Below are 121,896 nucleotides of genomic sequence, written 5' to 3' on the forward strand. Positions count from 1 at the left end.
AGATTCTGGCTATTGTGAATAGTGCTGTAATAAATATAGGTGTGGGGAAGGGATTTTTGAATTGTATTTTTGTGTTTCTAGAGTATATCCCTAGGAATGGTATGAGAGCTCATACCACATGAGAGCTCAATTTCCAGGTTTTTTGAGGAATATCCATATTATTTTCAATAAAGGTTGGACTAGAGGGCATTCCCACCAGCAATAAATGAGAGTTCCTTTCTCCCCACATCCCCGCCAGCACTAATTGTTCTTGTTCTTTGTGAGGTGTGCTAGTCTCTATGGTGTGAGATAGTGCCTCATTGCTGTTTTAATTTGCATCTCCCTGATGACTAATGATGTGGAGCATTTTTTCATGTGCCTTTTGGCCATTTGTATTACTTTTTTTTTTTTTAATTCTTTGGGTTTTTTTGTTTGTTTTATTTTGGGCCACACCCGGTGATACTCAGGGGTTCCTCTTGGCTATGCACTCAGAAATTGCTCCTGGCTTGGGGGCACAATATGGGATGCCAGGGAAGGGGAATCGAATGGTGGTCAGTCCTAGGCTAGTGCAGGCAAGGCAGACCGCTCCGGCCCCTTGTATTATTGTATTTATGAGGAATTGTCTGTTCATTTCTTCTCTCAATATTTTGATGGGGTTAGAGTTTTTTTTCTTGTTCAGTTCTGTCAGTATTTTGTATATTTTCGACATTAGCCCCTTATCTGATGGGTATTGGGTGAATAGTTTCTTCCATTCTGTTAGTGGCTTTTGTATCCTAAGCACTATTTCCTATGAGATGCAGAAGCTCTCAGCTTAATATAGTTCCATCTGTTTATCTCTGCTTCCACCACTTGTTTTAACAGTATTTTTTCCTCCTTGAAGATGCCTTTGGTCTTAATGTCATGAGTCACTCCAGTCTCATTAAGACTATCTTCTACAAAATTTTCTTCAAATCTCAGAACCTTTATCTACAGATGCTTCAAGAACTTAGATTATGACCCTGTAGTTACAGTGTGTAATTTTTAAGGAATACTGAACTAGTCAATAAGATTGTGCCATCAGATAGGATCCCAGCGATGGGAGGGCAGTTCAATATATATGTCAGCCTACAGCCAAAATCAAATCTATTGACATGGGAATGGTGATAACTGAGAAAAGATTACATTGCCATTATGGCCCGTGTAGACACTCTTAGAAGATGTTCTTTAACAGCTTTGCTTTACTTGTATTTTATTTTATTTTATTTTAGTTTTAGTTTTGGGGCCACACCTGGCAGTGCTTAGGGGTTCTCCTGGGTCTATGCTCAGAAAGCCCTGGCAGGTTCAGGGGACCATACGGAATGCCAGGGATTGAACCCAGGTCAGCTATGTGGAAGGCAAATGCCCTCCCCACTGTGCTATCACTCCAGCCCCTCATTAATTGTCTTAAGTTGTAGTAGTGTTTCTGGGTCAGCATGGAAGCAGTGATTACTTGTGTCCTGACTTCAACCCTTTCTACATTGTAGTCCAAGAGTGGGCAGAAACAGAAAAGATGTGCCTGTCAGGTTTGCCATAGATCTGAGAAGTCAGAAAGGGTTACTGAGACAGTCATGAACAGTGTCATTCTCAACATGATCATATTGAAGTATGCAGTATTGAAGTATTGAAGTATGCAGTATTTAGGTGACCCAGGTCATTCCCAGTGATAACCCTACAAACTGGGCTGTGGTCCAATTCTAGGGTCTAAGGATAAAGAACTCCTCTGGTATACTGGGTATCCCTGTAAAACTTGGCCCAGTTGTGCTCAGTGAGCCACATAATGACAGAGTTGAAATGTGGGTACCAATGCATGCAAAGCATGTGCTCTTGATCACTGAGCTATCTCCCAGTTCCTCAAAGCGATTTTTCAATGAATTTAACTTTGAATCAAAATTAAGTATATGAAATGTAACAATCTGAGGTTCAAGATCTATTGCACAGATACAGCAAATGGGAGAGACAGAGCTTCATAAAAACAGAGGTAAAAATAACTTACTATGGGGCTAGAGAGATAGCACAGCGGTAGAGCATTTGCCTTGCATGCAGCCAACCCAGGAGGGACCTGGTTTGAGTCCTGGCATCTCATATGGTTCCCCAGTCTGCCAAAGGCAATTTCTGAGTGCAGAGTCAGGAGTAACTCCTGAGCACTGCTAGGTGTGGCCCAAGAACCAATCAATCAACCAATAAATAGTTTTTTAAAAATTACTATTTCAGTTCACCAAAGGTTGTTTTTTTGTTTTGTTTTGTTTTGATTTTTGGTTTTTGGGTCACACCAGTGATGCTCAGGGGTTACTCCTGGCTATGCACTGAAAAATTGCTCCTGGCTTGGGAGACTATATGGGACGCCCAGGGATCAAACCCAGGTTCATCCTGGGCAGCCTTGTGCAAGGCAAACGCCTTACCACTGCACCACTGCTCCGGACCCAGTTCACCAAAGGTTTTTGATGAACAAACTCACATACAATGCAAATGTAAACTACCTATACTATATACTATACTATACTATACTATACTATTTATCTGATATACTATTTCTCTGGTTCCAAGAAGTATAATGTAACATTCTTCCTCTTAGTTGAAATAATATTCTAGGCTCAAATTTCTGCTTTTCTTTCTATTATGTGCCAGTCCAAAATCTGGACAACCAGGTTTAATGTTTGATCTTCACATTTTCAGAGTCCTTGATTTAAGCAACAGAAGGAAGCCATCTTTGTTGACAAAATATAATAACAATAGAACACATAAGACTATTGGGGGTATAGAGGATAAAAGTTAAGATTATGATCTCCCAGGGGCCAGAGAGATAGTTCAGCCAATAGGGTACTTGCCTTGCACAAAGCTGATCTAGATTCCATCCCTAGCATATCAAATGGTTCCCCAAGAATTTTCTAGTGCAGAGCCAAGAGAAACCCCTGAGCATTGCCAGATATGCCCCCTCAATAAAAGAATATGACTCCTGAATCACCCTAAACCTATGGTCACTTTCCAAAACTGAGAAATTTCACTGTAAAAAAGTTTTGCCAATGTTCTTTAGTTTTTGTTGATATTATTGACATATTCTGTTACTGTTATTTAACCAAAATGCATTTCTCAGTAATTATGTAACAAGAGCTCTCAAAGGCCCCCAAATGCAAGATCCACAAGTTCTATTGTCCAGGTACTGCATGAGTGTGTGTGTGTGTGTGTGTGTGTGTGTGTGTGTGTGTGTGTGTGTGTGTGTGTGATTTGTATGCAACTGATACCCAGCACTGCAAGGGGTCAATCCTAAGTACAGAACAAGGAATAACCCCTGAGACCATCTGGTGAGGCTCTAATATCTTTACTTTCCCTGCAAAAGAAACAGAAACTCTTAAAGTTGAAAGAAGCCTTTGTTATTTCTTTGTTATTTCTGATATTCATTAAAAAAAAAAAAAGAAAAGGTGGGCTGACTTCTTAAAGTTGCCCTGAAATCCTTTGGTATGACTCAACTCTCTTGAAGAGTGTTCTTGCTCTTACAAAGACTAGCCAATTTTAGTACCCATTGGAATTCCAGAGCCATGTTGTCCTCCTCAATTTTATCCAATTGTCCTTCCTACAGACAAAATTTTCTCCATTTTGCAACCATTTTTCCCACACACGTGATTTTTCTGCTACAATTCAGCTGGTCCACCAAATTTAGTAATGCCTGATGATTTGACAGGCACATGATCACTTCTTTGTCCAGCTCACAAAGCCCATGACCAGAATAGATCCACCAGGAACAGGTGGCTTAGCACTAGGTATGTCCTGAGCTATTAGCCAAGGACATAATGGAGTTAAAAAGACCCCGGATTTATGAGTGAAGGAATAAAAAAGTGAAACTGGAAATTCTTTTTTTTTTTTTTTTTTTTTGTTTTTGGGCCACACCCGTTTGACACTCAGGGGTTACTCCTGGCTATGTGCTCAGAAATCGCCCCTGGCTTGGGTGGACCATATGGGACGCCGGGGGATCGAACCGAGGTCCTTCCTTGGCTAGCGCTTGCAAGGCAGACACCTTACCTCCAGCGCCACCTACCCGGCCCCGGAAATTCTTTTTTTATTAATATCTTTAAACACTTTGATTACAAATATGATTGTAGTTGGGTTTCAGTGATGTAAAGAACACCCCCCTTCACCAGTGCAACATTTCCACCACCAATGTCCCAAACCTCCCTCCTCCCCAACCACCCCCACCTGTACTCTAGAAGGCTTTCAACTTCCCTCATTTACTCACATTGTTATGATAGTTGTCAGTGTAGTTATTTCTCTAACTGCACTCACCAGTTGTGAGCTGGACCTTCCAGCCCTTCTCTCTTTGTCTCTGAGAATTATTGCAAAAATATCTTTTATTTTTCTTAAAACCCATAGATGAGTGAGACTATTCTACATCTCTCTCTTTCTCTGGCTTATTTCACTCAACATAATAGATTCCACGTACATCCATGTATAGGAAAATTTCATGACTTCATCTCTCCTGATGGCTGCATAATATTCCATTGTGTATATGTACCACAGAAACTGGAAATTCTTGCATGTTGAGAAAAATCAGCCATTGAAAATAAACCTAGTAATATATAAACCTAGTGATCTAGGTTATTTAGGAGGTAAGGCATGCCTTTGGCTCATGTTGGAAATAGGAGCCATAAAAAGAAGAAAAGATAACTTTGATTTGAGCCTTATTGCCTGAAAGGGAGGAGAAAGATTCCCAGTAGCACTTTAAGATTGGTCTTTGTATGTGGAAATTCACTCTCATATGCTCTAGCTTTCTAGACCAGGTAATCACTGTCTTCTAAGGTGGGAAGGGGACTCCGATAGATGAATCATCTTCCAAGACTATCTTCATTAGCCATGGCTACAAGAGCAGCACTGTGGTCCATATAGCACCTATTCCCTAACCAGAATCCCCCAGAACCCAGAGGATGGATTACACTTTGGAAACTCTCCTCTTTACTGCCTCTCAAGTTTTTGATATAAGTCAGATTGCTAAGACAATTTATGGTAATTAATTTGGATGTTTTACTTGGGTAGGTCACTCTGCAGAGGTGTGTTAACACAGGGGTTTGAATATGCTGTGCAGGTACTTATTTAAGAGATGAAATTAACATTCAGATTTTGAGTTAAAAAGCAGATATACTTCCCAGATGTCTAATCTATTGAAGGCCTTAAGAGCAAAGAGTGAGGTTCCCAGAAGGAAGAGGGCAACACCAAACCATCCTTTGGTTACCTGCTTCTCCTACTTATTCTCAGGTTGCTGTTTCAACTATAAAGGAAAGCAGGTGAGGGCTGGATCCCAACCTAAAATCTGCAGATAACCAAGAGGAGAGGTATGGTGTTGAAATTGGCTGTAAATCTTTATGAGTGTAGCTGGAAGTAAATTTTCCTTTGGAGAATAATGCCTCCTAAACAGTGCTCTGGGTCAGAGGCTACTCCCTGTACACTCATTCTGACTATGTAAGCCAGACTCTTCAATGCCTAGGCTTGGTGAGGTAGTGCTATTTGAACCCAGCACTGTGAATATCTACCAAGGCCTCCTCCATAGCTCTCAGGAGCCACAGAAACTACATGTAACAGTTGGGGGGGCGGCAGGAACAAAGCATGTGAAGTTCAAGAGATTGGATTTAGGACTTTATGTTTACTAAAAATGTACTTCAGCCTTTTTGGCTCTTTCTCCAGCCCTGAAAGAGCATTTATTTCTAGAATAAGAGCCCATGACATCACTCTTCAGAGGGGTTTTGGAGACTAAATGGGGCACCCCTCTTGCCAAACAGAATCATGTTCATGAGCAAAGCAAATGAGACTTAGGGGGCATTTGAAGTTACCATCACCAGTCTAGGCAAGTATTTGCCCTGGAGCTTCCCCTCATTGTATCTGCTGACACCCAAGACATCAGCTGAAGCCCCCAGCCTTCAACAAAGGCATACTGTTTAGGTAATTACCTTGTCTATTGGGGTATCCACTTCCCCTTTATTTGTGCAAAGAAAATAATATGGGTAAGTAAATACCTTCATGAAAAATAAAAAGCAGAGAAACCAGAAATATAAAACAGCATATAGGACACTAGCCTTTTTGTGGCTATCTTGGGTTTAAACCCCAGGACCATATATGATCCTCTGAATCCTGTCAGGAGTGAACCCTGTGCACAGAGCCAAAGTAAAATCTGTGCAGTGTCAAGTGGAGCCCAAGCCCCCCCCCATTTAAAAAAAAAAAGCCTTTTTAATTATTTGTTTGTTTTGCATTTTGGGCCACACCCGGCAATGCTCAGGGGTTACTCCTGTCTCTGTACTCAGAAATTATTCCTGGCAAGATCAGGGGACCATATGGGATGCTGGGGATCAAACCTGGGTCCATCCCGGTTGGCCTCATAAAAGAATAACATTCTACCGCTGTGCTCCAGCCCCCAAAAAAGCCTTTTTAAACTTAACTTTTTAAGATAGACCTTCCTAAACATTTTCTACTTGTGACCTCTTTCACACATGAAATGCAACATAGGTGAGCAATGCTAGAACACTCCAAATCCATAACATAATTAAATTCAGTTTCATGTTTGGTCTTTGCATATTCATAAATCTTTCACTTATGCCCAATGTTCTGTGGCTCCCACATTCACTTATGTGACTATGAAGTTTAAGAAGCTAGAAACTGGGGCCGGGCGGTGGCGCTGGAGGTAAGGTGCCTGCCTTGCCTGCGCTAGCCTAGGACAGACCGCGGTTCGATTCCCCGGCGTCCCATATGGTCCCCCAAGAAGCCAGGAGCAACTTCTGAGCGCATAGCCAGGAGTAACCCCTGAGCGTCACAGGGTGTGGCCCAAAAACCAAAAAAAAAAAAAAAACTAGCCTGCCACAGGACCTTCAAATAATATTCTTCAAGAGTGTAGTCTCCATGCTGATGGCTTTGGGGTGGTGGAAAAGAGATATGTGCTGACCTCTGTTCAATACAGTGCAATGAAAGGGCCAGAGCAGTGGCATGGAGGGGTAAGGTGTCTGCCTTGCTGGGGCTAGCTTAGGAGAGACTGTAGTTCAATCCCCTGGCATCTTATATAGTCCCCCAAGCCAGGAGTGATTTCAAAGCACATAGCCAAGAATAACTCCTGAGCATCACCAAGTGTGGCCCAAAACAAACAAACAAAAAATACAGTGCAATGGAGACGTGCTTGTTAGTTTTTATCATTAGAGCTGCCATATCTTCTGTTCACTGTTGCCTGCTAGGACTTTGGGATAGAAATACAATTTCTGCCCTTTATCAGGCAAATAAATACATAGGCATTTGGAGTAACTCAGTGTCTATTCTGGTAAGTTACAGTGTTGGAAGTCAAAAAAGATCTGTTGAATCCTAACTATTATGTCATGCTAATGAAAAGCATGGTAATTTTTCAAAGCCTGTCATAGTTATTCTCAATAGATTACAAAACCAATGTCACAGTTACCTTTGTCCTGGGGCTTAAGAACTGCAAATATCTTGCCAAGATACAAAATGAGAACCTACAGGGCCAGATGCAAATGCTCTGTACCCTATGCCACTGCCAGATATTTCACAGTCTGTTTATGGGTTTTTCCTTGAGGGCAGGGAGGAGAGAGATTAAGTTGCTCACTCAATTAAGATCAAATGATTGCACAGGGACAAATTTTAATTCATGAGCTTGTAAAAGATTTTTCAAAAAGGCCAGGGAGACAATATAGGGGGTGGTCCATATGTCTAGTTTGTGAAGACCTTGAGTTTGGCCACATCATCTATTTACTCTGCCATGCATTGTTCGTGTGGCCTGGGTGACTCCCAATCTCCAATGTGCTCCATATCCAGGCTGAGTACTGAAGGGTATTATGTTTAAGATAAATAAGTTAGTAGGTAGAAAGAACATTGACCAGACACCCTTTGGATGTAGACACCCTCTAAACTCTAAGAACTAGTTTCTTACTGAACAAAGAACCCTACAGATTAAATGAATGACTGCAGTGAGTTTTTACCATTTTATGTCTGTGAACCAGTGATCAGAAACCACTGAGCTAATTGTCAAGTCACTGTGAAAGACAGGAGCAGTTATTTCTCATCATCCTATAGACCTTCTCAGATTTCTTTAAGCCCATCTTACTTTCCTCTGTAGCTCTTTCATGTCAATTCTCACCAACTAGTCATCTCTGGAATCCAGACCAAACACAGGCTTTTTTTTTCTTGTTGCCATCATAGGTAAGGATTTGATTCACATTCAAGCTGGGATGATCGGTGTCCCTGATTCACTGCTAAAAAGTGGAGTGATTAGGGAATGTCTGTCCCAGTCTGGGATTTTAATCCCCAGTATGTGGATCCAATGGGAGACTGACTCAAAGGTAAAGGAGGAGTTAACAGGCTATAAGACTTTCGATGTTCTCAACAAGCTGGACTGATGGGCCAAAGCCAAGAAGAAATTTAATAGAGAAAAGCAAATGGAAGAATCTTCACGCAAAGGACCTAAGAGGTCATTGACTGTCTCTGTGATTAAATTCGAGGCAGGATGAATTTCCTCCCTCCAGATTCTTACTATGCTACTCACACCTGTTTCTATCTGATTCTCTCTGGGCTCATGAAGAAATTACCGTATCTATTTAAAAATCTTGTTAAATTCCAATTAAATGGACTGGCTGGCTTAGATTGTTAAACCCCCACGCTCTTCAAGAAGCTGTCTCAGAAGCCGGTTTGCATCTAATCCCATGTGTGTGATCTTTGCTTTGGAATGTGTTTAGTGAATAAACTTCAGTAATGTTTGTTATTGACAGAATAGGACTTCTGGAAGGGGGCAGGAAGTGAATATCTGTAAATTGGAGATCATTTTTGTTTCTGCGTCTATGAGTGTATAGAATTTGTATCCTCCTAGTAAACTAGCAGGCAAATATTAAGAAACAATTAAATTGTCCTCCTTGGGCCCAGAGAGATAGCACAGCGGCGTTTGCCTTGCAAGCAGTCGATCCAGGACCAAAGGTGGTTGGTTCGAATCCCGGTGTCCCATATGGTCCCCCATGCCTGCCAGGAGCTATTTCTGAGGAGACAGCCAGGAGTAACCCCTGAGCAATGCCGGGTGTGGCCCAAAAACAAAAAACAAAAACAAAAACAAAAAAAAATAGTCTTCCTTACAAAGGGAAAGTTAAGAGATTAGCAACCTGGTACCGTTGCTAATACCCTTTAAAGTGCTGTGCTTTAACATTAGAAATGAGGACAGGGCTCAAAGAAGTAGAGTATGCAGGGTGTGGGCCTTGTGTCCACTGCCCCAGTAGTTCAAGTCTAAAGAATATTACTAGGGCCCGGAGAGATAGCACAGCAGCGTTTGCCTTGCAAGCAGCCGATCCAGGACCAAAGGTGGTTGGTTCGAATCCCGGTGTCCCATATGGTCCCCCGTACCTGTCAGGAGCTATTTCTGAGCAGACAGCCAGGAGAAACCCCTGAGCACCGCCGGGTGTGGCCCAAAAACCAAAAAAAAAAAAAAAAAAAAGAATATTACTAAAAGTTCTCTACTTCTGTAGAGAAATAGAAACTTCGCCATTTGAAACTATAACTTCTGTTCTGCTAACAGCAGTTTTTGCTGATCTGGTTTATTGATGGTTTCTATTTTTATGTGGAAAGTATAACTGAGCAGAAAAACATGCTATCCAATAATCTAGAGAAAGCCTGATGGCTTGACTGATAAACCCCACCCCAAAGAAGAAAATAAGTCACAAAAGTAAAGAAAGCAAGGTCACAAATATTTTTTAAGGTAAAAGGAAGAAAATAATAGGGGCCAGAGTGATAGTACAATAGGTAGGATGCTTGTCTTGCATGCAGCCAACCTGGAATCAATCTCTGGTATCTTATATGGCCCCTGGAGCACCACCAGGAGAACAGTGCCATAGTAACCCCAGAGAAAATCCAGATATGGCCAGAAATCATAAAGAAAGGAATAAAGAAAACAATATAAACCTATGTTCAAAGCATTACCTCCCCGTCAATAGGTTGTGTGGGGTGTCCCTAAAAAACATTATCATGAGATGTTTGTGCCAAGTAGGATCACAAAGGTCCAACCATTCTTCCCAGTATCTTTGCTATTCCTTACTTGTTTGATATTTCCTCTCCAGTTCTGTGTACTCCTGGCTCCCTTGTCTCTTTGCTCTGTGACCTGGGTTTTGCATTGAGGAGATTCTAAAACTGTCCTAATCGTTGTGCTCACACAAGATTTTTGTGCTCACACAAGATTTTTGTGCTCACACAAAAGAAAAAAAAAAACCTTCTTTTCTTAGTATTAATTCCTCTGTACTTTGGGTGTGAGCTAGTGCTCCCTCTCCTAATTCTGCTGTAGGGGTTAGAGAAGAAGGGGGCAGGACTGGTGGGTGCTGCTACTTAGGTCTCCCACTGTATTTCTGGTTCTTGGGGGGAAAGTAGAGAAAGGACTCAGGTAATTTCTAGCTTTATCAGAATTTGAAAACTGACTCTGAAATCCTTACTGTCTTCTTTGATTTTTCTGAGTTCTTATAAATCTCCCAAATCTGTTCCCATGAGTCTAGCACAACAGCTTGCCAATGGGTACTTAGCTTCCAATACCCTGTTCTCTACTTTGGGGGTCCATCTCTTTTGGTGTTTTTCTATTTTTGTTTGTTTTTAGACTACACCCAATAATGCTCAGGGGTTACTCCTAGCTCTGCACTCAGGAAATACTGCTAATGGTGCTAAAGGAACATATGTTATGCCAAAGATCGAACCCAGGTGGGCCAAGGCAAATGCCCTACCTGCTGTTCTATTGCTCTGAGTCCACATTGTTTGGAGGGGTAATTTTTGTTCTCCCTCAGGTGGGAGCTGTAGTACTATTATACCTGTATTACAGCAGAATTGAGGAAGGAAGGAAGGAAGGAAGGAAGGAAGGAAGGAAGGAAGGAAGGAAGGAAGGAAGGAAGGAAGGAAGGAAGGAAGAGGGAGGGAGGGAGGAAGGAAGGAAGAGGGAGGGAGGGAGGGAGGAAGGAAGGAAGGGAGGGAGGGAGGGAGGGAGGGAGGGAAGAAGGGACGGAGGGAGGGAAGGAGGGAGGGAGGATGAAGAAAGGAGGATGGAAGGAAGGTACCTCTGTACATACCATCTGGTTGACACTTGTAAGAAGCGAACTGATTGGTCTTTATTTTGTAGCCAATAAAATCAATTAGAGCTTGACAAACTAACAGAAATAGCAAAAAGGAGGGGGCAGAAAAAAGTATATAAATACGGTCTTGCATCACTAGAGATGCAATATGAATGTGAGTTTTGCTGATGGCTTCTTGAGTTGTGTAGCTCTAATACTTAAGACATCCAATGGAAGTCTTGTTCCTGTTCTTTGTCACTCACTTCCCCGCCCCCCAGAACCTAGAAAATAGACAAAAGCAATCTTCTAGAAAGAGTAGAATAAAAAGCACCCAAATTCTCCCAGCAGGAATGATGACGTTCCTGCTTCCTTCAGATGTTCTCCATTTTTGGATGGAGGTAGACTATGAGAGGCCATAAGCCCACACTAGTAGCCTGCTAAAGATTAAGAACCATTAAGGTGTAGGTGGATGGTGTAGGGAGTCGGCTCAAAGCTACAGAGCACATGGTCTGCAAGCAGGAGCCTCAGGTTTGATCCTTTGGTACTGTACACACCGCCCAAGAACTGTTGAAAATCTCTCTCTCCCTCTCTCTCCCCCCTCCTCTTCTCTCTCCTCTCCCTCTCTCACACACACACACATACACAGAGAAAGTACTGGGGGGGGGGCAACTCAGAGAGGTGCCAGGGAAAGGTATCCCACCCCTGTGAAGATACTTAACAAGCCAGACTACACCTGTGACTATAGTCAGATGCATCCGAAACTGTCGTTTCACTGATCTATAGATAGTGACAACTTCATCCCTTTAAAACGGTGCCTGTGCTGGAGTATTATCTGTTTAAGGAACCTTCCTCTTTCTTTAAACAGCATTTCCACTTAGAGATTTGGGGGCTGGGGGGGGATTCGAGGACAATGGCAGATGTCTGAAGAAAGACGCAAACATTCTCATATGGGAGTCGCCTTCAAGGTGCCTCTTGTTAAGTGGCCGTAGACAGTCCCCAGTCTCAGGTGTGGCCTGGAAAGAAGAAAAACAGGAGGGCGACTAAAGCAGAGAAAAGGAATCAATAGAATAGAAAGAAAAAGAAGGGGAAAAGACGGGCGGGGGAACCCAGCGGGATTGGTCGCAAAACTGGTGGAGGTCTCAACACTATGACCCAGGCCCTGCCCTCTTCCCCTTCATCCCAGACTAAGTTGGTCCAAGCTGGAATTTTGCACAACAGCGACCTCCTCTGCGCATGCTCCTGATTGCTGCCAGAAGTCTGAAAAAAAAGATTGTAGCCCAGCATATCCCAAAGACAGGCTTATATGCATTGAAAGAAACCCCCCAAGACCGGGATTTAGGTATTGAAGGAAAGCTCTCCCGCTCCTCCCCAGGTTGGTCCCAGTGGCGCATCCACAGCGGATAACGGATAATGTCAAGGGCACCCCCCATTCTCCAACCCCGCTCTCATTGGCTTAAAGGGTGCAGCCAGCCCCAGGAGTCTCCTTCAGAGTCTCCAGCAGCCCTGGGAGAAGCAGAAGCGGGCAGCCATCCCCAGATCTTGCCCAGCCCGACTCTATTAGGTGGGAGGACCCGGCTGGCTCCCTTCCTGGCTGTTCTTGCCAGACGGTGCGTTTTAGGTCACTCCGAGGCTGAGAATTTGGGATCTGGGAGGGACTTGAGGCAGCTCAAGCCCAAACATCACGGGGCTTAAGGGACTCTTTGCAAAAGAGGCAGCTCCCAGCCCCTTTCCCTGCTCCCGACCCGCTGGCAACGCGCCGATGCCAGCGGATTCGGTTCCCCCATTGGAGGCGCACGGCCCGGTGCAGCCAATCCTCAGCCGACGCCGCGTTGGTAACAGTTCTTGCCTGTTCCCAGGCAGCAGGCCGGCTGCTCTTAAAGACACCCCTGCCTGCTTTCTGCCCACCCTTCCCTCTCCCCAAGTTCTCCCTCAATGACATTCTGTGTCACCTGTCTCCTTCTTTTCTCTTTTCCTTCCATTTTTGAACCAGCTGTCTCTTTCAACTTGGATAGCCTATGATGGCCATCTGGAGAATTAGGAAGAGATCCTTGAAGTGAGTTTATGCCACTGACTTAGGACACAGCACAGGCACTGTATGTCTTGTTCCTTTCTTTCTTTCTTTCTTTCTTTTTTTTAATTGATCTTGGCTGATAATCACATGCTGACAAAATGGATCCCATTACAGGGAACTAATGAAAGAAAACCCAGCCACAGAGCCCAACCAGCGCCACAGTCTTCAGCCACAGATGAGAGAGGAGGCCTGAGTTAATTATCTTTCTATGCAAAGTATTTATTTAAATACCCACTTACTATTTCCTATTTTTTTAATTTTATTTAATTGAAACTATTGTGATCTACAGAGTTGAATTTCAGATATTCAGTGAATCAGGGAGGGCCATTCCCACCATTAGTGTCAATCTCCCTCTACCAATGGACCCAGAGTGCATCCTATACCACCGCTCTTTGCCCTCTGGCCTGCCTGTGTAACAGGCCCCTTGGAGTCTAGATTGTTAAATTTTAGGTTCCTTGATTCTATTATCGCTGACTTTGGCTTGGATATTTAGTTCTGTCCTTATTTATTTCACTGCCAATGCATCCAAGACTACTTGGCCCCTGGCCCCCAGCCTTTCTTTATTTTTTTCCTCATAGTTTTATAGAAAAATTCGGGAATATGTGGTAAAATAATCTGTGTTCCAAAGTTATATAAAAAAGGTAGTAGTCCCGATTTAAAAGATAAGAGATTAAAAATTGGGGCCAGAGAGATAGCATGGAAATAAGGCGTTTTCCTTGCATGCAGAAGGACTGTGGTTCGAATCCCGGCATCCCATATGGTCCCCTGAGCCTGCCAGGAGCGATTTCTGAGTGTAGAGCCAGGAGTAACCCCTGATCGCTGTCAGGTGTGATCCAAAAACAAAACAAAACAAAACAAAACAAAAAACAAAAAAAGAGATTAAAAAATACAATAAATAACTTTTAAAAAAAGGTGTGTGCATGGCAGGATTCCCCCCCTTTTTTTTCTTTTCGTTTTTTGAACCAGCTGTCCTCTCCAACTTGGATAGCCTATGATGGCAGTACAACCTGGCAATCTGGGGAATTGGGAAGAGATCCCTGAAGTGAATCCATTTAGGGTCCATGCCACCAACCTAGGACACAGCACAGGTAATGGCATGTATTGTTCCTTTCTTGGTGCCTCAAGTGGGCACCTGTAGTTGGATTCACTTCATAGAATGGCTGCGCTGGGGTTGACATGGCTAGGATCTACTGATCCAGAAACTTCATTTTGGAGCAAAGAAGGTAGTACAGGTGGTGAGATGTTTGCTTACCTTTGTGCAAGCAGCTGAGCAGATTCTATCCCCAGCATCACATTTGGTTCCCTGTGTACTGCCAGGTGTGTCATCCTCCCCCCACATAACAAAACAAAACTGAAAACAGAGCTTCATAGACTGCTGACAGGCAGCAGAATTCCTCATTTATCCTGACTTTGGTAGTTACTGAATCTGCAAGGTGGAAGACTGCTCTGATTCTAGAAAGATCTGGGGACAGACACAATTTGCTATTCTATTAAAGAACATGAGGACCCCCCCCCAATCAAAACGAGGAAGAGTTCATTCACATTTCAAGTATCTGCTTCTCAACCTTTGTTGCAAAAGATATTGGGGCGGGGGTGGTCTCCTAGTGATAAGTAACTAACCAGGCTTGTGGTTCCATCCTAGGCCTGAGGAAATGGTGATGCTCAGGTCCTTGTGATACTGGGGACCCCTAGGGTTACAATTACTGATGCTTAGGGGTCTATATGGTGCTGAGGATGACACATCAGGCATATGCAAGGTGTGTACCCCAACACCTGTATACTTTCCCTGACCCCATAAGAAATGTTTTAGAGCCTCATCATAGCTCACAAATTCTTTAAAATTAGAATGCTCTGAGTTGTTGCTGCTGCTGTTGTTATTATTGTTGTTGTTATTTTACTGCCACAAAAATAATAGACCAGCTGGCCAGGGAACTTTGGCAAAGATTAAGGAATTTGTCTTGCAAGTGGCCAATCCTGATACTACCCCCAGCACCTCATGGTTCCCAAACACAAAATTCAAGGTAATACCACTAACACTGCTGAGTGTAGCCTAACTCCCTCCACCTCCAAATATCATGCTCTCTAATTCTGCGGTTTCAGGGTCTTTCAAGAGCAGAAAATAGTATTGTTGGATTACATGGGAACTCAATTTCTAGGATTTTTATGGGGGGGGACATGTCCATATTATTTTCCAAGAAAAGTCCAGGGGCCCAAAAACACAATACAGAAAGACATCTACACTCCTTTGTTAATGGAAACACTATTCACAATAGCCAGAATCTGGAAACAACCCAAGTGCTCAAGAATTGATGAGCAGATAAAGAAACTATAGTGTGTCTACACAATGGAATACTATGCAGCTGTTAGAAAAAATGAAGTCATGAAATTTGCTTATACATGGATGGATATGAAGAGTATCATGTGAAGTGATATGTGTTAGAGGGAAAGGGATAGGAATGGAATGATAACACTCATTTGTATGATATAAGAAAACAAGATAGTATGGTAATAATTCCCAAAGACAATAGAGATGAGGGCCAGGAGGTCCAGTGCATGGTACAAGCTTGCCACAAGTAGTAGGGGAGTGCAGTTAGGACAGAGAGGAGACCCTATGATCACTCTGGACAAGAACTGGATGCTGGAAAAGGGTAAAGTGATACCTCTGAGTAACTGTACTGCAAAGCACAGTGTCTAAAAGGAAAAGAGGATGAGAGAGAAACATAGAAAGAGAGACAGAGAAGAATGTCTGCCATAGAGGCAGGCAGTGGGAAGGAGAGGGAGGAGGGAAACCAAAGAGATTGATGGAAGGTATTGGGCTGTGGTAAAGGAATGGGTACATTATATGACTGAAATTCAATCAAGAACAACTTTATAACTGTGCATCTTATGGTGATAAAATGTAAGAATTTATTTATTTTTTAAAAAGAGCAAAGAATATACAGATTTGCTTTCATGGGTTGATTCCAGGTTTCAGGGTGGGGCTTAACCCAGTTTAAGAATTCAAGCTCCCAAAGGATTCAATTAGCTTGGAACCAGCTTAACTACTCTCTCTCTCCTCTCTCTCTCTCTCTCTCTCTCTCTCTCTCTCTCTCTCTCTCTCTCTCTCTCTCTCTCTCTCTCTCTCTCTCTCTCTCTCTCTCTCTCTCATTCTCTGGCACAATACCCCTAAAGCCATGGTGGGGGTGTTATCTCCATTTTAGACCTTTGGTCCCCAAATGGCCCCTCTCTGAAAAGCCATCCCTGACTCTGCATAGAGGAGGAATTTTCTTCCTCGTGACCTGGGTGTGTTATCTGGGGACACTTATCTGCCTTTCCCCATCTCTGCAGTATCACCTGTCTTCCTAGGCTGTTGGTTCCAGGAGCCCTTCCTTGCACCTGGCTCTTAGCAGACATACCATCAACATGTCCCAAAGGGTAATATGTGTGTGTGTGTGTGTGTGTGTGTGTGTGTGTGTGTGTGTGTGTGTGTGTGAATAGGCCATAAAGGGAGACAGACAGCAGCTCAGGAGCTGGAAGGTTCTGGCTCAAGGTCGGAGTCTCAGCTGAGACCCCCACATTCAGCTGCTCTTGTCCTCCTCCCAGCCCGCTCTACTCAGCACAGCACAGCCGTGAATCACCACATTGACAGGCAGGGTCAGCCGAGAAAGTAGAAAGAGGAAGAAGAAAAATGAGGCCGGGATGGGAGAAGGGAGAATCTGCGCTCTTTCAGCAGCAACTATTCCTTATTTCTGGCTAGAGTATTGGCACCTTTAAAAGCCTTGGCTGTTCTCCCCAACCTCCACACTCAATCACAAACCACAGCTCCTACAAAAAACAAGGGGGGGGGGGGGTAATCAGTAGCATCCTTCTAGCCTTGACTGCAGCTCCTTGGCTCACAGAACTCAGCTCTCCAGACCTGCTGTGCAAAGACCCCCAAGGCTTGGGAAGCATAAGGCTTAAAAAAATACACACACACACACACACACACACACACACACACACACACACACACACACAATCACCCAGCCCAATGCCCAACCCCTTCCAAGCCCTTCCAGGAGAGAGCAGAAGAGGAAACCTTTGGGGTCTGCCCTGCATTCCTGCTCCCATTCTCTCTTCCTTGCTGCCCTTACTCCTTTTGCTTCTTTAAGGTGCCACCTGCATCTTTGCACCCCCTGACCTAGCCAGGAGCTTGCAAAAGTTTGCTATTTACCCACCCCCTTTCCACCCCACCCCCATCTTTAGGTATGTGGGGTGTGCCAGGAAAAGAAGAGATTTATTTTCTGCTTGTCCATGGCTAATGGGACAAGATGTAACTAACTATGAATCTCGTGGTGATTAAATTAAAGACTTTATTTTATTTTTTCAAAAGAGCAGAGAATTTCAGATTTGCTTTCATGGGTTGATTCCTGGTTCTGATTCCAGAATCCTATTCAGAAACTTATTGAACTTATTTCCTTTCCCTTGACATAATTTTGCTTTCAGTCTCTCTCCCTCCAAAAGGACTGAGTATACCTGGAAAGGAGGAGAAAGTGGGTTGAGAATAGAAACCACAGGTGTCCTTTGAATGAGGAGTGTTGAACTGGCCTTGGTTTTCCAAGATGACTTTTGTGGACAAAGAAGAAAGATGTCTGCATTTGTGAATTCCGCTGATACAACCAGAATTGTGACTGGTGGGACCAACGGGTGAATGAGTTTTGGAAAAGTGGGTGTCTGTGTCAGAGAAATGACCCTGGAGGGGGTTTCTTTACAGGCTATGGAGAATGATGAGCGTGGATTATCATGGGCCAGTGAGGGTGTTTATTCTTTAGACCCTGCCTAGGGGCAGAGCCCTTGTGTTAATGCATATGTATGCATGTTAAGGGCAGGGGGAGAAACAAAGCAGCAGGCAGTTATGGGGCATCTGGAGAATGCTAAGTATTACCGGGTACTAGCAGCCATTCGCCTAGTCCTTTCTGTGGAGGTCTCCAGCTCCTGGTGAAGTTTTAGCTATTGCGCTGACTCAAGAGGAGCCCTGAGACATTGACAGAGGAGTTGACCAGCTGGGAGAGCCTGAGGCTGCCCTCTTTGTTTCCAGAATAGAAGAGCCCTTTCTTCTGCTCCAAGCAAAAGCTGAGAGGGAGGGAAGCAGGTGAGCAGAGACACCAAGACCTGGCCTGGTGGCTAAAAAGGGCCCTTCCGGGCCCGGAGAGATAGCACAGCGGTGTTTGCCTTGCAAGCAGCCAATCCAGGACCAAAGGTGGTTGGTTCAAATCCCGGTGTCCCATATGGTCCCCCATGCCTGCCAGGAGCTATTTCTGAGCAGACAGCCAGGAGTAACCCCTGAGCATTGCTGGGTGTGGCCCAAAAACCAAAAAAAAAAAAAAAAAAAAAAGGGCCCTTCCTCAGAGCATTTTCTATGCTTCTGCAGCTCAGAAGTCTAAATTTCATCCTGTGCATGGATGGCCCCGTGATACATGAATGATCCCGTAACTGCTTCTCACTCATGACCCATCTCCTACTGTTGCCTTTATTCAACTTCCGCCTGGGGCTTTTGACCTGGGAATGTTTTTCCCATTACCTAAAATCCATGACATGCCATAGCCTTGATTTCGCTTCTCTCACACCATTAGGTGAATCTCCCCAGTTGTTTCTACTCTGATTCAAGGGCCACCATCTTCCACCAGAAGTTTTGCAACCATATCTTACCTCATCTCTTCCACACTTTCTCCCTTTGAGTTTGTTCACACTGCAGCTGAGTGGGCTGTTTGAAATGTAAGTTCTCTCCCCTGTGCTCTCCTCCCAATAGCTTCTTTTCTCACTGATAATAAAACAAAACTCATTGTCACTGCCCCTGACCCAGACCCACCCCATCTAGCTGCCTCTTGCCCTCCCATGCAGCCTGTCAGGATCCTCCATCTATTCTCTTCCATCCCATCATCTGCTGTTGTGCATGGATGGGAGAGAAAGAGAGCAAAAGAGAGAGAAAGAGGGAGAGAGTGGGGGGAGAGAGAGAGACAGTGAGAGAGAGAGAAGAGAGAGAGAGAGCAATTGGCAAGTTCGGAAAAAGACACATAATGCAAAACACAGAGGTAGTTTATTTGCTTAGCTAGCTAAGGGTCCAGGACTTTCACCTGAGAGCAGCCTTCTAGTCAAGAACCTCCATTCAGGTTATATTGATGTATAGCATCTATCTAGACCCACCGAGTTACTTTCCTATTGGCACCTGCTACATTTCAAAGAATACATCTTATATTCCATTGGATCCCACTTAATATCAAAATTCAGACAACCTGATTCCATGATAACAGACATTGACATAAGTGTCCTCTTTTACCTATCTTTTATCCTTACACTCACATGGAACACCCCGGCCATCTATCAGGTCCTGACCGATGAGTCTCCCTTTATCTCTAACTCTTTATCTGAAGGTCACATTCCAATAGGCCTACAAGCTTAACAAAGGGAGTATACAGAAGCTAATAAGCAGTTTTATGCAGTTTAGCAAAAAGCAGTAAGTTTAATGGAGAAAGCAGAAATCTCAGGGTCCCACACTGCATGCTCATGCTAGCATAGGCCTTTCTACCTGCTGTTCTTGCCACCTGGAAGGGCCCCAGAACCCTGCTCACATTGTTCAAGGCTTTGCTTCACTTATCTTCTTGTGAATGAGATCTTCTCTGATCACCTTCATGGAAAAATAACCACCCTATCCTGCATGCCCTGGTCCCCTCCTCCTCCCTCTCTGACAAACCATAAATGCCCTCTATTCTGTACATGTCCCACATAGCAAGGCTCTATGGCCATCTGTGACCCACTAGATTATTATTATTATTATTATTATTATTATTATTATTTGGTTTTTGGGTCACACCCGGCAGTGCTCAGGGGTTACTCCTGGCTTTCTGCTCAGAAATAGCTCCTGGCAGGCACAGGGGACCATATGGGACACCGGGATTCAAACCAACCACCTTTGGTCCTGGATTGGCTGCTTGCAAGGCAAACACCGCTGTGCTATCTCTCCGGGCCCTGACCCACTAGATTCTTAAGATCGGAGGACAGGGGACTTGCTCTGTTTGCCTCTACACCATCATCACCTAGAATTTCCTGCTCCAGAGTATGGCTTGAGCCTGATGTTTGGAATTGGATGAGACAACAGAGACTCCGGGTCCCCTATTTCTTCTACCAAGGATCCTGGATTCTCAGTCATGCCCCCCACGCCATGCTGCAGGGAAACAGGTAAAGAAGAAATTGACAGATGAGATTTACGCCACAAAAACTAGGTATTATATACCATGTAAGGCAAAATATTCTGTGAAACTATGCACTGATCAACTTTCAATTTTGCCTCTTTTGTGGTTACCCAAAGGGATGGGAAGATAATGATGAAGAGTATATCAATTATAGGAAATTTAAAAAGTGACATTTTCTTGGCACATCTGAACAAACTAGACAAGTAGGTGGATTTCTGCACACTGATATATGTGTGAACATTCACATGCATTTAAGTTCATGGTGACCAACTTGCCTTATTGTATTTGATGCTATAGAGGAAGCGTGAAATCACAAACTTTCCAAAGCCAGCAGCCTGTTGAGGTACAGTGATACTGGCTGTTCAGAGACATTTTTTATTTATTTGTTTTTGGTTTGGGGGCCATACCCAGCAGTGCTCAGGGCTTACTCATGGCTCCATGTATGGGTATCATTCTTGATGGGCTCAGATGACCTTATGGGGTACCATGAATCAAATCTGGGTCAAGTGCATGCAAAGCGATTTTCCTACCCATTATATTGTCTCTACAACCCTATGGTACAGTCTTATTAACCTTTTAGCACAATACTATCCAAGGGGATCTGGTGGTAGCAAGATTGGGTGGTGGAAAGGAGGTGCAGAAGTCAAAGATAGATGTTATTTATGAATGAAGGGGTTCAGCCCCCCTGAAACTGTTTTGTTTTGCCTCACCCCAAACATTTTCTCAGTTCTCAGGTAACTGGAAATAGTCACCTCTTGGGCCAGAGATAGTACATAGAGGTTAAAGCATTTGCCTTGCATATGGCTATAGCTACAGCCTCCTGGCACTACATAAGGCATCTTTTATTGCAGGTTCTTATTTCAATATTTTACCTGAATAATAACAGTAATAACAATAATTATTGTACTGGGAAGACAGGATCTTGCAAGTGGTACTCAGGAGACTTGGTTCTCTGCCAACCCAGTTGTAGTTTAATGCAGAAGCCAGAGGACAAGGTGCCGACCTGACTGCAGTGCTGGGGAATCCCTAGCCACCTCAGCAGACCTCAGGGCCCCCCAAAATCACCTGGCAATGGGGGAGCAGGTGGTGCCAAAAATCAAAGTCAGGATCAGTTCCATGCAAGGTATTTTATAGGTAAGAAGGGAGCCTGGCCCTTCTGAAGAGCATTTTTGTAGCTGAATCAAGAGATGATGAGTCCAAGAGTTTTCTAGATTTGATTTCCCATGCTGAGACAAAACAGTGCTTTCAGGTGTGACTTTGCAGAGAAGTGTAGCAAAGAATTGACCTTTGCTCAAAGAGAGGTCATCTCAGAGCTCTTAGACTGATCTGTCTCATCAAGGTCCCTCTGCTTATTGGGTTTTGGGTCACACCAGAATGCCCAACTATGGGAGTTAAGATCCTGGAATTGGAAGATGAGTTTTTAACCCAGGAGGGATTGAAGACTGGGGTTAGCCCTGGGGCAACCCTTCTTGTCTGTGTGTTGGAGCCCCATAAAGGCTTGGGAGCCAAGTCTTTGAGTGAATGAAACAGCTTGGCCATCTAATATCACATCTCAATGTGGGGAAAGTGAGTCTGGGCATGTCTCTATAGCGAGAGGACAGCTAAGAGCTAATTGACTTCCTGCACCCCGCCCCTCATCCTTGCCCTGGACTGACTTCAGTTTTCGTCCTTTCATCATACTGAACCCTAATTGTGCATCTAACAGTTTTCCAACAAGTTCTGTGAGATCTCCTAGTGAGTTATCTAAAATATGGGAGGGGTAGAGGGGCTAGAATTATGAACCCCTTTTTCAGTTTTCTCCATAGTGAAGGTAATGTTATGAACTGTTTCCTAACTGCAGTATGTCTCTTAGGCACCCAGACTTCATTTTCTCATCCATGACATTGGACAAGTAAGTGATACTACTTATCCTCTTTGTGCAAGGTTTGGGTAAAGTATACCTTTGGGCCTCTGATGCTGTGCTTCAGATATGTGAGCAACCATATGTAGCACCCCTGGTTGCCTTGTAAACAACTGGTATCTTTTTTTATTTCATTCTTTTAACATCTTAAGCATCCACTCTTAGAGGCATAAATTTTGTAATAGAGGGACCATACGTGTCCATGCACTGGGTGCTAATAACACAGATATGAAAAGTGACTAGTGAATTTTCACAAAGTGAGAATTTATATAAATTATTCAACCACCCAGGTGGTTGAGACCTAGAACCTAAAACCTAAACCTAGAACCTAGAAAGACTGCAGGAATATGGCAGAGTTCAGTCATTCTGTACTGTTACAAAGCCATGAGTTCCCCTCCTCTATTTGTCTGATGTTTTCCTCTAGTCTTATTGAGACGTAACTGACATGTTTTCCTTTTTTCTGTTTTGCTCCATGGTTGGAATCCTGCCATGTGTATTCTTCTATGCCTGGCTTTTTGCTTATATTTGGCTTGTTCATGTCTGGCTTAGGTTTGTGAGCTCCAGCCTGAAGCTGTAACTAATTTATTTAATTACTTAGAGGACTCTTTTTTTTTTTAAATGAATGTACACAATTACACAATATAAAACAATCTGTATTACCATTGCTGATGTACTTGGTAGTTATTTTCAGATTTGTGCCAGAAAAAAAGAAAAAGAAAAACCAACAAGCTGGGGCTGGAGCTATATAGTATAGCAGGTAGACAGTTTGCTTTGCATTCAGTCAGTCTGCGTTTGATCTATGCTTGGTACCCCATATGGTCATCTGAATCTATCAGAAATGTCCCCTGAGCACACAGAGAGAAGTGTATGCCTTGAGCACTGCCAGATATGGTCCAAAAACAAGCAAACAAAAAGGCCGAAGTGATAGCACAGTGGTAGGGCATTTGCCTTGCATTCGGCCAATACAGGACTGAGACGTATCTGGTTTATTTCCTGGCATTCCATATGGTCCCCTGAGCCTGCCAGGAGCAATTTCTGAGTGCAGAGCCAGGAGTAACCTGGGTACCCCCAGGTGTGACCCAAAACCCAATATACATATATATTAAAAAACTTCTCTAAACACACAGTATCTTTTGATGCAATATGCATGTGTTTTTGTTTGTGATTATTGAAGGCAGAATAATGTTACTCAAAAGCTGTTTATATCCTAATTTCTAGGAACTATAATGATGCCTCAACAGATGCCACTAGCTCCAGGTCCTTGTGGATCAGCACACAGATCATCACATATCTTTGGTGTCACAGTTCTTGGAGGGATATCTCTGCCTTCTGCAGTGACCATAGGAACAGAAATGTCTACATCTGAGACAGTAGCCACAATTGCCTTCATCCTACCTAGCCATCTTTTTTTGCTGTTCCCACTGCTCAGTCTATCCCACTGGGATCCTTATCTTCTTCCTCACACTGTCTCTGTGACTATTAATCTCATCTCCACACTCACATAGTTACTGGTTAACAATGGTCCTCGCAGTGTATTGTAGTATTGCAGCATCTTCATAAGAGTTTGTATGTATGCCCATCTGCCTAACTATGTGAATGCATATGCTGTCTTCTCACTGTGGTCTGCTTGTCTTCCATCTGCAGGGTTGAACTCTGCTACTCAACTACTGGTATTCTGTGTCTTGCTACTTAATTGTTTGGTACTCATTGCCCCACTCTATATTCTTTTCATCTGTATATACACATTCAAGAGTGCCAACTTCGTTCATCCTGCCTTTTATAGCTTAATTATCCCCACCCATAGCATTTTCTGTTCTCTGGTTGGCTAACTTCCAGCTAATTTCCAGAGAAATTGAAGATGATCAATCAAAGGAGATAGGAAGATAGTACTGTGGACAGGGCACTTGTTTTGCATATGTCTACCCTGGGTTCCATACTCGGCATCATATGTGGTTCTGAAAGTTGCTTCAGGAATGATCCCTGATGGCACCTCAGAGCCAGGAGTAAGCATTGAGTATTGCTGAATGTGGCTAAATTTTTTTTAAATAAATAAAATAATCAATCATAATCAGATCAACTGGATGACCTGGCCTCTTTCAACCCCAAAGGTTATGCTACATTTTATGACAAAGAGGAATGAAGGGAGTAAAATGGTGGTCAGCTGATGCTTCTATATGATTATCCAGGAAAGCCCAGTGAATTGCAACTCACTCAGAAGAGGCAAGGGCACAGAGATAAAGTCAGTCTTCTAAGGTGAGAGCTTACACTATTATAGGCTGGGGAACTGAGAGTTGTTTCTCAAAGATCAGAATTCTTCTCTGGAGTTTCCAGATATAACCCTGCCACAGAGCCTTGCTAAAACCTTGACACACACACCCGCCCCCATGATACCAGGTCAAAGATCTGAACTACAGTGTTATGAATAATATACTAGTTTGGTTTGGTTTCAGTTTGGGGACCACACCCAATAGTATTTGGAGGCTAGGTGCTCAGGGTCACTGCTGGATTGAGTTTTCTAGGTTGGAAGTCTTTTTCTGGGCCCCTAAATGTATTGTTTTAAATCACTTCTGTTTGTGGTAGTTGGTTAGAGTAGCAATTAAAAAAGAACCCAACATGGAACCACTGAGTAGATGCATGATCATCTTTTTTTTGGATATTGTCAACCTGTTTTCCAGTCTGGATATACTTCTTATCAAGAAGGCATGATTTCTCATGAACTGGGTCTTTCTCAGTGCCATGTTTCATAGTTCTTTTTCTTTTAACCCTTCTGCTATGGTGTTTGATTTTATTTCGGTGGCTATTACTGAGTCCTCAGGAGGTCAAGTATCTTTTCATATTCTTATGGGCATGTGAAGCTTGTGTTAGATCTCTTCTCCTCCATTAGATCAATTCTCTTCCATTCCCTTTAATCTGTCTTGTGATCAAGAAGGAGCCACATTGGGACCATGGTTATATAGTTCTCTATTCCTAAAACATTTCTGAACAGAGAGTCACAAAAATAGGCATTTTTCTCAAAGTTTTATAAGACTTCTTCCTCCCCTTGTCTTCAAAAAAGAATAGACACAGGTTCTAGTATCTACATAATCCTGTGATTATACTGGCGACCTTGTGACTCAACCCATACAATTCTATACACCTAGTTATCAACATGTTGAAAAGAAATAGGCAAAATGCATAAGGCCACGAATCACTACCTCTAACAACAGTAGTTATAAATACCAACAGCCTCTTGGGGATTTATTTATAGATTCTTCATCTCTGCACGAAGCTATCTCATTTCGAGCCTTGGTGACAGCTGTATTAGGACAGGCCCAAGTATTGAAGGTTGAGATCAAAATAGGATTTTCCTTCACTGATATAACTCCCAAAATAAATCATTCATATAGTTGGTGACTCATGCAATCCATTTTCCTATGCTCTGCTACTTGTTAGGAGACTTTTATTGAATTTAAGCATTTTCATTATTGTGGGTTTTTATTGTGCCCTATTCAGTTCTCAGTCTTGGGCGATTGTTGTAATAAGGTTACTAGTCGGAGGCTGCAGATAAAAAGCAGCAACTCAATAATTAAAAGGCAACCAAGAATGCAATCTGTTGAGTAGTAGGGAAAAAAATCTTATCTGAAAGCGCATGAAGATGGGCTGGAAGCCAACACCATCAATGTGAAATGATTGTTGCCAGTGGTGAACTTGGATTCATGTGTGCAAATGGGTGTTGTAAGATACTTGGAGCAAGATGGTTAAGTTAGACAAACCTGGTTTTCATCTGGCCAAAGTTCCCCAAATATCTTGCAGAATCCCCTGCTATTAATAGGGGTTGACTAGAAAAGTGGTTCTTGACATTGATGGCCAAAAATGTGCACACTCTTCAGGTAGTTTACATTCTGTGAAACTCAACTATAAACAATTTTGTAACCCTGGTGCTTAAATAAAAATAATTTTATTATTTAAAAAGAAAAGAAAAGTAGTTTTTGGAGTTGATCGTCCACTGGACTCACCAGAAATTCTTCAAACTCTTGAAGCTGGGTCACACTCTCAGAGTTTAATGTGTCTGATGTCATCGTTTTGGTTCTGGATGGTCCTCAAACATATGATTAGGAATATTAGAAACAGAGCAGAAGGGGTGGGTGGAAAAATAAAAGAAAGAAACAGCAGGAGCTTTCAAAGCTTTCCCAATGTTTGTTTCAAAAAAAGGAAAGTTTGACAGGCTCTAGACTAAATTGGGTCTGTCCCTCTTTCTACGTACTCTTCTCATAAGTACTACCATCGTTCCTTCCATGTGACTTTCCATGCTCAGAAAAGGTTTCAAGTGCAAGACCCCAAGACTTTTCTGAAAATCTTACCAAGTAGGTTTTGGGATGGTCAATTCTTCTCTGCCTGTGTTAACTGGGATCAAGCCACAACTTCCCACTTTGCTTCCAGTGGGTGTAGCATGAAATAATTAACGATGGGGCTGGATGGCGATGGATGAAGGCCTTTGTGCTTAGGCTCCAGCCACGTGGCTTCATCCCCATCCAGCTGGCGAATTCCAGGCCCAGGTAATCGGCGTAATCAAGACTCACTCACATGCAGGCATTAGGAAGCATTATCTTTATTCATGCCCTGACCACCACAGGTGTGTGGCCTATCTCATAACCTTTCAAGCGTACAGCCATTTTAGGCTTGCCCTGCGTCTTATTCTCTTTCAGCCATCTTCCTCAGAGAGCCCAGCAGGGCCAAAAGGCAAAAGACAAAAGGGCCGAATTCCCTTGGTCCAAGCCTTATATAACATTTCCCAGACCCTCCCAGGAATGGGAGGGTCTAGCAGGTAAGGTTACACCTACTATCCGGTTCCCAAGACCCCTCCCAGAAGTGGGTGGGTCTAGGGTCTTAAATAGGTACACCCACAGTGGGCTCCTAGGATCCTTCCTTACATCCAGCAAACACCCCTCCACACTCCCATTCCATCTTACCAAATCTATATCTTGCAGTCAGAATGATAGTATTGTTACCAAAGTAAGATCTTACATTTTTTGTTCTTTCAATGGCTCCCTAGGTTTCCAAACTTTACTCTTGAACTTTCTCCTATTCTTTGTGTTTCATCTCCCCTTGGGCCTTGGCATGAACTGTTTCCTCTGAGTCTAGAAAATTTTCCAAAGGGCTCCAATGCCTTCTGCCTGGCTGCCCAGCCTCTATAGGTCAGTGCTAGGTCTCAGCTCTGACAGGATAGTGCCAGGGCTTATTAACCTTTACATGCTGTGTCCAGGTCTCAGTCTGGAGAGTGTTGAGTATCCAGACAGCCCCATTTATCAGGGCCCTGTGGATCAACCATGAGTGACCAGTGTCACGTAATGTCTGCCTGCTCTGCTCAGCCTGTGTTTCCCCTTAGAATGCAATTTCCACGAAAACTGAGACTTATATTGTTCATCACAGCCACCCACCCCACAAACCATCTGTGGGTAATATGTGTGGAACCAATTTAATGAACAATCTCTCAACTTCCTGGATTGATTTTGTCCTTTTTGACCATTTCTGGATTGGCTCTAGTTTACTAAGGGGAGGCAGTGCTAGAAAAACATAAGAATCAAAACCACCCAGGCCTTCATTTCATCTGCATTGCCCTGGCACATTTTCTGGACATTTCCAACCTACCCTAGTCAGTCACCCCTAAGTGTAGCCGTGTATTTTTCACTTCAACCTCAAAACAAAAAAAATCATCATCATCATCATCATCATCATCATCATCATCATCGCCATCGTCGTCGTCGTCGTCATTATCTCTTTCTTGTTTTGGGGCTGCACCTGGTGGTGCTCCGGGGTTACACCTGACTCTATACTCAGGGATAACTCCTGGTGGTGTTTAGAGAATCATAAGGGATGCTGGGGCTCAAACTCCAGTTAACACATACAAGGCAAGTGCCTTAACCACTGTACTATCTCTCTGGCCCCTATATCTTATTTTTTTTTCTGACTAATTTCTCAGGATTCTAAATGACTACTTTGCTGAAAGCTTGAGACTCTCTTGGAGCCTGTCACTCCCCTTCCCCACCACGTCTAAAGATTCTGGAGGTTTCCACAGCTCAAAGGAGCCCTGGAGAGAAAATTAAATCTTCTCTCTTCTACTGCCATTGACTCATAACCACAAGGTGTCGCTGTTGGCCACTGCTGGGTACAGTTCTGATGCTGATGATACATGTCCTCTCCAGAAGACTCCAATCCCCTTCTTTAAGGAGCACAATCTCACATCCTCAGTGCTGTTCTGTGAAAGCAGACTTCTATAGCCTATATCCCTGCTTTTATTTTTTCTCTAAGAGACAATAATAGTAAAAGTAGAGTTGAAAGAAAGTTTCCAAAAGACACTGAGGAATGAATTGATAGTTTGGGAGGGGAAAATAAATGCATTAAAGATTCTGCTTTTTGCCTGAAATCCTTGACTTAAATTATTTAAATCATGACAAGTAACACAAAATAGCTTCCTTTAGTTCTACTATATGTCGCATTTCTATATTCAATTGTGTAGAAGAAAAGAATCCTCTCTGGAGAGAAGACTTATAACCATCTTCCTACTTACAAGTGTTTAGAACATAAAGGGGGGGAAATATCTCTGGATCTGGAATATAAAGATTTATACTAAAGTCCTTCCTTTGTTTCTTCAGATAAAAAATGTTAGGTCCAGATGGGGGGGGGGGGGAGAGTACAAGAGGTATGGCACTTGCCTTACATGCATTTGATTTAATTTGATCACCCCTGGGTGTGAGTACAAAAGGCACAAGTAAACCTTGAGAACCAATAGGTATGACTGCCAAACCCGGCTCTATGAATAGTTAAAAGTCTATCACTTTTTTGACCAAAGTTATACAAATCTGTAAACTTGGGACGATACCAGTTCTCAATGTGCTTCTGAGAAAGAAATGATCTGAGGGCCCAGAGAGATAGCACAGCGGCGTTTGCCTTGCAAGCAGCTGACCCAGGACCTAAGGTGGCTGGTTCGAATCCCGGTGTCCCATATGGTCCCCTGTGCCTGCCAGGAGCTATTTCTGAGCAGACAGCCAGGAGTAACCCCTGAGCATCGCCGGGTGTGCCCCCCCCCCCCAAAAAAAAGAAATGATCTAAAAGCTGAACACTATAGAAATAAGTAAAAAAAAAAAAAAGAAAAAAAAAAGAAAGGAGTAACCTTTCCCCAACCAACTTAAAAAATAAATTAGCAGGGGCCAGAGCAATAGCACAGTGGTAGGGTGTTTGCCTTGCATGTGACCAACCCGGGGTGAACCCAGGTTCAATTCCCAGAATCCCATATGATCCCCAGGGAAGGAAGTGTCATTTTATATCACAATGGAGCAGAAAATGCAGAGTTCTGGGGCCGGAGAGATAGCATGGAGGTAGGCTGTTTGCCTTGTATGCAGAAGGACGGTGGTTCAAATCCCGGCATCCCATATGGCTCCCCGAGCCTGCCAGGAACGATTTCTGAGAATAGAGCCAGGAGTAACCCCTGAGCGGCACCGGGTGTGACCCAAAAACCAAAAAAAAAAAAAAAAAAAAAGAAAAAAGAAAAAAAAAAAAAGAAAGAAACGCAGAGTTCTTAGAACCTCCATGGCTCTTCTGTAATTTCTCTGATAGTTTCTTGAATCAATTTGTTACAGACTGAGAAATACACACATGCTAAAACTTGGTATCTCTCAAAGCACATCTCTCCATCGCTATGGCTGGCACCTGCTACATCAGTGCATGCAGGGATGCTTTAATACCCAGGAGATGCCCCTGGTGTGGTAGTTTGGGGAAGATGCTGGGAACAGGCAGGAAGCTTGGATAGTGAGTGGTTATGTGCTAGGGCCTTGGTGGTGCTATTTCCAGGCCCAAGACCCTCTTTGCAAACTGCTGAGCACTGCAGAGGGATTGTTTGTGTTCCACAAGCTAAGACATCCCCAAGATCCCTGACAATAAAGGAAATAGCAGCCAATAGATTCTTGGAGGAAAAAAGGCTTGTATTCCTCCTCAATTCTCTCTACAGCCGGATCTTCAGTGCCACCTAGTGGAGTGCTGTCTATTGGGCAGTTGCGCTGTTGAAGCCATCATGCCCTTCTTTGAAACGGAAAGACTTAAAGCCCTTTTCCAAAGGCCTGAGAAAAGGGACTGTGGAAACAATGCATTTAAAAAAAAAAAAAAAGACCTAATGCTAGAGAATGCTCAATCACAGAATTTAAGCTCAGCAATTACACGCACAATTAGTGTCCAGATTTTGTATTTGTGGTGCTTTTTGTTTAGCCATTTTAGACAGTGAGCAATTTTGCTCAATGAAGCCAAGAACCATGCAAAGAAAATGCAGAACTGAGAGGCTAGAGAATTGGAGGGAGCCCATGATACCAGGCAGAAGTTTCAATGCCATTTTATAATCAATGCAAGCGAGGCTCTGGTCAGTACTCAAGGCCAAAGGCAGTGAAGGAGGCATCCTGAATGGGTAGGGTTCTTTATTTTGCACCCCCATTTCTTTTGGTAGTACAATTGCCTTGTTTTGTGAGAGTACATGAATATTTTCCTACCATGGGAACCTCACTGGATCTTTCACTGCATCTAGAATTAACCCCCTTCTTCACCATTTATTCTAGTGGCTCTATATACTAAACAACTGATATGTGATACCAATTCAGATCCCTTTATATGTCATCAAATTTGTATTTGTTGGGGGCTGGAATGATAGCACAGCTGTAGAGCATTTGCCTTGCACACTACTGACCTGGGACTGACCCAGGTTCGATCCCCGGCATCCCACATTGCCTGAGCCTGCCAGGCTCGATTTCTAAGTGCAGAGCCAGGAGTAACCCCTGGGCGCCACCAGGTGTGACCTCAAAACAAAACAAACCAAAAATAAAAGAGCTAGGTTCTAGTAGAAAGAATATTATGAGAGGGTGTTTTAAGGATGAAGGAAGGTCTGGGAAGGGGCCATAGCAGTACACAGCAGTAGGGAGTTAGCCTTGCACGTGGCCAAGAGGGTTCGATCCCCAGCATCTCCGAGCCTGGCAGAAGCAATTTCTGAATGCAGAGCCAGGAGTAACCACTGAGCGCTGCCGGGTGTGGCCCAACCCCTCCCCCCAAAAAAGTAAATGTTATTTTAATCTGGCTAATGCAATGTACAATGGATTTTTGTTTTAAATTGCATCTTCTTCAAGAACATGTGGGTCTATCGGTCTGGGGTGTTGCTCGGCTACACAGTTTATCCCTCACATGTGTAAGACTTAGAGTTTGATCCCTAGAATCATACACATTAAAACAAAAGAATATGTGGTTTAATGTTAAAATAAGCACACACCTACAAAGTCAAAGCTACTAAAAGAACTAAAAAACTAGAGACTGAACCTGGGTTTCCTGTCTTAAAAGCCCAGTGGTATTTCAGCACTGAAATCCACTCTGCTCAATGTCAAGAAGTCTAAGTTCTGTGGAACTTTCAAACTTTTAAAAATAATTTTATACTTTATTGACTAACATTTTATGATGGTGTTAGATAAGTTCCAAGAGAGCTTCATAAAATAATCAGCACAAGTTTAGTGCATTCATGACATCACTGAAAATCCTATTTTGTCTTTATGTCCTTTGCCAACTATTGTCCCTTTTGACCTAATTTTACGCCCTGCCCTTCTCTGGTAATCTCCCATTGCTTTTATTATCAAAAGATTTATTTTTGTGTTAGTTAATTCAGCTGTTTCTTTCCTCTAATACTCCACATGAAGGAAACCATATAGTGTTTCATATTAGAAAAACAATTTTATAAAAACTAATATTTACTGTGTTCTTGGTTCTCGGTGCAACTGGGGTATTTTAATTAGAGTAAATAATTCTCTATCAGGAGAAAACTTTACCTTTGAAGAACTTTGAAGAAGTGAATACTAAAAACCACAGCATCCCATATGGTCCCTTAAGCCTGCCAGGAGGCTGAGCATCTTCTGAGCACCTGAACCCTCAAGTGCTGCCAGGTATGGCCCAAAACCAATAAACCAAACATAAATTAATTGTTTAAAAATTTAAAAAACTCCCCATCTCTCTAAATTATTTATTTCCTGGGCCATTTCAGCCTATGCCAATGGGTTTAATATTTTTCATATGAGATTTTCAGTGCTGGGAAACATAAAGATGCTAAGACATATTTAAAATTATTCAATGACTATTCTTTTTTTGTTTTGTTTTGTTTTGGTTTGGTTTTTCGGACCACACCCATTTGATGCTCAGGGGTTACTCCTGGCTAAGCACTCAGAAATTGCCCCTGGCTTGGGGGGGTCCATATGAAATGACAGGGGATTGAACCACGGTTCTTCCTTGGCTAGTGCTTGCAAGGCAGACACCTTACCTCTAGCACCACCTTGCAGGCCCCTCAGTGACTATTCTTGATAGACAAAAATTGGCTAGAAAACTAGGAAAAGTAGACATGTCCTAAATCAATGGGGCCAGAATAATAGCACTATGGTAGGGCATTTGCCTTGCACATGAATAACCCGGGACGGTTCCATCCCCATCCCATATGGTCCCCAAGCCTGCCAGGAGCAATTTCGGAGTGCAGAACCAGGAGTAACCCCCTGAGTGCTGTTGGGTGTGGCCCAAAAGCCAAAAAAGAAAGAGAGAAAGAAAGAAAGAAAGAAAGAAAGAAAGAAAGGAAGGAAGGAAGGAAGGAAGGAAGGAAGGAAGGAAGGAAGGAAGGAAGGAAGGAAGGAAGGAAGGAAGGAAGGAAGGAAGGAAGGAAGGAAGGAAGGAAGGAAGAAGAAAGAGAGAAAGAGAAAGGAAGGAAGGAAGAAGGAAGGAAGAAAGAAAGAAAGAAAGAAAGAAAGAGAGAGAAAGAAAGAAAGAAAGAGAGAAAGAAAGAGAGAAAGAAAGAGAGAGAAAGGAAAAAAGGAAGGAAGGGAAAGAGAAAGAAAAGAAAGGAAGAAAGAAAGAAAGAAAAAGAAGGAAGGAAGAAAGGGAGAGAGAGAGAGAGAGAGAGAGAGAGAGAGAGACCGGTATCCTAAATTTGACAAAGGGCATCAACAAGAAATGTATTCTCAGTGATGAAATTCCAAATACCCTTTTCCTTAAATCCAGAGCTTAGCAAAAAATCCTACATTCAACATTTCTATTTTATGTTGCCTTGGAAATATTAATAGAAAAATATTAATAGAAAAATTAAGAGATAAAAGCATTCATAGAGCAGAGCAAAAATGTATTTATACAATATAGGAATAAATAATTCTTTTTACTCACAGCTGACCTGAGAGTATATACAGAAAATCCAAAGGATTCTACCAAAAGATTACTATAATAATTGAATTTAGTAATATTGCATGAAGGTGAATGCAAAAATTTCTATTTCCATATTATAAAAACAATTCAATGATGAAATAAGCGCTTCTACTGACAATAGTATTAGAAACATAGAAAAATAGAGATATATTTAATAGAATATGGTCATTACACATAATTTTTTTTTACTTAAGTGCATTTTAAAAAAATGGGCTTGAGGCCGGAGAGATAGCTGAAGGTAGAGCATTTGCCTTGCATACAGAAGGACGGTGGTTCAAATCCCAGCATCCCATATGGTTTCCTGAGCTTGCCAGGAGCGATTTCTGAGCGTAGAGCTAGGAGTAACCCCTGAACGATGCCAGGTGTGACCCACAAACCAAAAAAAATAAACAAACAAAAAAGGGCTTGAGGAGATAGTACAGAGGGTAAGGCTGTTGCCTTGCATGTGGACAGCCTGAAGTTGATCCCTGGAACACTTAGTCCCTTGAGCACCACTAGGAGTCATCCCTGAGTGTAGAGTGAGAATTAAGTCCTGAGCACATCTGGGTATGGCACCAGAACAAAACAAAACAAACAAACAAACAAACAAAAGAAACAAGAAAAAAAGAAACTTAGGCATTATTGAGATAAATTCAAGAACATTTACATAAAGAGAAATACCATGTTCATTAATTCAACATTATTTGAAAATTGACCTCACATTAGTGTATCAATTGAACACATTTCCAATAGAAATAATAGCAGGCACTAGTTATAGAAATTGACCAACCGATTTTAGACTCCATTTAGAAATGAAAAACATCTCGAATCTCTAAAATATCTCAAAAGAAAGGAAATTAGAAAATTTATATCACTTTTGAGGGGTTGATTGCTAAGAAGGAAAGACAATGGTGATGGAGCATATGCTAGAGGGAAAGAGTGAATGATGAGGAAGGTTTCTCTAAGAGCGAAGAAGGGAGTTTATGAGCAAAGCACATGGGGTGTCTGGGCCCTGGGGAGAGAAGGGCATAGTCACTCTCAGTATCTGCTGTGGAGGGAGGAAGTGGAGTATGGTCTGACTTTTGAGTAAACCAAAGTGTAATTTTACAGCAGGAAAAGAATGAGGAGTTCGTAGCACCCTTATGTAGGACTGAGTTTATGTCTGGTACTGCACAGATGAAGAAAGTTAAAATTTTCATGGAATGACAGCACCCTCATAGAGTTTAGAACAAGGAGCATAGGAGGATCGGGCATTAAACAATGTAGATCTAGAAGGCAGACCTAACTGTGGAAACCAGAATCTCATGAATTTCCCACAGGAACAGGACAGGGGTACTATAGAACCTAACTAAAACTGATGATGATTCAGAGGGGAATTCAGCTGAGAGGTGGAAGAGCAGTGGGGAGTCGATAATCAATAAATGGTCAGCCTCAAGGGAGACCTTGAACTTAGAGATTTTAGCACATTTAAAAGAAACCTTAGAAATACTTCTAGGAAATGGGGGTGAATTTCTGATTATTGGAGAGCTCTCGATGAGCATAAGTTTTAATAATATAAAATTAGAGACTTTTTCCTTTTTCTTTTTGTAGTGCTGAAAAATGAAGGCTGTTCTTAATCTCACCTCACTGAAGCTTCTCATCCTCTGATAAAGGGGATCCTTCAGTCTCAGGATCAACTTGTAGAATTGGAAATGATATAGCTATGAGCTCCTTCTATAGCTGTGTAGAAAAGAGTTGCCAATATAGAAATGCTGGACCCAGGAGAAGGCTACTTGTTGAGTTCTATGTTAGAATCCTAGATTTAGTATTAACTATAATCCAAATTTTGATGTTAGAATGTAGTATGTCTTTGTTTAGGAAAAATATTAGAAATAACATTGCTTTGGCCTCTGTATTCTGCTTGCTTAAATATCAATGACCCCTGACCAAGAGCATAGCAATATGACACCCCCCCCCCCAGAGAAGGAGACTAAGAAAACTGTCACCAGGATGGGAGTGAGTGTGTCAAAAGCCTCCATGTGTTTATCGGGGTGGTCCTGGAATTTGTTTTACTACACCACCAGGGTGTAGTTACATAGCTGTGGAAAATTCCTGAGTGACTAAGATTAGTTGAAAGTTTTAAAAGCTTAAACCCCTGCCATTAGAGGTCCATGTAGAAACCTGTTACACCAGGAGCTACTGGACCTCAGCATGCTGGATCAATAAACCTCAATGTATGACTAGCATTGCTGTGTACTCTCTGTTTCTTTTGGGATAAAGCTGAGAACAGACTCAAACATACCCTTATTGAATTTGAAGCTTTCATGACCCAAGGGGTGGGCATCTGATTTCAGGAACCACTGGAGGAAACAGGCCACGCTTGGGATGATGCTTTAGATCCAAAGCTTCTGCTTCAATTCATGTGCAAAGGGGACCCATTCTGTCTCTTCCTCAAGCTGCCAGAGTGGCAAGGAGTTTATTCTCTCCAACTTTAGAGGCACAGGCAAGTGGCACTCATCTCCAGTGTGTGCCCACATCTTGACCTCCTTGTTCACTATGCTGAGTGCGCTCAGAACCAAGTTCTCATTTCCAGAAGTGTGGGCCATGAATATTCTCAGGCTTGACCCTTCTTTGACCAATCAAAAGCAAAAACTGGTGGATATGAACCTCTCCCTATTTCTTCTGGACACTATGGTTTCAAGATTGCGTTCATGTGGATATGGGACAAAAAGTAACCAATCATACATAACATGGATTACACCCAACAATGGGTTACATGTAATAAGGCCTGAACCATTTTATGTCTCACCAAAATTTCTTGGTATTTAAGTAGGAAGATATTGGAGGCCTATGAACAAAAATTGCTAGAACAAAAATTGCAAATAAAATTTAGCTTTATGATTTAAAAAGTTGCTCTTTAGTAATTGTATTTAAAATATTTTTTTAATTATTATGTGTGGGGCCGTAGCAATAGCACAGTGGTAGGGTATTTGCCTTGCATGTGGCCCACCCAGGACAGACCTGGGTTCAATTCCTGGCATCCCATATGGTCCCCTGAGCCTGCCAGGAGCAATTTCTGAGTGCAGAGCCAGGAGTAACCCCTGAGCGCCACTGGTTGTGACTCAAAAATCAAATAAATAAAATAAAAATTTTATGTGGTAATTTCTCAGATGGATATGATTGTAACTACTGTTTAGTGAAATTCTAGTTCTCTCTCTCTCTGTTTCTCTCTCTAATTTTTGCCTTTTTTGGTGTGTGTGTGTGTGTGTGTGTGTGTGTGTGTTTAATCTGGTAGTACTTAGGGTTTATGCCTAGTGGACTTGAGGGACCTTATGGGATGCTGAGAATTGAACCCAGTTAGCTACATGCAAGACAAATGCCCTACCTACTGTGCTATCTCTTAGGTCCCTGAAGATCTCTTAAAAATTGCCTCACCTCGGGGAAAGAAAGAAAATGAGAAACATCTATGAAGCTTGCTGTCCAGAGGAGAAAATGAAAATTTAATCTTGGGGCAACAGAATAAGCTTCCCCTCATTTATTGACCCCCTAACACACTCACAGAGCACAGCTCAGTGCAAAAGGCTTCCTTCAGCAGAGATTGAATTCAGGAAAGCCCCTCTTTTATTCAGACTCCTGAGCAGGAACCAGGCTCTGGGGTAGGAAATTGGTCTGTCATTGACAAATTGACTTATGTCTTGCATAGATAAGTCTTGCATAGTTTTTGGGGTAATGAAAAATTTGGCAATAGCAAAAGTTTTCTGAACTCAAAATTGAGAAATCAAGCATGGAATGAATCTAAGCTACTACTGGCAGTCCTTGTCCATGTTGCCATTCTTGGGCGAGAAGGGATCATTGTGTAGGAAAAGTCTGAGACGTCCTGGTGCAGACAATTCTGAAGGCTCAAAACTCCTGGGAGCCCCCAATCATAGGTGGGGCCTCAGATTAGAATGAGAATTACATCTAAAAGCTTGACTTCCATGGCACAGTAAATATCGGGGCATCACCTCCATCTTCTGCAGGAGGATAAATAAAGCAGAACACACCTAACAGGCAGAACACAGCTAACAGGCAAAATCTCAGCTGGCAAGGAGTTAATCAGCGGCTAGCTAAGCTGCTAGGGTATTAGTAGGCTATTATCAAGAGTCTAATTAAGCTGGTCAAAGTAAATACCCAACTCTACCACCCGCTAGCCAGCTTGCCTCACCTCAGGGAAAGAAAGAAAATGAGGAACACCTATGAAGCTTGCTATCTAGAGGGGAAAATGAAGGTTTAATCCTGGGGCAACAGAACCAGCTTCCCCTCATTTCTTGTCCCCCCAACATACTCACATCAGCAGAAGCAAAGTGACAGGTAGGGCATTTACCTTGTATGTGGCTGACCTGCGACTGACCTGGGTTCAATCCCCAATGTCTCATATGGTCCCTTGAGCCTTCCAGGGGTGATTTCTGAGCACAGAGCCAGGAGTAACCCTAGCACTGCTGGGTATGGCCCCCAAAAAACAAACAAACAAAAAAGGCAGTATTAGGAGAGGAGCAGAGCCATAATACAGCAGGTAGGCCTTTTGCCTTGCTGATGGTGACCTAGATTTGATCTCCAGCACTCAATATGGTCCTTTGATCCTGCCAGGAGTGATTTCTGTGTGCAGAGCCAGGAGTTATTCCTGTGCACAGCCTGGTTTGGCCCCAAATTAAAAACAAAACAACAAAAAATGTATTACAAGCACAACCAAAAGACAAAAATCACATGGCAAGCTCTGTTATTTGAAAAGATGAAGCACAGGGGGCCGGAGAGATAGCATGGAGGTAAGGCGTTTGCCTTTCGTGCAGGAGGTCATCGGTTCGAATCCCGGTGTCCCATATGGTCCCCCGTGCCTGCCAGGAACGATTTCTGAGCCTGGAGCCAGGAATAATCCCTGAGCACTGCCGGGTGTGACCCAAAAACCACAAAAAAAAAAAAAAAAAAAAAAGAAAAGATGAAGCACAGATTAGAAACCTTAGCTGACACGAAGATTATAATGATCAGGCCAGGAATTTAAAACCACTATGCTACCTGTGGTGCTCAGGACTTACTCTTGGTTCTGCACTCAGGGATCAATGCTGGTGGGTTTTGGGGAACCATATGTGGTGCTGGGAATCAAACCCCAGTCAGCTGCATGCAAGGCAAGTACCTTGCAAGCTGTGCTTTCACTCAGGTCCCATTAAAATAGGATTTTATATGAAACTATGCTACTACCCATATCCTCTTTCATAGGTTTCCTTCACAATTTTAGGGTTCTCACTTAAAATGTATGAAAAATAAAATGCACATTGCTGTGGAGTCTGTGTAAGTCTTGTACTTATTTGCCTTTCATTGAGAATTTTAATTACTTTGGGAAAACTATCTTAATGGATTATACTTGCTTTAATATAAGTAATTCAGTGGCAGATAACTCACAGATGGGATGACAATACATGTTTTGTATTGTAGTAAAGTTTTCAGGTAAAATTTGAGCTTGAATTTTAGACTGTATTAAGGTATTCAAATAATAATTCAGCAACAAATGATAAAATATAAAAAGGAAATAAGGGGCCGGAGAGATAGCATGGAGGTAAGGCATTTGCCTTGCATGCAGAAAGACAGTGGTTCGAATCCCGGCATCCCATATGGTCCCCCGAGCCTGCCAGGAGCAATTTCTGAGCCAGGAATAACCCTGAGCACTGCCTGGGTGTGACCCAAAAAACCAAAAAGAAAAAAAATAAAATAAAACTACTATGCTTATTGAATAAGGACTTGAAATGGATAAAGTAAGTTATGTTTATCTGAAAGTAACTGACAAGAGACAAGAGGGCACAGGAAGAAAGTGGTGGGGTGGTGGTGAGTTTCTCACCCAAATTCCTAGTGAGAATGGGCATTGTAGAGGATTCTAATAACATCCAATGCTATCACATGGAGGAAAGTTTCTCTCCTAGAAACCCACTGGTTTCTTGAAAGGCCTCATTTACATGTTTCCAATCTAGAAGTAATAGATGCAGTGGATATTAAAGGTCATAGTAAGGAAGAGATTTTACACATAAATACCACAGGACACCATTTCATATTCCACTTTCTTCTTATTATTTTTTTTTGCTTAGGGGAAAAACTAAGTTTAAAGAAGTATATGTATGCATAATGAAGAAAATGAACCTAAATAGATGTTTAAGGGACTTGCACACACTTTTCTATGAAGTGGCAGAAAAAGTTCATTTTCACCAACAAATTACAATGGAGATGCTGTTCAGGTTGAGATAAGCATTACATCTTTTTTTAAAATACATCCTTAATTTGATTTTATTGTAAATGAGTCTTTGAAAAATGAACATGTCCCTGGTCCTCGTTTCAGGGCCATGCCTAGAGAATAATTTTAGTAACAATCAAAAGTTAAGTATCCCTTTAATGTCAGCTTGCTCCTTTCTGCTCAAACTCACATTCAACAGGGTGCAGATGTCCCGAGAAGAATGTACTCTGATCTTAAAGACTCTAAATACCCTCCTCTCTCTTTCTCCATTCTCCCTCCTTTCTCCCTCTCCTCTCTCTTCACTCTCCTCTCTCTTCTTCTCTCTCCCCTCTCCTCTCGCTCTCTCCTTCTCCCTCCTCTTTCTCCCTCTCCTCTTCTCTCTCCCCTCATTTCTCTCTCTCTCTCTCTCTCTCTCTCTCTCTCTCTCTCCTCTTTCCTCCTCCATTCTCTTCCTGTTGCATTAAAAAAAAAAGAAAATAAAAAAAGACTCTAAATACAAAAAGGAATATGGTGCTTTCTGACCAGGTATAATCCTCAACAAAAATAAAGTCAAGGAACCACTGTGAAAAAATAAACAAGCATAGCATTATATTTAAACTTCTCGCAGGGCCAGATTAGTAGCATAGTGGTAGGGCATTTGCTTTGCATGAGCTGAGAAAGTGGCATCCCATATGGTCCCCGAGCCAGGAGCTATTTTTTGAGCACAGAGCCAGGTAGTAAACCCCTAAGCGCCATTGGGTGTGGTCCAAAAAACGAAAGGAAAGAAATAAAAAGCTTCTCTCAAGATTCCCTGTTTGGAACATTATGGAACATCCATTAAAGCTGGATTTTTCTCTCTTGGGGGGGAAGTGGCACTATACCAACAGTGCTTGTTCTTCGGCTGGCTGTGTTCAGAAATCACTCCAGGTAGGGGCTATGAGAGTGAACCCAGGTCAGCTGTGAGACAGGCCAAGCTTCCCAGCCTGCTATACTAATTACTTAAAATTAGTATTAAAAATCTATACTGACTTTTCTCATTTTGCACAGAGAGCATGACACACTAAAGCTCAATCTGCCCTCTAGATCTTCTAGGTTTTGCACACCAGCAGCTTGGGCCTGTCAAGCTCAAATGCAAACACTCATTGAGGAGAGTTGATAATAACCATCTCCTCAACCTTCCAATACCTTACAGCTAGAAGAGGCTTTTTGAATGATGAGATTCTCAGCCCCTGAATTTTCCAGGGTGGTGTTCAGAAGAGAGGGACATAAGCAGTTAAGACTACTCTGTAGCATAATCCTGGGGAGTATTAAAACTTGGGTTAGGGAATCCTTTTCTTGTTTGTTTGTTTTTTTTTTCTGGGGGGGGTCACACCTGGTACTGCTCAGGGTTCACTCCTCGCGGGTTCAAGGGGTCATTTTGTTGGGCTAAAGATCAAGCCAGGTCAGTCTGCAAGGCAAAAAGCCATACCCAATGTACTATCACTCCAGCCTCAAGAATGCTTTATTGAAACCGTTCTTATTTTTCTGAATACATGCACAGAGAATGGGCAGGAATGGTGGGAATGACGACAGCCTCTGTGTAGGCAGTGAGGGATCTAGAAACCCTTCTAAGGGCAAAAAAAACCAGGAAGGGAACTTATGACAGTGGAACCTGAAGGAGTAGTATACTCTTAACTCCCTGCAAAATGTTGGTTGAGAGGTGTGAAAAGAGGGGAGAGAAAGAAAGGAATGTCTCCATAGCAGTGGAAGGTCAGCATTCATCACAACTGGTCTGTGTAACTCTCTTCTTTCTCAAATCTGTTCAGTAGATGGTGATCACAGGGCTGTTGAAAAGGTAAAATCCAGGGCAGAGACAATAAAGGGGTTAAGACATTTGTCATTTATGAAACTTACCAGCATTCCATCCCCAGCACTGCTTGTGATCCCTTGAGCACTGCCAGGAATGACCTTCCAGCACAGCCAGATGTGGTTCAATCTTATGCGTGCCAGATCCCCCAAAAGGTAAAATCCTAGTACTTTATTGTCCTGAAACAATCCCAAGCTTCATACCCCTCACTGTTTTTGCAGCATTGGTCCTGCAGACAGAAACCTAATAAATAAATAAACCAGGTTGTTTATTCACAACAGATCTTCCAGCACTCTTTTGAGCACCCCTCTCTGCAGCAGCACCAGCTTTATGTTCTTCACCACTAAAGGCTTTGCCCCATCTCTCTGACCCTTCCTCTTTCTGTTGGGGATAATGCTCTTTATAACTAATCTGTTGTTGAGCTTTTTGTATACAACGGCATGAACAGATAAAACTATGGGTGAATTAAGATATGGAAAGAAAAAGGACTGCAAAGAACCTTGGGACACTGATTACTTCATTTTACCAACATATTCCCTGCATTTCTCTACAAAACTAAGAGAAAAGGAATAAAGAAAAGGCTGGGGGCCAGGGGCCAAGTGGTTTCAGATGCATTGGTGGGGAAAATAAATAAGGACAGAACTAAATATCCAAGCCAAAGTTAATGACCAATAGAATCAAGGTACCTAAACTTTAACAATCTAAACTCAAAGGGGGCCTGTTAGACTGGCAGGCCAGGAGGCAGAGGGTGGTTGTACAGGATGTACTCTGGAGGTTGACACTGGTGGTGGGAAGGGCCCTGATTTATTGCTATAACCTAAAATTCAAGTATGAATGAATGAAGAATTCTGTTGATCATAATTTTTTCAATAAATAAAATAAAAATAAAAATAAAAAAGACCTCCTCTATCTTTGGCGTGGCCAAAATCCACACCTGAGATTCTCTCTCTCTCTCTCTCTCTCTCTCTCTCTCTCTCTCTCTCTCTCTCTCTCCCCCCCCCCCCATCCTTTCCAAGAATATTCAAAATCTCTAAAGCTTAAAAACAGGACCTGAAAAGCCCAGGTAAGATTTAGGAATAACTTTCCTTTCCTGAAAAGAGTAATTCCTCATTCCAGCCTAAACTTACAATTTCTGAGCAATCTGGTGCATCCACATTGGGCAGGTGTGATGATTGAATGAATCACCTCATAGGATGGTGAGACTTGAGGTTTGTACCATGTTGGGGCTTATCAGTTCTAGTTTCTGAGGCACATCCTCCAGGGTAAAGAGGTAGAAAGGAAAAAATAAAAAGGAAAAAATTATAAAAGAAAGATAAAGGGTTGGAGGGATAGCAGAAAAATTTCCCAATTTAGGGCTGGCCCTAGAAAACTGTGGGCCTTGGTAGGCTCTTTCACCAGGGCTGAGGGCCCCTGACTCATTATATACCTGAAATTCAACTATGAAAGACTTGGTAGATCACAATGATTTCAATAGAATAAAATTAAAAAAAAGAAAAAAAAAGAAAGAAACAGTGCTGGAGAGATAGTACAGAAGTTTCCCAACTTAGGGCTGGTCCTAGGAGACTGTGGGCCTTGAGAGGCTCTTCAGGAAGAGGCTCTTCACCAGGGGCCCTGACTCATTGTATATCTGAAATTCAACTATGAAGGACTTTTTTAGATCACAAATTGTTTCAATAAAATATAAACCTAAAGGGGCCAGAGAGATAACATGAAGGTAAGGCGTTTTGCCTTGCATGCGGAGGGACCAGTAGTTTGAATCCCAACATCCCATATGGTCCCCTGAGGCTGCCAGGAGCGATTTCTGAGCGTAGAGCCAGGAGGAACCCCTGAGTGATGCCAGGTGTGACCCCAAAACCCGATATATATAATATATATATATATATATATAATATATATATATATTATATATATATAATATATATATAATTATTTGCACGAAAACAGACTGTGTGAAACTTAGAATACATATAAAAAATAAAATAACCTAAAAATTTAAATACCCAAGTCATTTAGAAAACTATAATGTAACCTAAACTTTAATAAATCTGAACCAAAAGGGCCTGTTACACCGACAGGCCAGGGGGCAAAAAGGTGGTGGAATAGGATATATTCTGGGTCTATTGGTGGAGGGAAGTTGACATTGGTGGTGGGAGGGACCCTGGCACATTGCATATCTGAAATTCAACTATGAAGGACTCTGTAGATCACAATTGTCTCAATAAAATATAATTAAAAATTACCATTGTGGAGACAAACTTATTTGTATGTGGTATGAAACTTAGAATACATATGCAAAAAATAAAATAACCTAAAAAAATTTAAAATACCAAGTCATTTAGGAAACTGTAATGTAACTTAAACTTTAACAATCTAAACTTAAAAGGGGACTGTTAATACTGATAGGCCAGAGGGCAAAGGGTGGTGGTATAGGGTGCACTCTTGGTCCAATGGTGGAGGGCGGTTGACAGTGGTGGTATGAATGGCCCTGACTCACTGTATATCTATATTCAACTATGAAGGATGCTGTAGATCACAATGGTTTCAATAAAATACAATAAAATAAAAAAAGAAAAGAAAAAAAAAGGAAGAAAAAGGGCTGGAGAGAAAGCACAGAAGTTTCCCAAACTTGGGACTGGTCCTAGGAGAGCCTGGGCATCGGGAGGCTTTCATGGGTGCGTGGATGGATTGAACCAGTGGCTGGATGGGAGAAGGAAGGAAAAGCATAGTTGGGGGCAGCCGGGAAGGACACAAACGCGCGCGGAACCCGAGGGCGGCGGCCACAGTTTTCCCCGAAAGGCGACCGCGGGAAGCTAGGCGGAAGCGCACAGGAAGTGCGGCCGGAGCGGGGAGCGCCGCGGTGAGTGCGGGCGGACGGCTGTGCGGGTGGCGGGGTCGGGCCGGGCCTGGCTCGGCCGCGCGGAGTCGGGCTGCGGCGGCGACCGGGTGCGAGCGGAGGGCCCCGGGGTGCAGGATGGAGCCTCTCAAGGTCCCGCGAGCGCGTGGGTCTAAGCGCGGGCGGGCGGCGGTGTCACCGCGGTGGCTGTCCGGTCGTTTGGAGCTGGCGGCTTCCCGCGTGCTCGTTGACAGGCTGCGTGGACGGTGCCCTGGAGTGGTTCATTCATTCTCAGCAGCCAGCCAGAGTCTTGTCCGCACCCGCGCGGGCTCTCTCTGGCCAGGGGGATTCTAAAACCTCCACTTGCAAGGGACACAGGCCGTCTAGGAGGATTAGGATCTGGGAGTTCTTTCACTCACTCACTCACTCACTCACTCACTCACTCACTCACTCACTCACTCACTCACACACACAGGAAAAACTTCCACCTTCCACCTTACAACCGTCCAGGTACACACACACACACACACACACACACTGGAAAAACTTCCACCTTGCAAGGGCAACACACACACACACACACACACACACACACACACTGGAAAAAACTTCCACCTTGCAAGGGCAACACACACACACACACACACACACACACACACACACACACACACACACTGGAAAAACTTCCACCTTGCAAGGGCAACACACACACACATACACACACACACTGGAAAAACTTCCACCTTGCAAGGGCAACACACACACACACACACACACACACACTGGAAAAACTTCCACCTTGCAAGGGCAACACACACACACATACACACACACACACACACACACACTGGAAAAACTTCCACCTTGCAAGGGCAACACACACACACACACACTGGAAAAACTTCCACCTTGCAAGGGCAACACACACACACACACACTGGAAAAACTTCCACCTTGCAAGGGCGACTGTCCAGAAGGGTTAGAATCTGGGGATTCTTTGACAAACACACACACACACACACACACACACACTCAAGACTTCAGAATGAGATGTTTGGTACATTAAAAAACTAGAATTTGGGAGACTTAAGAATTCCTTGGTGTTTGCCTTGCACACAGCTGATTGATCCCTGACATTCCATATAGGCCCCCCTTTGCCTGCCAGGGGTGATTTCTGAGTGCAGAGCCAGGAATAACCTCTGAGCACCCCAAAATGAAGCAAAACAAAGAGAAGAATTCCGTGGCTTGGAGCTAGTGAATTAGTACAGTCGGTAAGGGACTAACCTTGAACCTTGCAGACCCAGGTTCCATCCTTGGCTTCCTATATGGCCCCTCTAATGCCCTCCACTCTGACTGCAGGGCCAGGAGTAAGCCCTGAACTTTTTCGACTATGGCCCAACAACAAAGAGTTCCAGTGCTTACTTAGATGGAATATGTGCTGTGATTCTATTGCTTTGCAACAGTGCATTCACAGATGACCAGGAGTGATGGTTTCAGCCACAAGAGCTGCTCCAAAGCTTAGCTGATGGTGGGTGAAGCCTCTTTTTCTTGACAGGAAATAGAGGCAGAGCTGAAAAGATTCCCCTCAACTCTCACTTCACGCCCGACTGAAGCTCCTTCTCTAAACCCTTGTTCCATCCTGCCCACCAGCCAGGTGGTCTGCGTATTTTCACATTATTATTTGGGAGAGGTTTGGGGGCCACACCCAGCATTGCTTAAGGGCCATAAGTGGTGCCAGGGATGGAACTAGGGTCATCTGCATGCAAGACAAGTTCTTTTATCTTCTGTACTATTATTTCTCAAATTTTTTATGTTTTTAAATAAAAAAATATTTTTGGATATATCCAAATTAGTATTCAGGATTTATTTCTGGCTCTGCACTCAGGACCAGAGGACTTAGTGCTCAGAGGACCATGTGTGATGGCAGAGATCAAACCCAAGCTAGCCCAATGTGAAACAAGCACCTTACCTTTCTGTATTATCTTCTTGGCTCTCCACATTCTCATTATTATTGTTGCCATTGTTATTATCATCACAAATGAGTTGTGAAAAAATGGAGACCCACAGAAACCCAGATGGCCTTAAAACAGACTTTCATCAACCTTAGATATTTCTTATCTAATTGGCTTTTGTCTCTCCTTGCTCTTTGGGTGAATTTTTTAAACCTGCATCTCACTTCACTTCCTCACTGAGAAGACCCACGTCTGATATCTTCTACCCAATATCTCCTACTTTCAGTTTGCTAAATCCAAACATTCATTGACCATTTTAAAGGGATGCAAGTCAGGGATCTCTAATTCGATGTTTTCTGCTAGTAAGGAACTTTCCTCCATAATAGAACATGCCCAGTCTAATCACACATGTTTAGGGAGATCTAGGGATCTGTACTTTTGCTCTGGCTTTACTCCTGGTTTAGTCTAATCCACTGAGTCAAGTTCAGGCAGACCCCTCACCTCCTACAGTTAAGCCCATCACCAAGTGTTTCCAAATTCCCTTCTCTAAAGACCTCCTGGATCCATCCTCTGCATGTACCTAATGAAGATACTATGGCAATAATAAATTCTTTGAATTCCTGCCATCTCTCATTAGATGTTGTGGACACAGCCCTTGGTGTTGGGAGTGGGGATAGGGGACTGGGGGATGAAAGTCTCTTGCCCGGGTGCCTTGGATCTTGTCTTTCCCTTGAAGGAGTTTGCTGGGAGGGTGACAGTGTGCTGAGATCCGGGCAGGATGTGAGGAGAGCAGAGATAGAAATAGAAAGAGAGGTGGGACCAGTGGATTATCTGTTGTAGAAACAGCATCTGGGGGCACTATGGGTGCTCTTTACTTAGAACTGTGTTCTCCATTGGCTGGGTTTTGTGCTTTCTGGAGGGTTTCTCCCTCCACAAACACACACATCCTGGAGGCTTTCTTGGTGTCCAGGCCTGTATGTCTCATCACCCTGTTGGGATGCCCTCATAGTCAGGTCTCTTAGTCCTGCTCTCATGTTTGTCTTTATCAGAATTCTGTGGACCCTCTGTGCTAAGTTTCCTTTCCCCCTAACTCTAGCATCACACATATTTAGGGAGATCTAGGGATCTGTACTATTGCTCTAGCGTCACTCCTGTTTTTAGTCTAACCACTAGCCTCACAGTGACCAGAATAGCTTAAAGAGATAATTGACAAAGTAGCAAATACACATCTTCATGTAAGTGCTTTATGTAAGTAAGGACATACAATGCTCCTTTGTTTTTTTTTCAGTAAAGCAGAGCTATTTTGTTTTCTTTACAGGAGTGGATGTTTCTGTCTCACTTTGTCTTCATAGAATATGATCCTTAAAGGGGCTTTGATGAGGCTGGCAAGATAGTATAGCACGTGGGGCACTTGTTGTGCACCCAGCTGACCCGGACTCTGTCTCCAGCACCACATTGTCCCTCAAGTATTGCCAGGAGTGATACTTGAGTGAAGAGCCAGGGGTAAGCCATGAGCACCAACACGTGTGACCCTAAAACCAAAATAAGTAGCTAGGGTTTTATGTTTCATGAGTTAATTTCAGTCCTTTGCTCAGAAGTGAACATTTTTACACAGCCACATGTATTTCCTTTTTTCCTGAGTTTTCTCTCTACATATTTTTGTATTAAGAGCCTGGTATTTGTTTCAGTTTGGAGCTACAGTTGGGTGGTGCTTGGGGACCGTGTGGTATCACGGTCAGGGATCACACGTGTCTCAATCTAAATCTACATTTAAGTCATGTTCTCTCACCTGTTGAGTCATCTCTCTGACTCTGCCTCTTTCTGTTGGGAATAACACCCTTTAGAACTAATTTCTTATTGAGCATTTTAAGTACAATGAATGAACAGATAAACTGTGGTATATTAGGACAGAAAGAAAAAGGGCTGGAGAGAGAGTACGGAAGTGAAGGCACTTGCCTTGCATGTGGCTGACCCATGTCCAATCCCCAGCATCATATCTGATCTCCTGTCTGGAGTAATGCCTGAGTATAGAGCCAGGAGCAAGAACTGAGCTCCACTGGGTGTGGCTCAAAATGGGAGGGGGGTGAGGAGGGGAGGGTGAGAGAAGTAAGAAAGAAATAAAGGAAGAAAGAGAAAGAATGAGCAAGCTGGAGGAAGCCTGGAAATCCTCTTCCTCCTTGCTTATTTCACCTCTGATAGAATGAGGAAAGGGTTATTAGAGAAGGGAAAAAGAATAGGTGAATTGGAAAGGAGATGAAAGGAAGAAAAGGTAGGCAGGAGGGTATGGAGTGGGGAGGATGAGGGAATGGTGAAAGTCACTAAACCATTTCCTTGGGTAATGTTTTTCTTTTTCTGCCTCTACTAGCCTCTACTAGCCTAGCACATCCCTAGGAGAAGATGACTATGTTCTTCAAAACTCTCCGAAACCACTGGAAGAAAACTACAGCTGGGATCTGCCTAGTGGCATGGGGAAGTCATTGGCTGTATGGAAAACACTGGTAAGAATCTGCAGTCGCAGTCGCCACCCACCAGTCCAGAGCTTTTGTTCTACTGTACTCTACTCGACTCTATAAAAACATAGTGCTGTCAAAGAAAAATAAATGTTAAAATCAGGGGAGGAATTCTTAGAACCACTGCTGGATGGTTGGGTCTATCCGGAGCTATTTACACTCATAGTTCTGTAGATATAGATTCCTGGTGCCATCAGAAGGTGAAGAGTTGGGATCCAACTGAGAGAGACAAGATCACCTCCTGATCTGATTGTACATAGGAATTGGGGCTTCATATCACACTGGGATTTTATTCCCTCTGCTTATTATTGCTGCTGGTGCTGGACCTTTACTGAATCTTGGCCCCCTCTACTTGGCCCACCTATCCCTTTAGCCTAAGTGGATTTAAGTGAGACAGATTCTCAGACAACATTTTGTTTGGAAAGGAATTCAGGGTTTCAGGGCAAAGTGGGTTTTATTAGCCTTTTGACAAGGAGGGAGATATGTGAGAGCTCATGGCTTAAAAGGGCCTTAAGATTTCAATTAACTTTTTTCAAAACTTTTTTGGGGCCACACCTGGCAGCACTCGGGTTACTCCTGGTTTTGCACTCAAAAATCGCCCCTGGCAAGCTTGGGGACCATATGGGATGTCAGGAATTGAACCCAGGTTTGTCCCCAGTAGGTCGTATGCAGGGCAAACACCCTACAGCTGTACTGTCACTGGCCCTCAATGAATGTCTTTTATATGATAATTGTACACCTGGTTTGAATAGGTAATATAATGGGTAGGGCCCTTCCTTTGCACATGATTGACTGAGGTTCAATCCCCAGTGACCCCCATATGGTCCCCCAGTCCCACCAGGAGCGATCCCTGAGCACAGTGCTAGGAGCAAGCTCTGAGCACAGCATGGTGTAAATTTAAAAAAATCCAAACAAAAATAACAAAACAATAAAGTAATTTGTAGATATTAGTTTACTTCTACCTAAATATTGAACATGTGTATTAGTAATGTTCATATGTAATGAACACTAGATGTTCTTGTGTTCATTCTAGAACATCTAGTAGTGTTCTAGTAACATTTAGTAACACTAGATGTTAACTAATGTTCAGTAATGAACACTGCAATGTTCACTTGTAGTGCCCTCCTAGTTATAAAAAAATGTATGATGATAATACAAATCCCATAGGAATGTTCACTACACATTGTCACATTCTTACCCCATCTGATCCTATGTGTCCTGGCAAGAGAGAATCTTGTCACCTGTCTACAGAATTTTCTTTCTTGTTGCTCAACCATATCCCTAACCCATGACAGAACCTTTGTTCTGAATTATTTTGGGGGGATGGGAACTAGGGCTTAGTGTTAACTTTCCTGCCTTTCATGCTGAGACCTCAGTTGAATTCCCTGCACTGTTAAAAACAACAACAACAAACCAAAGACTTATTGTTTCTCTACCATAAGTTCCTCCACCCCTCATCAGTTCTAGAACTTAATATGAATAGAATTCTATAAAATAGATTGTTTTCTTTTAATGTTTCTTTCTCTGCATAACAAATTTGAGATTCATCTGTATTGCATTTACTTTGTTCATTAGCAGTATTCTAGAAGAGAAGCACATTGTAATGACTAATTTTAAGTTCTTTGTCTTTTAGTCTCTTAGTCTCGTTTCTAAATTTTCTCACTTTTCCATTTCTCAAAAGCAAGTAAAGTTTTGTTATATGTAGCTGACTTTTTTTCTCTAAAGAGAAGTAATAATGTCTCCTGATAGAGAATTCATATGATAATTGTTTATTTTTTATGTTGATTTTAAGATTTGCAAAATGATCAGGACTTAATTGAGAAAACTCTAATTTGCTCTTAAGGAAAAAAAATGTTTTTTTGCATCTACTGAAAAAAAATTGCATTTTTTTTTTTGTGGGGGATGTTGCCTTAAACACAAGAATTATTTAAATTGCAGGCTTTATTTTGTCATTATTTTATTTTGTGTGTGAGAGTGTTGTGAGTATGTGAGTATAGTGTATTTAAATATGTGAGTAAGTATGTGTGAGTATGTTTGGGTGTGTCTGTGTGAGTGTGTGTGGGGTGTATGTGTGTGTGTGTGTGTGTGTGTGTGTGTGTGTGTGTGCTGAGATTGGAATCCAGGCCTCAAACATGGAGGGCCTGAATTCTATACTAACCCACATCCCTAGCCCTGTCACTGTGCTTTTTTTTTTTTTCCTCTCCATTGGGAATTCTTCATTCTCTATTCTCACTTCCCTAGGTTTCAAGGGAAACTTCTTGGCTTTTTCCCCTCTGAGTCATTCTCCCCCACAGATTCCATAAGAGCAATTGAAAAGGAGGGATGACCTTGCTTGCTGCAAGTAAATTGAATTTTAAGGACAGCTCATTCCTCCCCTCAGGCTTTCTGCTTCCTTGGGGGTGATTCTATTTAGTCCCCCTCCTCCTCATCAGCAGTTACCTGTATACCCATAATCTCTCACTCATCCCAGCCCCCTTTAATAGCAAAGTGTCCTCTAGTGAAAAGGAGCATAAAGAAGGAGGCTCTGTAGTTTAAAATTTCAACCAGAACTGGCAATTCCCAGGAACTTGACCCTGGATTCTTTTAGCCTTAGGCTCATCTGTAAAATGGGATCCTTAACTAGCTGCTGTTGTCACAGAAGGATGTTAGTGTCCTGCTTGCCAGATCTCTGGACACAACAAACGCTTGTCATCCTGGTAAATTGGTAAAATAAATACTCATACTCTGTAAGTACAAAGTGTGGTGGGTAATGGAGTCATTTGAGAGAGAGCCAGTGTGGAAGGAAGGTAAGGCCCTGCCAGATCGTCTGTTCAGATCTTGGGCTTTTATTCATTTCACCTTCCATGTATAATGAGACAGTCTGTAAAGGAGAGTTTATAGGCCAACAGGAAATAATCATGAAAGAGGCTGAGTGGAAGCGATGTCTGAACCATTGTTTCTAATTGGTACTGGCTTTATCCTCTCTTTGGGGATTTGGTCCTTTCTCAGCCTGGCTCTGCTTGCTTTGCATGATTGGTGCTGGGATGGCTGGACCCCATCTCCCAGCCACACCTCCTTCCTCAGCTGCCAGGAATCACCTGGCCTACCGCTCAATTCCTAGTCCTTTGCTCATGCCTTTGGTAGTTCTACATGCCCTGGCCAGCCCCTTCTCCTATTTCTGTCTCTGGAGTTTCCAGTCCAAATTCCTAGAACCTCCTTGGAGACATTTAAATCCTATCAACACTAGAAACCTCTCAACCTTAAATTGGCAGGGACCATGCAACTGTACCTGTGGTCCTGTACCCTGCTGGGTGTTCAGGTTTAAGTAATGTTGGGGATATTTCCCCTCTCAATATTAGAACATTAATCTTGATGGCTGTATATTGGTTTGTAACACCTTTGGTAGGAGCTCACTGCAGAGCTCCATGATCAAAAACATCAGGTTTAGAAGGAGGGAGAAAGTAGTTATGAGTCAGTTCTACTGAGAACTTACCAAAAGGCTCCTAAATACAGTTGGTCCTGTCTTGTCTGAGCCCACACACTAAGCATTCAGCATTTGCCAACTCTTTGTTCCTCTATGTGTGAAGGTTGTTACTCTCTCAAGCCTCATAGCTGGTGCAGACGAAGAGCCTGAGAAATTAACCTGAAGTGATTTTTCTAAAGTTGTGTAGAGGTTTGAGCCAGATCAAAAGCTGTGTCCTTCTTCAGAACCCCCTTGAGTGATCTCTGAGGCTCAAGGGGCATTGGGGGCTGGGTGGGGTAGGAACTCTGAGCTGAGCTAGTCTTCTGGAGCTGACCTACATGGCAATGGGTAGATGCCCTCATGCTCTTGCTTCAGATCTGGCTTCCTAGTCACAGGGCCTCATTCGAGGTTTGCTTGTCACTTATTGTGTGCATCATTTCTGGGGCAAGTTTTTCAAGCCTATTGAGCTTCTGTGTGTGTGTGTGTTTGTGTGTATGTGTGTGACTCCTCAGCCCATCTGTGTGTGTGTGTGTTTGTGTGTGTGTGTGTGTGTGTGTGTGTGTGTGATTGCTCAGTCCAGCTGTGCTTGGGAAACCCTGTGACTTTTGAGGATCGAACTTGAGGCTTCCCCATATACCTATACACGGGTGCTGGCCTTCATGTCATCTTCCGGCCCCCCTAACTTCCTTTTACTTGTTGGTTCCCAAAATTGCTGTGACCTCACGCTGCCATCACAGTTCTCAGGGACTGCTAGTGAGCAGCTTCATTGGTGTTCAGGGTAGATCTTAGGGATTATAAAGCAAAGCCCAGTTATTATGTCTGTCACTCTAGCCACAAGTACTTGTCTTTAATAAGTACTTAAAAATCACAGTGCTATTATCATAAACCCAGCCCAACTAAAAATCTGTTATGTTTTCCAGTATCCACTTCGTGTTTACATTGCTCCTGTTCTCCCCAGATTATTGTATGGTTTGTCCAAATCAACACCAAGGTTGTTTTTTACACATTGATTTTGGCATCCTAATTTATTTTGTTGGGGGGTGGTGTGCTGGGGCTTTTGGGCCATACATGGCAGAGCTTAGGGATTACTCCTGGCTTTGCAATCAGGGATCATTTCTGGCTCTGAACTCAGGAATCACTCCTGGTGGTGTATATGGTGCCTAGAATTGAACCCAAGTTGGCTATGTGCAAGGCAGGCGCCTTAGTATTTCTCCAACCCCTGGTTTTAATCTTAATCATCCTAAGCCAGTGCTTCTGAATTATTTTCTGTCATGCCCCCCTAGGAAGAAGAAAACATTTTTCGCGTCCCCCCGCATGACTGTGGTCATGACAGTGGTCCTCAAACTATGGCCTGCGGGCCACATATTGTATTTGTATCTGTTTTGTTTCTTCATTGAAATAAGATATGCAGTGTGCATAAGAATTCGTTCATAAGTTTTGTTTTTACTATAGTCAGACCCTCCAATGGTCTGAGGGACAATGAACTGGCGCCTTGTTTAAAAAGTTTGAGGACCCCTGCTGTAAATAGTATCTTTATTAAAAAAGCTTTAGCCTGCAAAACAAAAATATATAAAATAATTTGAGCTGATTTTTTAATCCGAGGTGATGTCTGGATTAATGGCTACAATGAGCACGTTTTGCAATGCATAGCTTTTCAAAGCGGGGTTTGAAGCAGGACACAGCAACTCTCAGCTCCGGAGACATACAGAGACATAAACATGGGGCTTAGCTTGTATGACAGTGTTTGCCAAGGTCAGACGCACCCCCCTTTACGAAGCCAACCCCTTCTTCTCTTTCTATTTATTTGAGGCACCAGCCAGCTCTATTTCTGCCTGTGTAATGGTCCCTACCCCCAATTTGGCAACATTTCCATGTAGCATTTAGTACTTGGAGGCACCATGAATTTCCAATCCTGCCTTTAAGTAAATTTGCGTTACTGTGCCCATCAGGAACCTTTTGCTTTCACATCAGAATTTCTGAGCCTTAACATTTGTATTTCTAGCCCTGTGTTTTGTGCCTGGTGAGCCCTAAAATTTTGCATCTGAGGCATATGCTTCTCTCCCTGTCCCAGACCCTGGCATAAGAGGTTTCTTTTGCTTCTCTATCCTGGTTTTAATCTTAATCATCCTAAGCCAGTGTTTCTCAATTATTTTCTTCTCTATCCTGTGTCTGAGAAACTTGCAAAACGTGATTGTTAATTGTTTTTGTTTTTTTGGGGCTACACCTGCTGGTGCTCAGGGTTTACTTCTGCCTCAGCAGTCAAGAGTCACTCCTGGCAGACTGGGGGACCATATGGGATGCCAGTGATAGAACTGGGGTTGACTGTGTGCAAGGTAAATGTCCTACCCACTGCACTATTGCTCTGGCTTAAGATGATGACTGTTGAAAGTGCAGCCTTGGTCCTGCAGCTCAGGCCTTGCCCTGGAGCCTATGAGAAAGGCAGGGTCTCAGGCCATAGCTTAGACTCAGAGTTTGGGTCTGAGTCTTAACTGGTTTCTGGGACTATTAGGCACAGGAAGGCCCGTAGAACACTAACTTGATTTTTTTTGCTTGTTTGTTTTTGGGCCACACCCGGTGGCACTCAGGGGTTACTCCTGGCTCTGCACTCAGAAATCGCTCTTGGCAGACTTGGGGGATCATATGGGATGCCAGGTATGAACCCAGGTCTGTCCTGGTCATCCTCATACAAGGCAAACACCCTACCCGCTGTGCTATCACTTTGGCCCCAGAACACTAATTTGAAGGCTCCGTTGGACTCAGGCCTTTTCTATTTACGGCACAAAGGCTTTCCAGTATGTGTGGATCTCTTCACGTGACAACATCCTCAGGAGAGGAAGGGTTGGTGGATGCAGATGGGTCAAGCCAATCCAGACATCAGAAAGCTGGAAATATCCTGCCTGTGATCCAATGAAATCAAAACAAAAGGCCAGCTGGGAGGGTATTTGCATGTGACTGGCCCAGGTTTAATCCCTGGCACTGCATATGGTCTACCAAACACCAACAGGAGTGATCCCTGAGCACTGTGGGATAAAGCCCCAAAGCAAAACAAACCCATTTTGAGAATCTAAGAGGGAAAACAGCTGTGAGTGTCCTCATGTTCTAGGAGCTGGGTGACCCTTCTCTGTTTCTCTCCACACTGGAGCTTCAAGAATACTCACATGCCTGAGCAGGGTTTCAGAGCACAGGGTTGAATACAGAGAAACTTCTCAGCCAGAAATGGTACTGCTTTTCCTCTTTTGGCTTGTCCTTCCCTTTATTTTGTTGTGTATGTGTGAGGGGGTGCACACACCTGGCAGTACTTGAGACCACTTCCTGCTTGAATGGCAGTGCAGATTTGGGGATTGAGTCCACGGCTACTGGCCACTGAGCCTGTACTCTGACCTGCAGCGCCATTTCCTCCCCTTTAGCCTTTTCTTCCTGATCTGAGAAAGCGTCTATCCCACAGGTCAGTGTTTCTATCGACATTAGGCACTTAAACATGGGCAGAGATTGGAATTGTTGCTTGGTTTTTTTTTTAAATGGGCAGAGAAACTGGCTTCTCTGCAAAGAGCTATCATTTCAGCAGAATGTGGGGGGAAACTGTCTTCTTGAAGCCTTGTCTGGAGAGGTGTGTAGTTTTGGCAAGCAGTTCAAGATATTTCCAGAGGGGACAATGTTCTGAGCAAAATAGTCCTGTGCTTGGAAGTCTTAACTAGCACTCAAGGCAGAGACACTGGAACTGAATAGAGGAACAACAGGGAGGCCTTTTTTGCAGCTGACCCAGAAAGGCCCAACGGAGGTGAAAAAAGGCAGCAGCACAGGCCTTGCCAGGGGCTCAGTGCCTGAATGTGGCTGCCAGCTGGGTCTCTGCCTGGGATCATCCACTGTGGCCCTTGATCCTGTCAGCCAAATCTCCACATCTGTTCCAGAATGGGGACTAAACATGGGGATCAGGAGATGTGTTAGTTGTAAGGATTCAACGGCTGGTGCCAGTCAGGTGTCAGACTGTGCCTGCTCACCCTCTAGTTAATGCCAGCTGGTTATTGGGACTGGACATGTCAGGGAGTCTGGAGGGAGAGGTGGGTCTGAGAAATCCTGTTGTGATTGCAACACAAGGATCCTTGGCATACGGAGCAGAGCTGTTGGCCACGGAGAGTGTTGAAGCAGGAGGAGGAAGAAGAGGGAGAAGAGCAGGAGGAAATGAAGAAGAGCAGGAAGAGGAAAAGAAGGAACAGGAGGAAGAAGAGGAGGAGGAGCAGGAGGAGCATGGAAGAGGAGATGGAGGAGGACTAAGGAGATGGGGAGAAGGAGGAAAAGTAATTTTGGGCGGGGGGCACACCCGGTGATGCTCAGGACTTACTCCTGGCTATGCGCTCAGAAATTGCTCCTGGCTTTTGGGACCATATGGGATGCCGGGAGATCGAACCAAAGTCTGTCCTGGGTCAGTCATGTGCAAGGCAAATGCCCTGCTGCTGTGCTATTACTCTGGCCCCGAAAAGTGATCTTTCTGTCTCCGGCTACTGAATCTGTGCATTGGACAGATGCATCCAACATGAGATTAGAGTGAATCTGGGTGCAGGTGATAGTTTTAGAGCTGCCTCCTGCTTTATTTTCCCAGCATCTCTGGACTTTTGGGCAAAGTTGATATTTTCTGTGACTTCAGTTCAGAGTGGCCTCTGACTCTGCATGAAAATGAGGGTTGCAACTGTACGAGAGGTAATGGGGGTGGACTGCTCTATTCAGGGAGAGGTTGGGGCATTTCTTCCTCTCAGATTTCCTGCAATTTCAAAAGGATGATTTGTTTTGCTTTTTAGTCATTTCAAGTTTCAGGTTCCTCTCTCAATTCTCTCTCTATGTCTCTCTCTCTCTCTCTTTCTCTCTCTCTGCACATGCTGATGCTGAAATTGGGAATATTAATAGGTGCTATTTAAAGCAGCTCATTTGTGGGCAATTAAATAACATGCTTGTCAGCTCAGATTTGGTGGGGAATAGGAGAACCTTTCTTTTTATAAGTGCAAATGAAACTTAATTATTGTTCCCTTTTGTCAAATTATTTAAAACAGATTTATTCGTTTAAAAATTACTTTTGCTTTGCTTCCTCCTAATATGTTTATTTTCAGTATGTTTATTTTGTGTGTGGGGGTAGGTGGGGATATCTAGTGGTGGTGTTAGAAATGGAGGTGAAAGGACAGGTCTGTTTTGTTTCTTTGGGAGGGTTACCTAACTTCTGGGGGGATTTTACATCATTTTTAAGGACTGTCTGTGTGAGTGATTAATCTGAACCAAATGCTATGGAGAGAATGGTCGAAACTGGTTCTTACAGACATTTAATGATGTGGAGCTACAGAGAATCTGACAGTAGTAACTTCTGATTTTTTGAGTTTTGAGGTTCAGAGTTGTCCACCTCTGCTCCGTATCCTGGAGCCCCAAGTGTACCATTTGTGTACCATTTACAGGGACATTTTACAAGTTGGCAGGGAAAAGAGGGTGTCTCCCTACTCTGCTTCTTCCTTTGTGGTATGGGGGCCACACTCGGCTGTGCCTCAAGCATTATTCCTGGCTCTGTGCTCAGCCCTAACCACTATACTATCTCTCAGGCCCCATGGGCCTTTTGTTTGTCTTTGGTCCACACCTGTTGGTGCTCAGTAGTTAACCCTGGCTCTGTGCTTAGAAATTACTCCTGACAAGCTCGGGGGATCATATGGGATGCTGAGGATTGAACCCAACCCAGGTCAATCCTTTGCAAGGCTAATGCCCTACCAGCTGTGCTATCACTCCAGTCCATCTGCTTCTTTGAACAGCTGCTGAGGCCTCTCTCCATGCACAGCTTCGAATACCCGGCTCCTAATGGTGCTTCTTGATATGTACTTGCTCATAATTGTATGTGCACTTATAGAATAAACAGTTCTAAGGCTAAAGAGACATACTGTTCTGGATGCCTCTCCAAGATCTGGGAGGGGAGGGTTTATGGCTTTGGAAGCTGCATGAGGGTGTTGGGTAAAAATGAATGGGTAGGAAAAGGGCAGAAACTAGATGTGAAGGAGATGGCAGGGTGCATGGGTGACCCTGTAGGGTCCTTGGGGTAGAAATCTTCTGGTTAGTAGCTGTTGGTATCAGAGTAAAGAGCAGTGCCCTCTAGTGGCAGTGCCCATCTTTCCAAGGTGCTGAATGAAGAACATCGCTGGCTCCATCTCTTTCTTGGGTTTGGGAGGGTACCGCCAAGGGAGTGCCCTTTACCTTTTCCTGGACTGGGTAAAGTGATATGAAGGGAAGGAAAGTGCTGAAGAAGTCCTGAAGGCTTGGCCTTGACAACTTTCCCACATATTGCACACAGGACAGACCATGGCAAAGGTGTTTCGGGTCTGTTCTCCAACATGTGGAAGACTGAGATGCCAGTTAGAGTGCTCACGCCATTCTTTGCAGAGGTGGAACCCGCATCTGACCTCTGAGAGTTTTTTAATTTCTTCAGGAAAGAACAAAGGTTATCACCCCTTCAGAGGTCCTCAGTGACGGCATGTCCTTGTGGGTTTGACTAGCGAGCACAGCTCTATGACTGTATTTGTGCCTGGTGGCAATTCCCTTTGAGAATAGAATTTAAAGCAGAATATTGAGGGTCTGGGTGTAACTCCCACCACCCTCTGACACCATAGCAAAAACAGGCCCCAAACCAAACCACTGCCACAACAGAAGACAAGAGTTATGAGGAAAATTCTGTTGCGGACTGAGTGGGGAAGTGAATCCTGTTCAGAGAAGGCAGTTCCTAGGCTGTTATGTTTTACTCTGGCTGGGCACCTGGTTTCCACACAGCCCAGAGGAAGAGTGTACCACCTAAACAGGCATCTCATTGTCTCCTGGTGTGCACATGTGTGTATCTTTGCCCACATGAACACTGTACCTGTAATGCATAAGGTAGCTAACAGAGTGTTAGTGACATGATTTGTGACTGGTGGGCAAAGGGGCATTAGGGGAGGTCGAACAGTCTTGGACTCAATCAGTTCTCAGGCCTCTTGCTGCAGTAAGAATTGAGTGCAAAGAAATGGAGCTCAGATGTGGATGTCTTTGATAGCATTTTCTCCGCCTGTCTGCTTGCTGCAGGGATTGTGTACTTTGACAAAGAAATCTAGTTATTAAGAACAGGTGCTGTTGACCTGAAACTTGCTCTACGCGGACAGGAAGCCATGGTTAACTAACTTGTGGGTAACTCTGTGGCTCTGGGCAGATCGCACCTGTGTTCTTAATAGAATAAAGCCTGTTTAGTGCAAGACCTGCCAGGAGGCTCTACTTTGTCTTGACATCAGTTCCCACAACCTCTTTTGTGCTGGCTCATTCCTTGGTGTGGCTGTTTTCATCAGAGTTTGAATTTCAGTGTCTAGTTAGTCATTCATTCTTGTTGACTCCAAGTCAGACTTGATTGACTTCCTTGCTCCCTTCCCTTTTCCCTCTTTTGGTACACACAATTATGAGTAAATGCTCTTGACTTCTCATATTAAAAAAAACTACATCCTGGGGTCAGAGTGATAGCACAGTGGTATGGCATTTGCCTTGAATGTGGCCAACGTGGGAAGTATCTGGGTCGATCCCTGGCATCCCATATGGTCCCCCGAGCCTGCCAGGAGTGACTTCCGAGTGCAGAGCCAGGAATAACCCCTGAGTGTTGCCGGGTATAGCCCCCAAAAGACTGTATCCTGGGGCTGGAGCGATAGTGCAGGTAGGGTGTTTACCTTGCATGCGGCCAATCCATGTTTGATTCCTGGCATCCCATATGGTCCTCCAAGTCTGCCAGGAGTGATTCCCTGAGTACTGCTTAGTATGGCCCCAAAATACAAACAAAAACAAACAAACAAAAAGAATATAAATCCTTGGAGCTGGAGAGATAGTATAGGGATGAGGCACTGGCTCTGTGGTCAACCTTAGTTTGATCCCTGGCCCCACATATGTATGTTCACCTGAACACAGAACAAGGAATAAGTCCTTACGCATTGCGAGGTTAGGCCCCCAATCAGACAAACTAAAGGAACATAGGACCTTGCATTGTTAATCACCACCAACTGAAGAAAGACACTAGGGGATAACACTTGTGTGCAATATACCACTGACATCTGGTGATTAGTGTGAGTGGTGCCATGCTGCCTTTGACCTTCATGTCTGATGGTACTTTGTTAGCTGTGTCTTTGCTAATGTTTCACTATTATAATAGGGATGATAGTACTTGAATGCCGGACATACCTGTCAGAATCCTCCTTTTCTCTCTCCTATTTTTTGCATGCTGAGGGCCATTGAAATGAAGTCAGTTACCAATTAATATAACATCATCTGTAGGATTTCTTACCAGTTATGTTATTACCCATGACTCATTGTTCTCAGCTAAGGTATGAAAATAAAAACCCTCAAAGAATCAGGCAGCACTTCCTGGGGAGGCCTGGTAAGAAGAGATGTGTTGGCCTTTAATTACATGAAAGTCTAGGCCAAAACATCAAAAAATCCTTTCATCAGTGTTTTGAACTAAAGAGATAGTAGAGTGGTTAGGGCACTTGCATTGCAAGCAGTTGACCCAGGTTTAATCCCTGGCTCCCCATGTTGTGCCCTTCACTCTGTCAGGAGTGAGCTTGAGCACAGAGCCCTGAACACCACCATGTATATGTATATGTGGCCCAAACATCACTGGTGGTTTAGCATTTCTAACCTCTCACACCTCCTGTTTTCTCCTAACTACCCACATGGATGATCCATTTTTTTCCCCTTCTGGTGGTAGCAGTGCTCTGGATTGAACACAGTTTCCCAGATACGAGGCTCTACTTGAGAAGCATCTCCTACCACTTGGCCAACTCTCTGGGGTTGTTGCTCAGTACCCGGGACTGCTTCCTGATTCATCACCATCTTTTCTGGGATGGGGATGTGCTTCTCTGGGCCTTTCTTTCCAAAGGCTTGGCCATCTCTGTGTGTCCTTCCAGAAAGTCTTACCCTCTACCCTCACCTAGGAGTCTCAATTCTCTGATAGTCATGACCATCTTGGCTTCCATTCCCACACCAGTCTGTTGGGCCAAAGCAGCCAGGGGCACCGCTGGATCAGAGGACATGGTTGTTCAAAATCTTGAAACCTAAATTTTGTTCTGTATAAAGCAAAATCTTTGCAGGTGCAGAGGGAAAAGCAGGCAGTAGGGACTACCGAACGATTTGCCTCTAGATGATGGCAAGGAATATCTTTTGGTGGGGAAATGGGATGGCTCAGTGTGATTTTTCTCTCCGTGTAATGTTGTTATTGAAATAACAACTTATCTTATTCTGCAGTCCTAAAGTAATAAATAAAACATTTATGGCTCAGAATAAATCACTTGCCTCTCCAGCAGCAGGCTTGTTCATGTTCTTTTAAGGCCTCGGGCGAGTGGCATCAACAGCTTTTTCATTTCCTAAGCCAGAGCTTCTAATTCTTTTTTTTTTCTGTCAAAGTACCCACATTTTAGCGCCAAGCATATCTATGGGGACCCTTTTTGATCTGTCTGCTTTGGTAGCACCTCTTTTAAATTGCATTTAGCTTTGATTCTCTCTGGAGACAATCTGATGTAGCGGAGAGAGTGAATGTGGAGTGTCTGTTTTGTATGGGCACCGTTCACGTGGGGATGCTGGCTGCAGCCACCTGCTACCTGGAATTGCTCTGCAGACCCCACGCACCCACTGGGACTTGTTCCTGTTCTTACAGGACTTCCCAGGGTGCCCAAAGGAGTTCTTTGCTGGCTTGCTATTTTTTTGGGGGTTTCCTTGATTTTGAAGGTGATTGGCAGTGAGTTAACATGAGCAACAGCCATGCTATCATCTATGCTTTGGGTGTATGATGTTCCTACAACACACCCACCACTGATGTGATGGCACAGATGTGCATTTCAGAGGGGTGCTCATTCCTTTAGTGCCCCTAGATTCCCTCAGAGTTGCTGGCTTTGCCCTGTGCTGGTTAGGCCATGTGAGGCACATTCCAGCACAGGCTGATTTTAGTTAACTGTTCTGCAGTGTTGCCTATCTTCTGGCAGACATTGGCCACTCATTACAGGCATTTACTGAACACTCATATAGACTTGTCTGTATGAGTCTTCTGGGTGCTATGAAGAGTGAAGGGGGAATGATTCATGACTCCAAGACAGACTCTGGATGACAGAGAAGATGAGCGGGGAAAGGGCCTGGGTAATGGTGATTGGCTTCCATTGTTTTCAGGCCTGGATTCAAAGGTCCCATCTTTGCTGGGGAAATTCAGCCCTTTGGGATTGCCTTTTTTCCCAAGGAATAAGCAGTATCAGTGAGATGGTAGGGACAAGAAAAGTTGCTTAATCCTCCCCCCAAACTTGAATTTTCACCACATTTTTCCTTTGATATATAAAATCTGGTCTTAGTTAATTAGCAGTTCACATAACATCTTTTTCTTCTTTGCCCACTGCTTGCTCCACCTGTGAAATCAATCCTCTTATCTATGCTTCTTGTGGCCAAGTGTCCCTAGTCCAGATCTTGTCTCCAATTATTTTAGTTTACGCCTCTGTACTATATACCCCCACCCCCAATACTGGCCATTATCTCAAATCCAAGGCAGCCAGCTAAATGTGTCCTCCTCCCTGGGAACTTGCACCCCTGCTTGTAACCCACGGAGCAATGGGTCTTTCCCCTGAAGTCTCAAGGACAGAAAGGCACCTTTTTCCTTCCCTCAATTCCCAAGCACCTTAGTTTTTCTCCAAGAGCCCTGCTAAGCCAGTCCCCTTCTCTCTGCCCTTCTCACCCCTGCCCAGTCTAGTTGTCGTCCTTGCTGACCTTGCTGCCTTCCTAAGGAGCCTTCCCTTGTGGCCCTCATGTCAATGTCTCCCCACTGCCCTTGTCTTTCCTCTTGTCCTTGCAGTGACCAGGTCCTCCATGTGTTCTCTTGGGTGTTGGCATGTAATCATAGTATACATGGGCAGTGTTGTGGTGCTTGTGTGCTTCCGTGATGTTCCTTGCACACCTTCCAGGGGTCTGGGTGCTAGATGCAGTGTACTTAGTGCATGTGGGAAGCTCCAAGTCTTCCTTCTGACCCCAGCCTTGGTCCCACCACAACCTGAAGGATCCTTTTATAGTATTAACCTACTCATATCATCTTAGTTCTCCTCTTAAAATCCTCTCTGTCTTCTTGGCAAGAAATCCAGTTTCAGGAATAGCCTCAAAGGCTCTTGGGCATCTGGTCTTAGCTGACTTCTCCAGCCTCCTCTCACTCTGCTCACTGTAGACACACTGCCTGCAGCTGTACCCCTGTACGCCCCCAGCCTCAGCAACTCTGCTTTCCTGATTCCTCAGCTGGCCAGGCAGGCTTTTTCTCTGTCAAGATTGGCCTCCCCGTGTTTGCTTTTGATTTTTTTTTCTAGTGCTCTGCTTCAGAGTCATTTCCTGTTAACAACCTTTTCTCTCTGATTCCTACAAGATAAAGTTCGAACCCCCCAATTTGGTGCCTTAAAAGGACACATCAGGCAGATCACAGCAGGAGTGCCTGTTGAATTTTTGTCTTTTCTTCTAAATTTCATGAAGCTGGGGACTTGTGGGGCTCTGGTACCAGTGTAACAGACAGCTTACTCTTTTTAGGAAATCCTATATAAACTGCCAATATATACCAAAACCACTCCTTGCCATGTGGTTGGGACGGAACTTCATTCAAATTTTGACCTTACCTGAGTTTGCTTCACCATCTACTTTTAGGAGAATATTAGGCCTGCACGTAGACAAATGACTCTATGAATATAAAAATTTAATGTTGTGTAAACAGTAGATGACACTAGGAAGTAATGTGATTCACAGTGTTTTAAGTCTACGTGTTTGAATTAATCTGTCTGATTCAGAAGAAATAGCATTTGTTTTCAAGCCTGGTTGGCCGGGCTTGATCCCAGTTCTTCCCTTAGAAATTCCTTGATCACCTGTCACCCTCTCTGAGCTTCAGTTCCTTCATCTGTAAACCAGGAGTGTAGCATTCGCTTTGCTGATGATTATGAGGAGGAGAGATTTATGAAAGCCACTGCTAGAACTCCTGGCATTAGGTAGTTGCTGTATGAATTTTAAGTTATTTTTGCTTTCACCCCAACAATGCTATCATTACTGAAAGAAACAGTTTTAGAGATTCTTGTTTGAAATAGTGTAGAGTGGTGCTACAGCAAAACATCAGAGTTATCAGTCACAAAGAAAGAATTTCTTGGAGAATGTTTGATTTTGACAAACAGCTTGGTACGGGAAGCAAGATCAAGATGGCTAATACCATTTTTGATGTTTAAAAGAATGAAGTCTGATTATAATGAGATCTTTCTTTTGTAGTATCTAAACGGGTTCACCTTCGGGCTTTCTCACACATGGTTTTCCGTGCTCTTCACAGCATTTTCCATTGGGCATATTCAATTCAGGGAATTAATGATCAAAAATACCTTTTGATTTTGAGTAACACTTTGATAAATTCAGAATTGGTAAATTCAGGAGAGATGAGGTCTTTGTTGGTATTCTTAATCAGGAGCTAGCTATCAAATTTTTACTCCCAGCATGAAAGGAACAGAAAAATATTACTGGCACTCCTTGCACTCGTTCTAGATGCTTCCTTCTCAGCAGCAGGCAGAGCCTGAGGGACTGTAAGTCAGATACTCAGCTGAAAAGTCCTAGGCTGTGATACAGTCACACCGAACTTAGAGAAACCAAATGGTGTCAGAGATTGATCAAATAAGGTTCCTGCAGGCAAAACTTGCTCAGAGTGTCTCGACAGCCCCATTCTCCAAATATGAGACTTAGAGAACCATCAAGGGCTTGTGGGAAGGTGTGGTGCCACAGGATGTGTGTGTGTGTGTGGGGGGGGGGAGGCGGATGAGCAGTGGATGGGAGAGAAAGGGTAAGCCATCTACTTGAAAAAAAATGGGAGGCAAGATCATGTCCTAGTACAGTCCAGGGGAGGCTAGAAGCATACTCCAAGGTAGCATGAAAGCTGGATTTGGGAATCAGCTTCAGCCAGTGAGGGTGGTGGCAGTCCTCAGGTCACTCCAGAATCCCCTGTCTTGTGAGCTGGGAGTTCCACATTTTATCATGTCTTTAGGAGGTTGAAGAGGTCATGAAGGCAAGGTATAAAGGACAACTGGTATAAAGGTATAAAGGACACTTCTAAGATTTAAAGAGTTGGTGCCCTTGTCTCTGTTTTTATGGTTAGTGTGTTTTTGGTGTGTTTACGTGGGATTTGTGTGTTTATGGGGTGTGTGTGTATTGTTGTTGGAATGATTGACTGAGAGTGACTGTGAGAGAAGAGCAAAGTGGATAATTGAGTCCTGGGTGGTGGTGATGAACTCCCTTCTGACATCTGACGCCTGAGCCCAGGAGGACTTGCTAGTGTGGGCTGTGCTGCAAAAGGTGTGCTTTTTATGATGGGAAGGATGCAGTGTGCAGGGCTGGTGGCACAGAGTGGATCTTGAATCCCTATTTGAACCACTTGATCTTGAACCACTGACTCTTTTCCAAGTGCGCTTTTCATGGGAGCCAGAAGCTGGCTGCAGTCTGAAATCACGGATCTGGCCTGGAAGGGGCATTTTTTGAAATGCCACTATTTCAGGAGGCAAAAAGTTGTTCATGTTCATACATCTTCCAGCTCAACCCTGAAGATCCAAATCAGATTTGGATTAGTAGGAAAATGCCAAGATGGCTTCTGTAAAGAAGATCTGAAAGGAGCTGCAGTGATAACACAATGATAGGGTGTTTGCCTTGCACACTGATGACCTGGACAGACCCAGGTTCGATCCCTGGCATCCCATATGATACCCCAAGCCTGCCAGGAGCGATTTCTGAGCGCAGAACCAGTAGTAACCCCTGAGTGCCCCTGGGTGTGGCCCAAACCCCTCCCCCCAATCCCCCTTCAAAAAAAAGGTCTAGAAAGAAGTGAACTAGCCCTTTTCCTTTTTCTTCTTTAATTTTGTTTGGAGGCCACACCTGGTTTGCTCATGATTGCTCCTGGGTATGTGCTCAGGGATCACTTGTGATGGGGCTTAGGGACAATATTCAGTGCCAGGGGTTGGACTGGGGTCATTCATATGCAGAAGCAAATGCCCTACCTACTCTGCCCAGCCCTCACTTTCATTTTTCTTTTTCTAAATTGTTAGTTGGTTATTTTGACTGGCTGTTGGTTGACTTAACAGTTAACCACATTGAATTTCTGATCTTAGCAGAGCTATAAGTGTGCATTAGAAAGGACTCTTTTAAGGTGAAGGTTCCAGAAATCTGGAAGCAGTCAGCCATTTAAAATGCTCTTGTGGTATAAATGGCATAAACACACATGGACTCTTCATAGTAAACACAAGTATATTCTGATTGAACGTTAATCTTTTGTAAGACAAACTTGCCTCATGCTAAGAATTTTCCATTCTGCTTGAAGCAGCTTATTCATCCCTTCTCCCTCCCTTCTCAGAGACTACTCCCCCTCGCATTCCCAGGCCAGCCAAGGCCTCCTTGTTATGAAGGCTATTCTGTTTTTCAGCCCAAATGGTTTCATACCAGATAAGGGGGGGTTGGGTAGGAGTTAGGTCATCTGTGAGACGTGAGACACCTGTGTAAGGGATGGACGAAGGGAATGAAAATGAAAATTGAGCCAATCATGTGCACTGTGGAAGTTAAACTGTTTGTATTAACCAGTGAAATACTTAGCCTGTTAACTATACAACCTGCAAGTTAGTTTCATACAGGGCCTTTGTCTCATGACAGAGTGCTCAGCTATAGCTGAATAAACTTCCTTTTGCATTTTACATTATCAGAGGTGGTCTTTGACTTTCAGAACCGGTTGGGTTATCTGCTAGAACCTTAACATTGGACAGTATTATTCTGAGTGAAATGAGTCAGAGGGAGAATGATAGATATGGAATGATCACATTCACTTTTGGACTACTAAAATATATAGTAATAATACCCAAAGACAGTAGTAGAGAGCGAAGAGGACTGATCATTGGGCAGGAAGCTTGCTCCAGAGGGAAGGAGTGCAGTAGGACAAAGAAGGGTCCACTATGACAATGATAGTTGCAAATGACCACACTGGACAAGAACTGGGTGCTGAGAGATATAAAGTAATATACATTAGTAACACTATTGCAAACCATAGTCTAAAAAAAGGAAGGGAGAGAGAGAGGGGACAAAAATGTCTGCCATAGAGGGAACAGGTGAGAGGGAAACTGGGTTGTGAGTGATGTGCACTTTTGAAGGGATGGGTGTTAGAACAGTGTTCCCTCGTCGCCACTTCGCTCTTCATATTTTTGCAGCTTCAGTGCTTCGTGGGTTTTTCCAAAATATTCATCAAAAAATAAAAATGAAAAATACAATCATGTTGGCAGCCACATTGCAGAGCTGTTTTATGTTGATGCGCGAGAGAAGAATCCCTGCATGTCAAAGAAAGAGATGAGTTGACTCAGAGTATATACCACGGGCTCTCATAAAGGCACGTGATCGGTTTCCGGTGTGACATTGACCAATGAGAGTGCGAGTGGATTTATAGTGATCCTTCGTTTTTTATTACTATATAAGGTTTTGTAATCAACCTTATTAATTAGCACTGACATGAAAATTCCTAGGTGCAAATCCTACTTCACGGTTTTTGAGCTTTCTGATCCCCATTAACTGCGAAAAGACGAGGGAACACCATATGACTAAAACTCAGTCATGAACAACTTTGTAACTTTGTATTCATGGTGATTCAATTTAAAAAAAGAAAAGAAAAGAAAAAAGATGACAGGCTCCAAGTTTGGGGATTCTTTTGCTGCCTACCACAGGCATATTGGTTGACACAAATAAGTGCCTTATGGTTCTTGGTGGGTTATAAGTCCAGTGCAGGTCCTTTAAAGGGTTCTCACATTCCCTCACCACTTTCTTCTCTGCAGAGCCACAAGGCTTTTTATTTCCCACATGCTTTTTATTTCTCATTTAACTAGAGATCTTGGTGTTCAGATTGATGTATCCACATGTGATGTTCCCCACTGTTGGCCACCAAAGTCTGTTTCCATCCATCAGCCCATCAGCATCCATTTGGTCCTCTTCCCTCACCACCCAGTTCATAAATAGTCACAACTATGGTGGATCAAAGTCTAAAAAGTTGGTGGTGTTGGTTGTTTTTTGTTGTTGTTTGTTTTGCTACACCCAGCTATGCTCAGAGCTTACTCCTGGCAGGCTTGGGGAAGCGTTTGGGATACTGAAGATCGAACTAGGGATGATGCCATGCAAGGCAAGCACCCTCTCCTCTGTGCTATGACTCTGGCCCCCTACCTGAAAACTTTTTTTTAAGGACCACAGTGTAGTTATATTGGGCCCACCTGAGTTCAGACTCAGCTCCTCCTGTGATCTGAAGTTCCATACTATCAGTCTAATCCTTTTTTTCTTCCCCCATTAAAAATAACATGTCCTGAGGAGGTCTGAGGCTTATTAGGGTTTGAACCTCTGGGAGGGGAGAAAAGAAGAGAGGGAGAGGGAGAGGGAGAGGGAGGGAGGGAGAGAGAGAGAGAGAAAGGAGGAGGAGAAAGGAGAGGGAGGGGAGAAGGAAAGGGGAGAGGGAGAAGAAGAGAGAGATCATTGAGAAAGAGAAGGAGGAGGGAGAGGGAGAAGAGGTAGAGAGAAGGGGAGGGGAGGGGAGGGGTGAGGAAGAAGAAAGAGAGAAGAGAGAGATCATTTACCCTGTCTCCATCATGGGGAACTATAATGGCATTGGTTTTATCCAGAACCGGTTTTCACCTACTTTGTTCAAAGTCCTTAAGAAATGCTCTTTGGGTTTTTTGGGGTCATACTGGCACTGCTCAGGAATTACTCCTGGCAGGCTGGGAGGACCATATGGATGCAGGAAATCAGACTCAGGTTGATCACTTGTGAGGCAAGTGCTCTATCTGCAGTGCTATCGCTCCAGCCCCAGAGTCCCATAGCTTAAAAAAACATCTTTTCCCTTTATGGGCTTTAGCTTGTGGAAGCTAATGTTTATCCCTCTGTTTTCTTTCCAGTGATAATCTACTCAGGAGAGCGGCTTGCCAGGAGGCTCAGGTAGGACCATTCACAGCAATGAGATGAAAACGTGCTTTATCTCCCTGGTGCAGGGTATCCCGGTGCTCCGAGGGCCTGGCACATGCTTGGCATTGGTGCTGGCAGCTGTTGGTTTTTTTTTGGTCCCTATTGTCAAGGGACAAATCAGGCAGGAGCCAGCTCCGAAGGAAATGTGAGGAAGTGACTCATCTGGTGGGCAGCAGCTCCTTGCCCACCCTGTGGACTTTATTTCTTCGAGATCAGGCCCAAGATACCACCCAGAGGACTGGGCACTGGGTGGGAGTTTGGTCTTGTTTGCGATTTGTCCTCAGCAGTTATACTCAGTCCTGAATCTGCTGTGATCTGAATAGTCCCCAAAGGAGTTCAAAGGAGTTCAAAGCAGGTGTTGTATATTGAGAGTCCAGGCTCCTTCAAATGGTGGTTCAGGGGCCAGAGAGTTAGTACAGAGGACAGGGCACTTGCCTTGCTCACAGCTGACCTGGGCTCATTTGTCAACATTTCATTTGATCCCTCAAGCCTGCCAGGGAGTGATCTTTAGTTTAGAGCCAGGAGTCAGCCTTGAACATGGACGGATGTGGCCCCAAAACAAAATAAAATAACTAAACAAAACTGCTGGCTCATCCTTGAGGCCCCATCCCACTCAGTCTCATTATACTGTTTCCACTGTCCCATTTCTGGCCTTTTTAGACTGATGATGATAGTTTGCTTTTTCCTCCACATTCTCAATCATGCCCTGCAGAGGTGCTTTGGTGGCTGAGTTACCTCCCTGTTTGAGAAACACTTGAGGAGGACTGAAGTCATAGCTTGTGGGTCGGGGAGGCCCTTAAATTGATTGACCTTGAAAGGTTTCCAATGACAAATAGATATTAATAGGCCCCCTTAGCATATAATTGCTCAAAATCTGTGTTTTGAGAATCTGTCTTTTTGTTGTATCTCAGGTGGCTCTAAATGATTTGGGAAATCAGTTCAAATAAACATTCATATTCAGTTTGAGGTGAAAGTGGCCCTGACCAGTTTTCTTTCTTTCCATTTTCTTTGTTGTTGTTGTGGTTTTGTTTTGGGGCACACCCAGAGTTGCTCAGGGGCTATTCTGGCTCTTCGCTCAGAAATTACTCTTGGGGCTTTGGGGACCATATTGTTTGCTGGGTATCAAAGCTGGGTCTGCTGCTTATAAGGCAAACTCCCTCCCTGATGTGCTATTGCTTCTGTCACTCTATTGAGTTTTCTATCAGTAACTACAAAGTCCTCTTAGGAAGGAACCTTTTCTGTCTTCTAGAAGTCACAGTTATTGGCCCTCCCCAGTCAGAAATCAAGTCCCTCTGTTCTATCTCTCTACACTTAGTTAGTTTGAGATTAGGGTAGTTAGTTAGGGTAGTTAGATAGTTGGTGTGTGTGTGTGTGTGTGTGTGTGTGTGTGTGTGTGTGTGTGTGTGTGTGTGTGTGTGTGAGTATGTAAAGGGAAGCTCTGGATGATGGTCAGGGAGGTGGCTGGTCTAGAGTCAGCTTAACTCACAGACTCACCACATAATTGTTCTTCTTTCCCTCATGGCTAAGGAGTTCCTGCTGTGTGTGAGCCCAGGCATTCAGCACTGGCATCACCTCTGTGCTTGGGCCCCTGACAGCTGGGCAGGTTTCCTGGGACCTTGAACACATTACCTTAGGCCACAGAGCTGTCTCAGGCTCTCATTTTTCTCCTATCTCAATTTTGCACATTTGTACCTGAATTCTGCCTTCATGACAGACCCCTGCCCACCACCTAATACCTGCAGCTCTGCCCTGTCAGTTGCTTTGCTGCTCATCCTTTTAGCCCAGCATCCTATGCAGCTGGGTGCAGGAGGTGCCCGGCACACCCCTTTCAGTTCCTCAGCTGAGGTCCTCTCTGCTTCTAAGCAATTCTGTACATTCCACTTGCTCTCTAAGGGCTGGCAGCATTGTGTGTAAGGGACTGAGGTAAAGCAATTCTATGTGAACGACTTCTTCCTGAGCCCTGTTTTTCTTATCTATCAGATGAAAGTATTGAGGATCACATGGTCTGTGAGAACTAAGAAGTCAGATGCAGACATGCAAAAGAGGAAAATCCTGGATGCTTAGTAAAATTCAATTGCGTGTTTTTTTTTCCTGGACCAGTTGGTTTTATTTGTCATACAAGTTTTAAAAATGGAAAGACTAATAGAAGATTTAGACAGTTAGTTTTATTTATACATATTTATGTTTATTCTTTGAATTGTTTAAGAATTAAATAATCATGATACAGAGCTAAAAAGTTTTTGATAGCTGAGTTTTGGTTATACAATGTCTTAACATCTGTCCCATCACTAGTGTGTGCATTTCCCACCATTAATTTCCCTAGTTTCCCTCCCAACAACCCCATCCTTACCCCTCAGCCAGACTCTATGGCAGGCATATTTTCTCTCTCTCTCTCTCTCTCTCTCTCTCTCTCTCTCTCTCTCTCTCTCTCTCTCTCTCTCTCTCTCTCTCTCTCTCTCTCTCTCTCACTCACACACACACTGACTGTCACTCACTCACTCTTTCAGACTTCTTTTTTTTTTTTGTTTGTTTGTTTTTGGGCCACACTGGCTGTGTTCAGGGGTTACTCCTAGCTCTCTAGCTCTCTGCTCAGAAATCACTCCTGCAGGCATGGGGGACCACATGGGTTGCCAGGATGCAAACCACCTTTGGTCCTGGGTCAGCTACTTGTAAGGCAAATGCCCTACTGCTGTGCTATCTCTCCGGCCCCTTTTTCAGACATTTTTAATTCTTGTTTGTTTTGTTTGGGTTTTTTTGTGGGGGCACATTCGATAATGCTCAGGGGTTACTCCTGGCCATGTGCTCAGGAATTGCTCCTGGCTTGGGGACCATATGGGATGCTGGGGGATCGAACCGCAGTCCATCCTAGGTTAGAGCGCGTAAGGCAGATGCCCTACTGCTTGTGCCACCACTCCGGCCTCTGTTTTGTTTTATTTTTGTTGGGGGTTAGTGACCAGCAAGCATTCATTGCTCGGTGTTCCTCTTGCTGATGTGGTGTTTGTGGGACCCTGTAAGTGCCAGAGGTCAAAGTGGGGCCTCTTGCATGCAAGGCTCGTGCTTTAGTCCTTTCTGCCATCTCTTTAACCCTATTAGTTTTTTTTTATATGTGTGAAGATATCTTGATAACACAATATACGAATGAATGAGCTTTGTCAAGAGATTATACTCAGAAACCAGAGACAAATGAATTTAAACTTCTTTTCTGACAGACTACGGCTTTTACTAGTCATGTATCTCATAAAGAAAAAACATAATTCTAGTACTTGAAGCAGGATTTAAAAAAAATGATTACAGTACAAAATCCAGTGTCTTGTCACTAATGGTATGCTATTTTCATGGTGTTTCGATCAATATGAAATCATGAAAGAAAAGACTTTTTTGGAGGGGTCTCAGAGTAGATACCATTTAAGTTGGAAGTAAATTGTTTTTCCTGAATGTACAAATACCATGTGATCACTAATGGAATGAATGAACTTTAATTGGAACTTTTCTTTGCTCTCTTTTAGGTTTTTGGCAATCAGCTCATTCCTCCAAATGCACAAGTAAAGAAGGCCACTGTCTTTCTCAACCCTGCGGCTTGCAAAGGGTAACTTCATTCATGCTCAGTCAGGTCTGGGTTTCAGGTGTGGGAGAATTCAATCAGGCAGCTGATTGCATTGTGTGAACTGGAAGCAGTAGATGTGATCCTATATCACAATCCTTGCAATACAACAAGATTCCCTTGCAGCCCAGAAAGAACAACTCTAATGAGAAATTTCTCTCTCTCTCTTTCTCTCTCCCTTTTTATATGAATGTCTTCAATTTATTTATTTTAGAAAACAAAGGTTTATCAATGGATGCCGTACGGCAGGATGTCATGAATTCAAACAAGTTAATAAGTAATATAGTCTCATCAAAGCCTTTACTAACCAGTTCAAAGTAGAAAAGTATTTCCTGCCTACTTTTGAACTCAAGACACATTCGGGAAAAAAATAGATATTTATAAAATTAAAATGCCAACCTATTTCCACCACCTGTTGGTCTTATCACCTAACCCAACTCTGGTTTATTTGAGCAATTACTAATAAGAATGATGCACAGAGGGTGAGGGGGGAAAAAGAATGATGCACATTTTCCTGCACTGCCTCCATTTTATATGAAGCAATGATTAAAAAAAGTTTTAGAGCTGGAGAGATAGCACCAGTGGTAGGGTGTTTGCCTTGCATGTGGCCAACCCAGGAGACTGTGGTTCAATTCCCAGCATCCCATATGGTCCCCTGAGCCTGCCAGATGCAATTTCTGGACGCAGAGCTAGAAGTAACCCCTGAACACCACTGGGTGTAATCCAAAAACAAAACAAAACAAAAATGAAAGATTTAAAAAAATGCCTGGTGGAGCCGGAGAGATAGAACAACAATAAGGTGTTTGCCTTGCATGCGGAAGGCCCGTGGTTTGAATCCCGGCATTCCATATGGTCCCCCGTGCCTGCCAGGGGCGATTTCTGAGCATAGAGCCAAGAGTAACCCCTGAGTGGTACCGGGTTTGACCCAAAAACCAAAAAAAAAAAAAAAAAAAATGCCTGGTAGTGTTCAGGGCTTTCTTACTCCTGGTTTTGCACTCAGTAATTATTCCTGGTGGAGCTCAGGAGACAATAGGTAGTATTGGAGATCAAATTCAGATCGGCTGCATGCAAGACAGGTTCTCTCCCCACTGTACTACCTTTTGTCCTGAGACAGGACTCTTTTTTTTTTTGTTTGTTTTTGTTTTTGGGTCACACCCGGCTGTGCTCAGGGGTTACTCCTGTCTCTATGTTCAGAAATCGCTCCTGGCAGGCTTGGAGGATCATATGGGATGCTGGGATTCGAAGCTCCATCCTTCTGCATGCAAGGCAAATGCCCTACCTCCATGCTATATCTCCGGCCCCGAGACAGAACTCTTAGTTTATATTTTTCATTTTTTATTTAGTTAAAGAACCAGGATTTGTTTTTTAAATATTTTTGAGCCTAATGTGAATTACGTCTCTCTTACAGTTGTATTTCAGGTATAAAGTGACTGTGAATTTCAGCCATTCCCAACACCAGTGTTGACCTCCTGCTGCCACTGTTCCCAGTGTGCATCCCATATCTCCACCCTTAGGCCCCTGGACTGCTAGTGTAACAGGTCACTTTTGTGTATAGCTTGTTATAGTTTGGGTCTCTTGATTCTACTGTCTGTTGACATTGAGAACCAGGATTTTTAAAATTATTTATAGTTGAGTTTTAGGCTTAACACCAATCCCACTGCCAGTATCAACAGCTCCTCCTATTATTGCTTTGGTACCTCATCATCCCTCACTCCCCAAATAGCTCCCCCATGCCCTGCCTGCCATCTTAGCAGGCTCACTATTAAGTTTAGTGTTTGCAGCTTATATCTCATGTTTTCAGCATTGGTGAATCTGTGCTTTGGATGTATAGCTAGACTCCTCTCCTACCTCCCCAACAGACCAAAGCCTTGACCCTTGTTCTCCAATTGCTTCACTTTCTCATCTTCATCCTTCCTGCCTGGACCTCTTTTTTGTTCACCTCTTCTCTAGGCGCAGGGGTCAAGGGTGATTTAGGCATCCCTGCTTTAATATATTACCTTTCCTTATCCAATTATTCTAGATACCCGAGGCAGAACTCTTAAGCAAACAGCAGGTGCATAGCAGACTGGTCTAACTGGGCTAAGTAACTGTTTCATAATTGGAGACCTTAATTGGCAGTAGCCCCTGTGGCAGGGTGGCTGTTAGGGAACAGGGTTCACTCCACATGCCGGGAGGTGATCAAAGATTTAATTTTTTGTTTTTGTTCGTTTTTCTTTTGAGACACACCTGGTGGTGCTCAGGGGTTACTCCTGACTCTGGATTCAGGGATCACTCCTGGTGGGCTCAGGACACCAAATGGGATGTTGGGGATCGAATCCAGATCAGCCACATGAAAAGCAAATGTTCTCCCTGCTGTGCTATCGCTCCATCTCTATGGGTTTACTGATACTCATTTCTGAGGAACTGACCTGTGAGTTAGGGCTTGGAGAATCACAATGGGAGGATCTTTGCTCTTTCCCATGTAGTGTAGCCCATAGGTCAGGACACCCCCCCCCCCCCCCCAGGAACCTCATCTTCTCATCTTGACCCTCTCTTTTGTCATGTTCTTGGACATGGCCCTGGCTGGTCTGAAGGGTTCATATAAGGGGAATGTCAGGGGGTGGTAGTGGCAGTAGTGGAGGGGGTGGTGGTGGTGGTGGCAGCGGTGGTGGAGATACACACAAAAATTTGAGTTTGGTGGAAATTGGTGTGTCTCTGTTGCTTTAGAGGGTTGATGTGCCTCTGAGGGCTGGGTGCTCATGAACGGATGGGAAAAAAGGATAGTGAGGGACCCTCTATACTTTCCACCCAATTTTACTGTGAATATATATATATATTTAAAAAAAGCTCTTAAGTTAATTGATTAAATTTTTTTGGAACATTGTAAGGAACAACAACAAAAACAAAAATGTCGAAAGTCAGGGGCAGTTCAGTGACAGAACACGTGTTTCTAATGTTTCTAATGTGCGAGGGTTTAGGTTGGATCTGGATACAAGTCCCCTGAACACTGCTGTGTAGAGGCTGGTAGCCCTTGAGCTCTGCCCAGCCCTCAGAATGTTTATTTCAAAGTGAGTGGTAGGAGCTGGGATAAAACTAATACTGGGTAAAGGCCTTGTATGCAGCCAATACTGCTTTGATTCCCAGAACCACATGTTCCCTCAAATACAGAGCCCCAGCCCTACCCACTGCCCAAAAATAGTAAGAAAATTTTGGATGGTGTGGTTGTGATGGGGGTGGGATAGGGGTGTGTTGTGTATGTAAATATTTTAGGGGATTATTATGTTACTGACCCTAACCTGATCGGTGATTGTGCCCTACCCTAGGGTGTGACTTGGCATTCTGCCCCCACCCTAGGGTAGTACCCGATTCTGCTTCCACCATTGGGTGGTATCTGATCCCACCATTGGGTGGTACCTGATTCTGGGGGATAAAAACAAGGGTCTGTGGAAGGCGAGAGGCTTTTGGCAGGAACTGATGCTGAGGCTTTGGACTTCAGTCTTGTCCACCGAATAAAGCTAATTCCACAAGCCTGACTGTCTGCGAGCTGTTTACCCGCCGTTTCACCTCAGAACCGTTGGCTAGACAGGGTGGCAGACGCATGCTTCGAGCTGAAGGGGAAAGACCTCATCCTCCATCCCTCCCATCAGTCAGCCTCTTCAGGGGCTGACTTGCAACAGGGGTGTAACACCTTTGCTTCTCCACGAGGATTAGAACACAATTGCGGATTGGATTCTGCAAGATCAAAATCAAGTGATCTTATTAAAAATAAGCAATTAAAAATTTAAAAAAATAAAAATATCTCTCAGGCCCAGGACATATATATTTCCAGTGAATAAACTTCAGTTTTAAGTTCTACTTACATTTCACATCTAATAATACCGGAGCTTTAATAGAATTCTCTTTATTTGTGTGTGGGGTGCTTCCAAGCAGTGCTCCCTCTCATTAACTATAGGGGACCAGGCTGAACTGTGGGAGTCTGAGGATGGGATATTGCCTGAGCCCTAGAGTGCCAAGGGGGTTTCCTGGGTTACACTTGGCAGTGCTGGGGGTCCGGAGTCATTCCAGGGACCATGTAGTGTAGGGATGGAGGAGGGAGTCTTATCTGCACATTTCTGGTTCATCACAGGTAGATTCTTAACTTTAAAGACAAAGCAAAGGGACATCTTTGCCAAGGTCATCACTGCTTGCTTCTAGAAAAGAGCCCCTCAAAGCTTGCCAGTATCTCTTCTGTAAGTGTTTTTTCACCATTTATTTACATTATTTTTGTCATCTTGGCTCCTCCCCGACACGATTCATAATTTATCTTGTAGCTATTTAATTATGTAGCACTGGCTTAAAATTACATAAGAGCTTTAATAAATAACTGTATTTAGCATTCATAAATAATACAGTAAAGAGTAATTATTGTGCGTGTGTGAAGCTGGAAATTGCTTTGAGTATATATAGTTTTAATTTAGCTCAGGTGCTATCTCACCCTTAATTATAGAATAAATAATGCATTTCTTACTGGTAGCCTGTGTTTTTCCTCCTTTTGTCTATGGCACTCCAGGAGGGAAAATTGTTCTCCCTTGCATTGTAGGGATTTTTGCACCCACTGCATCCTGAAAAGGCATGCTCACGTCTCATTACTTTCCCTTCCCTTGCGCTGTTGTCACAGCATCAAGCAAGCACTAGGGTTATGTACCTCGTTTGTGGCGCTCACACACTTAGAGACCCCAGGGATCTCTTCTGGGTCTGAGCACTGGTCATGGCTGGCAGGTGGAGTGTTATATCCTCTCAGCCTCAGGTGAGTCTGCTTGGTGATCTGGGCATTGTCATCCCAGTCCTGAGAGGTAACTCTTCCACTCAGCTTCCTCCAGGGTCCTAGATCTTATTTTGAAGTGAACTCAGAGGCACCTATTGCTTTGCTTTGCTATAAGTAAAGCAATAGATAAGACTTCTTCAGGGTAGATCCATCGGGTTATGCCCAGTAAGGAGCAGTGTTGGGGCGGGGCTTGGTCCTCAGAATGGTCGAGGTTGAGCAAGGGAGAGGGTGTTCTTGTTCTTTTCCATCAGCTGCAGAGGAGTAGAAGGTGAGGGGTCTGTTTTCCTTCTTATGTACCATGGGTACTCATGAGCTTGTCAGTGATCCTTGTGAAAGTTTCTGTGCATCTCAGTTTCCATCATAATCAGTGAAAAACGGTTTGTGGGCCCGGAGAGATAGCACAGCGGCGTTTGCCTTGCAAGCAGCCGATCCAGGACCAAAGGTGGTTGGTTTGAATCCCGGTGTCCCGTATGGTCCCCCTATTTGCCAGGAGCTATTTCTGAGCAGACAGCCAGAAGTAACCCCTGAGCACCGCTGGGTGTGGGCCAAAAAAAAAAAAAAAAAAAACCAAAAAAAGGAAAACAGTTTGTGTTCTTACTGCCAGGAGATGGTTCTATGTAGTTATGAATGTTGAATTTTGCTCTGTGCTTGATTCTGTGCTCCTCCTTAGCCCCCTTTGCATCTTTTTGTAGGATTCTCTTGTCGAAGTGTGCCTCACTGATAAACAAAAATGCCCTTTCTGGGCCCGGAGAGATAGCTCAGCGGCGTTTGCCTTGCAAGCAGCCGATCCAGGACCAAAGGTGGTTGGTTCGAATCCCGGTGTCCCATATGGTCCCCCGTGCCTGCCAGGAGCTATTTCTGAGCAGACAGCCAGGAGTAACCCCTGAGCACCGCCGGGTGTGGCCCAAAAACCAAAAAAAAAAAAAAAAAAAAAAAATGACCTTTCTTAGGAAGAAGGCTGGAGAACTGAGGCCATGAAAGATATTTGACATGGATTTTTGTTGTTGTTGTTTGTCCTGAGCCACACCTGGGGTTGTTAGGATTTATTTCTGGCTCTAGGCTCAGGAAACCTGACAGGCTCAGGTGACCATATGGGATATTGGGAATCAAACCTAGGTAGGCCACTTACAAGGCAAGTACTGTACCAGCAGTACTATTGTTCTTGTCTCGGCACAGATTGTTCTTGTTCCTTTCATCTGACATGACATTTGGAATATCTGGGTAGAGGACAGGTCAGCAGGCATGTTTCCTATGCCACTGGGGAAGGGGGTAAGGGGGTACTTTCTGCAGCTTCTGCACCCTTTGATTCCTGTGGTATAGTATTTGCTTCCTGAAGTGAATTGGACAAAAATCATGATCAGAATGTCTGTGATGCTTTTACAGTGAACCCACTAACCCTTCCAGAGGTCACATGTTACCCTTGGAGATGTTTGTCCATTCATTTTTTATTTGACATTTTATTCCTCTGAATTAATACTGAAGTACTTTCTTTTTTTGGGGGGGGGGTCACACCCGGCCGCGCGGCAGGGGTTACTCCTGGCTCTATGCTTAGAAATCGCCCCCGGCAGGCTCGGGGATGTCGGGATTCAAACCACCGTCCTTTTGCACGCAAGGCAAACACCTTATTGTTGTGCTATCTTTCCGGCTCCTGAAGTACTTTCTTGAAGGAGGACGGACACTCACTGGTTTTGGTGCCAGGTTGCTCCTGGTGCTCTGGTGACTGTGTGATACCTGATTTGACACCAGGGATCCTGCATGCCATGCATGGGCTTATCTAGGTTTAAGTATCCTCTGAGCATGTCAGACATTATCCTAAAGATCAGGTTTCTAGGATTAAAAGGATTTGGGGGTGGTAGTGGCTGGGAGATAGCACAGCAGTTGGCGAGCTTGCGCCTGACCTGGGTTCAGTTCCCTGGTACAATTTGTTCCCCACAAACATTGCGGGGGTGGCCTGGCTAATCCCCAACACTTGAAAGTCTGAGCAGAGTCTTATCCTCAAGCCTTTGCATTGAGCATTCAAAGGTTGTGTTCAATGAGTCAGAATTAGCTATAATCTGATTTAATCTATGCCCTGGATGGTTTACCACTCTTTCAACCACGAAATTCTGGTGATTTTGCTGCAAGTATCTTTTTGTTTGTTTTTGGTCCACATTTGCATGCATTCTTGGGGGTGGGGGTAAATGCCCCTCTTTGAATTTAGGATCTCATACATGCATCCATGATTGTTAATAATTTCAAATCCAAGGGTATCTCCATTTTCTGCATTTTATTTTATTTTATTTTTGGTTTTTGGGTCACACCCGCCAGCACTCAGGGGTTTACTCCTGTCTCTACGCTTAGAAAACGCTCCTGGCAGGCTTGGGGGACCATATGGGATGCCGGGATTCAAACCACCATCCTTCTGCATGTAAGGCAAACGCCTTACCTCCATGCTATCTCCGGCCCTGCATTTTCTTCATTTTAAAGTTACAGTGAAATTCCTAGAGGAAAAAAAATAAAGCAAGATTCTTTTCTACAAAGACTTAAATTTCTGTTAGGAAAGGAAAAATAATCTACCATGACTCCAGGATAATCCAGTTTGGGATAATTATGTTGGGATAATCCAGTTTTGAAAGACTGCAGTCTTGCCCTCTTGGTGCTGCTTTGACTTTTACACAGCTTTTTTAGTCTTCTCTTGGCTTGAGAAAGCTTTGTAAAAACCCAAATCCTTTTTTGAGGGGGCACACCCTCTAAGTGGCCCTGGGGACCAGTGATTCTCAGCCAGCGGTCCTTTTTATTTTTGTTCAAAAAATTAACAGATTTAGTAATCATTGTTATAAAGTCTATAAACACTGAAACTTGTTTGCTGAAACATTTTCGCTTACCTTCTTGTTTTCTATGAAAAATTCACAGTGCTGATGAAAAATAGAAAGCTGTTTGTTAATGCTTAATGTCGGGCCCTATTTTTTCACTTGCAGTTACATGCTTTTGACCCTCGCCCTTCCTTCCAGGCAAAATGATCTAACCTTCAACTACCAATGAGGTGAGACCTAGCTCATCTCATTGTCCATGTAGGCAGTTTGGGAAACTTTTAGCTGTCTTTTTTTATAATTATGACACCTTTGTATGGATAATATACTGGTTGGTATGGATACTAACCAGGCGAACTTCACAGGCCTCCTGCTAATCTAATGCACTAAATTCCATTTCTATCTGGAATGCACCTGAGCCATTGCTCTCAGAGGTGCTGGAATCTATGAATCAAAGGTTCAGTGCATTTCTGATAACCTGTGATTTCTCTAGAGCTGCAGAACTTCTCTTAATGATGGAGTTCTTCACTCTCCACCAGAAAGGAGCGCGTGCGCTCTTTCCCCCCCCCCCCCCCCCTTACTGTCATCTATTTGTCTTCTGTCCCTTTGCCAGTAGTCTGTAAAACCCTTCTTTCCCTTTCCTTTACCCCAGAGCTGGGCAAGTTAGAGCTGGTGACTACCAGTTTATGTGGAAATTCATTTCTCACTTGACTTCCTATACTTGTATAAAGGAACGGGTGTTGAGGGCTAGGGAGACAGTCCAATGGGTAGGATACTTGCCTTGCATGTGACTGACCTGGGTCTAATTTCTGGCATCACATCTGATCCCCAGAGCACAGAGTCAGGAGTAGGCCCTGAGTACCCAAATAAAGCCCTGAGTACCCCAAAATAAAATAAAGTAATAGTGACTGCAGTGTGCTCTTGACCCTACCTTAAAAATAATAATAATAAAAAAAGGAAGCTTGTCTTCCATAGTTTATTGATCCAGTCTGGAGAAGATGGTTGGACTTTTTATTCTTCCTTGATGCTTCCTTGATGCTTATGCTAAGATATTTATGTTTTTTTTCCTGTATCTCTCTAGCAAAGCCAAGACCCTGTTTGAGAAAAATGCCGCCCCCATTTTACACCTCTCTGGCATGGATGTGACCGTTGTCAAGGTGAGAAGGGCTTATTGTACAGCTGACACATGTTGCTTTCAGACTCTATGTCACTCAGTGGGGTCCTTGGACCTACCTTCGGGAGGCAGCCTACTAGAGTTCAAGAGCATTGGCAGATGTTTTCCAGTGGCCAAAGGCCTGCATTTGTTCCCTCTCATCCAAGAAAGGACAAGTGAGATTTTGTCTTTTGGAAGGTGAAGTTGTTAATGCTATTAAAACTTCTTTTCGGGGCTGGCGCGGTGGCGCTAGAGGTAAGGTGTCTGTCTGTCTTGCCCAGCGCTAGCCTAGGACAGACCGAGGTTTGATTCCCCCGGCGTCCCATATGGTCCCCCAAGCCAGGAATGACTTCTGAGTGCATAGCCAGGAGTAACCCCTGAGCATTACCGGTGTGACCCAAAAACAAACAAACAAAAAATCCCAAAACCTTCTTTTCCTGGGCCAGAGCAATAGCATAGCAGTAGGGCATTTGCCTTGCATGCTGCCGATCCAGCATGGACCTGGATTCAATCCCCGGCATCCCATATGGTCCCCAGCGCCTGCCAGAAGCAATTTCTGAGCACAGAGCCAGGAGTATCTCCTGAGCACCGCTGGGTGTGGCCCAAAAACCAAACAACAACAACAAACAAACAAATAAAAACTTCTTTTCCTGAAGGCCAGAGAGATAGTACAGCAGGTAGGGTATTTGTCTTACATGTGGTCAACCCAGATTTCATCCCAGCAACATATATGGTCTCATCATTCCATAAGGAGTGATTCTTGAGGGCAGGGCCTAGAGTCAGCCCTGAGCACCACCAAGTGGCAAAAAAATAGGCAGTGTCAGGGCTGGAGCAATGGTACAGTCCTTAGGACATGTGCCTTGCAGTCAGCTGATCTGGTTTGGATCCCCAATATCCCATATGGTCCCCCAAGCACTGCCAGGAGTAATTTGAGTGCAGAGCCAGGAATAACCACTGGGTGTGACCTGAAAACAAACAGAAAAACATAACAATAACAACAGTTGTTTCCTGAAATGAAAGTTTTGAAGAATTTCATGGCAGTCCACATATGTTTGACATTTTCTCTTTGAAATTTTATTATTTATTTATCATTTATTAATAATTTTTATTGAAAGCATTGTGAATTACAAGTCCTTCATAGTTGATTGCAGGCATACAGTGACAGTGAATTAGGGCCATTCCCACCACTAGTATTGACCCCCCCCTCCACCAAAGTTCCCAGCATGCTTCCTATCCCTCTACCCTTACCCCCTGGTCTGCCAGTGTAACAGGCCCATTTTAAGTTCAGATTGTTAGAATTTGGGTCTCTTGATTCTATTATTATTGGCTTTGGCTTGGGTATTTAGTTCTGCCCATTTTTTATCTCCACCAATGGACGCGAGACCACTTGGCCCCTAGCCGCCAGTCTCTTTATTTTTTCTTCTCCAGTTTGTAGAAAAATACAGAAATATGAGGTAAAACGAAGTAATTCATGTCCCAAGGTTCTATGAGAAAAGCAAATTTATTTTTATATTTTAAAAAAGTTACATTTTCATATAGTCACTGTGACAAGTTACACGTGATTGGGTTTAAGGCATACAGTTGTTTTGATACCACTCCTTTCCTCAGAGCCCACTTCCCTGAACCAATGTTTTCCTGCCCCCATTGGCCTTCCAATTATCAGTTTGCTTTTACAAGAAATCTTTTTAAAAATATATATACATTTTTGCCTTGTGATTACAGCACTGTTGCGTTTCTTCATGCATAACTAATACTTTATCACCTTTTAGCACCACCTCCTCCTCCTGGTTTAATGCTTCCTCCACCACAGGCATCTCCTGCCCATTCTTAGCCCCCATCCTCTCTACCCCATCCTGTCCCAGCTTCCTTATGGGGCTGTTTCCTACTGAATATCAGTCTACATGTTCTTTGTTTCCATTCTTTGGGTATTCATTGTTCTATTTGGTGAGGGATTTTAAATGATAAAACTTTAGAATTTATGAGATTTAGGGAACAAGAAAGGGGACCAAAAATAAGAAGGAACTATGTGATTTCAGAGCAGGCCTGAAGACAGTTTTGATGTTTTTTTGCTTTATTTTGCTTTGGGGTCCCACCTAGCTATGCTCAGATACTTCTTCCAACCCTCTATGATCAAGAGTCACTTCTAGTGGTGTTCAGGGGATCATGCTGTACTGGGGATCAAATCCAGTCATCCTGTATGCCTGGCCTGCACCCGGCTCGTGGAGCTAAATGCTCCAGGACTCATTTCTGAGCTCTTTGATCTATCTCTGCTGACTTTAGTGATATACATAGAGGTTCCACAGATATTGTATTTGGTGAAAAGCACGTGACTATGGAGTCTGTAAACCTGTTTCAGTCCCTGTTCTCATCTTTCTGACTTCCTGTCCTTTGCTTTTCATAAAAGAAACTGATCAGGTAGTGTTTTATGATTCCATAAGTATGAAACTATAAAGACTAGACATAATTGCTTTGGTAGCAGTTTGGGTCTCCATGTCTGTCAATAATGTAGAATTTAAGGAAAGACTCAATGTCAGACTTAAGAAAAGATCTTGAGTTTCTAAACCTTTGAGCTTATGGCTGGGATAATGCATTCACCAAAAGATCCTTTTGTTTGTGTTCCAGACAGATTATGAAGGCCAAGCCAAGAAGCTCCTAGAGTTGATGGAGAATACGGATATGATCATTGTCGCAGGGGGAGATGGGACCCTGCAGGAGGTATGAGTGCCTTTCTATCTGGAAGCAGTTTGGAGGGGGGGAGGGGATGAGAGTAATGGAACCTGGGCTAGCTGCAATGGAAGGGAGTCATTTATTCCTCACCTGGTCCCATAGGATGGCTCTGTAGCCAGGTGACCTCTCTGTTCTTCTCATGCATTTTTGGTTCATTGTTTTGTGTAGACTCTACACCCCTTAATTTTTATTTTTTAAAATATGAAGTTTAGAACCGGAGCAATAGCAGAGCAGTAGGACGTTTGCCTTGCATGTAGCCGACCCAGGTTCAATCCCTTGCATCCTATATGATTCCCCTGAGCCTGCCAGAAACGATTTTAGAGTCAAGAATAACCAACCTCTGAGTGCTACCAGGTGTGCCCCCCACTCCCAAATATGAAGTTTGAGCCACTTGGAGACAAAATGGTGGTAGTTTTTGGAAGGCTCAAGTTAGAATCCTTTTGTTAGGAAATTACAGTTTGCACTGTGAGGAATATTTTTCTGGGAGGCAAACTTAAGGGTTCTATGGAAGGCATTATTGCCTCTGTTCATTCCATGTCCAGATGTGTGCATCTGTCTTCATTGTAAAAATATTCCTATTTTTTTTAACACTGACTTGGGTCTACTGGGAGAGTGAGTGTGGGCCCTAAGAGAAACAAGATCCTTTTTCAGAGGCCGGAGAGATAGCATGGAGGCAGGGCATTTACCTTGCTTGCAGAAGGATGGTGGTTCGAATCCCGGAGTCCCATATGGTCCACCGAACCTGCCAGGGCGATTTCTGAGCATAGAGCCAGGAGTATCCCCTGAGTGCTGCCGAGTGGGACCCAAAAACAAAAACAAACAAAAAGATCCTTTTTCATAGACTGTACACATGACTGGCCCTGGTGGGTGCTGCCACCATCCTCTGTGCTGGGGTCCACTCTGTACCGCCTTTTCCAAGGGAATTTTCCTATCATTTATTTTTCATTGATGTGCAGAAATCAGGGCAGAGAGGACTGGTGGCATGGTCCTGGTTTGACTAAGCAATTATGTGAGCCCTTAATAAGCTGCTTTTGCAAAGTCCTGGTTTCTGATCCTGTAATTTTTTTTTAATGGAATTCAGATGAAATGTGAAGAATTCTGATAGCAGCCAGCCAAGTTCAGTCCTAAAACTCAGTGAGGTGGAGACAAGGGAGAATACTATTGGCAGTCTTTACTTGAAAAAATGTTTTCTTTTTTAATATAATTTAAAAAAATCTAGGAACCATGACTTACAAAGATATTCAGTGGGGATCCTCTGCCCCCATTTGTGTCAGCTTTCTACCACCAATATCTCCTCACAGCTTCCTTCCCATCTCCTGGCCCACCTCCTTGACAAGATATTTTTAAGAAAGTCACAAATTGTGTTTGGTATCAGACTAGTCATATGGAGATGTACATGAATATGCATGAATAGACAGGATTGGGGGAACATCACCTCCTACAGAAACAGACAGATGATTATCCAGCCCGAATGGATGATGAGAAAGTTGTTTTTCATTTTTATTGATGTATATGAGATTATTTTTTGTATATGAAATTTTTAAAAACAAATTTTTGTAAATGATTCTAATTGAAATATCTTTGGGGGACTAAAGAGATGGTACAGGGCCACAGTGCTCGCCTTACATTTGGAAGACCAGGTTTGATCACTGATACCATGTATTGTCTTCTGAGCACAGAACCAGGAGTGAGCCCTGCATATTATTGGGTATGACAGCAAAATGAGAGAGAGGGAGAGGAAGAGAAATAGGAAAGAGAGAAGAGAGAAAATGATAATGAATGCAATCAAGTTCTGATCCTATTTAGAGTACTGTGTTTGAAGAGTGAGTACAGGGGCTGGAGAGAATACAGTAGGTAGGGCATTTGCCTTGCATGCTGCCAGCCTGGGTTCAATCCTTACCTCCCCTCCCTCTTCTATGGTTCTTCCAAGCCTGCCATAGTAATTTCTCAGTGTAGAGCCAAGAACAGCCCCTGAGCACTTCTGTGTCTGGCCCCCAAACCTAAAAAGGAGTGCAGAATATTTGGGGAGGAAGGGGTTGGGGGACAACTCCCAAGCATTGTTTGGGACCTTACCAGCCACTCTTGTCCAAACCAGTTTAGCAACTCATTGTGAGTGCCTACAGATGCAGTGCTTCTCAGACCCTGTCATGCCAGGGACTACCAGGACTACCCTAAAAGTTCTGGGGACCTCCAGAGTCATCTTTAGTGATCCTCAGAGGCCAGTTGGCACCTGGGATGGGCCCCAGGTTTAATAGACCCAGCACTATATAGCTGGCCCAAGAGCCAGTGCATCTTTCTGTGTGGTTTCTAGACAAAACAGACAGACTTGTATCCTATGAAAACCATATCTAGTGATACTCCAATGAAGACAATGCATGTTGTACCTGCCAGCTGTAATATTTTGTTTAACCTTTGTAGGTCATTACTGGGCTTCTCCGGCGAGCAGATGAGGTGAGCCTGCAGGAAGGTGTGATTGATTGCCTGCAACTTTGCTTTTCTCTTCTGTGTCTCTTTGGCTTTCTTTGACCTTTTACCTCTGCTATATGTAAAGGTGGCCTGAATGGTGCTGTGGGTTTTGAGAAATGAGTAGCCTGTGTCTCTGGGCACTTCTTTACACCAGAGACCTCTCTGGAAGTCCCAGGGCCTTGGCCCAAGAGTGTTTGTTTTGTTTGTTTTTTGGGGGGGCCACATCCGTTGGCGCTCAGGGGTTACTCCTGGCTATGCACTCCTGGCTTGGGGGGACCACATGTAAGGCCAGGGGATTGAATCACGGTCCGTCCTAGGCTAGTGTTTGCAAGGCCTTACCTCTAGTGCCACCACTTCAGCCCCCTTAGAATGTTTAAATTAAAGATTTCCTTATAGAAAACTTACTTCGAAGAATGTCGTTTAATGGGTGATGGCATATTTATATACTGGGAGCCACTCAGCAGTATGGATAAATGAGCTGAGTTCATAAATAACCACAGGGTTAAATCTAGAGTATATTTAACAATAAACTGGCTGCTGCCACATTATCAGTGGTGTATGCTTGAAATTTATAGATGATGTTAAAGTGTACTTTCAATTCAATAAAAAAAGTCTCGTATGTGAGTAGGTGTATTTAATCACCATTTAAGAAAAACAGTGGAACAAAAAAATCAGGCTGCCAAATTTGCTTTTTAGCCAAAGTTTTAAAATTCAGAAGGCAAACATGCTATTATGGATGCTTGGAATAGTCGTTATGGAATCCTAATACAGCTGGGAAGGTCACTGTACCAGTCCCAGGAGGATCTTTTCTTAGGAATAGAATGAGCAGGACTTCCATTATACCTGCATTGCTTATTTCTTAAAGATATTTGATGCTGGTTTCCAAATTGTAACATTCATTAAGTCTGTTCCTTGGTGACATTTGTGACATTATTTTATATGCCTATTTAATAGTTGTCGTCTGCTTCATAAATAATGCTTTATTATATAAAAATAATTGTCTGTCAATGTTAAATTTTATGAGCAGCCTCCTATTTGATAAAGAGCAAGCATGAAGCTTCACCACCCCTCAGTGCTGGTAGATCTTATTCATAGTTGAGGTTGTTCCGAATTTCACAACCTCTGCTTGCTTGCGGCAGTTAATTAAGCCTCCTGCCATGCCTGTCACCAGTCATTGTCTAAGTGTTAAACCTCTCGGTTGAATTTTATCTTTAGCTTTTGCAGATAGCGAGACAGTGTGATACAGTTTCTGTGCTGGGAGTTAATTTATTAAATATCTTTAAGACCCTCATTTTTCTAATCAGATTTCTCCCAGTGAGCAGCCATTTGTGGGGCCCAACCTTTTCTTCCAAAGTCAGAGTGTGAGTGATTCTCCAAGCTATTTCACCTGGGGGCTGCTTCTGTTCTCCAATTACTGCGCTGGGGTAGGGAGGGACCTCTGCCCTGGTGGGTGCTTCTGTGCCTCTCCTAAGCCCTATTCTGATAAAAGTAAAACCTTTTCTTCCACCCAGGCCACCTTCAGTAAGATCCCCATTGGCTTCATCCCGCTGGGCCAGACCAGCAGCTTGAGTCAGACCCTCTTTGCTGAGAGTGGGAACAAAGTCCAGTAGGTTGTTAATGTGGGATGCTGGCATGGTGGGCAAAGAGCTGGGGGCGTGCATAGCCCCAGATGTGTGTGATTTATGCATGTGTGCGAATGCAGAGCTATTCTGGGTTTTGATATCCTGAAACCTGAGTTCACTCATGGGAGGACCTGACTAGGTCATAGGGGAAGTTTCTCATTTAGTTTCTCAATATTCTTTGTTGGAGGGATAAGTTTTCCAAGTTATGTGGTTCAGTTAGCGATAGCAGAGACAGTTTAAGTGTACTAGGTGACAAATAGGCATTCCCTCTTGGAGACTGAGCCAGCAGCCTTCGCTTTATTATCTAGATTTTATCAGTGGAGGAGACATCTAAATGAAGTCACTTCCTCTTGGGAATGAATGCCTCAAGTGGAAGGCAGTGTGGATCGAGTTGCCCGGAAAGCCGATGGCCTTGACATCTCAATTAAGCTGCTTTAAGTCTAACAATGTCTATGGAAAATGTGCTCAGGAGTCAGGCAAATTGTTGGTGGCTGTTGTTTTTCTGTGTAGTGCTTCCTATTAATAGAACTTTATTTAGCTTCTTGAGTTTGTTATGAATTGAATCACTGACTCTGCCAGTCGGTCACAATGCAATTAATTGTGAATGAATTGTTTTTAAGCTCTTGCTGACAGGTGACTGATCTTAAATATAAGTTGTTTGATCCATTGGGAGAAACCAGTAACTGTTGAATAAGTTTATTAAAATCTTAGAACATTCTGGATATAACATTCTAAAATTTATTGCTATGATAATACTCAGGTGGTATTATTATTATTATTGTTGTTGTTGTTGTTGTTATTATTATTATTATTTTTTGCTTTGGAATTTTGGTGAGGCAGACTTCCATAACTAAAATTCTGTATATAATAAAAATATAAAAATTCCATATATAATATAAAAATACTATATGATATATATATTAAAAATAGAATGTTATACATTGTTATTATACATTAAATCCTGTTCTAATATTAGGAATCAATGTATATTTTAATTTTTTATTTATTTTTATTTTATTTTTGTTTTTTTGTCACACCCAGTGACACTCAGTGGTTACTCCTGGATATGCACTTAGAAATCGCTCCTGGCTTGGGGGTTCATATGGGAACACTGTGGTCCGTCCTAGGTCAGTCGAGTGCAAGGCAAACGCCATACCGCTTGTGCCACTGCTCTGGATCCACATTATATATTTTTAAACAGTTGACATTTCTTATAAAACTGTATAATTTGGGGCCAGAGAGATAGCAAGGAGTAAGGTGTTTGCCTTTCATGCAGGATGGTGGTTCGAATCCTGGCATCCCATATGGTCCCCTGTGCCTGCCAGGGCGATTTCTGAGTGTAGAGCCAGGAGTAACCCCTGAGCACTGCCGGGTGTGACCCCCCCCCCAAAAAAAAAGTTTATAATTTATGGTTCAGAGTGATAGCGCAGCAGTAGGGCATTTGCCTTGCACACGGCTGACCCTGGACGAACCTCGGTTCCATTCTCTGCATCCCATATGATCCCCCAAGCCAGGAGCAATTTCTGAGCCCATAGCCAGGAGTAACCCCTGAGCATCACCGGGTGTGGCCCAAAAAAAAAAACAAAACAAAAAATGTATAAATTATAAAAATGTATATAACATATATATATATATATATATATATATATATATATAAATTTATAAAAATTCTCAGGGACCAGAGTGATAGTACAGTGGATAGAAGGCACTTGCTCTTATGAAGCCAACTAGATTTGATCCCTGGCTTCCTATATGGTCCCCAGTTTATAGCCAAGAGTTATTCTTGAATAGAGCCAGAAGTAACCCCTGAGTACCTCTGGGTGTGCCTCCCTCCAAAAAACAAAAAAGCCTTGGTTGTTATATCAGGCACTGGGCATAAGCTACACATCTATCAGGGTTTCCATTAGACAATTTTTGTGCTTCAGCCTTAATGCCTATGTTCAAGTGAGTGTCAGCTTCTTCTCCATTTCATTTTACTCAAGATGTCATTTTACTTGTCAGACATTTTAGTCTCAATTGAGAATTTCTGGGGCAGTAGAAGTAGCAGGTACTTTTTTTCCACAGACATTTTGTATGTCTGTGCAAAGCACTACCTGATTCAGGTTTGGGTTACTTTAGACTGGTGTTCTTCAATCTTTTCATACCTGAAAACTGGCCATCTGTCCTGCCTACCAGTCCACACAGAATGGGCATCATTGGCCATGGCAGGAGGCCAAGTGGTTCTCACTTGTTGTACACCGTGGATGGGCAGAGTTTTATGGCCATGCTTTTTGACAGTTTCTCTTCCCCCTCCCATCACCTTAGGTTATCTGACCTATATTTCCTGCATTCTCAAATACTCTGCCTTTGGAGACAGACCTGAGCCCTTCAAGAAGTGCTGCCTTGTCCCCACATCCATTTACCTGCTGTGCGACAATCCTCAAAGTTGAGAATCAACCTTGATTTTTTTCAAAAGCTGAAATCCAACCCCCAGTACCCCCACTCTAATAGTTAAACTGATGGTGTTCCTGCCTTTATACTTTTTAAAAGATTTATAAAACTTAATTAATAAGCATGCTACCCCAGGCTACAGATTTTATAGCCCCCTTAACATAGTAAAGACCTGAGACCTTTAAAAAGAACCAGGCCTTCTTTTTTTGCACTGCTGTGAAAATTTGTTATTCTCATGATGACTGCAGGGGGAAAAAAAGAATCTGGAATTCAAGGTAATTGGATTGTAGGTAAATAACTTTAAAATGTAGCTGGTCTGTGCAATCTTACTGCTTTATGTAGAACTTTCAGTTATCACTAGAGAAAGATAAATGTAAACCTAAATTTTGCTATCTTCTGCCAAGAAATTTTGAAAAAAAAAAAAAGAATATAAAAAGGTCTTTCATTTACATCATCTTTTGAAAGGTCAGTCTCTTGGAGCTAGAGAGATAATACAGCAGGAAGGATGCTTGCTTTGCACATGGCTGACCTGGGCTCCATCCCTGGCACCACATATGGTCCCCTGACCACTGCTAGGAGTGATTCTTGAGTACAGAGCCAGGAGTAACCCCTGAGCATTGCCAGGTGTGGCCTGAAAACCAACTAACAGAAAATAAAAAAGACTCATTATTGATAGAGAAATAGGTGAATGTAAAAATTTATTTCAGCTTTTGTACTCGAACACAAGAATGTAATTGAAGCATCTGAGTTAACATATTGAAATTTTAAAATGCACCTCACTTTGTTAGAAACACAAAGTCAACTATCTCTGATTTTTTGTTACACCCGGTAGCGCTCAGGGATTACTCCCAGCTCTGCATTCAGAAATTGCTCCTGGCAGGCTCGGGAGACCATATGGGATACCAGGAATTGAACCAGGCTCTGTCTGGTGTTGGCTGAGTGCAAGGCAAATGCCTGACCACTGTGCTATCACTCTAGCCCTAGCTCTTATTCTTGACTTAGGTGTTTTTATTTCAAACCCAGTTACTCATATGAGGAGGCTGTAGAGAGCAGTGCTATGGGCTTGCTGGTGGGATGTGCAGATGCCCATTTACTCTTTGGAAAGAAGCCACACACTGTGAGAAGGAGGCATGGCACTTTAAACCTGAACCATTTTTGTATGCTTGCTCTGTTGTCTTAGGAATTTTATTTCATTTGAGTCTGTGTCCTCACCTGTATTTATGAAATGGACAATGATAGTCCTTCAGAAGATTATAGAAAGGCCTTGTACTACATACCGTACCCTGAGCACTGCCAGGAGTAAGACCTGAGGATACTGGTCCAGAAACCAAAAAAGGAAAAAAAAAAATATAGATGAATTAAATCAACTTACTTTCTAAACAATTCCCGTCTTATAGTACACCTTAAACTCCAGATGAAACAAATTCTTTTTTTGTTTTTGTTTTAGTTTTTTTGGGGGGCCACACCTGGCACCGTTAAGGGGTTACTCCTGTCTCTGTGCTCAGAAATAGCTCCTGGAAGGCTTGGGGGACCATATGGGATATTGGGAATCAAATTTGGGCCTATCTCGGGTCAGCTACATGCAAGGTAAACGCCTTACTACTGTACTTTTGTTCTGGCTCTGAACAAATTTTTATTAATGTTTATCATTGTAGTTATTTTTTTAACATAACAATACAGTAGAATGCTAACATTGCCAAACTTTTCGAAAATTCAATAGGGATGATTTAGAAAAAGATTGAAAGCACTTAAAAGTATGAATTACTAAGGCATAAAGTTAAGAAAATGTGTATAAGTGCCATTTGCTTCTAAGTCTGGCCTAGTTCCGCTGGCCTCAGTAGATGTGTGTGAGAGTATGTGCCTTTTAAAACTAGATCTTCACCATCAGAACGTCTCTCTGAACGGTGACACAGAGACACAGAGATGGAAATGAAGCATATTCTAGTAATCCTGGACATTAGATATATCCCGGGTTGTGGACTATATTCACTAGGGTAACTCCAACAAGTCTTAAAACTCCAAATTTAGAATCTCAAAACTCAATCCTTTAATTATTCTCGGAGTTGTTAGGGTGAAAAGAAATACGCTTTTGGAAAAGGCTTGGCTTTCTGAATGGTAGATTTTATTCTTCCTTCAAATATCATTTTCCACTGATGAGTTAGACATGATGTAGAAACTCGGTGAATATTGAGTAAGAAAATAAGCGTTGCCTTCTTAAACCTCTCTTAGCCAAAGCTTTTTATTTCAGTCTGTTCATAGAATTCTGTGTCCCAGTGGGTCTGTGATTCTTGTTGAACTCCTCTCTTCTTAGATGATTCTGTGGGAACATTTTTTTCTTGACTGTTAGCACTCAGGTAGGCTTGTCTATGTGTGGTATGTAAGGTATGTTTAGGGTGTGTATGTAGTGTTGAGGGGGTGGGGGCTTATGGTTTGGGGAGGATGGTACTGGAGGCGGTCTGTGTTTATTGTCATATGTGTGGGGATTTGTGTATGTGTATGGGATGTGTGTGGTGTGAGGCTTATGGGGTGTGTTTGAGGGAGATGGGGTGAGGTGTGAAAGGGTATTTGTGGTATGGTATGGGGTCTGTAATGTGTGTGGTGTGTATGTGTGATGGGGTGTGGGGTATTGGATATGTGTGAAGTATGTGATGTGTATTATGTGTGTGAGGTATGTGGGGGTATGTTTGTGGTGGTGGGTAAGAGAAGTGTCACTTGTTTTCCACAACCTGATCTTTGGCTCTCTCATTTTTCTGTAGACACATCACGGAGGCCACACTCGCCATTGTAAAAGGGGAGACTGTTCCTCTTGATGTCTTGCAGATCAAGGTAAAGTCATTTCTTCAGAGTTTGAAAAAATGTGACAAACTCCATTTTTTTCTTAAAATATGGGTGTTTTATTGAGTAAACTTCACTTTTTTTTTTTTTTTTTTGGTTTTTGGGCCACACCTGGCGGTGCTCAGGGGCTACTCCTGGCTGTCTGCTCAGAAATAGTTCCTGGCAGGCACGGGGAACCATATGGGACACTGGGATTCGAACCAACCACCTTTGGTTCTGGATCGGCTGCTTGCAAGGCAGATGCCTCTGTGCTATCTCTCCGGGCCCTAAACTTCACATTTTTATGTTGAAGGAAAGAAGCCATTTCAGTCAGATTGTAATGAAAATAGCAATTTATTTTCTTACCTTTGGCTTCCTACCTGTAAGTTTCTCATAGAAAAAGAACTTAACCAGTTTTATCTTAAGGAATATCGCTAAAATGCTTATAATGCTTCTTTTTAAAATGATGGTGTATACATATAGATACGACATAAAATTTACTCTCAACCATTTTCAAGACTAATATTCAGTGGTATTAAGAATATAATGCTGGGCCCGGAGAGATAGCATAGTGGTGTTTGCCTTGCAAGCAGCCGATCCAGGACCAAAGGTGATTGGTTCGAATCCCGGTGTCCCATATGGTCCCTCGTGCCTGCCAGGAGCTATTTCTGAGCAGACAGCTGAGCAACGCCAGGTGTGGCCCAAAAACCAAAAAAAAAAAAAAAAAAAAAAAAAAAAAAAGAATATAATGCTACATTGTAATGACTGATTTTAGACATTATATCTTAATGTCTTTGTACTATGTCAAAATTCTTTTATTTCCCCCCTGTAATATAGTTGATCCTGTCAATTTCCTTCGGATCTCAGAAAAAAAATCTCTATTTCATATAGATTATGATTATTTTGAGTACAAAAGAGTAAATCCATGTAAAACTCTTAGGGCAATGTTGGATTTTGTCTTCTTTAAGTTTATAGCAGCCGAATTTTCTCCCATGCCTCACCCAGGGTGGACTTTTTCTCATATCCTGTCTACCCTCTGTGTGGACATGCCACTAGAATTCAGGTTCCTTGGTTATCTTGCTATCTCAGCTCTCTGATGGAGCTTAAGAAAAATGATTTGTCTGACCTTTTCTCATTCTTTGGAGGAAAGAATGTTCTTCATAGCTTACCAGTGAAGAAAAGAATTTTCCGTTTCTATTGTATTGGCTTATTGATTTATAGAAGAACTCACAGATTATTTTATTTATTTATTTATCTATTTATTTATTTATTTATTTATTTATTTATTTATTTATTTATTTATTGGTTTTGGGCCACATCTGGTGGCGCTTGGGGGTTACTCCTGGCTCTGTGCTCAGAAAACACTTCATGGCAGGATCAGACCATATGGGTTGTCTGGGATTGAACCCAGGTTTGCCGCATTCAAGTAAAATGCCCTACCCACTGTGCTATCATTCTGGTCCCCGTAGATTGTTTTAGAAATGTACACATGATGGTGACCGAGCAATAGCACAATGAGTAGTAGCATGCTGTCTTGCATGTGGCCGACCCAGGTTTGATCTTGGCACCCCATAATGTTGCCTGAGTATGGTCAGGAATAATTCCTGAGCACAGAGCTGGAAATAACCCCTAAGCACTCCTGGGTGTGGCCCCCAAACAAAACAAAACCAATTGGAGGGACTTTAACAACAGTAGTTGGCAGACCAACACCCTCTAAATGATGGCTGTCAGAGGCAGGTCAAGAATAAGGCAAAGAAATACTCAAAAACGTATGGATGCCTAGGAAACAGCTCAGAGAACAGGTATGCATGCCTTGTATGCTCAGGGCCTGAGTTTGAGTTCCAGAACTTTCCAACCACTGCTGGATATAGCCCTAAGGCTCCTGATCACCATTCAGAATGGACTTCATGGTCCCCATCCGTCTGGTCAAACAGCACTGTCCTGGCTCAACGACTGAACCATCTAACCTGTGTTTTGCCAGGAGTGACCCGGAGACCCCTGAGCACTGCTTAGGAAGACTCCCACTGAAATGGATAGAACAGACAGACATTGGAGCGGGCCTGACACTTCCCATTTCGAAACAGTTTGTACATCAAAAAAAGGAAGAAAAATGCAACTGAATGATAATGCAGTAAATGAACATGAAGCATGAACAGAAAGCAGTAAATGAACACAAACTACAGGAGGACTGCCAGCTTCCATAGAATGTGGAAGGAATTGGTAGAGAACCTCCATTCTGAAGCCAGGGAGATGGCACAGAGGCCTGGAGCACATGGTGCCTGGCTCCGGTTGTTGCACCCCCTACAGCACAACTCACCCCCTCCCCCAGGAGAATTGCCATTCTGCAATCACCAATGAATACTTGATTTGGTCAGAGATCACCAATGAATGCCAAAACCTTTTGGATAAACCAGGACCTTGAGATGATTAGTAATCATGAAGGGAGAATTATGACTATAGGAAGTAGAAAAATCTAGCATATACTTCTGCACCAAATGATCCATTTTAGAATTATCAGTAATGACTCACTCCTATTTTCTCACTGCTCATTTCAGTAGGATCACATTGATCCTGGTGTGATCTATTGAGAAGGCTAGTACATTACCTATCACACATTAGCTAGTCTGCATCAGTAACAAGGAAGAAATATTAAATCCAATTCTGGGCCATTTGGAAAAAAAAACAACTAATTGGTTTAGCCTCCTCAACAATGTCCTTATTGTGAAATCCAACCGAAGAGAGAGTCTGTTCAAGAAGAAAGAAACTGTTTAAAAAATATGGTCATTAAATCCAGGATGAGATCTTGAAAAACAGAAACAAGCATAAAAAGTATTATTAGCATCATTACAGCTATTTTAATATGGCCAGTGCATCAGTCTTAAACACCAGTGTTGGATTTCATGAGCATCTTCATGTTGTTGAGGTTTGTCTCTCTGTGTCCTTTTCCTGGGGAAATAGATGCCGAAATACTGAAGGGTAAAGGATCATAAGCTGCAGTTTATTTGCAAGTGATTAACCGGAGCTACAGAACAGGCAGAGGACTAACATGTGGAAATACTTGCAATTGGTGAATCTGGATGAGAAGTGTAAGTGCAATTCATTACCCATAAAAAGCAAAACAACAAAATACCTGAAGAGGGGCTGGAGCCATAGCATAGCAGACAGGTTACTTGCCTTAAATCCACCTACCCAGGTTCAATCTTCAGCATCCTATAGGTCCCTGGAGCACTGCTAGGAATGATGATTGAATGTAGAGCCAGGATTAACTCTTGAGCACTGTTGGGTATGTTACCTCCAAACAAACAAGCAAAAAGACAAACAAACATATTTGTGAAAGAAAAACGGTGAAGGGAAGACTGCTCAAGAGCCATGCCTGATTCTCATTCAGAATCTTCTCTTCAAAATGAGCTTAATTCTTAGAAAATTGATGTTCTCACTTGGTATCCTCAGAGTTCAGAAGTTATTCCTCCATTATATGCTATCCCAAAGGGATGAAAAGACAAATCATTAAGTTAAAAACTCAGCTATCAGCCTTTCGTAATTAATTGACTCAGATCGGTCCTTAAAATGCCCAGTGATATCCAGGCTGTCTTCTGGAGGCGATGAACATGAAATGTTCTCTCAGTTTTCTGACAGCGGGAGCCACACTCTGCCAGGCACATCTGTACGGAGCCCACAGCTTGCTTCCTCCTCCTTGTGCTTCTTGCGGAGTTCAGAATTGTCCACTGGACCTCACTGGCCATGATAAAAGTGATTTAAGTTCAAGAGGATTCTTCAGCCTCTAATGAAGTGAAGTTGTCCTCATGAAATAGAAAGACTATATTGAAAGAAATTTCAGCTGAGGAAAGCTACAGATCAGCACCTTTATTTTAAAATAATGACTTGTATCAGACTGATAGTGTAGCATTTAGGGCGCTTGCCTGGCACACAGCTGATTTAGGTTCAATCCCCGGCATCCCATATTGTTTCCAGAGCACCTTTAGGAGTAATTCCTGAGTGTGGAGTCAGGAATGACCCTGAGTATTTCTGGATGTGGCGTAAAGATCACAAAATTAAAATAAAAAATGCCAAAGATGAAGAATTGGGACATTCTACTTAGTAACCTCGGAGTTTATTGCCTCTTATATATGTAGTTGAAGGAGAAAACTCCAGAATTATGAGGAATTAGCTGGAAGCTCTTGACTTCTGATATTTAAACAATCCTTTCTGCCTTAGAATTTTTCTTTCAATACACTGATTTTTAGTGTTCAATCGGCTCCAGGCACTGCATATTGATGACAAAGTCTGAGAAGCAGAAAATCTTTGCAATCAATTCCTAGAAAACAAAACAGCCTGGTTTCTGGGGGGATCCATCCCTACTGTAGGTGGATTTTTCTTCCCCTTTTTTCTTAACTTATGAAAATCACTTTCAGAATGTGGGGGAAACACTTAAGATGCAGCCCAGCATGAGAGTTCTCTTCTCAAGAACAAGCAAATTCACTTGCAGGAATCCGATGAGCATAGGCAGGGGTAGTGCTGGACATTCTGTGGCCAGTGTCCGGTCATGTGACTTCATCCTGGTCACTGCTTCATGGCTTCAGCTTCACTCTGCTTGCTCTCTCATAGGAGGAGACTTACAATGGCGTTAACCAGTCTCTGCCTGCTTTCCACCCCCCCTCTATCTAGAATCTCTCAACTTCTTTAGTAGGAACCTACCCAATTAACAAGAACTTTTTGCTTTCTTCTGTTCTGAAACCTTTATAGGGGCCACACCTGGTAATTCTTAAGGGCCTGGAGCCTCTTCAGGTGGTGCTCAGGGGCCCCTGGGGTCAAACTCAAGGCCTCATACATCCTTGGCATGTGCGTTGCCATTTGAGTTCTCTCCCCAGCCCCTTTCATATCTACTCCATTTCATCACTTGAGTTATTTGTTTTGGGGCCACACCTCGGCTATGCTCAGGACTTACTCTTGTCTCTGCACTCAGGAATCACTCCTGGTAGGGTGTGGAGGACCCTATGGAATGCTGGGGATTGAACCTGAGTGGACTGCAGACTGCATGCAAGGCAAATGCCCTTCCTGTTTTGCTATCACTACAGCCCTGGCCCTGGCAATTATTCACCTCTTCAAAGAGCAGGACCTCCTTCTTCAGAGATGGACTCTTTCAGGGGTATCTGTATACTGGGGCAGCAGATCCCCTTTGCAGCTCAAATTTTCCTGTGTGCCCTGTCCCTCTGTTTTGTGTTCACTGAACTGTGTGACCCCTATTCTGCCCACCTGTTTGGGCCTTGCTGAGCCACCCCATCCTGATTCTGTGCCTGCTTGCTTCTGGCCATTTGACCCTGCTCTCTGAGCATGGCTGTGAACCCTGCTAGGGGCCTGTTGCTCTGGGACTCTTGCCCTCTGAGGGCTCTTTTTCTAGCTGGCTGGCTGCCAGCTGTGAGCTGGATATCTCTGGCCATGCTCACATGCCCTGTGCCTCTGCTGCTCCTTTCCTGCTGTCAAGATCACTGTTTGTTTGGATGCAGTGGAATCTTGTGGTTACATGGCCTTTTAAGTCATGTTTATGGAATCCCCCCAAAATATTTTTCCCCTTAGAAGAAAGGGGGACCAATCTAGTTCGATCCCAATCAAGAAGTCTTGCACATCTTTCTCCTGCTCCCCCTTTCGAGCAGCATTTTTCAAGGTTCCCACAGTTCAGGTGCATGTTGTTATGATGGTATCTCTCCTACTGAATATGCTGGCATCTCTTTCCTGCACATCCCATGCTCCCTGCACCATGGGAATATCTGCCTCCAATTGGAACCACTTACAGAAAAATGCCAGCAGGTTCTCTTGCATCAGCCCCTCTGGGGTGCCGGCGCCCCCTCTGCTGGTTCTCTATAATGTTGGGTATTCTTTGGGTGTGCCACCTCCTGCCACTGTTTCCTGAGGTGGGCTCTGTCTTCTGGTCCTGTTAGCGTGGCCCAGAGTACTGCCACCTTCCATAGTGTCCAGGTAGCACCTATCAGGCTGATCTAATATGCTCTCTCAGTTAGGAATATCTTCTCTGTCCCCTGCCTGCTCTGAGCCCGTTTTTTCCAGTTCTGTTTCTCCTCTTGAAGTAGGGTCACTGAGTAGAGGAGTAAATTTGCTGCTTGAGCAGCTTCAGAGCCGAGGAACAAAAGGCCATAGACTGCTGTGTGTGTGAACGGGCGCGTGTGTGTGTATACATGTGTATGCATGCGTGTGCACTGTTTAGTATGTGTGTGGACATGCATGTGGGTGTGTGTGTACATACATCTGTCTGTTTCTACAGCCCCTTGTCTCTGTGTTCTGGGTACAGGGCCATCCCTCCTGCAGCAGCGGAGTTTCTCTCTGGGGGCTGAAGTGAGGGCAGGGGGTATATGGAATGGGTTGTCCCTTTCAGTGACTAAGCTTGTGCCTGGCACAGCATCTCAGTATAGCAGGGGCTACCTTAATGCTTTAGGAAATGTTCTGTAGACTCCTGGCATTTATGGTAATTGTGCTCAGAAGAAGGTTCCTTCCAGAATATGTAGAGATTCGGGACAGGGGGTCATCTCCTTGGCAGAGGCTTCCTCTGTATTACTGGGCTCACTGATTTCTTAGATACTCACTGATTGTAATTTGTACCTTGTGGCCAGAAGGCATCAAACCAGATCCAAATCACCTTTGGTTCAGATTCATAAGGACAGAGAACTTAGTGTATGTTCAAAGATTCCTGTGCAACATTCTCCAGTGCCCAAACTCTGCTCTGGCTTGCGAGTGTTCGTGCTCTTTGTCCTGCACCAGGAAAGAAAGCTGTGGCTCCAGCAAGGTCAGCGGGCACATCTCACCACAGTCTTCAGGATGAGGATGCACTAGCGAAGCCAGCCTTAATCTCTAAAAATCCATTTCATTTTCCATGGCACCCAACTTTCAGTACTTCTGCTGGACCCTTCCAGAGTTGATTTGTCAAACTTGAAATATCCATTTTGGAATGTGGTGGGATGCAAAGGGAGTCCTGAACAGATGTCTGGCCTGTGTCATTACCTTTCACTGAAATGATATATCTTTGACTTCCAGGGTGAAAAGGACCAGCCTGTTTTTGCTGTGACTGGCCTGCGATGGGGATCCTTCAGAGATGCTGGCGTCAAAGTTAGCAAGTAAAGGATTTCTCTGGCAAGCGTGGGAGGGGGCACAGAGCTTATGGGACTCACCAGCCTCTGTCCAGGCAGTTCTGGTATTGCTCAGGCTCATTCTCTTGAAGTCAGTAGTGCAGTATCCTCATTCTGAGTAATGAGATAGGGTCTTGCCCACTGCTTTCATCTCAGCTCACTTCCTGCCACCCCAGTTCCTCTCAATAGTTTCCCTTCAGTGCTCTGTTGAGTGATAGTCCCAGCTGGGACAGCTGGGCGGGAAGAGTGAGATGACCATAGTGGGTCTCCTCATTCCCCCTGGATGGATGGGTCACAGCTTTTCATTCCTGAGTTCAGGAAGGAATCAGGTGGTCTCTGAATTCCACTCACCTATCCCCTCCTCTTTCTGCTGTAATCGAGAGTTCCATAACTCACCTAAGGCCTCGCTTTTTCCCCTGAGAGGTAGGGAGAACATTGCTCTCCCGGAGAGGACACTGGTTTAGCACCAGCACCAACCCCTGTAGAGACTCTCACACTTGCTTGTTGCTCTTTTGCTGGAGTTTTAAGCAGTGGCCTTGGAACCTCAAAGTTAGTGATGGGGAAGTGGGCATGTGAGTGCTGGTTGGGCAGCTGGATGACCCAAAAGCTCTCAGATGCAAAGAAAATAATTGAGAACAATATAAAATTTGATCCTTCCATTTTTTTTTCTTCCTTTTTTCTTTTGGTTTTTGCATCGCATCTCCCAAATGGTGTGCAGGGGCGTGGTATCCATTCCCAGTGATTCGAACCAACCAGGCTGAGATTTGATGCTGAGGCCTGAGATTGCAAAGCTGCTTGCCTTTTGCTCAGCACAGAAGAGCAACTGAGCCACCCAGGGGTGCTTGGGGCTTCACATAATGGTGGGGATCAAGTCAGGCTTGGATATACCCCTAACCCCTGCATTGTGACCCCAAACCCAAGATGACCTTTTTATTGAATGGACCAGAAAAGGAAAGAAAGCACCAATAGGAATAGGCTTCAGAAAACTCAGATGAAGAAGACCCTCATTTTAAGCAGCCCCATGTTCACCTGGGCAAAGATGGCGGTGTTTCCACAGTGCAGATCAGATGCTATCTAAGCATGTTCTGGTCTTCAAGGCCCAATGAGTGGTCCTCACCCCAAAGCACCTGGTTGGCTTCTCTTTAGTAGAAGTGTTTGCTCTGGCTGTTCTTGGTGCCTTTTCTGTACCTCTCTTCTGCAAAAGATCCTCCTTTCCCTTTCCCATCACCCTCTTGGCTTTGCTTTTTTGGCACTGCACCCTGACTTGGTTCTTACGCTGTGCATTAAATAAATATGGCTACTGCCCTATTCTCACCAATAAACAGGGCTCAGCTGATCCCACGTTTCCTGCTAGGCTTCAGGGCCTTATTTTCTCAAATAACTAAACCTCCAAGGGCTGGAATTTCACGCTCCACATTTCTGTTTCCTCCCTATTGGTTGCAAGTGCTTGATAAGTGTGTATCGATTAGCATCTCCCAGGAGCAGTTCTGCTGAGCTGCTGGCAGTCAAGTCTGTTGTTAAGCAGCTCTACTTGATGCCTCTCTTCCTATTGCAAGAGGCAGCTCTCGTGAGTGGCTTTTATGTATTCAGCAATATGAAGGTTTCCCCCCTCACTCCATGATTGAACATCAACTATGTTAAGACTGTATAACACGAGTGAAGTGCTGGTGAACAAATTGTAATTGTACATTTATGTATGAGAGAATTGGGCATGGTAGGGCGTTTGTGAGGCGGGACTTTCCCACCCTCAATCACTGCCCCAAACGAACACTCAGCTGCATTCTCTAGCTGCAAGTGTAGATTATTGCAGTCCCCATGAGTGGAGATATAAGGAGGTGGAGTTTGTCTCTCTTGTAAGTGGTGAGGAATCAATACTTCACATAGATAATTCAACACTGTGTGACATGACATTGAAATGCAGGTGGGAAATCGAATTGTGATACTCAATTCATGCTAAGCCACATTCCCCAAGACCCTGCTTGAAACCCCTGGCAGACATGTCATTCTTATGAGCTGTCTGCCATGAAATCATTCGTGCTGTTGGTTCTTTAATGTCTTGATTTGATTTCTGTCCTTGTCTTCCTCAGGTACTGGTATCTTGGGCCTCTGAAAACCAAAGCCGCTCACTTTTTCAGCACTCTTAAGGTAAATGCAGTCTACAGGGGTACAGATGTGTTTTAATGTTTGTTTTGGAATTTTCTTTGTTTTTTATTTCCTGCTGATGTAGATAGATGACATGCCTCAGTACTACAACAGGGTATAAATCCAGAAAGAAAAACTCCTGTCTTTTTTTTTTTCTTTGTCTAGGCATAGTGCGACCCGCTTCAGTGCCCAGAGCCTACTGGCAAGGGCCAGGCAATGGTTTGGGTCATCACTTGCCCTGGCATGGGACATTAGGAAAAAAATTCCTGTTCTGATCAACCCTGTGGGGCCATTAGGATGCAACCTAATGGTAGAACATGTGCTTTACATAGATAGGGCTCTGAGTTTGATCCTAAGGACTACACATACATACACAATCACCACTTGTTCCTTCAATTCTCTTCATATTTAATATATATTATTCTACTTTTCTTTTTCTCTTCATTCACCTATTTCTGCCACATTAAATTAACTATATTTTGTCAAATTTTGTAAGTATATCTTTATTAATATCTGCACAGCGAATTGAAGATTTACATCTGAACATATATGCTATGTTATGTACCAGTCTGGGTATATCATAGGAGGTTTCAGACTGAGCTGGCCAGCATGGTTAGTGGTTTCTTTCATCTGGTTCAAGTAGAGAATATGCTTGTCCTCAAAGCAGATTCTACCAGGAAGGTGCTCTAAACTCATGATTGGAAACTGTGGACAGAGAAAAGCAGAACCACACATATGTGTGAAAATGCTATTAGACTCTCACCTGTAGTCTTCAGTGTCTTTAGTTTTTATGCAAATTCACTACTTAACTGGCCAGTTCGAACAGTGGTATTTGATGTTCTGGAGTAAAAATGTGGTTGTTCAGAATATCAAGTGTTTTTCTAACTGGCACAAATTGTCCATTGATAAATACATGGAAAACAGGGACTCTTTTACCTTTCGAATTCCAGTGGATTTAAGAATTAAATGGAGAGCTGGGAAGATGCCTCAGACGGCCGGAACATGGATTGTTTCCCTGCTGGAGCTCTGACTTCCATCACTGGAACACCTAGGAGTGGTCACTAAGTACCACTAAGTGTATCCCCCTACCACCCTGCTCCCCCCAAAAAAACAAGTTAAATTTAAAAAATGAAAGCATTGAGTACTAGAGGTAACCTAGCTACATGAATATTCAAATGAACTTTTAACGATCGGAGGTCAAGGACTTTCTGTACTGAGACAAACTATTCATCTAATCCCCAAACTAGTATGTTAGGAGGAAAGAGCATAACCTCATATTGAAGTGAAAGAATCAGGTGAAGTGAACGAAGGATCTGGGGAGAAACAGGGGGCTCTCCTTCAAGACACCTGAAGTGGGAATTATAGAAGTATTGTGATTGATGAAAGGGCAGCAGGGACTAAGGGGACTTAGTTGAGGAAAAAGGATAAAAGAGGCTTGGAACACTGAGATTCTGATACCAGAAGTTTGTTGTGACATGCATAATCTCCTAGATGCTTGGTTTCCCTGAATCCATACTGCAAATGAATGAATATTCCCCCTCTCCTAACACTACAGAAGCAAACCTCTGTGACAAGACAGACCCAGAAGTAGGGGGTTTTCAGGGCACATATTAGATTGAAGAAGGAAGGCAGGTGGACTGAGTGAAGAAGAGTGATTTACCTTATTGACTCTGGCGCTGCCCTTCTATAAACTAAACCACATTTAAGTGTGAGCCACTGGTGGTACACACCGGTGTCAGCATGTTAAGTCTCAGGCTTGAGTCTTTTTATTTTCGTTATTAATGTCTTTATATAATTTGATTACAAACATGATTGTAGTTGGATTTGTCATATAAAGAACACCCCCCTTCATCATTGCAACATTCCCATCACCAATGCCCCAAATCTCCCACCTAGCTACTCCCCTCCCCTGCCTGTATTTGAGACAGGCTTTCTATTCCCACATTCATTCACATGGTTATGTTGTCACTGTAGTTATTTCTGTAACTGCACTCACCACTCTTTGTGGTGAGCTTCATATCGTGAGCTGGACCTTCTAGCCCTCATCTCTATTGTCTCTGAGACTTATTACAAAAATGTCTTTTATTTTTCTTAAAACCCATAGATGAGTGAGAGTAGTCTGTGTCTATTTCTCTCCCTCTGATTTATTTCACTCAGCATAATAGATTCCATGTACATCCATGTATAGGAAAATTTCATGACTATCTCCTGACAGCTGCATAATATTCCATTGTGTATATATATACCACAGTTTTTTTTATATAGGGAATTTTTAATTATGAGAACAATGATGCAAAGAAAGAGGACAAGGTAAAGTTACAGTGGAAGGACAATCACCCATAAACAGAGTTCTCAGAAGACATCCCCTTGCTGATGCCTAAATTTTGAACTTACAGTCAAAGAACATTAAGAAAAATAAAACAGAACCCATGTATAATTACTTGGTCCACAAGTCCCCAGATTGTAGTACATTATAACTTTTCTTAGCAGTACACAAAGCAATATAAGGCCATGAAATTTATGTGACTCCTTAACCATTGAAAAACATAGTATATTTTTTACTTTTTCACGCACATGCATATTAGTTTAAATTAACATCAAAAGTTTTTTTTTTTTTAAGGTTTAGAGTCAAAGGAGCACAGTAAAAACAGTGTTAGAGTGGCAAATATTGTTTGCATAGGCCCACCAAAATATGGGGGACATGGAAAAGAAAAGCCTTGGCCTAAATACAAGGAGACCCTACCCCTGAAATTTTTTGGCATAAGACCAACTCTAGGCTCCAGGCAAACTAGTTTGTTCAATTCAAGTCATTAAGAACAAAAAAATTTAAGAGTCACTGTCATCCTGTTTTTTTCCTTTACCAAGTTAATTAACACAACCTAAAACAGATAAGACGTCTTGTTTTAGGAGACAGTGATTTCCTCAATCTTTAGCCATATTAACATAGCCAGTTATAGAAAATTATTCTCCCACAGGTATGTAAATGGCAACCCCCATCTCTTGGAAAGGTGACTGTGACCAGTTAAGTTCAATCCTATCTTTAGAAGGAGCTAAGTGATTTGCACTTGCTGACCTGGAATTATCAAAATTCAAAAGCTGATAAGTCATTTAAACCAACCAGGGTGGTCCAACAAAAAAATACGCTACACCAGAAACTCATGATCTGAATTCTGATGAATGAGATGGAATTAAATATGGTACACATAAAAATGTCATGAGACACTTTTGTAATAAATAAGGCAGTGCCAACTATTACTCAGTAGTAGCTATTTTGAGGTAAGCTATCATCAACTCTGCCCTCTTGGTCTTTTTTTTTTTGTTTTTGTTTTTCAAAGTAGCAATATGTTTATTTACAAAAAAATATGGAGCACTTCATGAATTTGCATGTCATTCTTGTGCAGGGGCCATGCTAATCTTCTCTGTATCGTTCCAATTTTAGTATATGTGCTGCCTAAGCGAGCACACCTCTTGGTATGCTTAATGCCAGTGAAGATCTTTTTGTTCCAGGGATGTACTTCTTGGGGTTCTCCAAATACTCCATCAGCATGTCCTCTCCCCAGGTGATACCTTTGTTCTTTTTAGTATCAGTATAAGAGAGCCCAGCTCAGGAGCCTGACCCATCTTCCACCCAAACAGACCATGGAGATTATTCAGCCCAGTGTTGTGCTTGCCTCCTTTCTCCACAGTATGGCACTGAGCACACTTCTGGACAAAAATCTTTTTGCCCTTCTCAATATCACTCATCTTAGAATCTCAATGTTGCTGCACAGGAGCAAAAGAGACCAGCTTGCAAGTCCGCCATCATGCTCTCATCCACAATTTCTTTAGCCATTCATCTGTTGAAGGGCATCTTGGTTGTTTCCAAAGTCTAGCTATTATAAATAGCATTGCAATGAATATTGGTGTGAGGAAGGGATTTTTGAATTGTATTTTTGTGTTCCTAGGAGTGGTATAGTTGGATCATATAGGAGCTCAATTTCCAGTTTTTTGAGGAATCTCCATATTGTTTTACATAAAGGCTGGACTAGACATTACCACCAGCAGTGAACGAGTTCCTTTTTCTCCACATCTCCGCCAGCACCTATTGTTCTCGTTCTTTGTGATGTGTGCCAGTCTCTGTGGTGTGAGATTGCATCTTATTGTTTTTATTTGCATCTCCCTGATGATTAGTGATGTGGAACATTTTTTCATGTGCCTTTTAGCCATTTGTATTTCTTCTTTGACAAAGTGTCTGCTCATTTCTTCTCGCCATTTTTTTGATGGGATTAGATTTTGTGTGTGGTTTTGGGGTCACACTCAGCAGTGCTCAGGGGTTACTCCTGGCTTTTATGCTCAGAAATTGCTCCTGGCAGGCTCAGGGGACCATATGGGATGCCAGGATTCGAACCACTGTTGTCCTGCATGCAAGGCAAACACCTTTCATCCATGGTATCTCTCTGGCCCCAGATTATTTTTTCTTGTAAAGTTCTGTCAGTGCCTTGTATATTTTGGATATTAGCCTCTTAATTGATGGGTATTGGGTGAATAATTTCTCCCATTCAGTCAGTGACTCTTGTATTTATTTCCTTTATTTCTTTTGAGATGCAGAAGCTTCTCAGCTTAATATATTCCCATCTGTTAATCTCTGCTTCTACTTGTTTGGACAGTGCTGTTTCCTCCATGAAGATGCCTATAGTCTCAATGTTATGGAGTGCTTTACCTATGTGTTGTTCTATATACCTTAATCAAGGTCTTTAATCCATTGGATTAGGCTTGAGTTTTTTTTTTTGTTGTTGTTTTGTTTTCTTGTGTTTTGTGGCCACACCCAGAAATTGCACTCAGAAATTGCTCCTGGATTGGGGAACCATATGGGATGCCAGGTGATCCAGCTGTGGTCCGTCCTAGGTCAGCATGTGCAAGGCAAATGCCCTATCACTTGTGCCACCTCTCTGGCCCCTCAGGCTTGAGTCTTACAGCTTGAGGGAACACCACCACGACTTCAAACTTAGCATGACTAAAAACTTGGAGTTTTCATTTTATTTATTTATGTATATTTTTAAGAATTGTCGTTGGGCCGGAGAAATTGCCTGGAGGTAGGGTGTTTGCCTTGCATGCAGAAGAACCGTGGTTCGAATCTTGTTATCCCATATGGTCCCCCGAGCCTGCCACAAGCGATTTCTGAGTGTAGAACCAGGAGTAACCCCTGAGCACTGCCAGGTGTAACCCAAAACTAAAAAACAAAAAATATCGTCTTTGGTTTGAGGGCCCTACACAGTAGTATTCAAAAGCTAGTCTCAACACAATCCTTGGAACTGGCTGGGCCTTGTGGTGCCAGAGATCAAATCTAGGCCACCAACATTCATGGATAGACAATGCCTTGAGCTCTAGTCCCCTAACTTAGTATCTTTAGGATCTTCAGGGGTCAAGAATTCACATCCCCTTTCCCTCTCCTGAATTTGAACCAAGTTATGGAAGTAAACTATGGGACTAGGCAGATGGGGACATGTGGTCAAGTTCTGATTTCCTTATACTCCATATTGGATTTATTCTCTTAAAACACCTCCTTTAGTCATATCAGATCCATGCATGAAATACTGGCAAACGAGACTCAGAGAGAAAGGTGGATATTGAGAGCAAATTCTGAGAGGAGCTGTGTTCACTTTATTCCCTCAGAACTCAGAGAGGAAGAAGTCAGCATTTGAGTGAGAAAATTGTTCCTTTGACCTTCCTGATTCACTGTTGGAAATTCAAATCATAAGGTATTCAGCTAGAGTCTCAGAGACCCAGGAACCACAAGAGAATCAGACAGAATAGGGCTGGAGAGGTAGCTCAGTGAACTGGAGCACAGGCTTCCCAGGCCAAAGGTCATTGTGTGGTCCCTGAGCACTTCCAGAAACAACTTGTTGGCATTGCCAGACACCACCACCACTACTAACACCACCACTACCACCCTCCCCCCCAGAAAGAATAGATGCAAAGAATATATGCAAACTAAAATAATATGGGATGTGACTGGGGAGAGTTTCCAATTTCCAAGATGAATTCCGTCTAGGCAACAATAAGCACCAGGAAGTGTCTGTGACTTGGGTTTGTTGGAGGCAGTGCCAAGGCTGGAGAAGCGACAGTGTCTTGTCCACATTTTGCTGGACCCTATGCCACTCAGATGGCCCTGGGGCTTGAGGTTCCAAATGGTAAAAGATCAGTGATGCTCCACATCACTAATCATCAAGGAGATGCAAATCAAAACAACAATGAAATACCATCTCACTCCACAGAGATTGGCACACATCACAAAGAACAAGAACAATCAGTGCTGGCAAGAATGTGGAGAGAAAAGAACTCTTGTTCACTGCTGGTAGGAATGCCATCTAGTCCAGCCTTTATGGAAAACAATATGGAGATTCCTCAAAAAACTGGAAATTGAGCTCCTATATGATCCAGCTATACCACTCCTAGGGATATACCCTAGGAACACAAAAATACAATTCAAAAAATCCCTTCCTCACACCTATATTCATTGCAGCACTATTTACAATAGCCAGACTCTGGAAACAGCCAAGATGCCCTTCAACAGATGAATGGCTAAAGAAACTGGTACATATACACAATGGAATATTATGCAGCCGTCTGGAGAGATCAAGTCATGAAATTTTCCTATACATGGATGGATATGGAATCTATTATACTGAGTAAAATAAGTCAGAGGGAGAGAGATAGACACAGAATAGTCTCACTCATCTATGGGTGTTAAGAAAAATTAAGGACATTATTGTGATAATTTCCAGAGATGAAGGCCAGAAGGACGGGCTCACAATAAAGCTCACTACAAAGAGTAGTGGTGTAGTTGAGGAAATAACTACACTAACAACTATCATGACAATGTTAATGAGTGAGAGAGGTAGAATGCCTATCTGAAATATATGCAAGGGTGGGAAAGAGGGAGGGGGCCATTGGTGGTGGGAATGTTGTACTGGTGAAGGGGGCTGTTCTGTTTATGACTGAAACCCAACTACAATCATGTCTGTAATGATGGTGCTTAAATAAAGATTTTATATTAAAAAAAAATAAAAAAAAAGGAAACGCAAAGAAAGATGGAAGATTCCATGTGCGAGTCCAGGGGAACCCCTTGTCCCCCACCATGAGGGCTTGTGGTGAGTTTGTTGTCTGGTGGTACTGTTGAGCCCAGCAGTATTTTCAGACATTCCTGGGAGTGATTGACCTGCCTGCCCATCTCCCCTTTCTATCACAGGAGTGGCCGCAGATTCATCAGGCCTCCATCTCCTACACGGGCCCCCGAGAGCGACCACCCAGCAGTGCTGAGGAGACTCCGGCTCGCCCCTCTCTGTACCGGAGAATCCTGCGGAGGCTGGCAGCATACTGGGCACCCCCCCAGGATGGTGCGTGGTGGGTGGAAGAGTAGTGGGTGCAAGACCACCTAAGGAAGCAGTGGGGAGGTCCAGCTCAGGGGTTGGGGTGATAGACCTGTAGGTTAACTTTGGTGGCTAGAGGGGGCTGGGTCAGAATGTGGGCTTGAGGGGACTGCTCTTCGTTCGGGTGGAGAGAAGCTGTGTTGGGACAACTGACTGTCTCCGTTGTGCCCCAACAGTCTCCCAGGCGCTTCGTCCTGAGGACTGGCAGGAGATGCAGTTGTCCACCATTGAGCTATCCATCACCACATGCAACAGCCAGCTGGACCCCACGGTGAGTGCATGCATGTTCTCTGGCACAACACTCAGGAGACAGGAGGGTCCCTACCCTAAGTGACCTGCTCACGCAGACCAGTGCCTTGAGGAAAACTGGAGTCAGAGTCCTGGACTGAGTGCAGGGGTCTTGGAGCAGTCACTTAGCAGCTGATTCCCTCTGCCTTCTAATAAATGAGCAAAGGCCTTTAGAAACCGGAAGGTACGAACTTCCTTCTACAAATCAGGAGTCTCTGTAGATAGAGGTCCCTTGGAGAAAATACACATATACTCAAGTTTCTGAACATCTCTTTATTTGGGTCAGTTTCTTGACGGACCTTGTCTAGCCCCATAGCCACAGACCATGTGTGGCTGGCTATTTAATTAGAATGCAATCAAATTGAAGTGCATTGCTTCAGCCCCAGTAGCAGGCTCCCAAGTGCTCAGTAAGCCTTCAAAGCTGCTCCCTACCGAAGGGACAGCAAGGCTGAGAAACAGCTTCCCATCAGCACCCACAACCCCACAGTACTGCGCTACTGCCTGTGGCTCCAAGATGCTGAGTACCGTGGGGCTCCTGCGGGGCTCCAACTGACTCTGCATTGCCTGTAGATGACGAGTGATTTTACATTTTTAAATGACTGGTTGGAAATCAAAAGAGGAATCTTGTAAAATATGGAAACATGCAGGTTTATTGGAGCACAGCCATATGCATTGGCATGCGTGTTGTTCCTGGCAAGGCGAGATGAGTAGCTGGGACAGGGAATGTGTCCAGAAACCTAAAACAGGGACAGGAAGGTTCTCTGCCTGTTTCTGGGGATGCCACTGGGTCCTCCCTCTTACATTCAGCTTTGTGCAAGTTTCAAGTTGTGTCTAAAATGTGAATCTGAAAACCAGTGCCTGTTTTTATTTTTTTTAATGCCTGGTTTTTGAACATGGTGGTGAGCGTATAAGTGAGATGCTTGATTCCAGCATTAACATTTAGAGTTTTGTTTTCAAATCTCAAAAGTAACCCATGTCTTTTGTGTAACATTTCAACAGCTTAGCTCCCTTCATTTCCTGAATCAACTCCTGTTGGATGAGAGTTAAATGTGAAAGCATAAAATTCTATTAGAGCACCAGAATGAAAAATAGGGAAGATGAGGCATTTCCAAACGCATCACTTGAGGCAAAAGTCTTTTCATAAAAATGTTTAATGACAAGTTGGGAAAAATAAGAATGCAATAGGCTGGAAGTTAATAGCTGTTTTTTATAAGAAGCTTATAGGATAAATCAAATAAGAAGTAGGTAAAACAAAGGCAGTGGAAACAAGCATGAGACCTGATCTTCAGAGGGAAGCAAACTAGTGGACCGGGAGGTGATGGACGGATAGGATGCAGAAGAGAATATCACAACAGTAGTGGAGGTATTAAGCCAAGAGGACAAGGGCTGCTAAAAAGCAGTAAAATTTTATGTATAAAACTATCAGTAACAGTACTGTAAACCACGGTGCAAAACATTATTTTTTTAAACTCTCTGACAGTGAGGAGAAAAAGTACCCTATTTTTCACCTATAAGACACACCTGATCATAAGACACACATACTTTTTAGATGAGGAAAACAAGAAGAATAAATACTCTAAAGCAAATGGTGCAATGCGAGACGCCGGTAGGAGACAGCAGTTGGGAACAACCAGCCTGTGAGGCTGAAGTATATTTACAATATGCCGGTCCACAGCTGGTTAAACACATTCACCTAACTTTTTTTTTAACAGCAGAAAATTTAAAAAAAAAATTTTTTTTAAATACTTTTTCTTGGAGCTGGAGTAATAGCACAGCAGTAAAGCATTTGTCTGGCACATGGCCAACACAGGATAGATCCTGGTTCGAATACCGGCATCCCGTATGATCCCCTGTTCCTGCCAGGAGCAACTTCTTCTTTTTTGGGGGGAGGGGGTTGGGCCACATTCAGCAGTACTCAGGGGTTACTCCTGGCTGTCTGCTCAGAAATAGCTCCTGGCAGGCATGGGGGGTGGGGGGGGAACGACCATATGGGACACTGGGATTCGAACCAACCACCTTTGGTCCTGGATTGGCTGCTTGCAAGGCAAACGCCGCTGTGCTATCTCTCCGGGCCCCAGGAGCAACTTCTGAGCACAGAGACAGGAATAACCCCTGAGCGCCACTGGGTGTGACCCAAAAACAAAATAAAACAATTTTTTTGTTAATATAAAAAAATTAGTTGCAGCAGCAATCAAATAGTCTTTTTTGTTTTTTGTTTTTTGGTTTTTGGGTCACACCCGGCAGTGCTCAGGGGTTACTCCTCCTGGCTCCATGCTCAGAAAATCACCCCTGGGAGGCTTGGGGGACCATATGGGATGCCATGATTTGAACCACCGTCCTTCTGCATGCAAGGCAAACACCTTGCCTCCATGCTATCTCTCCGGCCCCCACAATCAAATAGTCTTTTGTTTGTTTGTTTTTGTTGTTTTTTTTTTTTTGGGTCACACCCGGCGGGGCTCAGGGGTTACTCCTGGCTGTCTGCTCAGAAATAGCTCCTGGCAGGCACGGGGGACCATATGGGACACCGGGATTCGAACCAACCACCTTTGGTCCTGGATCGGCTGCTTGCAAGGCAAACACCACTGTGCTATCTCTCCGGGCCCACAATCAAATAGTCTTAAACAAAAGTTCTGTATGTGATGGTGAAAGTGCGTTAACCTGATTTCTCATGCTATGTGGTATGTCTGCACAGTAAAGGGGGTATCATGCTGGGGATGTCAAGTGGTTAGTGTCTGCTCTCCTCCCCTGCACTTAGGCTTCAGCTCCAGGTGGGTCCGCTCCATAAGACACACAGACATTTGCCCCCATCTTTTTTGGAAGGGGGGAAAGTGTGTCTTATGATACGAAAATTATGGTAGATACCGGTAATGACATTGGTGTTGGAGCATTGTATTTCCAAAATGCAATCATGAATAGCTTTGTAATCCACAGTGACTAAATAAAAGTAAAAAAAAAAAAAGAAAGAAAAAGAAAATGGTTAAAAGACACAATTGACAAAGGAGAAGAAAAGTTCTCAAGGGAAATAAGCACAAGGAAAAAAAATAGATCCTGATGGCTCTTTACTATATGCTGGGTAGGAATGTACTCAGTATGTAGTAAATTCTACATATCATTCGCTTGTATCTAAGAGTTTTACATGAAGCCCACTCCTGGGACCCACTAACCACACTACCAGGTAGATTTTGTCTACAGCATGTAATAGATAAAGGACAGGGAAAAATGTCCAACCTCAAAAAAATGCAAATTGAAATAGCAGTTACTAAGTTATCCTAGGTTGAAAAGCAGCAAGATTGCATCTACTCTGCTAGTGGCCAAACTGGTGTGGGGACAGAGTGAACTTTCTGTCTTGCCAATGGGGAGATCCAACATGCTTGGATCGCCATTGGATCCAATATTCAATGGTCTCTTGCTGTTTCCGTGATCTACCCACAATATCAGCATGTCCTTTGCCCTGTGAAGGATATTTCTAGGAATTTATCTGACAGAACAAATGAAGAGAATGCAAACCGTAGGCAGTTCTTTGCTTTCTGACATCCTGGAATTCTGGAAGAAGGAAAGAAGGTGAAAGCAAATTAAGGTTAAAAAAGTGTAGATTTGGTTCCCAACGAATTTAGAGAGATAAGATTTCTAATTATACATTTCCTTTCTACACAGTGACTGATAGTATGTATTCCCAGTGTTTTGCTCATGTTCTTTCATCCTGTTCTTTTCTCTGATGATTGAATACCAATGAATGAACGAGGTGCAGCGGGTATGTGATTATTGCTGCAGATTAGCCCCATTCAGGAGACTGAGTGCTTTTTATCTCCATGCCAATTATAAAAGTATATGATACCGAACTGCTTATCACTCAGAGCAGCACATTCATTTTCTTTTTTTCCACATCTCTTTGTACAAATAAAAGCAAATGCAATAAAGTACTCAGAGACAACGAAGCAACATGTAATTGCTCAGAATGCTCATTTATCATTCAAAAGTGTACATTTGGAATTTGAGAGAAGCTTTAGAGAATGTGGAGTGTGAGAAAATTAGGATCTTTTGTACAGCTATGTCCTCTGTATTTATAATAGCAAATTATATGAGACAAATTTATCAGTGGGCTGATGAAATACATTTGAGGCTTTTATGTAAAAATCTCTATTGACATGGGAATATGTTCAGCATAGGACTCTAATATTTTTTAATGATTGAACTGATTTACACCAAAAGATTTTATTTTTATTTAGAAAGCAAATACTCCCACTTCTAATTGGGTGTGAGCACTGGCGGGACTTAGGCTCGGTTCTTTTCAAAAGGGAAACCAGTTGTCTAAGTGCCATATACCGAAATTTTCTATAGCTGCCCCTTTCCTCTGTGAAGCCTTTGAAGCAAGTATCTGAATTTGGGACCGTCTGATCCCCCCTCTATATTGGCCTTGCTCTCTTAACATCGTACCATCCCTCTGAAGACTCTTAAGTCTCTTGGCTGCTCTTAATTCTTTGACCTCTATAAATCTCTTAGGATGTCTATTTTATTCATCTTCACCAAAAAATAATTTGTTAGAATATTGATCAGGCATACATTGAGCCTCTAGATCAATTTCGAGGAAAAATGACATTTCTATAATATTGACTTCATTGCAGAAGCCTGGCATGAAGGTTTTTAAATGGCATACAGTAAAAGCCTATAGTCTTAACTTTTCCGCATATAGTTTTATGCATTTAGATTTAGCTGCTATTATAAATAGTATGTCCTAAAATTCCTTTTTATTTTTATTTATTACTATTATTATTTTTTTTTATCTGGGGTCACACCTAGTGATACTTAAGGGATAACTTCTGGTTATGCACATAGGAAATCACTTCTGGTAGTGCTTAGGGGACTATATGAGATGCTGGGGATTGAACCCATGTTGGCTGTGAGCAAGGCAAGTGCCTTACCTGCTAAACTATCTTTCCAGCCCCTACTTATTTTTAATAGGGGTTAGTCCCAGTAGGGCTCAACTGGACTTCACTATCACTAGGAGGTCATGCTCAGCCCTGTGGCCCTATGTAAGCAGCTACCAGGGCCATGCACTGCTGGGGTCTCTCTCTGGTCCTTATTTATTTTTTAAATAGGGGTCAGCCCCAGAAGGGCTAACCAGCATCACTATCAACAGGGGTCACTCCTGGTGATGTTCAGCCCTGTGGTCCTGTGTAAGTAGATACCAGGGCCATGCCCAGCCATGTTCCATGGTACCACGTACAGCTCGGGATTGAAATCAGCACTTTGAACATGTTACACATATGTTTCTCCTTGTCTGGCCCCTTGTTTGGTTTTTGGGCAATACCAAGTGGTGCTTGGGGCTTATTCCTGCCTGGGTGCTCAGGGGTCAAACTGTCAGTACTGAGGGAGCATATGCAGTGCTTTTTTTTTGTGTTTGGGCCACACTCACCAGAGCTCAGGGCTTACTCCTGGCTCTGTGTTCAGAGTGATTCCTGGTGGGTTTGAGGGACCACACAAAGTGCCAGGGATCAAACCCAGGTCAGCTACATGCAAAGCAAGTGCGTTCCTTACTGTACTTTTTTTTTCTGTTTTGGTTTTTGGTCCACACCCGGCAGCACTCAGGGGTTACTCCTGGCTCTATGCTCAGATGTCACTCCTAGCAGGCTCGGGGGACCATATGGGATGCCAGGATTCGAACCACCGACCTGCATGCAAGGCAAATGCCTTACCTCCATGCCATCTCTTCGGCCCCTACTGTACTATATTTTATACTGCATTTTCTTTAATGTTTTTTCTTCTCTAGTGTATACCATCATTAGTGATTCATATTAATAGATTCTAATATACAGACTATATACTTTTTCTTTTTTATATATTTTTATACTTTATTTCATGTAAATACTACTATATCCTACTTATGCTGTGCTCTATCATTATGATTGTGTTTAAGGTTTTCTGTTTCTCTGCCTCCTCCATACTCCCTGATAGAATGTAAGTTCTATTGTATGCAGAGATTTGTGGTTCTCATGGCACAGAGCCACCAGAGCTGTGTTCAAATAAACTTGAATTAGTGCAAAGCCCACTTTCTTGTTTTATAACCCCCTTCCTCCCCCGGGGAGATAAAGTCTTGGTGGTAGCCTTTAATCTTACATTGGATCTTCAGGACCTGAGCCCTTCAAGAGGAGAGAGAAGTGGTGTTTGGGATTATTTTCCCCAAGGGTGGGTTTGGATCAGAGCCGCCAGAATGCACTGCAGGAAGAGGTAAAGAACTGAGCTCAGTTTTCAGGGGCTTTTAAGCCTCACCCTGTACAAAGGTATCACTAACCCCCAGGCCCCTGTGGAGAGCACTGGGGTTCCTACATGTAGCAACAGACATAGCAGTTAGGGGGTGATGTGTATAGTTAGGATGGAGGCTGCAAGGGAGGGACCCTGAGACCTTACAGCCATAATCACAAATCAGGGACTGCCTGCATCTTCAAACCTGAGCATTTTGGAGGATGTTGGAGCAGAATTGAGACCATCACTGGTGGCTCTGTGCTCAGGGCTCAGGACAGTTTATGTGATAACTGAGGGTAGAGCCTGGATCCACACTTATGCAAGGCAATCAATAGCCTTAACCTTGTGCTGTCCTCATTCCCTTGTCATGTTTATTTAGCAGATGTGTGTGGCCAAAACCTATTCAGGGAGGTGAACTGTACAGCATTTAAATTATACCCCAACAAAGGAGTTTATATATGGAGGGGGGGTGAAACCATTCAGGATTGAGTCACCACATACACAGCTTCAACACTGTTAAGCCCAGGGAAGACCACCACCATTTGTATCTAAACAGCTTTCATGTGACCTCACCCTTTTAGAGCACGGAAGACTTCATGAACATCTGCATCGAGCCTGACACCGTGACCAAAGGGGACTTCATAATGCTGGGGTAAGAGAGTTGGGTAGGGGCAGGGACCTCTGGAAACACAGTATGCATTTGTGTGTGTGTGTGTGTGTGTGTGTGTGTGTGTGTGTGTCTTTGTATGTCTGCGAAGGCAGCATTTATTCTGTGTGTGTCTATGTGTATGTCTGGGAAGGCAGCATTTATTCTGTGTGTGTGTGTGTGTTTGTGTATGTCTGCGAAGGCAGCATTCTGTGTGTGTCTATGTGTATGTCTGGGAAGGCAGCATTTATTCTGTGTGTGTGTGTGTGTGTGTGTGTGTGTCCCACTGCCTCACACACCTCTGCCACTACCTCCTGGCTCATGTCCTTCTGCTTCTCTGAATCTTGTCCCTGTGCTGAGAATGAGAATGCACTACAGAATCACCTCGAATTTCATGTGTGTGTGTGTGTGTGTGTGTGTGTGTGTGTGTGTGTGTGTGTGTGTTCGTTCACATGCTCTTCTGAATCTATGTGTGTGTCCCACTGCTTCACATACCAGGACTCTGCCTCCACCTCCTGGTCCATGTCCTTCTGCTCCTCTGAATCTTGCACAGCGCTGAGAATGAGAATGCACCACTAGAATCACCTCGAATTCTTAAGACTTAAGAGGAAGAGGACAGGAACTTAGGGCTTCACCGCCAACTCTTGCATGCCTTCTCAAAGAAGCCAAGATGCTTATAAAAATCCTGGGAGGGTCTTGAGCAGCTCTGCCTTACCCCCTCTGCCCCTGGCTAGCTGCTGAGCCCTGTCTGACAGGTCAGAGGCTCCCTCCAGGCCCATTGGCCCCGAGCGTCCCCCCAAATCTTCAAAGCTCTTCCCTCTCCCTCCTCTAGCTTCGTTTGTGTCCCAGCGCCCTCTCGTGGCCATCTCGGGATTGCTTCGCCTTGCTGATGACCGGCCTTTGGGCCTTTTCTATTGTCTGCTCAGAGGAAGGAGGGGAGAATGAAGCTTCAGGGCTTCCTGTGGATCCAGGGACTTATCACAGACTACCTGACACTAGTTGTTGAGATGGGTAAACAACATTTTCTTCACATAATAGTTTAGTGTTTACCCTGGGCAAGAGGAGTGGGTTTAGCCACTGAGAGGGGGATGTTATGAAGCTAGTGAGGTTCAAGGTGCAGAGTTAGTTCCACTGTAGGTCTCCTGGCCCATCCCCCTCCGTTCAGACGTGCTACTGCTGTGCACCCTATGTACCATCCCAATGCATCTGTGCCCATGGGTGCCAACACCCAGGCCTACTCTCTTGTCCCCACAGGAGTAAGAAGGTGCAAGAACCAGCACTCCGCTCTGCTGGGACTGAGTGCCTCCGTGCCAGCCAGTGCTCTCTGCGGCTGCCTGAGGTGAGCGTTTTCTTCGATTCTGGCTGCTCCCTTCTCTCTTGACCTGCAGGGCCAGGAACAAGGGGAGTCTGCAGTTGAAGCCCAATCCCGAGGGGTTGGATCCCTGTGAATTTGCAGTGCTCTTGACGTGCTCCAGGGGTGCACAGGGAGAGCATTTCCCAGTGGGCGTAGGGTCGTGAGGTTTTGGAACAAGGTCCAGTTCAGGTGCCAACTCTCAGCCCTTAGTGCCACTTCTCTGGGTCTGGACCCCTTCAGGGTGGCCTGAGTTTCAGGAGACTAGAACCCCTTAATCTGGATCCTATATGATCCTATTAATAATATCTCAGGCAAGAATGGGTTCAGATCCCCCAGAAGACCCATGGCTATTCTATTGTGGAGGATGAAGGAGTGCAGGTGAATTGTAGCACCTCCACCCACAGGGGCTTCAGATTTTAGGACTATGGTGTCCCCAGCTGCGTGTCTACCCTTGTTCATGGGGCCTGGAGTGAAACAAGAGCAGAGGGAGGGAAGTCATGCTGAAGAAGATCCACACTTCGGCTAGCAGGGAAAGATTCAAGCCACCAATGAGCACAGCATTTCGTGTACAAGAACCCTTCAGAGGTCTGACAGAACCTAGGCCTACCCAGAATATTGTTGCTCAGATTCCCAGACACTCAAGTGGGAGACAGAGGCCGTGGAGGAAAAATAGCCTTGGCGAGGCTCTCTCTGTCAGGTCCTCGGGTGGCAGCACCCCTCCTGGCCCCTGCCCTGCATGATCTCTCTTCCTCTCCCAGGGCACAGAGGGCTCCTTCAGCATAGACAGTGAGGAGTATGAGGCGATGCCCGTGGAGGTGAAGCTGCTCCCCAGGAAGCTACGTTTCTTCTGGGACCCTCGCAAGCGGGAGCAGTTGCAACTTCAGGCAGTCCCAGGAGCCTGAGCAGCCCCAGCATACAGCTCAAGGGGGACATCGCTACCCCCACACCGCCTGCCCCAACAGTGGGACCAAACGGTGCCCGGCATCCCTGCGTGCCCACTCCCTCTTGCCACAGCCAGCGCCCCTCTGCCCTGCTCCACCTGGGACTTCTGCACCTAGCTCCCCTGCAGCAACACACACAGCTGTTCCCTCCCAGCAGCTCGAGGGGCAGGCTTTGTCCCAGCAGAGTGCAAGCACATGGGACAGCAGGCTCCCCATCATCCCAATCCCATACCCCTTCCTGGGCCTACCTGTCCCCCACCTTTTCCCATCCATCGCTGCTGCAGGCGCCTGTGGCCCTTCTTCAGCCATGGCTGAACTAGTAGAAAATGCTGATGTTGTGCGTTACTTTATTTTTTTTTTTTTTTTTGAGTAGTGCTTCTTCATTGTGGTGCATGCTGGAAACTGGCTTGGCCCACTGCCGCAATCCAGATAAGTCCAGTCATCTGTGCATCTGTGTCATTTTTTTTTAAATAAGTGACCACCCTTGCAGGGAACCCTTAGCTGTTCCACCCTTTCCTCTCATGTGTGCCCCAGAAGTATTGGGGAAAATCATGTATTCTCCCACACTCTGAAGCTGACGTCTAAAATCTTATAGAGGAAGTTAAAAAGTTGCCAAAGTATGTCCTTGTCTGGTGCCATGTAAATATTGATATTTTAAAATAAAACCGTTAACATCACTCTCAAACGCAGCCAGTGTGATTTAAACACACTGCAATTTGACACTCGTCATCCATTTACAAAAATAAATGAATCTGTTCTTTAGCAGCTGAAATTTTAAATTTGATTTTTGCTTTGTACGCCCCACACCAAAGCAGGCTGCCACACGGTAATCTATTTTTACTCTTGATTTTCTTTATAACTTGCCCTACCTTCCAACCCCCCAAAGATAAATGAAAATAATTCTTTTCCAGTTCTTTAACACAATATTGTAAATATTGTGATTACGAGCTACAATTGCTAGAATGATATTTTGGGGAAGTAACTTGATTAACTCTATGTTACATAATTATTATACAAGCTCATTATTAGCTTATTAACCTCATGATTCATTTACCCCTAATTTAGGGTTCAGTGTTGTCTCCCTAGTACCATGGATGGAAATGTAACTCAAAATAACATACATGTGAAGCATGCTTTCCACTACACAACCTCATCCTAGTTCTCATTCCTCTTTTTACACAAAGGGCATTTTAATAAGTTGATAGGGCAGAACAGTAAGAATGTTACACTAGACTGGAGACAGTCAGGGATGAGGACACTTGCCTTGCATGGAGCAGACCCTTGTCCAATCCCCAGCAGTACACATTATCCCTCTAGCACTACCAAAAGTGACCCCTAACCATTGCAGTGTCACTCAGTCGCCTCCCAGATCCTTCTCAAAAAAGTCAGTGTCCTGCAATTCTTTGAACTTCTTTGGAGTTGCATTAGAAAAAATACAATCAGTGTATTATGGGCTGAGCATATATTTTGCAAGTGGAAGGACCTAGGTACTGGATTATTGGTCCCACCCTAATCAATATTCATACTCCACCCTAGGGTGTGATCTGGTGATGGGATTATTGGATTATTCCTGACTTGGTGTTTCTCTTCCACCGAAGGGTGTGGCCTGGCTCTTGTCAATAAAAGCAGAGGTCTGAGGAAGGCAGGCGCTCATTCTTCCAGCTTCTTCCACTAAGCTGCATTCCTTCTTAGGAGCAAAGGGCTTGTGTGGTGGGATTCTTGGCTTGAGTGCTGGATTTCCTGAACCTGTACTTGTACCTTTTCACTGTGTGAAAACACTGCATCAGTGTTTTCTTCCGGACCCGCATCTTACCACATCCTCGTTTTGGAGTCTGCAGCTCCAAAAGTTTGGTCCCTGGCACAAAAAGGTCCCTCAACACCTCTGAGAGGTAGTCCCTGACCACTGCCAGGAGTGACTCAAAACAAAACCAACCCGAAAAAAGTATCAGTATCTAATGAAAAAGTATTATTGTTCAACTGAGAGTGAATAGAACTTCCTTGATTTTGCTGAGGATAGAGAACTCGTAATGGTCTCATTTTGCTAAGGATTTCTTTTTTTTTTTTCTTGCTAAGGATTTCTTAGCCAGTTCTTGTCTTCATGGAATCC

General features: G+C 43.5%; 1 protein-coding gene, 1 non-coding gene and 1 pseudogene across 3 annotated transcripts; 1 reads left to right on the forward strand and 2 right to left on the reverse strand.

The window, feature by feature from the left end:
* The first annotated feature begins 45,724 nt into the window (after positions 1–45,724).
* On the forward strand, positions 45,725–120,474 carry AGK (acylglycerol kinase). 2 transcript variants are annotated; one of them, XM_049774979.1, is made up of 16 exons: positions 45,725–45,847; positions 48,637–48,769; positions 69,185–69,224; positions 72,758–72,837; positions 81,506–81,581; positions 84,200–84,292; positions 86,723–86,755; positions 88,282–88,376; positions 93,579–93,648; positions 100,678–100,757; positions 102,857–102,914; positions 110,140–110,287; positions 110,497–110,591; positions 117,430–117,500; positions 118,749–118,833; positions 119,607–120,474. In XM_049774979.1, the coding sequence occupies exons 2-16, from the start codon at positions 48,669–48,671 to the stop codon at positions 119,748–119,750; spliced, it is 1,269 nt and encodes a 422-aa protein (XP_049630936.1). In that variant the 5' UTR covers positions 45,725–45,847; positions 48,637–48,668; the 3' UTR covers positions 119,751–120,474. The 2 variants fall into 2 exon arrangements, with proteins under 2 accessions (XP_049630936.1, XP_049630942.1); XM_049774985.1 differs by lacking the exon at positions 45,725–45,847 and adding an exon at positions 45,874–45,973.
* LOC126012075 (cytochrome c-like) lies at positions 106,033–106,655 on the reverse strand (annotated as a pseudogene).
* On the reverse strand, positions 106,268–106,374 carry LOC125996568 (U6 spliceosomal RNA). The gene has a single exon (XR_007491292.1). It is a non-coding gene; the product is annotated as a U6 spliceosomal RNA (small nuclear RNA).
* Positions 120,475–121,896: the final 1,422 nt, after the last annotated feature.

This window comes from Suncus etruscus, chromosome 1 (assembly GCF_024139225.1).
Source record: "Suncus etruscus isolate mSunEtr1 chromosome 1, mSunEtr1.pri.cur, whole genome shotgun sequence".
In the NCBI taxonomy this organism is placed as follows: domain Eukaryota; kingdom Metazoa; phylum Chordata; class Mammalia; order Eulipotyphla; family Soricidae; genus Suncus; species Suncus etruscus.

Bases quoted from the DNA above. Each gene is read 5' to 3' on its own strand.
- AGK (XM_049774979.1), top strand. From the start codon at position 48,669: ATGACTATGTTCTTCAAAACTCTCCGAAACCACTGGAAGAAAACTACA. The intron at 93,649-100,677 runs GTAAAGTCATTT...TTTGACTTCCAG, and splicing joins TTGATGTCTTGCAGATCAAG to GGTGAAAAGGACCAGCCTGT. The intron at 118,834-119,606 runs GTGAGCGTTTTC...TTCCTCTCCCAG, and splicing joins GCTCTCTGCGGCTGCCTGAG to GGCACAGAGGGCTCCTTCAG.